Source organism: Hemicordylus capensis, chromosome 2 (genome assembly GCF_027244095.1).
Source record: "Hemicordylus capensis ecotype Gifberg chromosome 2, rHemCap1.1.pri, whole genome shotgun sequence".
Taxonomy (NCBI): Eukaryota; Metazoa; Chordata; class Lepidosauria; order Squamata; family Cordylidae; genus Hemicordylus; species Hemicordylus capensis.
This window is the reverse complement of record NC_069658.1, coordinates 263,750,992-263,857,847: the sequence shown is the minus strand read 5'-3', so window position 1 is coordinate 263,857,847 and position 106,856 is coordinate 263,750,992. Positions and strand designations below refer to the sequence as shown.

General features: G+C 44.5%; 2 protein-coding genes, 1 long non-coding RNA gene and 1 pseudogene across 13 annotated transcripts; 1 reads left to right on the top strand and 3 right to left on the bottom strand.

Moving 5' to 3' along the window:
- Positions 1 to 12,791: 12,791 nt before the first annotated feature.
- LOC128344454 (zinc finger protein 271-like) lies at positions 12,792 to 39,422 on the bottom strand (annotated as a pseudogene).
- A 2,820-nt stretch (positions 39,423 to 42,242) lies between these two features.
- Positions 42,243 to 56,372, bottom strand: LOC128347698 (zinc finger protein 883-like). 9 transcript variants are annotated; one of them, XM_053302683.1, is made up of 6 exons: positions 55,627 to 55,783; positions 50,723 to 50,768; positions 49,389 to 49,472; positions 46,522 to 46,660; positions 45,308 to 45,487; positions 42,243 to 44,577 (listed from the first exon to the last, which is right to left on the bottom strand). In XM_053302683.1, the coding sequence occupies exons 3-6, from the start codon at positions 49,410 to 49,412 to the stop codon at positions 43,148 to 43,150; spliced, it is 1,773 nt and encodes a 590-aa protein (XP_053158658.1). In that variant the 5' UTR covers positions 49,413 to 49,472; positions 50,723 to 50,768; positions 55,627 to 55,783; the 3' UTR covers positions 42,243 to 43,147. The 9 variants fall into 9 exon arrangements, with proteins under 9 accessions (XP_053158658.1, XP_053158659.1, XP_053158657.1 ...); XM_053302684.1 differs by lacking the exon at positions 55,627 to 55,783 and adding an exon at positions 54,088 to 55,606; XM_053302682.1 differs by lacking the exon at positions 55,627 to 55,783 and adding an exon at positions 51,624 to 51,994.
- Positions 51,776 to 60,606, top strand: LOC128347699 (uncharacterized). Of its 2 annotated transcripts, none has more exons than XR_008317665.1 (3): positions 51,776 to 51,867; positions 54,003 to 54,172; positions 60,375 to 60,606. It is a non-coding gene; the product is annotated as an uncharacterized LOC128347699 (long non-coding RNA). The 2 variants fall into 2 exon arrangements; XR_008317664.1 differs by lacking the exon at positions 51,776 to 51,867 and adding an exon at positions 51,883 to 52,382.
- A 7,051-nt stretch (positions 60,607 to 67,657) lies between these two features.
- On the bottom strand, positions 67,658 to 93,563 carry LOC128346555 (myelin protein zero-like protein 1). 2 transcript variants are annotated; one of them, XM_053299980.1, is made up of 7 exons: positions 93,397 to 93,559; positions 70,555 to 70,715; positions 69,651 to 69,864; positions 69,006 to 69,071; positions 68,816 to 68,878; positions 68,650 to 68,723; positions 67,658 to 68,542 (listed from the first exon to the last, which is right to left on the bottom strand). In XM_053299980.1, exons 1-6 carry the CDS (start codon positions 93,539 to 93,541, stop codon positions 68,698 to 68,700), a joined length of 675 nt encoding a protein of 224 aa, XP_053155955.1. In that variant the 5' UTR covers positions 93,542 to 93,559; the 3' UTR covers positions 67,658 to 68,542; positions 68,650 to 68,697. The 2 variants fall into 2 exon arrangements, with proteins under 2 accessions (XP_053155955.1, XP_053155956.1); XM_053299981.1 differs by lacking the exon at positions 69,006 to 69,071 and having other exon boundaries at positions 93,397 to 93,563.
- Positions 93,564 to 106,856: the final 13,293 nt, after the last annotated feature.

Here is a 106,856-nt window from a genome sequence, read left to right as displayed (position 1 = left end):
AATGTAAGCCGTCTCTCTGGCTGTCCCAGGGGGTGGGAATAGGGATGTGCACGGAACTGGCGGGGGGGCAGCGGCTCAAAGGCGGGGGTACCTTTAAGGGCGGGGGAGGGTGCTCTTACCCCTCCCGCCCTGTTTTCCATGCCGGTGCTGCACTTTAAAAGGGCCCGGCGGGGTGGCAGTGTACCTTCTGGGAAAGGTGCGCATGTGCATCGGGTACTTCCAGCCTGAGGAGGCAATGGGGTGGCAGGTAGGTACCCTGCTGCCCTGCCGGACCCTTTTAAAGTGCAGCACCATTGGGGGAAACGTGGTGGGAGGGGTAAGAGCACCCCCACCCCTTAAAGGTAACGCCCTTGCCTCCGAACTGGCTGAACCACCAGGCTTTTAAACCTGCTTGGAGAACCATAAAAGGGCTTCCAAACATGTTCGTGCACATCCCTAGTTTGGAACGCACTCCCTGTCAAAATAAGAGCTTCTCTATCTCTGATTGCTTTTAAAAAGACCATTGTTATTATTATTATTTTTACATTTATATCCCACTCTTCCTCCAAGGAGCCCAGAGTGGTGTATTACATACTTGAGTTTCTCTTTTCACAACAACCCTGTGAAGTAGGTTAGGCTGAGAGAGAAGTGACTGGCCCAGAGGCACCCAGCTAGTTTTATGGCTGAATGGGGATTTGAACTCGAGTCGCCCTGGTCCTAGTCCAGCACTCTAACCACTATACCATGCTGGCTCCGTTAAGACACCCCTGTTTTCTCAGGCTTTTAGTTAAAATTAATTTTAAACAGTTTAACTGTTTTTTTCCTGTGAAATTATTTTGTTTCACTCTGAATTGTTTTTATTTTTATATTGTATTTTGGATTGTGTACACTGCCTAGAGATGTATATATCAGGCGGTATATAAATACAGTAAATAAAATAAATAAATAAAATACAGCAAAAATAAAAACAGCATAATAAAAACAATTCAAAGTTTAAAACACATTTTAAACTAAAAACTTGAGAAGTTTTTTTAAAAAGGCAGCCAGAGATGGAGAAGCTCTTATTTTGACATGTAGCACATTCCAAAGCCCTGGGGCAGCCATAAAGAACTCAATCCATACTCAGTCGCCATCCAACGAGCTGGTGGCTGGTGGACCTCCCCAAATGATCTCAATAGGTGTAGATTATTTTTCTTAACAATGTATGTATATATACATAAATAAAACTGATCAGTTCCTGGAGACTCCAGGTGAATCCTAGATAGTTGGCAACCTATCTAAGCCATTTCTGAAAGTACATGTGTGGGCTACCATAGCAACCACATTTGCACATTTTAGATGCATTTGCCCTGGTTTGGTGTTTTGGTGGTTTTTTTTGAATTAGTTTTTCTTTTTTTTACGATAAGTCATGAAGCAGCTGACCAGTTCAGTAAACCTCCCTCTTTTTTTGCCCTCTAAGTTCCCCACAAAGAATGCCCCATTTTTGTTTGTTTGCATCCCAAAAAGACCAGTGTTAAGTTGTCAAAACTGGATTCATGCATTCATGATGTGACTGCTGATTTTAGAATGTGTTGTCTCTAGGGCTAATCAACAGAAGGATTATCCTTTGTGTCAGAAATGACAGAGAGTGACAGAGTGACAGATACCATCATTACATTGTCCTGATAGATGTGGAATAGGAATAGGAGACCAAGTGAAATACTACTGCAGTTATCCTTGCATTGTCCTACATGGGACTGAGCAAAGGGGTTTGGGAGGGGGACACACACATCGGTATTACATTATGTTATTTCAAGGCAAGTGTAGTTTCAGTGTATTTTGGCAAGGACATGGAAAAACAAATATATAAAGTCTGGATTTACTAGTTAGCCTCTGAACATACTTAGGGGCTAGAAAGGATGAGCACTAGCTTGTTCGGTGGTAGAAGATGCTGTCATACCACATCAGCATTGTCTCCATTGCATCCCCACCCCGGATTTCTATCCAGATAATGCCTGTCCAGCATGTTTGTGTATGATTTATTTTCAAGGGATTTGTTGACATGCCTAGACCGCAAGCTGCTGCACACTTACTTAGGAGTAGGAACAGCCCCTTGCAAGCCACCTAATGGCACAGTGGGGAAATGACTTGATTAGCAAGCCAGAGGTTGCTGGTTCGAATCCCTACTGGTATGTTTCCCAGACTATGGGAAACACCTATATCTGGGCAACAGTGATATAGGAAGATGCTGAAAGGCATCATCTCATACTGCGCGGGAGATGGCAATGGTAAACCCCTCCTGTATTCTAACAAAGACAACCACGGGGCTCTGCGGTCGCCAGGAGTTGACACCGACTCGACAGCACACTTTACCTTTACCTTTAGTCTCTTGGAGCCTCTTCTGTGTGCACAATTTGGTACAAAACAGTGGAGGGAGAAGAAAAATGAAGAGCAGCATGGTTAAGTACTTTGAGAAATATTTTATTGAAAAGCAGTATGTAATTATTATCATTATTTAATTATATTATAATTATATAATATAATTATTAATAATAGTGAAAGAGTGCAAAGCTCAGGTGTTTATAAACAAGAGATCTTTCTCAACCTCCTTTGGTATCCCCTGGTCCCCTTTTTTATAAACTGAAACTTGCAGCTAGGAATGCCTACACACTTTACCTTCCTGTAGACTTGTTCATTAGCCTCACTTGGTGCTATCGATTCCAAAGGGCTACTGAGACAAAGAAATCACCTAGGAGTTTAGTTGTCCTCCTGCACTAGGGGGTGAATGCTAATGTCTACCATCAGTACTTTGGGCACCCTGAATTGCACTGAATTACAAGTGCGTAGGGGCAAGGACTAAATAAAACTGATTGCTTTTTCTGTAGCATTAAGGGGAAATCCTTTTAACACAGAAGATTGAGCTGGAGGGAAGTTTTGGTTGGGGTGCCACAGGGCTCTGTAAGGGCCTGGTACTCCAACATGTTTATTGGACAAAATGGTGGAGGGGATCCTCATCAAATTTGCAGATGATGACAATAACTGGGAGGGGTAAGTATTTTAACACCTCAGAGGTACAACATTCAAAATGACCTAGACAGAATGGAAGACTTGGCTGAAACTGACAACATGAAATTCAACAGGGTTCTGCATTTAAGCCACAAAAGTCAAATGCAAAGATATAGAATGATATAGGATACCTGACTTGGTGCTTGTACATTTTGGAATTGCAATCAATTACAAGCTGAACATGAGTCATAATGTGTGATGCAGCTACAAAAAAGGCTAATGTGGTGTCAGAATGCATGAAAATAAACTTGTTTTCAAGTAAATAGCTTCACTTTATTTTACATTACTCAGACCTCACCTGCAGTACTGTGCCACACTTTAAGAAAGATAGAGTGTACTATAGACAAATTCAGAGGTGCATCTAGGTAATTTTGGAACCTGGACCTAAAGGCCTTTGGAGCCCCCCCCCTTGCTGGAGCCCCCCCTGCAAGTTAAGCATCATCCCCCTTCACACTCACACACACACCCTGTCTTTTTTAACACGGGGGTTCTTGAGGGCACAAACAGCAATTGAACTCACAAGAATGTAAGAATATAAAACAAGTATATATTTTGCAAGTATGCATTAGCAGAAACATTTCAATACATAACCTAACATATCCCTATCCCACGTATTTCTTTCCCCACTCCCCATTCTGTCTCTAAAGCACGCAACACAGGTCACAATCACACTCGGCCACCCAGTGCAGTGTGGGCCAGCGGTGCCGGTGACCACACCACCCAGGACAGACTAAGGAGGATTTCAGGGGGCCCAGGGGGTGTGGAGACCCTGGACTTCAGCCCCGAAGTCCAAGGGTAAGAGTGCCACTGGACAAATTGGAGCAGGTTTAGAGGAGGGCAATAAAGATGATCAAGGGTCTGGAAAAGAAGCCTTATGAGGTAAAGTTAAGGGAACTGGGTATGTTTAACCTGGAGAAGGGAAAGCTGAGGGGGGACATGATAGGACTATTGAAATACCTGATGGGATGTCACTGACTTAGAGGGCAAAGATTTATTCTCTGCTGCCCCAGAGGGCAGGACTAGATCCAATGGGCTTAAGTTACAGGAGAGTAGATTGCAGCTGAAAATTAGTGGAACATTTTTAGCCATAAAAACAGTTTAACAACTGAATAAGACAATTATATAGGCTCTCCCTCCTCAGAGGTCTTCAGACACAGGCTGAACAGTCATCTGTTGAGGATGCTCTAGCTCTAAATTCCCTGCATCATTGGATGGCCTAGGAACCCTACAGCTCTACGATTATATTGCTAGTCATTATAATTGCAAAAAGTGCCTTTGGCAAGACTCTTACAATATCATTTTGCCAAAAAAACCCCAAAAAACCATGCCCTTGACTATAGCAAAGAACAAGACTTGACTTTACAAAGAATCCTCTGCCACCATGACCCTGCCTTTAATCCTGCACACTATGTATTTAACCCTGAACTTGGCACACTACGGGGGAAGATCTGCATGCAAACACACACACACACACACACACACACACACACACACACTTTTCTTTTTACTCCATTACAAATGTTGACCCTGCAATTGAAGTCTCTGCAGGGGAGAGCTAATGAACAAATTTTAAAGGCTCACAGAAGCATATTCTCTGTATGTTGCAATTGTACAAACAGGACTCTCTGGGCAAGTCCCCATTATGTTTGTAAATTTGTTTCTAATTCCCCCCACCCTCAAACACACAGAAAATCTCCTTCCTGTGCATTTGTCAGAGTCCCATGCCCAAAATTCTTGATCTGAAGATTTTACTGATCAGTATTTGCTGGGCATTTTGTCAGGAGCTCCTCGAGGAGCCATACCAAGCGCAACAAGCTTTTCTTGTGACAGATGGTGTAACAAACGTCCAGCATCTGCCGCAATAAAGCAGAAAGAAGCGTTAAATAAAAAAAAGAACTCTAAAGGGCTGAGCTTGTAATTATTCTCTTCTAGCTGCCTAGCAAGAAAAACCACAATAATGTCTTGTCTTCCATGGAGACATTCTCAGACTTCCTGCAACATGACATGAGCTTTATTTTGTGGATAATATAGCTTAAGCTGCTCTTCTTCTCTGCTGTTGTTTATCACACACATATTTTTAACATTATTTAATACTGAGCTATCATTTTCATGTCGGTTGTAAGCCGCCTCGAGCTCTTTTTGAAAGCGTGGATAGTATTTTATTTTTTATTTTTTAAAAAAAAACGCACAGAAAATGAGCCCCAAAACAATGCTGATGAAATTAACTTAATATATTCTCAGGATCAATCAATTTCCAAACACCAGAGCATCTTCATGCGGTGCGGGCGGGGTAATGGAGATCGGAACAGCCTCCACCACCCATAACACCCCTGCCCATCAAGGAGAGCAAGCCATAGAGATAGGAACTAAGAAGACTAGAGAATCACATAGCTTGAACTTCCTTTGTCGTTGGCCATGATTCCCTAAAGGCGTAGAGATCGTTTCGTGGCTTGGCTTCTCTATAATGAATAGTAACCCCTCTGTATAATTTAATTGGAGATTAAAAATTAACGAAGTCTTAAGGCAGAAGTGGAGATAAAGACTGCTATATCTAGGATGTAATTGTCACAGGGAGAAAAGAACAGGGGGATTTTGAAAGCGCTTACCCCAAAGCCTCACCCTCCCAACCATAGAGAACGTTTTAGCCAAGACTCCACGGGCGGTGGGAGCGGGCAAGTCAACTTTGTCATGTCTGGTGGTTCCCTCCATTTGCCCGCCAGCAGGGAGGATAGTTCCACAGGCCTCCTTCCAGTGTATCTCCTCACTCTTCAATTGGCCCATTGGCAGGTTGCCCTGACTGCTGGGAGAGCAAAGGGGCAGAGTTAGGATCGAAGAAGCAGGGCAGACTCAGCAGGCGGGCATGTGGCTTGCAGGAGCTGAAGGACGAAGGGTGGGGATGGGGTTTGTATAGGAGATGCCTTACCTTGCTCTGTGGTTGCCAGGAGTCGACACCGACTCGAGGGCACAACTTTACCTTTTTACCTTTCAACCGGCAGAAGAGAACAGCTGGTAGTGAATCTTCCATGTTTGCTTGAGGGTCCATTTGAAGCCCATAAGAACAACTCCGTTGGATGCAGATCTACTCCTGCATCCTGTTTCACACAGTGGCCCACAACATGCCTCTTGGAAGCTCACAGGAAAGAGGGGAGAGCATACCACCTCTCTTGCTGTTGCTCCCCTGCAACTAGTATTGAGAGGCATCGTGCCTCTGAAGCTGGAGGTGGCCTATAGCCACCAGACTAGTAGCCATTGAGAGACCTGCCCTCCATGAATTTGTCTAAGCCCCTTTTAAAGCCATCCAAACTAATGGCCATCACTACACCCTGTGGCAGAGAATTCCATAGATCAATTATGCGCTGTGTGAAAAAGTACTTCCTTTTGTAAGTCCTAAATTTCCTGGCCATCAGTTTCATGGCATGACCCCTGGTTCCATCCTGGTTATTTTATTTATTTATTGTTAAATTTATATACCACCTTTCATTAAAAACAATCCCAAGGCAGTTTACCAAAGTTAAATACATACAATAAAAATGACAGTTAAAAGTATTAGACTAAAAATATGAAACAAATCTGATTTAAAATATATAAAATACAAACATAAAAACTATACACGGGTAAAAACACACAGAAGCAGCAATAAAACAATCATAAGAACATAAGAATATCCCTGCTGGATCAGGCCCAAGGCCCATCTACCGGTAGTCCAGCATCCTGTTTTGCACAGTGGCCCACCAGATGGCGCTAGAAGCCACAGGCAGGAGTTGAGGGCATGCCCTTTCTCCTGCTGTTACTCCCCTGCAACTGGTACTCAGAGGCATCCTATCCTGCCTTTGAGGCTGGAGGTGGCCCACAGCCCTCCGACTAGTAGCCGTTGATAGACCTCTCCTCCATGAAGTTATCCAAACTCTTCTTAAAGCCATCCAGGTTGTTGGCTGTCACCACATCTCGTGGCAGAGAATTCCACAAGTGGATTATGCGTTGTGTGAAAAAGTACTTCCATTTGTTGGTCCTAGATTTCCCAGCAATCAATTTCATCGGATGACCCCTGGTTCCAGTGATATGTGAGAGGGAGAAGAATTCCTCTCTATCCACTTTCTCCACACCACGCATGATTTTATAGACCTCTATCATGTCTCCCCACAGTTGTCTTTTTTCTAAACTAAAAAGCCATGTAAAGGCCTGGATAAAAAGCCAACATTTAACAAACTTTCTAAAAACTGTGATGGAGTCCGAGGAGCCAATGACCACTGGGAGAGCATTCCAAAGTCTGTGTTGTGTGAGAAAGAGAAACGCCCTTGGAAAATATAGTTACACCAGGAGTGGCTGCTAATAGAGAACTGAAATTTCTCCAGCTGTTGTTGAATCGTGGTTGGGGATGATGGGAGTTCTAATTCAACAACAGCTGGAGAGCCAAGGTTGCAGGGGCATAGCAAGGTTGGAGGTGGCCCAGAGACAAGATTTTAAAATGGGCCCCTTGCTGATATACACACACAAACACGCTTCACAATATATAGTGCACTCACACTCACATCCCCATTATGAATATGGTGAATATCTAGTTCACATTGAATCTAGGTTTTTTTTTAACTCTCTGCTCCTGCCAATCTCCAAGAGACTCAACATAATTCATAGGGGGTGCAACTGGGCGGGTGGGGAGTCATGTGTTGTGCCTCTGGGGGGCCCCTCGAGGCAGTGGGGCCCCAAGATGACTGCCTCCCCTTGCCTAATGGTAGTTACGCCCCTGCAAGTTTGCCTACCCTTCGTCTAGCAGGGATTCTCAACATTAGGGTCCCCAGATGTCATTGGACTTCAACTCCCATAATCCCCAACCAAAAGCCACTGGGGCTAGGGATTATGGGAGTTGAAGTCCGATGACATCTGGAGACCCAACACTGAGAATCCCTGGTCTATAGGATGTTGATAGGAATGGAAACATTTGAGCACTGGACTGTCTAAAAATAAAATGACCAAGCAGCTGCTGGTTCCCACCCCAAACTAGGCTTCATCAGGGCTTAGTTTGGAGCCTGTCCTCAATGCCCTGCAACAAATTTGAGTCGTAATAAAGGGTATCTCTGGGCAGGACCTAGGGCAGAAGCTGTTACCATGGAGGAAGTTGAGCCCAAGCACTCACAATTCAGAAATTCAACTCCTAATGGTGCAGTGGGGAAGTAACTTGCCTAAGGAGTAAGAGGTTGCTGGTTTTAATCCCCCTGGTATATCAGGCAGCAGCGATATAGGAAGATGCTGAAAGGCATCATCTCATACTGCACAGGGGGAGGCAATGGTAAACCCCTCCTGTATTCTACCAAGAAAACTACATGGCTCTATGGTCACCAGGAGTCAACACCAGCACAACCTTTAGCCACTCTATGGTGCAGCAGGGAACTAACTTGCCTAGGGAGCAAGAGGTTGCTGGTTCAAATCCCCACCAGTATGCATCATCTCACACTGCATGGGGGGAGGCAATAATAAACCCCTCCCGTATTCTACCAAAGAAAACCACATGGTTCTGTGGTCGCCAGGAATCGACACCGACTCAATAGCACAACTTTACTTTATCATCAGGCCAAAAATATTCAAATAGGCCAGCTGATTCTTATTTGGCATGAAGATGTGAGATCAAAAGAAAAGTGCTTTAGTACCCCTAACAGAAAAGCCAAAAGATTTTGTGGGATGTAGGAATTTATTTTATTCATTCACATTACATGAGGCAGGCACAATTTTTCATCCATATTTCAGTGCCTGGAGATGAAGGACAGGACCTGCTCCTAGCCTACCAATTAAAAAAACCAAAACGGGATTTTTAAAAGACTTGTTAACAGTTGTGAGAGCTGGTGCTCCTAGTACCTGGCAGTACTTCAATAGGGTAACCTACATTTTTAGAAGCTAGGGTATAGCTCATCTAAGAGCTGCTTCAGATCAACAAAGATAAACAATTGTTTAATGGTGGCTGCTCAGGGACAGCCTTCTCTATTGCTGCCCCAAAGCTTTGGAACACGCTCCCTGCTGAAACAAAATATTTTGTTTTGTTGTAAACCGCCCAGAGACATAAGTTTTGGGTGGTATAAAAATATGTTTAATAAATAAATAAGAGCCTCCCCACATCTTGGAAGGAGGGAAGGAAGATTGTGTTGTCAAGTTGGTGTCTTACAACTTTTAAAAAGGCAGTCAAGACAAAAATTTTCACCCCGGCTTTTAATTACTGTTTTAATAGTTTGATGATTTTAAATTTGGTTGTTTTAATTTTAAATTGTTGTAATGTTTTAACCTTTTTTACTTGTTGTTTTTATTATTTTGTTGTAAACCACCCAGAGACTTCTGTTTTGGGCAGTATACAAATATGTTAAATAAATAATAACGTATTATTAACATATTAACATACAAATATGTTAAATAAATAATAAAGTGCAAATAGCTGCACACAAGTACCTGTCTTGCTACGGGGTATACTTTTATGTTAGGCTCCCCTATGGTTTGATTTGCTAATGTCTAGGATCGTCAAAGCCACTATGTTGTTGCTTCAACCAGTACAATTGTGTTCTAGCTCAACAATGGATTTTTACTATTGGTTCCATCCCTAGCTCCACTCATGATCTGCCAGAGTCCACCAAGCTTTGTTCACAACTCTCAAGATTCAACTCCCGCCCCCAGCTCCACATTGGGGCCACTCCTAGCTGTGTCAGGATCAGACTCTGCCAATCATAGCAATCTTCATTTACTGCAATTGCCAAGCAATGGGATGTGGTTAAGACAACTAGATTTAGATGGGAGGAGACTCAGGCTCAAAACTTCTGCTCAGCTGCAAAGTGTACTGGATGATGTGGGCCAGTCGCCATTTCTCGGTTTAACCTTTTAATTTTTTTTTATTTTTCAAATGCGTATACCACCCCAAACTTACATCTCTGGGCAGTTTACAACAACATCAAAGAGAGTAAAAATAAAAACCTGAAAACAATTTAAAACCACAGTCCAGTTAAAATGCATGGGTAAAAAAAAAAGTTTTTAGAGACTTTAAAAGTTGTCAGAGATGGGGAGGCTCTTATTTCAGCAGGGAGTGCATTCCAAAGCCCAGGGGCAGTAACAGAGAAGGGCCGTCCATGCATAGCCACCAGACGAGCTGGTGGTCACTGCAGATGAACCAATCCGGATGATCTCAATGGGCAGTAGGGCTCATAGGAAAGACACGTTCTCTTAAATACCCTGGGCCTAAATTGTTTAGGGCTTTATAGGTTATAACCAGCACCTTGTATTTTGCCCGGAAACTTATTGGTAGTCAGTGTAGCTCTTTTAGTATAGAAGTAATATGGTCTCTCCAAGATGACGCAGAGATGAACATGGCTGCAGCATTCTGTACCAACTGCCGTTTCCAGACTATGTACAAGGGCAGCCCCACATAGAGTGAATTGCAGTAGTCAAGTCTGGAGGTTACGAGCATATGTACTACTGTTCTGAGGTAATTTATCTCAAGAAATGGACAGTTGGCATATCAGCCGAAGCAGATAAAAAGCACCTCTGGTCAGTACCTTAACGTAGACCACCAGGGAGAGGTTTGGATCCAGAAGCACCCCCAGACTGTGTACCTGTTCCTTTTGGGGAAAGAAACTACCCTCACCAAGTTGTTGCGAAGATAAAAGGAGGGCATGTATGCTGCCCAAAACTCTTTGGTGGAGGGGTGAGATGATAATAAATGCTTGTAAGACCCACCAGGGCTAAATTTGAGGCAAGCCTTATGAGACCTCAGCATTGAAGTTTTTTAACACCCAATCTAAACTCTGCTTCCTGCAAACTTTCTACAGTCTTTCTGAATCTTTGCTATATCTCTTCACAGAATAATCCCAGCCAGCCGCTTCTTTTTCCTGCCTCATATACCTGGATTTAGGTAGAACTTCCAGCAAATTTGCAATGCAATCTTACACACTTTTATTTATTAGTAAGTCCCATTAACTCTCTTCTCACAAAATCCTGTCATGAGAAAAGAACAAGACTAATGTACACTAAAGGACCAGGAATTTTGATTATCCAGGAGTCCTGTTTTTGTGGTGTACATGTGTACCACCCCTTTCTTATGAAAGCTGAATGTTGAGACTCTGCAAGAAAATAGGGCTCCATTTAATCTATACATACCTGGATTTTGTGAGGGCTACTGTATCCAGTGAGAACTACTCATGTAACGTGTACAGGATTGCAGCATTAAGAATCAACACTTCTCTTTGTAGAATTAGCCACTATTCCCTTCAGTTACCTCAAACCCAGATTATGTTCCATAATCTTCTACCTAGATCAGCAAAAGCAATTTAATCTCCATTAATTATTACAAGGACAAAAACACATTTAATACTGGCAGTTGAAGTGAGGCCTAGAATTAGCTCATTTGGCCTTCCACTTTTTCACGATATAATAGCAGCTCATGAATATCAGAATGAGTTTTGGTACACATATTCAGGATGCAATTCTGCATTTCATTTTGAATGTGAGCTTCCAGCTCTGTTTCAAGCGAGTGAGTGAATGAAGAAATAGAAGTATACTACCTGGGCCAGTGCAGAGCATCTGCATCTCCGCCGGCCCACTCCCCTCCCCCACCCTGTGGTTTCTGGCTGGCGGGCCTGCTAGAAAGCCAGCCCGCCACCTCCTCCTGCCCTCCAATCCCCAGCAGCCCGCTGCCACCACCTGTTGCTCCTGCTGGCCTGCCTGCCGCCGCCACCTGTTGCTCCCGGCACTGCCTGCTCCCGCCAGCCGCTGGTGGGAGCAACCTGCTTCTTCACCCACCTGTGGTTTCTGGCAGGTGGGCCAGAAAACCGGCATGCTGCTACCTCCTCCCTCCTGCCCCCAATGGCTGTCCCACATGAGGCATCCCTATTTTCTTCCCCATCCCGTTGCTTATCGGCAGCTGCTCGCGAACTCTCGCGAGAGCTGCCACATATGGGATTAGAAATGGGTAAACCTAGAAATAAATATATAGAAGATTGCACTGACATATCCGCCCTGAAGACTTGGGTACTGTATTGGAATGAAAGCGGTGTATATGTTCAAGGTCCCATTCTGTATTTGAGTTTAATCTCAAATTTAACTCCTGCACCCACTTTCTAAAAAGGAAACTATTTTCCTTTTTCACTTGGTATATCTATATTAAAAATGGATTGAGATTTTCTTCAGCTTTCTTAGAAAAGTGAGGACAAAACTCTAGATGATTTGCCAGGTTTTCTACATCTCTACCAAATCCTTCAGGGTCCTCTGAAAGTGTGGGCACTTTGGGACAAGTACACTATCAGCACAATCTTAAGCATGCTCACTCAAAAGCAAGTGGCACTGTGCTTAATGAAGCTCTCTCTGGTAAGTCTGAATAGGATTGCAGCCTTGGGCTTTCTTTCAGTTGAGGACGGAGACTACGGAGTTAGGACATAGGCTTCAGAGAACAGGTAGGTTCCAAGTAATGACAAAACCTCTGAGCTACATATTTGTAGAGTACTATAATAATAACCTCCTAAATTTTTTTCACCCCCCTGCCAAACTGACCATGCATAGCTCCTTTCAATTGTGTATCATGTATTAGGTATGCCTTCAAGCCTCCATTCTGGCTCATTTGACAAACTTTTTCAGTTTGTCAGCATCCATCTTTAAATACAATCTCAAACAGCCTCATCTCCTTCAAGCATTCTATTTTTCCCCTTCATTGCAGGTTAACAAATGTTAAGAACATTTTCTATATCTACAGTACAACATACAGTAGCAGATGAAACCTGGGAAAAAGTTTCGATACACAATTAAAATATTTTCCTCAAAGCGTACTATTTATTATATTTTTATGTCTGGTTTATAAAAATTATACTCCGAAGCACAGAAACCCAGCAAGCATAGGGCTCTATGCATACTTTGGGAGTACTGTATAACTTTTTTTGGTGTTCAGAAGAAAGAAAGAAACTAACAAGAAAGCCAACACTGCTTCCCTATGCTGGAAGAAAGAAAACAATTAAATGCCCTCTTTGAAAACAAAATGCAGTATGTAGGAATGTACATCTTAACCGCAGCCGACTGAGAACGTTCTGATGTAAACTTTAGCAGGGGTTTAACAGGACAGATGTAGGAAATGTCCAAACACTTCAAAAGGTAAACTTTCCCCCAGAGTTTTCAAACATGGAAGCAGTAGTCCTGTTCCGCAGGGACGACTTCTTCAAGGGGTACCTCTCAGTCCTCTTCCTGCTCTTGGACCGAGGCTATGGCCAGCTTCTTTACCCCCCACCTCCACCCCGTTTCTCTCCCCTGCCACCACCCCTAACTGGCAATTTCTTCAGCCAGCATTCTGCCTCTGCTGACCCTTCCCCCCCACCAAGAATCTCCAGGTTCTCTCATTTGCTTCAGAGGGAGGCAAGAACCACAACTGCTCATGCTTAGCACACAAGCACAGAAGCAGAAAAGCATAAACGAAACCCATCATGGTGCCCACTGATGCTTTCCCATGCAAGTGACTGAAACATTTCCCCAAACCCAAGGTGAATGAATACTTAGCATTTATACAGCACTTTTAGAACATTCAAAGCACTTGACATATATTATCTTCTTGGAATCATGATGATGATTCTGTAAGGTAGATCAGTATTATCCCCATATTGGGGGGAGGAGGGGTGATGCTAAGAGGAGAGTGGCTTGTCTATGGACACCTCATTTCATGACAGAGGTGAGATCCTGATACATAGCTTAGCCTCTCAGCCACGGTGCTGACGCTACTTGAAAACCCCACCATTGTTCACTCCTGTCAGTTTTCAATAGTTTCTGCTGGGAGAGGGGGAAAGAAAAAACACCAAGCCAAAGCAAAAAACAAACAGTTACTTTGACATTTTCAAGCTTCGGTGTTATTGTGCACCCACGATGCATGCTAGGGATTGGAAAACCAAGACCCTAAGAAGCTCTTGGCTAACACTGAGGACCTTGTCCTCTTCATAGGATTCAATGTCCCACTGTAGTCAATTAGAGTAGCTGCTAATGCCAAGGAACTTGAACATATGAAACGGCCTCATGCAGAGTCAAGCCATGGGCTCATCTAGCTCAGTATTGTCTACAGTGACTGGCAACATCTCTCCAAGGCCTCAGGCAGAGATTTCTCCTAACTCTGCTAGGAGATCCTTTTGAATAGCCTAGATCCTTTTGGCTGGATATGATGCAGATTAAACTTGGGACCTTCTGCATGAGCTTGTCTGAGCTTTGGCCCCTCACCAAGTTGGGAATATCCCCAGGCAGTCACCATGCCTTATTTGATGCAGGCTTATAATTCAGACTCCAAGCAGCCAAAATTCTACAGCCAGATCCCACCTTTTTTGCCTTATGGCAAGCCCTGTTATAAACACAGTAAAGGGAATGTTCTCACAAGCATCCTTCTGTCTTCTGTAGAGAGTGGCCATATGGAGTCACAGAGCAGATTCAATGAATGAGAAGTCCTCACCATTGAGAAGAGAGAGAAGGTCAACATCTCAGTAGAGTTTGTTCTCTAATAGACTTAGGTCTCGTTGACTTGTTTTCTCTTCCCTCTTCTACCACAGCTTTCTATGAGGTTGGAAAAAACCAATCAGAAACCAGAGGGCCATCAGAAAAATCTCAAAATTCAGAGTCTGTAGGGAAAATTCAGGAGTGGACATACCTGAAGGTGTCTGAAATGGGACATTTTGAAACTGGTAATAACTTTTTTTTTAATTGTACAGATAATCCAGAGAAGATTCTAGGATCCAGTTACAAAATGGATGGAGAGCAGGAAATTCAGACAGCAGATATTAATCAAAAAATATTTTGAAAGCATACTGGCAGCATCTCCTATCTCATCCAAGCCCTTATTTCCAGATTTGTGCAATGTGGATGTAAGGTGGTGGAACCAAAGACCTTCTGGAAGATGGGGAAAGGCTTACTAATCAAGATACTTAGATTTACTTCACAGAGTGGCTGTGATAAGAGGTGAGCTTCTAGTTCCAACAGAAATCCATTCTCTTGGAATTACCCCATGTGGGTTTTCTGGTGCCTAGTCAGGTGCGAGTTCCGATTGAACCTTTTCCCACATTCAAGGCATGCATAAGGTTTCTCTCCAGTGTGGATTCTCTGATGCTTCTTAAGGCATGAACTCTGGCTGAAGCATTTTCCACACTCTGAGCATTTATAGGGTTTCTCTCCTGTGTGAATCCTCTGGTGCTGGATCAAATCGGAGATCCCACGATAGTTCTTCCCACATTCTGAGCACAAATAAGGTTTTTCTCCAGTGTGGATTCTCTTATGTACAACAAGGTGGGAGCTCTGAGTGAAGCATTCTCCACATTCTCGGCAAATATAAGGTTTTTCTGCTGTGTGGATTCTCAAATGTCTAATGAGATGTGAGCTAACTAGAAAGCCTTTCAAACAGACAGGGCATCCAAAGGGCTTCTCTCCTGTATGGATTCTTTGATGAGCAACAAGGTTGGAGCTCACACTAAAGCTCTTTCCACAGTCAGAGCATTTATATGGTTTCTCTCCAGTGTGTATTCTCTGATGTGCAATAAGGGTTGAGCTCTGGGAGAAGCTCTTCCCACACTCAGGACATGTATAAGGTTTCTCTCCTGCATGGATTCTTTGGTGTTTCACAAGGGCTGAGCTGTCACTGAAGCGTTTCAAACACTCGCGGCAGACATAAGGTTTCTCCCCAGTGTGGGTTCTTCGGTGTCTTATAAGAGGTGAGCATCGTTTGAAGATTTTTCCACAATCAGGGCACTTATAGATTCTTCCTCCTTTTTGGACCTTCTTTTGCACTACAGTTTTGCTGGGTTCGGCCGCAGTTCCCTCACGCAACACAGCTTTACACTGTCTCTTCTTTGGGATGTATCCTTGCTGATTTTCAGGATAAGGCTCACTGTCACAAGGCTCTTCTCCACCAGGAATACGGAAAACAGTTATTTCATATTCTTCTGGATGGCACTCGCCCTCTTCAGTTTGTTCAGGATAGTCCTCCGGGAGAATCTTCACTACTTGCACCAGATTCTCTTCTTCCTCCTGGGGGATCGCCTCCTCTTTCACCAGATTGTCTTCTTCCCCCTGGAAAATCACCCTTTCCACCAGATTCTCCTCTTCCTCTTGGGGGATTGCCTCTTCCTCTTCCACCAGATTATCTTCTTCCTCCTGGGGGATTGCCTCCTCCTCTTTCATCAGATTCTCCTCCTCTTTCACCATCTCTAACCTGCTAGAACAAAGAGACATTTGCAGTATGTCATTCTGTGCATCAGCAACAGAAATGTGGGGCAGAAAACTGTCTATGGAACTTTCCCCCATGTTTTATTTTTCTGTGGAATTGTTTCCATTTCTAAAATTTCTAGTTGGCTACCTGAAAAACCTTTTAAGAAACAGTGAGGGGGAAATTAATATGGTGGAGGTGTTTTTTTAACTGTATAAATAGGTCAAACATGCCAAAGCAGATAATCTATTGGGGCATGAGAAACATTTGAAAATATACTTATTTTTAAATTAATGCAAATTTAATGCAAATGAAGGGAGTTTGCATGGGAATTTCCCCCAGAAATTTGCCAGTTCAGAATTTTCTAGAAAATCCACATATCTGATGCAAAAACTGGGGACACAACTGGGAGGGAAGGAAAGCAAACAGTTTGTAAGGAGAAAGTCAAATTAATCAAGAGTAACCAGATTTCCACTATTAAGGAGGGACTAGTCTTAAAAACACTCTGTATTCTACATGGCCTTCATTCTGCTAGGAAAGTGTATTGCCAATCTTGGAATCTCAGCTTTAAAAAAAGCCACACACAAACAGACAGTAGGTTTCTAGCCCTTAGTAATTTCAATTTTTTATAGCACTTCAAAATGTTCAAGGCATACCATGTATGTTGTTCAGTGATATTTTATTTATGTATTTATTGGTGTTTTTTTTAAAAGACCAATTTCCAGATTTTTTTTTTCCTGGGCATTTCCCCAACACTCTAAATCAACTGGAGATCTGATTTAGCATATTTGACTTATATTAAGCTATCTTAATACTCAAAAAGGTATGCTATTTTTATGTTACATGCTAAATAAATATACACCTATCAAATATTTTCCAATAGCCAAAAGAAGATGAACTGAAATATTTTATTAGGAAAACAATTCAAGAAAACTCAAGTACAGCTCAGTCTTATAGAGGTTTACGCAGAAGGAAATCCCAATGAATTAGATGTTAGAGTGCTGGGCTAGGACCGGGGAGACCCGAGTTCAAATCCCCATTCAGCCATGATACTTGCTGGGTGACTCTGGGCCAGTCACTTCTCTCTCAGCCTAACCTACTTCACAGGGTTGTTGTGAGGAGAAACCTAAGTTTGTAGTACACCACTTTGGGCTCCTTGGAGGAAGAGCGAGATATAAAATGTAAAAAAATAAAAATAAAATACTTTCAAGTAAGTGTGCCTAAGATTGGCATACTAGGGCACAATCCTATAGAAATATATGCCTGCAATTTCTGCTACTGCACCACTGGTGTAACTTTGTCTGCAGAGGTGTGACTCCAGGAAGTTCCCAGACGTATGAGCTGGGAAGCCATTAACTCATTAGGTAAGCCTTAGGTAAGCTATTTTTCAGCCTCCGTCCTTCCTCAACTTACCATAAAGGATTGTTATACTGCCAACATTTTATGTATGTATGTATGTATGTATTTATTTATTTAATATTTATATACCACCCTTTGCCCAGGGCATTTAACAAGATAAAGGACTATTTAATAAAAACAGAACAGCTAAAAATTGAAAAAAGAGCAAGGGACAGCTCATTGGACAAAAGCCTGAATAAGAAGGGCAGTCTTCACTTTCCTCACAAAGGCGGCAAGAGAGGGAGCTACGTGAGTCTCAGCTGAGAGCGGGTTCCACAGCCTGGGGGCAATAACAAAAGTCTCTGTTCTGCCTGCTCGACAAATGGGCCTCTGCAGGTGTCAGTGTGTGGAGCAGAGCCCTCCCAGCCAATCTAGTCCGGTGGGTAGATTCAGCTGGGATCAGGCAGTCCTTAAGTTACCCGGGGCCGAAGCCATTTAGGGTTTTAAAAGGTAATAACCAGTGCTTAAATTGTACCCGGAAATAGACTGGCAGCAATTGCAGCGCCTTCAAGACTGGAGTAACATGTGCATTGTGAGCAGTCCCAGAGATCAATCTGGAAGCTGCATTCTGCACCATCTGTAGTTTCTAAATACTTTTCACGGGCAGCCCCAATAAGCCTACAACTCTGGTGGTTTTTAGTTTAGAAAAATATGACTGCACGGAGACATGATAGAGGTCTACAAAATCATGCATGGTGTGGAGAAAGTGGATAGAGAGAAATTCTTCTCCCTCTCACGTAACACTAGAACCAGGGGTCATCCCATGAAATTGATTGCTGGGAAATCTAGGACCAACAAATGGAAGTACATTTTCATACAATGCATAATCAACTTGTGGAATTCTCTGCCACAAGATGTGGTGACAGCCAACAACCTGGATGGCTTTAAGAGGGGGTTGGATAACTTCATGGAGGGGAGGTCTATCAATGGCTACTAGTTGGAGGGCTATAGGCCACCTCCAGCCTCAAAGGCAGGATGCCTCTGAGTACCAGTTACAGGGGAGTAACAGCAGGAAAGAGGGCATGCCCTCAACTCCTGCTGTAGGCTCCCTGTGGCATCTGGTGGGCCAGTGTGTGTAACAGGATGCTGGACTAGACCAAACGTGACATGACTAAGAGAGGCCAGATCAGAGGCCAGATCAGCCCTCCCAAGGAAGGGTCACAGCTGATGTACCAACTAAAGCTGAGCAAACACGCTCCCAGCCACTGCCATCTGATGTTCTAGGAACAGCACTGGGTCCAGGAGAACCCCCAAGCTGCAAACCTTATGTTCTGTCTTTCCACCAAAGAACTCAGGGTGGCACACGTAGTTCCCATTTCTATCACAACAACCTTGAGGGGTAAGTTAAATGGAGAGGTGGTACCTCAGTGGTCAAGCACCTGCTTTGCATGAAGAAGGGCCTAGGTTCAATCCCCGGCACCACCAGCTAGGTCAAACTCTGGAAAGCCCCTGACAGCAAGGACAGACAACACTGAACAAGCTGGACCAACAGTTTGACACAACTTCATATGTTCAGTGTTGTAACTAACCCAACATCACCCAGAAAGTTATAAGGACTGACGAGATCATGTATGTAAAGTGTTTTAACACCCAAACAAAGCCCTATATAAATTTATTATTAAGAGGGTTTATAGGAGTGCTATATTATTTGGAAAGATTGTGTCCCATCTATATAATTAATTCTCTTAGTAGGTGGGTGTCCAGGATTTGGCGGCGGAACTCTCGTGACATGCTGTGAGAGTTCCGGCGGAGTGAGGAGGAGGGGAAGAAAGTGCTGGCAGTGGCCACTGGCCAGCCGGCTGGCCGGCCAAGGATGGGGGGGGGGAGAGAAAAGCTGTGGCAGGCAAAGAAATGCGGCGGCGGCGGGCGGGTGGAGTGGGGGGAGAGAAAAGCGGCGGCGGCGGGAGTGCGGGAGAGAAAAGCCGCGGCAGGCAGATGGGAGGGAGAAAAAAACGGCGGCGGCAGGGCCCTTCTTGGCTGCCCGCCGCGGCTCTGTGTGTGGGGAGGAATGGGAGGGGAGGAGGGCTGGAGAGCGTGGGGCCGGAGGGAAGGGGAAGAGAGGAGAGACTGGGGCAGGAGGAAGAGGAAGAGGGAGGGGAAAACAGCCAGCACCAAAGCGCCACACAGATGCTCTGTGCGGGTTCCGCTAGTCATTCATTATTTCTTCATTGTGTGACAGCATTGGTTCAAAAAGCAATGGGGCTCTAGCTCTGTGGTACATAAGAACAGCCCTGCTGGATCAGACCCAAGGCCCATCTAGTCCAGCATCCTGTTTCACACAGTGGCCCACCAGATGCCGCTGGAAGCCACAGACAGGAGTTGAGGGCATGCCCTCCCTCTTGCTGTTACTCCCCTGCAATTGGTACACAGAGGCATCCTTCCTTTAAGGCTGGAGCTGGCCTTTAGTCCTCCAACTAGTAGCCATTGATAGACCTCCCCTCCATGAAGTTATCCAACCCCCTCTTAAAGCCATCCAGGTTGTTGGCTGTCACCATATCTTGTGGTAGAGAATTCCACAAGTTGATGATGCGTTGTGTGAAAATTTACTTCCGTTTGTTGGTCCTAGATTTCCTGGCAATCGATTTCATGGGATGACCCCTGGTTCTAGTGTTATGTGAGAGGGAGAAGAATTTCTCTCTATCCACTTTCTCCACACCATGCATGATTTTAAAGACCTCTATCATCTCCCCCAGTCGTCTTTTTTCTAAACTAAAAAGCCCCGGGTGTTGTAGCCTTGCCTCATAAGAAAGGTGCTCTAGAGTAAAGCATCTGCTTTTTACACAGAAGTTCCCAGGTTCAACCCCTGGCATCTCCAGATAGGGCTGGGAAAGACTCCTGCCTGAAACCCTGGAGAGCCACTGCCAGTCATTGTGGGCCGTACTGAGCTAGATGGGCCAAGGGTCTGACTTGGTAGAAGGCATGTTCCTATGTAAACTTTCAGGAGGAATGCACAGTACAGTCCTACGACGACCTCAACATGCATGTTAAAAGGGTCAGTCACATTTTGACATGTGACTGACCCACATCTATTTTGACATGTGGGCAACATCTATGCCCTCATGTCAACATCTATCTCACTGCATATGGGAGACCTTTTCACTTTGAATGTATTTCTGACAAGCGACATGACCTAGCTAGAGTCGCCCCCTTCCAAGTAGGCATATTTAGAATGAGGCTGTAGGGCACACTTGCACTCTGCTTCTCTGCAATGAGTTTATCTTTCACTTATATGGCAATCTGAAACATTTTTCTTTGGGAATATTTCCCCCCTATTCATTTTGATAGGGTTCAATTCCAAGGAAATGCCTTTTATTGATTGCATTTTTATTCACCTTAGGATGCCATACATGCCCATCCTCACGACAATTCTGAAAGGTACATTAGAGAGAGAGAGAGAGAGAGAGAGAGAGAGAGAGAGAGACTAGCCCAAGTTTACCCAACAAGTTTCACAGCTACGTGGGAACGTGAAAGTCTCCCAAATCCTGAGGAGCGCGCGCCAGGAGCCGGTTAGGGCGGCAAGGGCAAAGCCCCGCCGCCCTGAGGAGGAGGGCGAGAGGACACCAGGAAGACAGGCAGCGGACGGCAAGGTGGAGGGAGGTGGCGGCGGGACTGCCTGGCCCTGGCCCTCCGGGGTGCGACAGCGGCAGCATGTGGTGGTGGGGGGGACGGCTGGGTTCAACTAGAGGCGCAGTTGCTCTGCGCCCGGGTCCACTAATTTTGGTTATTCCTTGTGGCAGTTCCATTCTTTAGCAGTACTGTAGGAAAGGTACTTTGCACATCTGAAAGACACACTTGCTCATCGTTCTCTCTCTCTCTCTCTCTCATGTTGAAACTCTGAGCCCTGACCTTGAGAGCAGATTTTGAGGCTACGATTTGAGGGTACGATTTTCTCCATACACACTCGGAAGTAAGAGTATGTATGCAGTCAGATGAATGGAACTTGCTCCCATAGACATTGCATAGGACTGCAATCTAATCCTTAATACAAACCAAGGCTGAAAAAGCCTGGCAGGGCTGCTAGCAGAGAGTTTACATTATAAACTAATACAGTTCCTATTATTTCCTTTCTGTACGTCACATTAAAGACCCACCCTCAAATCCTTGATCATCTCCCCGAATCCAATTCAAAATTATTACCTGGAATGTCCGGCTACTGAGGAGTTAATGGCTGCAGCGCCCCGAACCGATTCCAGTCTACGACAGTCACAGTCCCCACTTCGGTCGGGCTGGAAGGGGAAATCTGGAATGGACGTCTACCCCTTTGATCATCAGCGATTGCTTAGGCCCAGATCACACAGGGGATGCGAAGCTGAAGCTGCTGCAACTTCGCGATTTGCTTTCTAGCACTAAAGCTACTCACTACACAAACGAATGCGTGCATAAATAAATAAAAAACAAAACAAAACCCCAGAAACAGTGCCCAGGCTGTGGTCCTTTTGTTCTTTTATCGGCCCACCTCGGATCGGATTCGTCCGCCTTGCTACCCACGCACGCCCACTCTATCTGCTTGCTAATCCAGCCCCTTCCGGTCCTTTTTCATTTCTGAGCCGTGCTCCTACAACTCTGAACCGGGAACGAAGCTGCCCGCAAGGGCTTTTCAGGAATCAAGGGTAGTCCCCCGCTCTGCACCTCCCCGCCCCCCCCCCCCATTTCTGTTTCAGAAAACTAAGAAGTGAGTCACACCCAGAAATGCACTTTACCCCTTCTATTTTTGCCCCGCCCCTGTTTTTTTCGAGTGCTTTTTCTAACCCTCTAACCGTCAGGATGGACGGGCCATACAGCTAAATCAATAAATCTGCTTCCATTCCATATCTAAACATAAAAGATTCTGAATCAAAGCATTGAAGAACTCAGTTTTAAATAACACCGTGTTTAAAAGCTAACAAACAATATTCATTTACATTTCGATCTGATCCTAGTAGTTTGGGACAGTCTACTGAGATGAAAATCGCTGCATTGCTGGGCTAGTGGGCTAGAAGGACCTCTTATGTGGTATAAAGCAGCTTCGTATGCCTCTAGGAATAATGTATCAAATCAAATAGACCACCAGCATAGGATTATGGTACTGGTGTCCTACCACATCAGAAGGTATTATCATTCAAGTGCCAGCCAGCAGAACACCCCAGGACCTTTGAGCAGCCAATCCCTTAAGAACATAAGAACAGCCCTGCTGGATCAGGCCCAAAGCCTATCTGTTCTTGCATCCTGTTTCACACAGTGGCCCACCAAATGCCCCTGAGAAGCCCACAGGCAAGAGGTGAGGGCATGCTCTCTCTCCTGCTGTTGCTCCCCGGCATTTGGTATTGAGAGGCATCGTGCCTCTGAGGCTGGAGGTGGCCTATAGCCACCAGTCTAGTAGCCACTGATAGACCTCCATTAATTTGTCTAAGCCCCTTTTAAAGCCATCCAAGCTAGTAGCCAGTACCCCATCCCATGGCAGAGAATTCCATAAATTAATTATTCACTGTGTGAAAAAGTACTTCCTTTTGCTGGTCCTAGATTTCCTGCCCTTCAGTTTTGTAGGATGACCCCTGGTTCTAGTGTTGTAAGAGAGGGAGAAAAATTTATCCATGTCTGCTCTCTCTACTCCATGCATCATTTTATACACCTCGATCATGTCTGCTCATAGTCGCCTCTTTTCCAAGATCAAGAGCCCAGATGCTGTAGCCTTGCCTTATAAGGAAGGTGCTCCAGGCCCCCGATCATCTTGGTTGCCCTCTTCTACACCTTTTCCAGTTCTACAATGTCCTCCTTAAGATACGGTGACCAGAACTGTACGCCGTACTCCAAATGTGGCTGCACCATAGATTTGTATAAGAGCATTATAATAGTAATTATAATTATAGTAATGAATAATTCTAATAATAATGAATAATAATAATGAATAATGAATAATTCTAGTAATGAAAGTCAACAAGCACAGTGAAAAAAATGGGACTACAACTAAGTGTAAAGAAAACTAAACTAATGAAACCAGCTACAGCAAACAGCCTCAGAATTGATCATGAAGACACTGAAGTGGTGATGCCGTGATGCCTATACCTACAAAGATTAGAATTGTTCGGACAATGGTTTCCCCCCTGACATTCTATGGATGCAAAAGCTGGACTTTGAAGATGCAGGATAGAACAAATATTGATGCTTTTGACTTAGGGGCTGGTGAAGACTTTTGAGGATACCATAGCCAGGAAAACAAACAAATGGATCACAGAACAAAGCAATCCAGAATTTTCACTCGCACAAATGACCAGGCTCAAACTATCATACTTTGGACACCTCTTTTGGACTACTTGCCTTGTTTTTCCATGTCTATTTCCATCCTCAAGGTCTTTACAGATGTCTTTGTATTATTGCTCCTTGTCGCTTCTAACAGCTTTCTGAAATTCCCTATTAAGTTCCTTCCTGAGGTCTTTATCTTTCTTGACTTCGGCTTCTCTCCTCTTCCTAGCATTTTCCACCTTCTGTTCTGACATCCATTTTGCTTACTTCTGTTTCTTGGTCTTTGGCAATCTCTTTTCACATTCATCCTTAACAACTTCTTTGATTTAATTCCACAGTTCCTCTGGTTTCCTATCAATGAGGTTCAGAACTTCAAAGCGGTTCCTGATGTTCTCCTTGAAAATGTGGATCATATTGTGGAAGCTGGATAGCTTTGTTTTTCTGCTTTAGCAGAAAAATGCTTAAATGCTTAGATGCTCAATATTATGCTTAGATAAATTATTAGATTAGATTAGATGCATTATTATTATTAAATGCTTAGCTGCATTATGCACGACATTATGCTTATATGCTTATATGCATGACAAATGCTTAGGTGCTTAGATGCATGACATTATTCTGTAGGAATAGGATCAGATGGGCTGATACTAGATTCTGTTAAATTCAGAAATTGCAGGCGTTTGCTATAGACGTTGCCCTTTTGTTGTACAGCTGGTTATGATTTTGTTCAGTTCTTTCCTTCCTTCTGGAAAAAGATGGATTCCCATGCTTTTTAATAATTTTTATTTTGGGATTAAGCAAAAATGGATATTAAAACCAAAGACATAAGATTGAAGGTTTTCTGAAAATTGTTCCAAACAGAGCCCATTTTCAATACTTTTATAAGCTCTTTGAGAAGTAAGTAATGCAGTTAGCACCACACTGGGTCAAAGTCTACAGTCTCAAAAATATTTATTTATTTATTTATTCGATTTCTATACTGCCCTTCCAAAAATGGCTCAGGGCAGTTTACACAGAGAAATAACAAACAAATAAGATGGATCCCTGTCCCCAAAGGGCTCACAAACTAAAAAGAAACTTAAGATAGACACCAGCAACAGCCACTGGAGGGATGCTGTGCTGGGGTGGATAGGGCCAGTTACTCTCCCACTGCCAAATAAAGAGAATCACCGCGTTAAAAGGTGCCTCTTTGCCAAGTTAGCAGGGGCTAATAATCGAATAAAATAATCAAATTTTAGAAGTGGAAGAGATTTTTGAGGTCTTTCAGTCCAACCTTCTCAGTGCAAGCATCTGCTCCAGCATCTCTGACATATGGCTGTCCAGCCTTGGAAAACCTCTAGCACATGAGAACCCACCACTGACAAAGCAAAGTGTTGCACTGCCAGCAGATACTCTGGAAGTTATTCCTAATGTCTATCTTAAATCTGTTCTTTCCCATGTCAATCCTTTGGTTTTAGTCCTGCCCTCAAGAACAAGCCATTTTCTGTATCAAAGCCTAAAGTCTACTGTCTCAGTGACCTTCTTAAAATAAAGTTTATTTGCTTAGGATCAGGAAGCATAAGGTACTCCTGTAATTTTGTAAATGACTGTAAATATTCTTTCCCAAAAATAAGAATAAAAGGGCCCAACCAAAATATGCATAGACACAGGAACACAGGAAGCTGCCATACACTGAGTCAGACCATCGGTCTCTCTAGCTCAGTATTGTCTTCACAGACCGGCAGCAGCTTCTCCAAGGTTGCAGGCAGGAATCTCTCAGCCCTGTCTTGGAGAAGCCAGGGATGGAACTTGGGGAAATCTCTGGGGGAATCACTTGAATGGGCTACATTTTCCAGAGCTCTGTGAGTGCCTTCCAAGATGGCACTGAGACTTGCCATGGTTTCATTTCCCTTAAAGGAGCCCCAGCAGCACTGGATAAACTGCAGCATTGGAAATGGTTAGGAACATAGGAAACTGCCATATACTGAGTCAGACCATTGGTCTATCTAGCTCAGTATTGTCTTCACAGACTGGCAGCGGCTTCTCCAACGTTGCAGGCAGGAATCTCTCTCAGCCCTATCTTGGAGATGCTGCCAGGGAGGGAACTTGGAACCTTCTGCTCTTCCCAGAGCGGCTTCATCCCCTGAGGGGAATATCTTGCAGTGCTCACACATCAAGTCTCCCATTCATATGCAACCAGGGTGGACCCTGCTTAGCTAAGGGGACAAGTCATGCTTGCTACCACGAGACCAGCTCTCCTCTCCAAAAACATTGGACAAAAGCATTAGATGCCAAATATCTCCAGGAGCTTTCCCAGACAGCAGGCTTCACTGCTGGTTTACTACGAGGCTTTACTGCAAATTCAAAGTTGCCCCCCCCAAACCAATGCAAAAAGTGTATTTTTAAAACCTGGATATAAATCAGGCTACACTCTTAACATGCAATGAAAAAACTGAATTGTGTGTGAAGTGCTCCCCAACAGCTCGCAGGGACTTCTGGGTAAATTTGTCCAATTTGTGAATGCACTGAGACCTCCATTCCGGAGGAGATGCGAACTAAAAGCCAGGTGTGAAAAACTTCCAACAGATGTCTTGGGCAGTGGAATAGATTACTGTATAGGTAATCTGTGAGGGGTAAAATATTATTGACATATTTTAAAAAATAAATTAGAGATAGACCAGTCCACATGCTTTTTAATGGTTTGCTGTTGTTTTCTTTGTCACTTACTTTTATCAAAAGGAAGGGCAACCTAGTTGATAGTAGTAGCCTGCCTCTTCCATTCTGGGATCTGTGTTAAGGAATTATCTTAATGCTCATCCCACCAGGCTTTGCTTTCTCAGAGGTGCAAAAGCATTGCTTGGGAAGAGGATCCAACTTCTCTTTGGAATAATTCAAACTTCCAATTTAGGACACCTTGAGTGCTCTGAGAATGTGCACAGTACCTTAATCCCTACCCAGGGATTTTAAAAAGGAGTTATGAACACAGTGGGGCTATTCCCACGAGCAGCAAAAATCAGGCTAGGAGAGCCTAGCCCGATTTTTGCCGTTCGTGTAAACCACCGGGCTTGCAGGTGAGCCCGGTGGCTTACAAGCAGCTAGCCCACTTAAATAGCCTGCCCCTTAAACCTGGTTTGCAGATCAAGTCCTCCGCAAACCCGGTTTTTGAAATCACGAGTAGCTGTGGTGCGACTCCTCATGAGGAGACCCCCAGCTGGGAGGCTTAAAAGCAGCCTCCTGGGTCTCTCCAGTATGCCCTGCGTGCTTGTGCAGGGCATACTGGAGCTTCTGGGGGCCATGTGGCCCCCAATCCTCCCAGCCCCCACCAGCTCCGTCACAGAGCTGGCAGTCGTGTGGGCGGCTGATCTGGCCACCCAGGGCTGCCACTCTGCTTGTGTGCAGGGAGAGCGGGTTAAGCCTGCTCTCCCTGCTCACCCTCCCCAGGCGGGTCTCTTGGATCGTGAGACCCGTCTCAGTGTCTTTGAACATGTGCAGCTTGCTATCTCTTTATGAAGGAATTGGATACTAGCTTCTGTTTTTCAAAAATCAACCTACGGGCACATGGTCTCTGAGGATATGCAGTGTCCCCTTAAGCCTACCATGCTGATGTTTAAAAAAAAAAAAAATCCTACAGAAAGTAAGGAAACAAAATACATTTTATTGTATTTACATCCTTTTATTCTGGCAAGGTAGTGGAACATTGATTAAATTTTGGCAAATCTGTAACCCTCATTTCATAACAGCAATCAGTCATTATGGAACATTTGCAGGAGAGCAAAGCAGAAGAGGGCTATAGCCTTCATATGTCCTGCTTGCGGACTTCCTAGAGACATCTGGATGGCCACTGTTGGAACCAGGATGCTGACTAGGTGGACCTTTAATCCATTCTAGTAGGGCTCCATTATGTACTAAGGCTGACATCCCAACAAGCACCGATGCAACACGAGAAGCACAGGTGTAGCAGCAGTACCTCTGAAGAGTTCCAGACCAACACTGCACTGCTGCTAGTGTGTGAATTTTAATGACCTGCCCTTTCCCCAGAAGCCCTCTGTGTCATCTGGAAATATACCCCCTGACGGCTGTGCAATCATCAGGGACATATTTTTGGGTGGCACAAAGTGCTTTCTGCGGAAGGGGAAGTTGTTAAAATTGGCCCCCATCCCTGAGCCAGGAATGAGTGAGTTGAAGCAAAAACACCAGTTCTTCTCTGGTGGTTGCAGTGGTGGAATCAGGATATCAGCCTTAGTTTTTACTCTTTTTTATTTTTAGGAAAGGCTCAACCCTGCCTGAAAGTTCTGCTCCTGCAGTCACAGATGTGCATGTGTGCAGTCGGCAGCTACTGAGGGACACATCATACACACTTTTCCTTCCTAGGGGAAAACCAAGTGAATGCTTTGCTGGGTGCACAGAAGTAGTAGTTAGCAGCAGGTTCCCAACATGTGTGCACCTGGCAAAGGCAACACTTGTGTGATCTTACTGTCACTACAGTTTTTTTTAGCTCACTATTCCTCTAAGGAGTTTAGGGTGGCATACATATTCCCCTCTTCTATCACCACAAGCCTGTGAGGTAGTTTAGAATGAGAGTTGATGAAGTGGGACACCATTTCAGATTTCAGGATAGCAGGACAAGCTTCAGCGAGGTTCAAAGGCTCATCTTTGGATATATGCAAAGTTAAAATGTGAAAAAAGCAGTGTATTTTTTAACAGCATCTGTTGTGATTATTTTCTGTTTATTGCTCACAATAGCAACATTACAGGACAAACAGGCATCTTGCTTTCTGTGGCCACGTGGCTTAGCTGACTCAGGGCAGTTTACAGGGTTAAAAGCACACAATAGAAAGAGATTGGTCCCAATCCGGCTACTAAGAAGGCTGCACTTCTCTGCATGCTGCCCTTGGGGTATGTCCCACTGAACACAGGCTTGCTTCCACGGTGTGGGATTAGGCTGCACAGTTTATTTCTAGGCACAATTGAATGCTCTCTTTTGACCTGTCAGGGCCCTCAGAGGGATGTGCACAGAACCGGGCAGGGAAAGTTAAAAGGCGGGCGGGGGGGTGACTTTAAGGGTGGGGGAGGGTACACTTACTCCTCCCTCCACTTCCCTCCTGCCAGCGCTCCATTGCAAACCGGTCCGGCGGGGTGGCAGCGTACCTCCCTGTTGCCCCGTCTGCTCCTCAAACTGGAAGAAAGCAGAAGTACCCAGCGCGCATGCATGCACATGTGCCTGACATGCGCATGTGTGCTGGGTACTTCCGCTTACTTCCATTCCGAGGAGTGGATGGGGCGGCAGGGAGGTACGCTGCCGCCCTGCCAGACCGGTTTGCAATGGAGCACTGGCAGGGGAAAGCGGAGGGAAGGGTAAGTGCACCCTCCCCTGCCCTTAATGTCAAACCTCTCGCCTTTGAACCAGTGGAATTGCCATTTGAACCAGTTTGGAGGCCCATAAAGGGCCTCCAAACCGGTTCTGTGCACATCCCTACTACACAACACTGCCTTACTTAAAGCTGACCTTTAGAAATCTGTTCAGCTTGGCGATGGGCAGAAGAGAGCAAAGGGTCTCTTGTTCTGGTGTCTCAGACAACAAACACTCCCCCAGTTTATTCAGCCCCAAAAGATATTTTATTAGCATACATTGTGCCAGGAAATATCAGTGAGATAGGGAGAGGGTGAGAAGAGGGCAGGACCAACATATTTGGAACACAGAACTCCATCCTCCCTTGGTCTATATTGTTCACCACCATCCAATGCTTATATAAGATGAAAACTAACTGTGTCATTACTTTCTGCCATCCTGACTCACACTCTCTTTCTTTAATTATTTCATTAGGATGTGATTTTGTGCTCAGGTACTGGGGTGGGTATTTTATCATTTATTTATTTAGCACATTTGTATACTCTCCAAAACTCATGTCTCTGGGTGGTGTGGAAATGTTAAGTACCATTTCAGAAGGCAAAATCTTAGATGCAGCACACACACCCCTACCCTTTTACTCAACAGGACATCACAATGACTAACATACTGCACAATGTCATGCACATAGTGGAATGTGAAGTTTGAACAGTGGCGCAGAGCGCTGTTGCACAAGCGTAAAGACAGCACAGAGTTGTGCGACAATGAGGCTGTTATATATCATGGCCTCACTGCTGCACAACTCTGTTTACACTACTTGTGCAACAGTGCTCTTGTGCATCTGTGCAAGCTTTGTGCTCCACTGTGTGCATAACATTGCACTGTATATGTTGGCCATTCTGCTTTTTCAGCTGAAGTGCTTTCTTCCCCATTCTGGATCATTACCTTTTTAAGTACCAATAGGAGCCCTGACAGAGAGAGTAAATAAAGCAGGTTAGAAGAAACTAAAAATTCTGGGCGCTAAAGGGAAGGAGAGGAGGGGAAATGTGATCACATGCGCAAAACATGGATGTCAGTATCATGGCTGCCTGTCACAAACATGCAGTTAAGAACATATGAAGAGTCCAGCTGGATCAGGTCAAGGTGTATTTAGTCCAGTTCTTGTTTTCCCCATTGGCCCACCAGATGCCCTTGGGAAGCCCATAAGCAGGACATGAAGGCATACCTCTCTCCCTCTGTTGCATCTTGCCTCTGAATCTCAACAACCCAGTTAGAAATGGAGGAGCAAGGATCTACTATTCCCAGAACCCAAGGTGTGTGGGCATTATGAAACATGAACACTCAGAGACTGCAACACCAGAAATAAAACAAAACACATTTGTAGCATACAACCTAGTGGAAATGTGTTATGTATGAACTAAAGAATTTCCAAGTACCTGTATACACTCTTTGCTATTTTTTCTAGTGCATATTTGGAAAGGCGGAGGAAATACCAAGTCAGTTCAAGCTATGTTCAGCAACTGTGCCATATTCTTTGGTGGCCAGAATACACTGTGAGTAGCACTGAAGGGTCTGGACCTATCCAAGGCCATGATCCATCAGCTGCAATCAGGAAGTGCAGCCTGGGCTCCACACTGTAGGGTACAGAATGGCTTAAGCAGGTAGATCTATACCGGACAGTGGGACACACCTGGACACAAGAGCTTCTGAATTGGGTTAAGTTGTTTAGAGATTATTTCTCTAGTTTGGGGCTTTAATGACCATCACTGACAATTCAAATTTGAGCAGTTTCACTCCTGTGTTTTTCTTCTCATATATAGCATGGGTTGAGCTCAGACAGAAACCTCCCCCCAGTCAAGTATTAATAGGACTTTCTTTGTAAGTTGTCTTAAAAGTTGATTAAAATGAGCAGGGAGGAAACAAACAAAGGTACCAGATAGCTTGGGACTGTACCATTTCACAATGCAGGTGGGGAATCTGCATGTTTGAATTGCCCTGGATATATATATATATTTTTAATCTTGCTGATGAATATTAAGCATATCAAAGAAGAGACAAGGCTAGAACTTCTGTTTCTGAAATTCTAACTTTCTATATGCCTTAAGGTTCCTGCCCCCACACGGGGGAGTACTCAGTTGCATAAACTCCTGCCCACAATCTGAAGTACTACAGTCCTGGGAGGATCATACCATGCTCCCACTCCCCCGTGCATGGTTCTTACTTTTGAGAAAATCAAATAACTAACAAGAGGTTTTTCTACAGCTGGAGCTAGAATGTTTACTATGGTTGTTCTTCTGTGTGGATTTTCTGATGTTTAATGAGACTGGTGGAATTGCAGAAGCTTTTCCCACATTCTGAGCACTTATACTTTCCCTCTCCCATGTGGGTTCTTTCATGGGCAGTAATGTTTGATCTCTGACTGAATCTTTTCCCACAGTCAAGGCACTCATAAGGTTTCTCTCCTGTGTGCGTTCTCTCATGGATTATAAAGCTCTCTCTCCTATTGAAGCTTTTCCCACAGTTGGAACATTTGTATGGCTTCTCTCCTGTGTGGATCCTTGCATGTTCTTTAAGGAGTGAGCGATAATTGAAGCTTTTCCCACAGATGGGACATGCAAACGGCTTCTCTCCTGTATGAGTTCTCTCGTGTTCAATAAGGTGTGACCTCCGACTGAAGTTCTTCCCACACTTGGAGCATGTGTGTGGCTTCTCTCCTGTGTGGATCCTGTGGTGTCTCGTAAGGTGCGATCTCCGACTGAAGCTCTGTCCACATTCCAAGCAATTATATGGTTTCTCTCCCGTGTGGATCCGCTCATGGACCAAATGGGCTGAGGCATGGTTGAAGATTTTCCCACAGTATGAGCACCTGTATGGCTTTTTTCCTGCCTGAACATTGAAGTTTTTAAGAGGGTCGGTGCTCTGGCTGGAGCTTTTCCCACCATCCTCACCTGTCTTTTTTCTCTTCCCCATCTCCAGTTGCTCATGCAAAGTGCTTTCATTCTCCCCTTCACAAAGAGAAGCTTTTTTCATGGTCTGTTCTGTGTGGCTTCCCGGGTACCTCTCTGGTGCCTGCTGACTTCCAGATGCCTCTTCCATCTCAGGAAATGGGAAGACCTTCTCTGCAGCTGCCATCTGACTTCCAGGCATCCCTTCTATCTCAGGAAACAGCAAAGCATTGCTTTGAGCTCTTTCCTGGGACAGCCTGTTGTGCTCTGGTCTTCCCAGCCGAAGTATCTCCTCCTCGTTTTCACTCACTTGGCCATCACCTGCTGGAGTCAACAGACAAGCACACCATGAATTTACAGGAAGGAGCTGCAGCTCAGTGGCAGGATACAAGCTTTGCATGCAGAAAGTTTCAGGTTCATTCCTCACGCTTCCTATCTGAAAGGATCTCAGGCAACAGAGCTAGGGAAGAGCCCTTGCTCGGGGGAGCTGCTGCCAGCAGACAATATCAAATGTATCATATATCAAATGGCCCTCGAAGCTAGACTCAGAAAGTAAGGACACAATTTAGAAAGGCAGTATGGGGAAGCTTCATGTGTTCATTTCCTGTTGGTGAAAGCCAGCAGGTAAAAGATAGGTTTGCTGCTGGCTAGGGTTACCAGTACCAATGGGCTTCACATCTCTTTGAAGGATGGCAGACGATCAGATGGCTCCAAGCTGGCAATCATCCAACCCTGGTCTAAAACCAGGGCTCCACAACTTTGGCTCTCCAGCTGTTTTTGGACTACAGCTCTCATCATCCTCAGCTACAGTGGCCCATAGTCAAGAATGATGGGAGTTGTAGTCCAACATCTGCAGGAGGACCAAAGCTGTGCAGCCCTGGTTTAAAGCAATGCAGTCCCCCAGCCAGTGCCACTTGATTTCTTAACTTTCCTTTTGAAGCCTGCGGGTGAGACAGTGAGTTTATTTCACACCTTTAGGCATACCCTGGGCATTATCAGATTTCTAGGTACATGCCACTCTGGCTTTAATCCAGGCAATAGAGACTAAACTTGCAGTGCTTGGTCATGGAGAGCAAGAGGTATAATGTCTGCTGTTGATCCTGTGAGAAGTTTTCAGCACTGTGAGAAGTTTTCAGCACTGATTATAAAGATTCAGTGGCATAGATGCAAAACTGAGCAAACATCACAGGCTGTTCTTGAGTTGGGCCTCTGTTAGTGATGCCCAAGCATGGTGGCACACTGATCATTTCCCCAAGACTTTTCCTATGGGATTTGACACGGTTCCATCATATCCCCTAAGAACACTGTAACATTATTCAGGGACATAGTTATTCCTTACCCAGCAAGCTGGCTATCTTTTCACCCTTTTGCAGGGTCACCATGTACAGCTGCATCTTCAAGGGGTCTGCCTTAGAGAAATGAACAGCCACATTTTCAAATGGCCCTGGCACCTGAATTAAAAAGGTAGGGACACAATTTAGATCATAGTGACAGGTTTGGGAGGACAACCATCCCAGATCCAAATCAAATTCTGTCACTCCACCCCTAAAAAGAGCAGCCCCTGTTCCAGCTAAGAGCCCCACTGTGAACAGAAAGGCAGGAAATGGAACTGAGTACAAACCTAGTCAGTCATCTAGAAAATAAGAGCATCTTTGGAAAATGTATACATGGCCTCCAGGTCTACACATTCCCACAAGCGCAGGCACTGTCACTAGACTTCGCAGGATTTCCATGAAAAACTATCTTACCTGCTGGTCCCACTTCTCATTCTCTTGCAGCTTCAATGAGAAAACCTCTGCCAAGGTTACTGCCTGGGCACAGGTCTCTGGTCCCCGCCTTCTGACCCAGATCTGCATTTCCTGGGGCAGTATGGCCAAGAACTGCTCCAAGACCAGCAGCTCCAGGATCTGCTCTTTTGTGTGTTTCTCTGGCTGCAGCCATCGATAGCAAAGGTCTTGGAGCTGGCTGCAAACTTCTCGGGGGCCCTCAGCCTCCAGGTAGCAGAAGTGCCGGAACTGCCGGCGCCAGATCTCCAGATTCACAGTGTCCTCATCCCGGAGCTCTTCCTTCATTTGCTCAGAGGAGCCCAGGCTTCCAAAAGCTTGAATGGCTTCTCCACTGAGGTCTGGCAGAGTCTGGTTCAGCCTCTCCCTAGGCCAGTGGATGGCATCAGCGATTCTCTTGAATGAAGTCTGAAAGGTTTTGGTACTGTCCCATCGAGTTGGCACCAGTGGCTTCCTCCGGGACTTCACTATCTTCTGAAAATCCTGCTGCTGGGATTCTTTGTGCTGTTGACTCCCCTCATCAGATGCCTGGCGAGACTCTTGAGGAGCTGCCTCATCAGGTACCTGTTGAGCCTTTTGTGCAATCTCCTCATCTGGCACCTGTTTAGCTTCTGGTGGGCCTGCCTCAGTCAAAACTTCCTCAGCAATTCCAACTGGATTGACAGGAGGGTCTCTTCCACCTTCCTCTGACCTCTCTTCTATTTTGGGTCCTGTTGGGTCCTGCTTGTTCATTTTTATTCCCAGAGCTGCAAGCGAAATTCAAGATGTCATAAGGGCAAAGAGATGCACACTAGGCAAAAAAGCTACTCACAGGATTTGGGTAGAAATGTGAACAATTTCTTCAAAACGTCAACACAGCCACTGTCACTATGAGAAACTAATTCTTAGGAGAGGTGCAGAAACAATGAGGCTATTCACACGATGGGAGAAAATCGGGCTAGCAGAGGTAACCCGCTAAACTACCCCGGTGCTTAAACCAGGTTTGCGGAGCGAGTGCTCCACAAACCCTTTTTTTCCAACTGTGTATCGCCGCAGCGCGGCAACTCATGAGTAGACCCACAACCAGGAGGCTCAAAAGCAGCCTCCCGGCAGGGGGCCTCTCCAGCATGCGCTACGCGCTCGCACAGGGCATGCTGGAGCTTCCGGGGGCCACGCGGCCCCCAATCCCCCCAGCCCCTGCCGGCTCCGTAACAGAGCAAGCAGTCATGTGGGCGGCCGGTTCGGCCGCCTGGAGCAGACTGACTGCTCGTCTGCGGCTTAGCCCGCTCTCCCCACAAACCCCATCCAGGCTCTTCTCATTGATCGTGAGAAGAGCCTCAAAAAGTATTAAATTTATCTTATATGAGTCAACTATAATCAGACTTGAAAGTCCTTTCTCAAAATGGGGAAAGGCATAATATGCTATCTATGGAAGCTGAGGTAACGAAGGGGAATTTGAAGGAAGTATGTATTTTACTGATGTACTGTGAAAAGCTTACTTTTCACATAAATTTTTTATTTATTTATTCGATTTCTATACCACCCTTCCAAAATAGCTCAGGATGTGTTACATTAAAACAAAACAATTAAAACCAATTAGCAGTTAAAAACAGAGGTTGTAAAACACCATAAAAGAGTAACAGTTAAAACATTCAAAACAGTTTTGAAACCCTGAAAAACCAGGTTACAATGTTAAATCCATTTACAACAATTTAAAAACCCTGGAAGGCCAGGCCATCTTCTAATTAGAACTAGATGGCACCCAATGAAATATACAGTGGTTCTGAACTACTGGGGCGGTGGTTGGCTTGGCTTTTCCCTCCCTGAAAGAACACATTGCTCTCTGCTCAATTTCCAGTTGCCTTGGCCTGCAGAATGAAAGGAAAGTACTCTCGGGCTGACACTGGAAGGTTGCACCCCCTGCCTCCCAGGAAGAACATCATGGCAAGGGTGAGACCAGCCTGGCCCCAACTATTGGCCAGAACAAAAGCAGCTGCAGATACCTTACTCCCCACCCCAGAAAGAACATTCTGCTCAAGCTGCTCTCTGTAACTGCAGAATGGAAGCTCTCTCTCTCTCTGGTATATTACTGAAATCGGTTATAAGTTGTTTTTAGGATCATTTGACAACAGGTGGGATATAAATATTGAAACTAAATAAAACTGTGATGACTCTTGGCTTTCAGCCCTGGAGACATAGTCTTCTGCACACACCTTCCTTAACTCATAAGAAATTTTATTTCTTCATTCCAAAGCATCTCCCTAACAATGTGTTTGAACCAGAATACATTTCTGGTCAGTACTTAACACAAATCCTCCTTGCTTGCATTGGCACCAATTGAGCATTTGGTCTTTTAAAAAAGTAGATTTTGCACTTAGCATCTCACATCATGTGAGGGTGATTTCTTCATATATACTATCACTTGATAAACTTGCCACTCAATGAACTGCTGCCTCCAGTGAAAAACATATAATATCTAGGGCAATGTCATGAGACAGGTAACCCCTGTCCATGGTGCTTAAACTGTGATGATAATTTCAGTCACCATCCAAGTCATCTCATGTTGTCACAGCCATTTGAGTGCCAGGCAGACATGTTCACACAGATGGACACGTTCAGCAATAAAACAAGCCGCCTCAAAAGGTTATGGTAGCTTCTTTCTTGCACGTTTTGACGATAGGGTGGGAAATGCACGTATTAGGGATGTTTCATGGCTTAGGACGTGAGGCAGGACTAGGCAATCTGTTGAGCATCTTCCCAGTCCAATATGATTTTCTGATGAGAACAACTAATAGATAGCACAACAGACGGTGGCTGACATACAGAGCAAGGATGTACTGATGCAGCAAGAGAGCAGCCTGACAGAACTTCCCAGCTTACTGCACCAAGTCCAGTGTTCCACCCAAAAATGTGTCCCCAAGGGCTGCACAATCCTCAGGAACATTCTGAGCTGCCCTATTCTGGGATTAAGGAAACCAGATCAGTTGCTAACACCACAGTTCTCTGCTTACCTCTGGTATGAATGGTAGAACATGAGTTTTGCACATATAAAGATGCAGCTTTAATTTTTGGGTAGAAGAGCCAAAAAGCCTTGAAATGGTGCTGTCTCTCAAGAGTACAAGCATTAGGCTAGATAGACCAATGGGCTGATTCGGCATAAGACAGTTCCTCATGGTTTAAATTGGCTCAAAAAACTACATTTCACCATCCCGGTTGCAAAGCAGGCCCATAGCCCAGTGGCAGTGCACATGCTGTGCACGCAGAGGGTCTCAAATTCAATCCCCAGCATCTCCAGTTGAATGGCTTTCTCTGGCAGGTCTCGAAGAGAACTGCTGCTAGTCAGAGCAGACAATCTTGAGCTAGATAGTCTGACTCAATCCAGGGGCAGATCTTATCAATGGGCAAAGTGGGCTCAACTTAAATTTCTCAGTCAGCCATGTTGTCTCTGTCTCCATTTTGTGTCCCTACTGCCTCCCTTTGTTGTTCCCTGCTGCTCTTGCCTGCAGCTGCTTTAAAAATTGTGAGGTGGGCAACAGTAGCACCAACTTCAAAGAACAAATGAAAAGCCTCAGATATTTTAAAATATTAATAATACAGGAGCCAATAAGCATGCTCACTTTTGTTTTTGCAAAGTGTGCACTCCTAGAACTGCCCTATAAACCAATCAGGGAGGGACTAGGCTCATTGACTCCTCAGGCAGCCAATCAGAGTGCCTAGAGGGTGGGAAAGTCTTTTTCTTTTAGCTACTCAGAATAATTCAATCACTATTTTGGTTAGAGAGCAGGTAGGCTGGCTGGCTGTTTGGAAGCCTGATCTTTTGCTGGCTTCTTTGTTTGTGTTTGCTTAAAGGGGAGGAATGCAACCTCTCTGCTTGCAAGGTGGGCAGAGAGTGGTACCCAGGTGTTCAGCAGGCATGGAGCAGGGAGAGGTGTCTCCCATGCATCTTTGCTTCCCATGGTATCCTCTAAGTTACAGGAGATGTTCATAGCTGCAGCAAGCATCACTGGAGAAACCTGTGATTTTTCTATTATTTATGTATACATTTTTGAAAGAGGCAGGCAGAACTGGCCTTGTAACTTCAGAATGAATTTGTTCTCCACTTTTGCAGCTGGTGTCTGCTTTACCTGTGACTTATATAGATTTATTCACTTCTACATGTATAGCCTGTGCTTCTTCCAAGAAGCCCAGAGTGGTGCACATGCTTACATTTATCCTCCTAACAGACCTATGAAGAAGGTTATGCTGAGAGATAAGTGACTATCCAAGAGTCACCCAGTAAGTTTCATGGCTGAATGGGGATTTGAACTTGGATTTCCCCAGTCTAGTCCAGCACACTAACCACTGTACTACTCTGGCTCAGATTTCTTTCTTGTTGTTATTATTAGTATTCATTTTTGAAATAATCAGGCAGACAGATCTGCCCTGGTGACGTCAGAATGCATTTACTCTCCACAGAAGCAGCCTTTTGTAGCTGGTCTGTACTTTGCTTGTGGCTTGTACAGTTCTTTTCCTGTGTGTGCTTGTGTTTTGATCCTGCCGTGTTAGATACAAATCTACACACTACTGTAGCCCTTTTAAGCACTACAAAGCCACTGATGTTTTCCATATTTCTCTGTATCTCTGCTGATGAGCAATTGAGATTTGTGTGCTTGTGTGTGTGTTTGTATTTTGATCCCACTTGATAGCTACACATCTACACTTTGCCAGTTATTGCTAAGGCACCCACCTAGTCCTGGCTCCTCCTCAGCTGTCGCCCACAATTAGCTCCACCCAACACCTGCCCTGCCTAGTAGTATCTCCACCCCCAAGTCCCATGAACTACCAGTGACTACCAGCTACACAGCAATCTAAGGCTGCAGCCCTATGCGTACTTACTTGCGTGTAGATCCTATTCCGATCACTGGGGCTTACTTCTGACTAATTATTCATAGGATTACAATTCAAGCCAGTTTTATGTGGAATAACTAATCTGAGTTAAGCATGCGCCCTGCGCTGACTCTTTTATTACCCTGCTCTGCTTCCGATCTGGACGGAATCCGGAAGGCGGAATACTGCCGGGATGAGAGCTGCAGAGGTAGTCATACACCTGAGTTTGATCCGGAGCGAGGCTTCTTCGGAGAGCCTCTTACTATGAGAAATCCGTTCTGCCAGTCCTTGGTCTTATCTCCTCCTGCTTTTTTACTGCCTCCAAACACTGCGGGATTTCTCTTTCTTGCATGAACCGACAAGTCCCTGAAATCACCGCTTTGCACCCTTTTGCAATATGCAGCCTTCCTCTTCTTTTCTCTATTATGGCCAAGGCTGCAAGATAAGAGTTCCAAAAGAGATATTTCTCACCGGAAGAGAGGGGTGGGGAAGCGAGGAGGAAAGGACTGGAAGATGGCCTGAACAGTTCCTTCCAGATTTTGCGGACCCCTCTAGGAATCGTAGCTCTGTCGATTTAACCAATGGATCATCTTTAGGAGGAGAACAGCTAGGATCACAAGTTGCGTTTGCAGAGGGTGGGTAGGATATAGTGTCACGCCAGGGCAGAGATTCTCGTGGAGCAAAGTGTTGCTGTCTTGTTCCTGCATCTCTGGTACTCCGTAATAACCTTCTAGAGAAGGAAAAGGTTTTAAAAGGCAGGTCACCATTAGGGCGGTACAATTTAACTGATTAATCGGCTTGGTGGTTCGAATAACTCCCCTTTTATTAATAACAAAAAAAGGTGCCCCGATTAATGCAACAGCCAATCTGGGTTATTTATTTATTTATTTATTTTAAACCAATTATTTTAAAATAAACTTTTTTAAAAAAACAACTCTATGGCAAGCATCGTCTTAAAAGAGGGCTTTCGCTCCTTTTTGTCTTCAGGATTGTACTGGAGTTTCCAAGAATTTCCATCATTCTCCGGGAAAGACTGAAAACTGGAGATTTGAATGGCAATTTGAAAAATACGGGGAGGGGGAATCTCTAGGGACAGCTTCAACCAGAGTTGACAACTCTACCTCTCACAGAAGAGACTTACTCTTCTCATACACTACCTGCTATGAGATATGTGTCGTCTAAAATCAATGTTTTTTGCTTCAGAACTATATTTTTACATGTGTAAAATTTAATCAATTGGCTAATAGACTAAAGTCCAGTTCCATGTGGTTAATCAACAAGATTTTTTAAATGGGGTGGCAGTCCTAATTGCCATGGATCTTGCCAAGTTCTCTCTCTCTCTCTCTCTCTCTCTCTCTCTCTGAAAAGCTATGCTCTGAACTTAAGATGACCCCCTTAAAAAGAAGAGGTTAAATACAGGTTAAACCTGCATTTGCTCATAAGGAACAGGACTCTGAAATGAAGACAATTTCCCAATTTCTAGTATCAAAAAACTTGGGGGAAAACCAGTCAGATTCAGGTAAATACAATACATCCTTCTCACATCATAAAAATTGCAGCTCTAGAATGTCTGGTGTGGCAGTGCAAGAATCTTTGATCTGGAGCCTGGCAACTTGTGATTTTTACCTGTAGATACTATGAATTCACCCTCTTGAAATCTCTTGTAGTTATTCCAGTGACCACAGCAGTTACAAAAACCTGTCTCAGCTCACTGTCTCCCGAAGCCTCAAAGTGTTGAAAACCCCCAAACTGTAGACATATTATTGCCTTGTGGATTCACACTTTAAAAAAATAACATTCAAATCTAATTCATTTGTTAAATGGCTCATTTAAAAGGACAAATCACAGAATTGGGGGCCCCTTAGTGTGAGTTCTGAAACTCTTGAAAGGCCAGTGCTATTTGGACAGTGTTGCTCTGACCAAAAAACCCGGCTATGTCATAGAGCAATCTTTTTCATCCTGAGGCACATTTATCTTGGGGAGGGGGGGTATACAGCCCCCCTGGCACACAGCCAAAGCCATTGCGTGGTTTTTAGAACCACATTTCTTTTGAGTGAACAAAAAGAGGGGAATTTGAATGTCCCACTTTTGAAGCCAACTTGCCCCATAATGCACCAAGATGGATGAATCCCTCCTGGTGTATAGAGGAGTGAGTTTGCAGTTGACTCCGAGCAAGTCAGTGTGTCACTCTCATGGCACGTTAGTGAGCCACAATGCAATAGTTGGGAAACGCTGCCATGGGGTAGCTGTGCTTGTTGCAGCCACACCCTAGCCTTGTATATCTGGTCCACAGGAAACAACTTGTATTTAGTAAGGCCCGCTTTGCCTGCTCTATCAGTGGCTCTCCAGGGTCTCGGGCCGAGAGAGGCTTTTCTTGGCTTAGCTACCGGAAATCCTTTAACTGGAGAGGCCAGGGATTGAATCTGAACCTCTTGTATCCCTGGGCATGTGCCCTACCACTATGCTATGCCTCTTCTCTAGCAAGGAAAATGCAGTGTGAAAGGCAGATATGTATTCCTAAACATACATTTGACATGCAGTGGGGAGCTGCATCCAACTGGCATCCCCAGCCCATATTCGCATATATAATCCTCCCTTGGCCATGAAGCTCAATGGGTGACCTTGAGCCACTTACTAGCAATCTCAGCCTAAGCTCCCACATAAGGGTGTAGTAAGGATGGAAAAAAGGGTGGGGGGAATATATGCTGCCCTGAGCTGTCTGGAAGAAAGGCATAATATAAATACACTTAGTAATAATAACAGGGTTCTGCCCTTTACACTTTCTGTTTATTGCAGGAAATCAAGGGCGTAACAAGGCTGGAGTGGGCCCAGAGACAAAATTTTAAAACGGGCCCCTCGCTGATACACACACACTTCACGTGACTTGCCTCTGGGGGGGTCCCTCGAGGCGTGGGGGCCCCCAGGCAGCCGCCTCCCCTTGCCTAATAGTAGTTACGCCCCTGCAGGAAATATTGGTTGTGCTGAGCCAAAAATGGCTGCCACCTATAGTATGAAATGGCTCCAAGAGTCTGAAATCAGCAAACAATTTGCAGTGGTCCATGTCATAAGAACAGCCCTGCAGAATCAGGCCCAAGGCTTATCCAGTCCAGCATCCTGTTTCACACCAGATGCCCCTGGAGAGCCCACAGGCAAGAGGTGAGGGCAGCCCTCTCCATGAATTTGTCTAAGCCCATTGTAGAGCAATCCAAGCTAGTGGTCATCACATCTTGTGGCAGAGCATTCCATAGCTTAATTGTGCGCTGTGTTAAAAAAGTACTTCCTTTGGTGAGTCCTAAATTTCCTGGCCATCAGTTTCATGGGATGACCCCTGGTTCCAGTGTTGTGAAAGATGGAGATCTCTCTGTCCACCCTCTCCACTCCATGCATAATTTTATACACCTCTATCATGTCTCCCCATAGTCACCTCTTTTCCAACTAAAAAGCCATAGATGCTGTACCCTTGCCACATAAGGAAGGTGTTCCAGGCTCTTGGTCATCTTGCACATATCACTGCTATTTCAGAATGTACAAAAGGACTAATGTTTTTTATTGTCATATGACAGGCACAAAACAATCCTAGTATGAAATCCAGGACATCACACATATACCCCCTCCAAAGAAAAATCAAAACAACAAACTGAGCTGAAGGGGCTATCTCCAGTTTTGGAAAACAGTGGAGGTTTCAAGGAGAGGAAGCCTTTAAAAAAAATCTCCTGGAGATACTGCTATATTTTTATTCCCTGTTATCAGATCAGCCAGGGACCAGAATACTATACTTCAGATCCACATGGCCCCACTTGTGGTCAACTGCTGCATCCCGATTCCTAGAAGGAATGACTAGAGAAGCCCAAAGAAGTTCAAAGGTGCCACAGAACTTTCTGTCCAAAGACTAAAGGGCAAGTGCTTCTTCAGGGGAATGAGCAGATGGACTGTTTGGATCCACTGGAGGCTTAAGAGAGTCTCTCCAACATGATGTGTAGTGCACTGACTGTAGTTTCCACACACACATCATTAGAGCAAAAAGAAGTCCCCCCCTGAAAGTGGATGTTCTTGTGGTAAGCAAGACAAAATGAGTTGGCAGCTTCCTTGGAGGCATCAGGGAATCCAGGTCTCCAGCCTGTAAGGATTCTCTGATGTGTACTTACAAGAAAAGGCTGGCTAGAGCCCCTCACACATGTAGGGGTTTCCACCACATTGGAGGTTCTGGTGGAAGATTAAGTGTAAGTGTGCATTTCCCCACTACCACCACCAGTACTAAGTAGCTAGTGTATCTGGAGCTCAGTGAGGAATAGATCATTTACCAGTGGGAGGAGAAAAGGCTCTCCACAATTCAACAGGAGTTATTCCAAAGCAAAGACAAGGCAAGACAAGAGACCACCCCCCTTGCTAGGTTCATGAAAGGCAGCCAGATTCTTAGAGATAAGAAGACCTATTTGATCTGAAGGACCCTAACTGGGCCACCAAGAAGGCTGTCCCCATGGTGGAGCTTCCGGTGAGTGATGACGTTAGAGCTCTGGCTGAACATTTTCCCACAGTCAGGACACATATAGGGCTTCTCGCCTGTGTGGATTCTCCGGTGTTTAGTGAGGGACGAGTTTACATTGAAGCTTTTCCCACATTCAGAACAGACATAAGGCTTCTCCCCAGTGTGGACTCGCAGATGTGTTGTTAGGTGGGCCCGTTGGCTGTAGCTCCTTCCACAGTCTGGGCACTGATAGGGTTTCTCACCCGTGTGGATCCTCTGATGCCTGGCCAGGTTAGAGATGACTGTGAAACTTTTACCACAGTCCCCACAGATGTAAGGCGTCTCTCCCGTATGTGTGCGCTGGTGGGTGATGAGATAGGAGCTGGTGGTGAAACTCTTCCCGCAGTCGGCACACTTGAAGCGCTTCTCGCGGTGGTAGGGACTCTGCTGGTGCCTGGTCAGGCGGGGCCGTTCAGTGAAGCTCTTCCCACAGTCGGTGCAATCGTAGGGTTTTTCCACAGTGTGGATTCTCTGATGTGCGATCAGCTTGGAGCTGATGGTGAAGCTTTTGCCACACTCGGGGCAGATGTAGGGCTTCTCCCCTGTGTGGAGCCTCTGATGCGTGATGAGGTTGGAGCTGCCGCTGAAGCGCTTCCCACAGTAGCAGCACTCGTAAGGCTTCTCGCCCGTGTGGATTCTCCGATGCTTGATCAGGTCAGAGCTGACATTGAAGCTCTTGCCACATTCCAGGCACTGGTAAGGCCTTTCCCCCGTGTGGAGGCGCCGGTGAGTGATCAGGTGTGACCTTTGGCTGCAACAACGCCCGCAGTCAGGGCACTGGTAAGGCTTTTCTCCCGTGTGACTCCTCTGATGGCGGAGAAGATTGGACACCACATTGAAGCTTTTCCCACACTCGTTGCACATGTACGGCTTCTCCCCAGTGTGGATCCGCCGGTGAGTGATAAGGGCCGAGCTGTGGCCAAACCCTTTCCCACAATCGGGACACTTGTAGGGTTTCTCCCCAATGTGGGTCCTCTGGTGGCGGATGAGGTTTGAGAAGATACCAAAGCTTCTCCCACAGTCAGCACACCGGTGGAGCTTCTTGCTCCCATGAAGTCTCTGCCGGGCAATGAGGTTGGAGGGCCTGGCCTTCAAGATCTTCCCACGCTCCTTGTTATGGGTGCTGGGTCCCTGGTGGATCACAGATTCTTGAGTGCTCCCAAGGATTTCCATGTAGGGAGGGGTTCTAGTCCACTTCTCTCCAAAGTAGCTTTTCTCTTGCGTCTCTCGGGCTTCCCTTCCCTTAATATCCAGGGACATGCTTCTTTTGCAGACTCTGGGCAAGGGCAGGAGAGACTCCACAACCTCTGGATTATCTTCTTCATTCTCGCTGCCTGAGAAGAAAATCACACATGAGTGAGCCATTCATAGCTTTCTCAGCCTTTTGTCTAAGATCAAGTGTAGTTTTATATTTAAAGCCCAAAGTGACCCACTCCACAACCACAGGGCTGGCATGGACTTCAAAGGCCTGACCTTTGGGGTCCTTGAAAACAACTGTTGCTGCACCAGTACTCGCACTGGTCTAAACTGGTTGGCACTGTGGTCTCTTTGGATTATGAGATGCCACAACAGCTGGTACTCATTTGCATTGGGTAATCTTTTGGAGTTGCATTTTTGTGGTAGCAACAGAGTGGTGTGGTGTTCTCTGCCTTGTTTCTGGAAACAGGGCTGATCTGAATATGACCACTTAATGTCAAGGTGTACAAATTTGTTTTGCCTTTGCTGGATAGTGAAGTCCTGGCTTTCTAGGAAAAATCGGTGATCCCCACCCCGACTGCTGTTTTGTTCTGCTCCTCCTTCCTTTTTATGTGTGCATGTCAGATCTTGGGTTTTTAAAAGTGGTTTTTATTGTTGTTTAATATTCTTATTTGTGTTGATGCAATTTTCTATGTTAGTTGCCTTGGTTTTCATTAGAAATGAAGGCAGGTTATAGATACTATGATAAATAAAATCTATAAAGTGGTAGTACAGAGCAGTTTCTGGTCCCGGATCAGACCTGAACATTTAAAAGGGATGGACAGGTAATGCTCTAGGAACCTGGTGGTTTCTAAATCAGCTCCTAACCTGGGTGTGACGAGACTGAGCAAGGAGAGCTCACAAAGACTTTTTGGGAATCCCAGCTGTTGTCTTCATGGGGACCATTGCTTCCTCTTGGGCTCTCTGTTTCCTCTGTGCACTGGAGGTGCAGACCCCACGATGCTTCTTCCCCTTCTGGTTGGGGCATCCCAGCAGAACTTGGGGATCCTGTGCCCAGCAAACAGGGTGTCAGGCAAATACTACAATTATCTTCTGAGAGAGTGGGAGTTATGGCTAGCACTTTCCTCTCTTGGCAGGGCTCCTGTGCCTTAAGTATTTACATGGCAGGCAGAAATTTCATAGGCAGAACTTTCACCCATGGCTGCATCTGACTTCATGATACGAGGAGCTTCCTCAGCTGAATGTCTACCTGTCATGCACATTAGAGGCACAAGAGGTATGCCAGGAAAGGATATGGCAACTTTATCCCCCACCCCACTTTAGCCTAACAATGAATTCTCTGTGCTTTCACAAAATGACAGCCCCCTGGGTAGGGAGAAATTGCAGAGGGAAACATTAATTTGAGTTCTCTGATGTTGCTCCCATAATAATCCAGAAGTGAATCCTTCCCTCTAAAAGTAGATGCAGGTGCACTTTCTCTGCCCCATTGTGATGGTGATCTTTGCCATTATTATTCAGGGAGACCCACAGGGAACTAAGATTACAGTCCCACTGTACTTTTGATAAGCTAGAAAAAGCTTTATTGCTGAAAGTGGTGAATTCAGATTTTAACTCATTCAGGCCTCATTCCACCTCTCCATTGACCTTCCAGAGGTGGTGCAGAATGCATATCTCCCGCTCGGCCTTTGGTCCAGCTAGCTGGTCAGTTGTTTTGCTGGCCACCTTCTTTTGACTTTTGTGACTTATTTAATTGTGCTTGCTTTTCACGCTGCCACAGAGTGCTAGAAAGCCAGATAATAAATGGCTTAAATAAATACATAAAAATCATTCCCCATATGGAGGTGCAGTCAGTACTATGATTCTTCTACCTGTTAATGCAATTTATTAAATATATATCCTGCCTTTCTTCCAAAGAAAGAAAGGGTGAAAGCACAGAGGCAACCATCCCATTTTGTTAATGCAAAGGATAATTGCCGCAAGGAGACACCTGGAATTAAGGAATCTGAAGGAGATGCCACTGCAGCCCAGCCAGCAGCTATGCAAGATACCTCCCAATAAAGGTGGCAATGATTGAATCTTACCTGGGGATGCTGCACAGTCCTCTTCCTCCTCCTCTTCAGCATCATTTGTGAGGGGTCCTTGACCAGGGCCAGGCAAACACAATGTTCTCTCCCCTTCTTCGTTTTCTTCTTTGTCCTCCTCTTCAGGTGTGTCCAGCTCCTGAAACAACAACACTCCCAATTCAGTGCCTGCTGCCCACCAGGCTGACTGCAAAAGGTCCCAAAAGGCCTGTGCAAATTTCACTCAAACAATTTTCTGGTGTCTGGGATTTTAGGAGGCATTGGCCACACACTGTCAAGCATATATTTGCAATCACCATGAGGGCTAGAAACTTACTGTTTTTCTTTTGTAAACGAGAGTTGAGATTTTCAGGAAAGTGAATTCCATACCCAATACCACCATATCATATTTGCATCCCATACTAAAGAGAATTGAGTTTAGGTAGTTATGGGGAAAGGCCATGAGTAAGTGGTAGAGCATGGGCTTTGCATGAAGAAGGTCCTCAGTGTAATCCCTGGGATTTCCAAGTAAAAGTGGAAGAAGGAAATGCTGGGGAGCCACAGCTAGTGAAAGCAGTCAGTACTGAGCAAGGTGGATCAATGACCTGACCTAATAGAAGGCAGCTTTACATCCCCATTACAGCGAATGCGAGGAGTGCTGGAACACTTCTGTTCTTTTGCTCAGTTCCTGATTACTTGATGGAGGCTTCACAACACATTTTCACAATGGATTGCGGCCCAGGACTCAGATCTGCTGCCCTTAATGGGCTCAGAATCCATCACTTGGGGTGACTGCTTTACTTGCTTCATAGTCATAATAGGTTAAAAATCCTTAGCCCTATTCAGCTACTAGGGCTGTTCTCATGACCAGCAAAGTGAAGGTAGGAGGCAGTATGCTCTGGGATCCATGATCATGTGGACCCACAGGAACCCCTCTGTAGTGACCAGACAGCCCCCCAGTTAACTGGAAGTGAACCCTGTCCTGACTGACAGGCTGCTGAACACCAAAGCTCAGCCAGTCAGCACATCAGGTGGGCGGGACCTAGAGAGCTGTTGGGGGAAAGAGAAGAGTTCCTTGTTAGAAGAAGCTGGGCTGGAGGTGAGAGAAACATGGGTGGAAAAGCTAGCTTAGTGAGGAGTAATCGAGTTTGGCTCCTTCATGGTCAAAAGCTAGCCTGGAGATTTCTCTCATGGAATGTCCTCTACAGTTCCTTGAAAGACAGGGGAGCAGGAAGCTTGAATTCTCATCCAGGATTTGGTGAGTTCAAGACAAAGGAAGCCAGGACTTTGGTTTCTGGAAGTTTGGTCTAGGAAAAGTTTGTTTAGTCAGATTTTGCATTAGACTTTCTGTTTTCTTTTGTGTGTGCTTGGTATTTCTCCGATACTGGTCTATTATTGTTTATCTGCAATGTAACTAAACTAAGAAACACTATCCTTCGCCCATCCAGCCAGGGCGTTGTAAAATACTGTAAGTTTTTAAAGGTGCTTTTGTATTTTCCTGCATACCTTTTCCTTGCAACTGGGTAACCATGATCTTTAAAGTGTGCTGCCCCAACTTTATCTGGGGTGCTTTTTAAAGTATTCTTGTAACCTACTGAGTATTTTTACCTGTAACTAAAAGCTGGGAAAGCCTTAGAGTCGGAAGCAGTCTGTGGCATTTGAACAAAACTGTTTTTCTTTTACAAACTTCATCCGAGGGAATTTTTAACTCAAGTGGGGAGGGGGCTGAAAGAGTTTTTTCCTCCTCTGGTGCAAAACACGGCTCAGGAGCTCAGCAGCTATCAGTTTTCCCACCACGTGTAGGTTTGCACATGGAGGATTTTTGTATACTTTTCCAATAGCAAAATAGAGTTTTCCCTGAGTGTTCCACTCAAACTTGGGGTGTGTGTGTGTGTCAAGCTCTGTTGATAAGTGGGTGGTGGCGGTGGCAGCCTTTAGAACCTACCAAGAATCACAGGAAAGTTTTAGGAGTAGTCTTTGCCAGAAAGCTCTGCAGGGATAAGTCAGCATTTCTTTCCCTCACGTGAGCTTGCTCTGAGACAAAGGCTTTAATCCGCTACACCCTCCAACCCAACGTGTTCACAGGAATACAACCCAGGTAGGAGGAAAAGAGAGCCCTCCTACCTTTTTGTTTCAGTCATGTGGGTGTTCGTGGGACACGGTGGCCATTTTAACCACAGAGTGCTGTGGCTAAAAGGGCTGCCATCCATGAATGTGCCACTGCACAGCACACTCTATGCTCCTGTTACTTGCCACAGCTTCAGCAGTGCTGGTCCTGCCTCTTGCCCTTCATGGCCAATCAGAGGGCCCTCATACTTTTCCTCGCATCTCTTGGGACCTGGCAGCCATTTTAACCATAGGGTACTGTGGCTACAAGGGCTGAGACCTTATAGGGTCTCAAAAAAGGTTGCTTATGAACAAAAAATAAAATAAAATAAAATAAAAAAGAGGGCCCCCCCTATATATATGCCCTTCTACCTGACCCCAGATGGCCGTGTGAACAAGTCTACTATGTTGTACATGCATGCTGCATACTACATATTTTTGTATGAATGATTGTGCATGCATCCATTTAAGAAGTGAAACTGGTACACACCCTCTCAAGTGCAGGGTACAGATAGGGAGTGTACTGCTGTATATGCGTTGAGCATAATGTATGAATAACTGCAACATGCATACAGATCCAGAATCTTTATTATTACAATCACTGAACCGTACAAGTAAAGATACTCAACAGTACACAATAAGTGTGCATACAGATCTGTACATTCATATGCTGTCCACCGATTGTACATGAGTTGAAGAAAACGTGTGAATTGGGCTCTCCTTTCATGTCTGCCCTCTCCCACTGCCCTAAAATAAAAATGTCTTGAAAATCTCCTACCTACCTGAGCCGGCTCTGCAGCAGCCATTCCCTCTCCCTCAGCAGGATGCACTAACTTGGGGCAAAAAGGTGGCTGATACCCTGCAGCCTGTTACAGGAGGACACACACACAAAAAAAGAGGCAATGGGGAAGATGATTTCCAAAGGGCTTCCATCCCCTTCACACCACTAACTTTCCCAGCAAGCAGAAGCTCTCTGCAGGTTTCCTTCCTGGGAAGACACTTGAGGAGTCGATCAAGGCCGATTTGAATAATCAGTTCTAGTAGGGACAGTCTCCAAGCCAAAGGCTAGGAAACCACAGGAACTTTCAGGGTTGCCTGTAGACTGCTCTCAGGGCAGCACCGTATCCAGGTTCACAGAAGGCAAAAGGGGCTTCTTGTGTCATTGATGGCAGCAGGGGCGTAACTATAATAGGGCAAGGGGAGACAGTTGTCTGGGGGCCCACGGCCTTGGGGGGCCCCCAGAGGCAAGTCACTTGACTGACTCCCCCAGCCACGCACCCGCCCAGGCTTCCTTCAGTTGAATTTATCCTCCGAAATTGATGTGAGTGTTAAGACCTGGAGCTACCAGAACAGCATGTCTTTCTCTAGTACCATTAAATGACTTGCATCCTTCACAATTTACAAAACCTTTAAAAAAATTATTTAGGATGATGTTCTATTGTGGCAGATAGGTGTTTTCACTATTCAGCCTCATTTAAGATTGATTTATTTCATGAGCCGAGCTTCAATGAGGGGGGGCATTTTAAAATCTTGTCTCTGGGCCCACTACAACCTTGCTACGCCCCTGGATGGCAGAGCACATGCTTTGCATGTTTCAGGGCCCATGTTTAAACCCTGGCATCTCCAGTTCAAAGGATCTCAGAGAGCAGGTGCCAGGAGTGCTTGAGATCTTAGGCAGGGGTGAAGCTAGCTAAGAAGCAGGGAAGCATGGGCCTATCTTTACTTTGTTTTCCAGGGCCCACCCAAACCTTGCTATACCCCAGACCCTAGAAATGGATGGTTCTAAGATAGATGGACCAGAATGATCTTACTTGGTATAAGGCAGCTTCCTCTGTCCCTAATGGTCATTATTGCAGCCCTTTGAATTTCACAGAATGCTTCATGAGATAGAAAAAACGTGAAGTGCTTTGAGAACTTCATATTCACCGCTCAGAGACATGGGTTTGGGGCGGTATATTATTTATTTTATTTATCAAATTTGTATACTGCCCCAAGCATTCGTCTCTGGGCAGTTAGGGTTATAAATAGGTCAAATAAATAAATAAATATGTTAAATAAAGTAAACAAATATTGCACACTGCCATATCAACTTTGGATAAAAACAAAGATATCTTACCTATTTGGTTTTTCTTCCTCTTTGAGGTCAACATGGCAGCAGCCATCTATGCAACAAAGAAAAACTATTCAGCCAATGAATGAACGGATTAATAATAAAAACAAAATCCCACAGACACAGCTGAAGAAACGGCACCTCCTCATCTTATTTATTTCCCAAACTTCCCAACATTCCTTGTCTTTCCAATCTCTTCTTCTGCCAGTGCTCTTTGACTTGAGAGACATGATATACATAAGCCACCCTTCCCTGTTAAAAAAGAAGTAAATGCCCAGTCTAATGTGTGGCAAACATGGTTTTCCTGCATAGAAATGGAAGCATTAACTATGCTGGAAATTACCTTACATTTCCATGTAGGGATTAACCTACAATCTAATGTGATAGATTCTCAGTCATGGGGAATGATTGCATGTGCCGGGTTTGCCACTATGTACATACGGACCCATATACTCCAATCTCTAAATACAAATATCTATATTCCTACATTGTAGGGTGTAGAATATAAAAACATTATGCAACACAAAGTGGCCATAGGTCCAGCTGGAAGTAGGGGTCACCTGGCAGTCAATTCCCTCTCATCATAACGCTCACTAGGCGACCTTGGGCCAGTCACAGTCACACTTTCTCAGCATAACCTACCTCACAGGGATGTTGTGAGGATAACATGGTGCCGCTATACAGCATCCTGAGCTCCTTGGTAGAAGGGCAGAATGCATAGGAGAGAAATAACTACATCAATGCAACAAAAACCTCTGGTCGTTAGGTCGGTAGTTTCAAGATTAAGGCGGGGGTGGGGTGGGGACTCTCGGTATTGTCATTTAATCTGACATCCTCCAACAACATAAAAGTAGAAAACAAGCCCATTTGTGTCGACATCTCGCACCCCACACCCCGCTACAATTACCTACAGTCCCCGGTTGCTCAGGGCAGGGGTTAATTGCTGGAAGCCTCCCGGGCTATTTCAGGGGGCTGGGTCCTGTGTCGGCTACACAGTCTTCACTTCGGTCGGGCATAGGAGGGCTAGGAGGCGGAGATCACGCCCCCCCCCACCCTCGGGTGCTCATTCCAGTCTGCAGGATCACAAAGGGGCTTTTCTTGCCAACAACTCCAAGCGAGGAGCCCCACGATTTCCGATCTGCCTGCTCTTGGTGATCCCTCCTTCCTGCCTGCCTCCCTCCCCGCCGCTACATGCAGGCTTTAATCGTTCTCAGTTACTCCAGCCTCTTCCTGTGCCGGCAGAAAAGCAAACCCCGCTACAACACTACTCGCTGGTGTGGGGGAAATCTGAATGGGCGCCGGCTGTGGGGATCAGCGGAGAAGGCGCCTCCAAGGCACTGGAGCGCCCCCAGCACATTTTGGCAGCTAATGGGGAGAGGGGAGGCGCCTTCCATTCCCTGCGCCAGGGAAAATGGTTAAATCCGTCACTTTCTGTTCAGATTGACTATAGGAGGAGGCCCACTGAGAGACCTTAAAGGCCAAGTTGAAGACAGATCATCCTGGAAAGAATCTGTCTATGTGGTCGCTAAGAGTCGACACCGACTTGACAGCACTTAATCAATCAATCAATAGAAGGAGGATTCCGTGGCTCCTTCCGAGGGCTCCCTCCCTCGTCCCCGCATTTTTATTTCTTTTTTTTTTTCTTTTTCTTTTTTTTGGTGTACGTGTGCGTGTTAAGACTGACGCTTTAAAAATATTTCTGTTATTATATCATGTTTTAATGTGTTGATAGATCCCAGCTTTGGGATCTCTCTTGCGGAAAAGTGGGGAGAACATTGTGCGAATAAATAAATAAATACATAACTGCAGCAGTTAGATGAAATTGCAGTTAAAGAGACAGCTGCAGGGCACGGAACAAAAGCTGGCAATCCTTCCCTTGGATAAGGATATGTGTATTTCGCAAAGTGGGAAACGCCAGCCTGTCACACGTTGCTGCCTGAAGCAATCGTCTTTCCTTTCTCTTCTCCACCCCTATTAAAATCAAACACTCCAAATCATTTAAAAAACAACATCAACCAATCTTTCTGCTACCTTCCTTCTCTGACCAGGGGCCTAGAGCACTTTCCTTAGGAGGCAAGTTTAGGAAAAAAAATGAGGAGGCATGATAGAGGTCTATAAAATCATGTATGGTGTGGAGAGAGAACTTTTTCTCCCTCTGGCATAACACTAGAACCAGAGGTAACAGATTAACAAGAACTTCAGGACCAACAAGAGAAGTACTTTTTTTCACACAACACATAATTAACCTATGGAATTCTCTGCCACAAGATGTGATGACAGCCACCAGCCTGGATGGCTTTAAGATGAGCCTAGATAAATTCATGGAGGGCAAGTCTATCCATGGTTACTAGTCTGAGGGTGGGCTTTAGACCACCTCCAGTCTTAGAGGCAAGCAAGATGCCTCTCAATACCAGTTGCAGGGGAGCAACAACAGAAGAGAGGACATGCCCTCAGCTCTTGCCTTTGAGCTTCCCAGAGGCATCTCCACCTCTTATAATTTTAATCCCCATCTCTTATAACTTTTAAAAAGGCACTTGAGACATATTTGTTTACCCAGGCTTTTAACTAGATACTGTTTTAATAGTTTGATGATTTTTAATAGTTTTAACATTTTAAATTGTAATGTTTTAACCTTTTTATTTGTTGTTTTTATTGTTTTGTCGTAAACCGCCCAGAGACTTGCATTTCAGGTGGCATACAAATATGTTAAATAAATAAATAAATAATAAAACCTGGCAGGCCACTCTGTGAAACAGGATGCTGGACTAGCTAGGCCTTGAGTCTGATCCAGCAGGCTGTTATGTTCTTAATTTCACCTTTCCCCCTCTTCAGGTTGTCTGGGGTGGGGGGAGAAGGGCAGCGGGCTAGGCTTTTGTACCAAGCCTGAGCATTGGCCCACAAGCTCGCTGCCCCCTGAAGCAGCAGCAGTAGCAGCTTGCTTCGTGGTAAAATAGGGTGGGCCTTGCTCCAAAATAGGAATTTCCAGCTAAGACACTTTTGTCCTGTATATTATAGGTTCTCCTAAAAAGCAGTTAGTTCTGTATAACATATTTTGATTTTAAAATATACATATTTTATATTAATAAAAATATACTCTTATTCAAGAGTAAAACATTGGCATGGGTTTACAGAAATTGAATGCATTGGGGAATGTTTTATAGCTGCTTCCCTCATAAATACAAAGTAATCTTCTGTTTGCTTAACTAAGACTTTATTCCAGGAACAACTCAATTTTTTCCTTTCCCTCCCTTTTCTTTTGGACTCCATCCCCACCTTCTTTACACAGGATTCCCATTGGGACAAAGTTCTAATCAACAAAACAAAGGAATACTAGATAGAATACAACGCGGAACTCTAGAAAAGATACATACTTGAAGGGTTCACAGGTCTGAGGTCGGGAGCAGAGCTGAGGTTCCTTATATCGGTTAACGAGAGGGACTCTTGTGGTTGATAGAGGTAAGTGTGCCATCAAGTCGATTTTGACTCCTGGCACCCAGAGCCCTGGCCTGTGGTTTTCTTTGGTAGACTACAGGAGGGATTTACCATTGCCTCCTCCTGTGCAGTATGAGATGATGCCTTTTAGCATATCCCTATATCACTGCTTCCCGATATAGTACCAGCGGGGATTTGAACAAGAGACCTTCTGTTTGTTAGGCAAGCATTTCCCCACTAAGGCTTTTCTCGCTGTGATCTGTCCTGGTTTTTTTCCTCCCCGCTTCTCTGGATACTGGGACACGGAGTTCAAGCAAGAGAAAAGCTGTGGCATTTTCCCTGTGTCCTGAAATTATTATTATTTTAAACATTTATATCCCGCTGTTCCTCCAAGGAGCTCAGAGAGGTGTACATGCTTATTTTGATCCTCACAACAACCCTGTGAGGTAAGTTAGGTTGAGAGATACATGACTGGCCCAAAGTCACCGAGTGAGTTTCATGGTTGAACGGGGATTCGAACTCAGGTCTTCCTAGTCCAACCCTAACTACTATGCTGTTCTGGTTAATTGCTCTTTAGTGGATGTTTCCCCCTGCTGATGGAGTAGCACTCTCTCATACTTAAGAACAACCCCTTCCCTGTACATCTGAGCATGCTCAAAAGCATTGGAGCATGCTCAGTATGGTCAAATGAAGCTCCTTTCTGTTTTCTGCCCACAACTTCTATCACATTTTCATTCCTTCTTAAAATATTGAAGAGAGGCAATCCAAGTTCTGCAGAAAAGCATCAGATGTTGTAGTATGTGCTATTTTGCATCAAAATAACTCTGGGAAGACACTTGAGGAGTTGATCAAGGCCGATTTGAATAATCAGTTCTAGTAGGGACAGTCTCCAAGCCAAAGGCTAGGAAACCACAGGAACTTTCAGGGTTGCCTGTAGACTGCTCTCAGGGCAGCACCGTATCCAGGTTCACAAAAGGCAAAAGGGGCTTCTTGTGTCATTGATGGCAGAGCACATGCTTTGCATGTTTCAGGGCCCATGTTTAAACCCTGGCATCTCCAGTTCAAAGGATCTCAGAGAGCAGGTGCCAGGAGTGCTTGAGATCTTAGGCAGGGGTGAAGCTAGCTAAGAAGCAGGGAAGCATGGGCCTATCTTTACTTTGTTTTCCAGGGCCCACTCAAACCTTGCTATACCCCAGACCCTAGAAATTTGATTACGACAGCAATGAATGCACCACTGAGAGACTTTAAAGGCCATGTTGAAGACAGATCATCCTGGAGAGAATCTATCTATGTGGTCGCTAAGAGTCGACACCGACTTGATGGCACTTTACGGCACTTAATCAAAAATCATATTACATTATTCAAGTAATATAGTATAACTAGCTTAACCTACACACAGCATCTGCATGCTAGTACTTTATTGCTCTCCTCACCTACTGCCACAGCCCCCCTCCTCTCAGAGATCTCTCCATCCTCACCTGAGCCGCACTCCTGCTCCTCCTCCTCCTCCATCCGGTTGCTTCCATCCCCCTCACCCCTCTTGGTCACTCCTCCATCTCTTTGCTCCATTCCCTCACCCCTCTTGGTCACGGCTGCAGCGTTGCTGGCGCCTGTAGGCCAAGCTGCAGCCTCCTATCCCCAGAGACCTCCCCACCCTCACCCGAGTCCCGCTCCTGTTCCTCCCCACAGGAGCAGCAGCAACAGCAGTTGACCGGGACCTTCCTTGCTGCCGCCACCGCCATGGCTGCTTGTTCCCCTCAGGCTGCTGACAGGCCCAGGACCATCTCTTGCCTGCCTGCCTGCCTGCCTCTGCCAATTGCCTCGGTATCCCCAAACACCAGCAGTGGTTGATTGGGCCCTTCTTTGCTACCGCCGCCACCATGGTCGTGCATTCCCCTCAGCCACTGACAGGCTCAGGCACATCCCTTGCCCTTCCTTCTCTCTCTCTCCCCCTTCCTGAGTTTACAGATCTTGTTCATCTTGTTTCCTCATCTAATTCACACAACTGCAGCCTCCTTCTCCTGAAGGGGCTCTTTCCTCCCTCACGACCCCTCTCTTTGCAGACCCCTGCCATCCATCCATCCATCCATCCATCCATCCATCCATCCATCCATCCATCTATCTATCTATCTATCTATCTATTCCTCTCCTCTACACTCAAGAACACCTTCTGACCAGTAACAGTTGCATTCCAACTGACCTTAACCATCACAAGGTCCTCCCCACGATCTGCATATGGAATCCCCACTGCCCAATCAGGTGCTTCTGCTTGCGAACTCTTGTGAGAGCTGCCACGCACAGGATTAGCCACAGGTACGCCATAGAGAATTATGTATATAGATGTTACATTGTTATATTATTTTTAAAAATAATTGCAAAGCAGGGGGTGTATTATGGAGTCTGCTGTCACCAGAAGAGCAGCAACCTGTTTGTCTCTTGCAGAACATTTTTTGAAGGATTCCCTTGTCCCAATAGCACAGCCTGGGTTTTTAGAACTTCACAGTTAGTGAAGAGATTTGTGTAGTCCACAAGCTTGCAAGTGATTGTCTGTGAACCCAGCAGAATTCTTGGAAATACATTCAGCTATTAGAGGTTTAGTTATTAATATCAGAAACATTTAGTAATCTTGACATTGTCTGAAAACGTTTAGTCCTGCGGGGACATGGGCAAACTTAATCAATTGTGCAAGTTTGCTAACTGCATCTGTCAAGTTCCTTTATGAGCAGGAGAGGAGCTGTCATTATGTGGGTTTACAGTAAAGGGAGTACGGTTTGCATGCACAGTCCTGAGTTCCAGTCCTGGACTGGAATCTAATCAGTTTTCAGGGGCCATACTTCCACTCCTGTGCTGGGCCCCAACAAATCCCACTACTCCCACATTTTTAACACTGATGGGTGATGTTTTCTGAAGGACTGTCCGTCTTCAACACGCTGTCAGATTCCACTACCCCCACATATTTCACCAAGGTGAGCTTTTCTTATGAGTGCTGTTTTCTGATATCCTAGACTGTCAGTTTCCAAACCCTGTCAGGTTCCATTACTGACCACATATTTCACTGAGATGAACTTTTCTGATGGGTAGTGTTTTCTGAGTGTCATTTTTCAGCACCCTGTCAGATTCCACTACCCCCACATATTTCACCCAGTTAAGTAGTCCTACCAGATTCTCCTTTATGAGTAGACCCCCAAACTGGTCCGTGAATCAGTTCAATCTGTTTTGGTATTTGAACTAGACTGGTGTGCTTCGACCCTAATCAGGGTGGGTTAGTTCGGATCTGGTTTGGATTCAGACAAATCTGGCACATTGCTAGGATGCAGGATTATGATCTAGAAGGAAAGATGCACAGTGGCGGAGCCTGACTGCCAGTGGCCTGTGTGTGGCCGCAGTAGCGGCCCCGCTCACCCCACTTCCTGAGTTTGATGTCAGACGCTGGTGCTAGCAATGCCCCCTGCGTCTGACGTCAGACGTGGGGTGTGTGGCCTGGCTCCCAAACGGAGCCCCGCAGCTCCGTTCGGGAGTGCTGGCCATTTAACTTCGGGAGTTAGACTTCTGTTGGTGCTGCGTTCACAGCGCAGCCAGGAGCAGCTCTTCCTTGCCTTAAAGGCAGGGAAGAGCCACTCCTGGCCACATTGTGAACGCAGCGGCCCTTTAACTCCTGAACGGGGGCTCGAGAGCTAAACCAGCACCCCCACGTCTGACATCAGATGCAGGGGGGCATGTCGGGGCCGTGAAGCGTGGCCTGATTGGGTGCAGCCTGGGTTCTTTGAACCCGGTTGCCCAATGGTGGCTCTGCCCCTGGAGATAACTTAATTATCTTGTACAGGTGAATCTCGGAAAAATTAGAATATCGTGCAAAAGTCCATTAATTTCAGTAATGCAAATTAAAAGGTGAAACTGATATATGAGACAGACGCATTACATGCAAAGCGAGATAAGTCAAGCCTTAATTTGTTATAATTGTGATGATCATGGCGTACAGCTCATGAAAACCCCAAATCCACAATCCCAGAAAATTAGAATATTACATGGAACCAAGAAGACAAGGATTGTAGAATAGAACAATATCGGACCTCTGAAAAGTATAAGCATGCATACGTATTCAGTACTTGGTTTGGGCCCCTTTTGCAGCAATTACTGCCTCAATGCGGCGTGGCATGGATCAACCTGTGGCACTGATGAGGTGTTATGGAAGACCAGGATGCTTCATTAGCGGCCTTCAGCAATTCTGCATTGTTTGGTCTCATGTCTCTCATCCTTCTCTTGGCAATGCCCCATAGATTCTCTATGGGGTGAGGTCAGGCGAGTTTGCTGGCCAATCAAGCACAGTACACTGTATACTTTTCAGAGGTCCGATATTGTTCTTTTCTTCAATCCTTGTCTTCTTGGTTCCATGTAATATTCTAATTTTCTGAGATTGTGGATTTGGGGTTTTCATGAGCTGTACGCCATGATCATCACAATTATAACAAATTAAGGCTTGACTTATCTCGCTTTGCATGTAATGCGTCTGTCTCATATATCAGTTTCACCTTTTAATTTGCATTACTGAAATTAATGGACTTTTGCACGATATTCTAATTTTCCGAGTTTCACCTGTAAATAGGAATGAGATTAACTTGTAAATGGAGAAAAAAGTTGTGGGGACGTATGCAGCATTGGATAAGCTTCTTGCCTAAGGAAACGATAAGTGGAAAGGCTACGGGTTGTTGTGATGGATTCCTCCTGAGATTCGCCAATCAACAGGCAACTTTAACTGTGTCCTCAACTCCAATTCCTCAGTCACTTGCACAAGCTTTCAAGCTTGTGAACAAGCTTGCAAGTGATTATCTGTGAACACAGCGGAACTTCTAGGAAATACATTCAGCTATTAGAGGTTTGGTTATTAATTTAAGAAACATTTAGTAATCTTGACATTGGCTGACAGGCATTGTCTGAAAATGTTTAGTCCTGCAGGGGATCATGGGTAGGCCCAGCCCCTCTCCCCTAATGGCTAACAGATCTTGCATAGATAGAGGGGAATAATGCTGCTGGAAATGCAGGAGGTAATTTCTCCACCCTCCCCCTCACAACTCCTGCACCAGCGAGGGTGGAAATCTGGAAATCGGTCATTGTGGAGATATGTGCTGGAGATCGGGAATTGGGAAATAGCCCATTTGCTCTGTGGGTAGCCACTTAACAATGGCATGCTGATCTTGCTTTCAAGGATGTTTTAAAATTTTTACTTTGTTTGTCTTTCAAGAGATGAGGAATTGACAACTGGCACATTTCCTTGCTTTCCCTTTTGAAGATAACCCAACACAATACTCCTGTTTTGTTTTGCTTATCCTATGCCCCCTTTCTTGACATCCACTATGGGCAATTTTCAAGATTAATCACTGCTGCATGTCTCCAGATCATCCTAGTGCTAGTTGAGTTTACTTGGTCACGTAGCAAGCAAATAGTCTCTTCTGTTCTAATGCATGTGCGGATCAGAGAACACAGTTACCTGTATTGTTCTGAAAAATGCTTTGGATCTGGCTATAGCGCTCCTAATACAATAATTTGGTTAGAGCGATGGAGGTGGGGGGATGATAAAGTTTCTGCCTGCCTTGCCAGCATCCTTTCCCCATATCTTTTGGCCACACCAAGTATTAAGAGCAGCTATGGCCAAGGTGGGAATGCTTTACCATCAGCCGCTGGGGGGGGAACATGACTGGAGGCAAGGCTTGCTGCAAATGAGCAAGGTAGGCTTTTGAGTTATCATCTCATTAATATTGTGCTCCTCCTCCACGTAGCCGCAAGCTGAGTACATGTGTGTGTTTGCCCTCACAACATTCCTGCCAGGTTGGTTGGCCTGACAGATGTGCAACTTGCCTGTAGTCGCCCGGTGAGTTTCATGGAGTGGGTGGTGTGGCTTTGAAGTCATGGCTCCTGTACCTATTAACAAACCACTTAAAGAACTGCACTGGACAGATTCAAGAGACAGCCTTCCCCACCCCAGAGCCATGGCAGAACAAACTCTGCTCTACTTCTCCATTACAGCTACAGAGAGGCTTGTGCAGGAGGCTGTGTGCTGCCCTTTCAAGATGGAGGCAAGCTTCAGGGCTATAGAAGAAGATGAGCAAGCACATCTAAGTACTGCATGCTAATCAGCCCAGCAAGCACCCCAAGCCAAAATAAGAAATTAGGTTGACATCCCAGAACAAAATTTCCTCTGCTGCAGTCTTCTCTCTCTTTCTTGCTGCAGGGGTGCTTCCAGAGCCAAGGCCAGAGGAGTGTGTGGCGAATGATGTGCAACCCTAACTCCTCGAGGTCCAGGCACTGAGGGAGGAGATCTGTGCCATGAGAAGTAGCCTCCATGATGACGACACTCCCTTCCCACTCATCATAATTAGAACCAGTCAGATGCAATGCTCTGATTCAGTATATGGCAGCTTACTATGGTCCTATGTACTAGAAAGCAAGTTCCTAATAAATTCACTGACTCAAAGATGAATATATCGTCCTTTCCCACATATTTGGCCAAGAAAATTATTTAACTTGTGTTTGGAGTGTGCATTGCAGCCCAAGTATTCACAACTCCGGTTGGACAGCAACTCCCATCATTCCCAGCAATGAGAGTGTTAGTCAGGGGCGCAACTACCATTAGGCAAGGGGAGGCAGTCGTCTTGGGGCCCCACTGCCTTGAGGGGCCCCCCAGAGGCACATCACATGACTCCCCACCCGCCCATGTTGCACCCCCTATTAATTATGTTGAGTGTCTTGGAGATCCGCAGGAGCAGAGAGTAAAAAAACTAGATTCAATGTGAACTAGATATTCACCGTATTCATAATGGGGATGTGAGTGTGAGAGCACTATTGTATTGTGAAGTGTGTTTGTGTGTGTATATCAGCGAGGGGCCCATTTTAAAATCTTGTCTCTGGGCCCCCTCCGGACCTTGTTACGCCCCTGGTGTTAGTAGTAGGCTAGTAGTGAAAGAGGAGGCGCTGGGAGAGGAAATCTTTGATGGCATCTTTTGTCTCAAACTGCCTCTTCAGAACACCCAGCGAGGGGAGTCCTCAACAGCGGTGACCCTGTGAAGAAGCCCTTCTGTGGATGTGCAGAGAGCAGCAACTGTGTGAAGCGCCTAATTCTATATGGCACAGGAGACTAACCATAGGGGAGGAAATCTGAATACTCTCTGAACTGCGGGCAGGTGTGAGACCCACTGCCGCCTGTGAGAGGAATATACCTGTGGGTACACTATCTGTGTGCCCACAGATATTGAGAGTAGTGCGTGATCGTGAATCTTATGTGTAGCAGCAGCAGCAGCACACAATTAAGTAGCCATGAAATAAAATGATTTCAAAAAACCCTTAATTTTTATACTTAATTCTCTAAGATGTACCCATGCCAAATCCCATGCATGGCAGCTCTTGTGAGAGTTTGGAGAGCTGCTGGATATTATTATTTGTTTGTTTGTTTGTTCAATTTCTATACCACCCTTCCCAAAATGGCTCAGGGCAGTTTACACAGAGAAAAAACAAATAAATAAGATGGATCCCTGTCCCCAAAGGGCTCACAGTCTAAAAGAAATATAAGATAGACACCAGCAACAGTCTCTGGAAGTACTGTGCTGGGGCTGGATAGGGCCAGTTACTCTCCCCCTGCTAAATAAAGAGAATCACCACATTAAAAGGTGCCTCTTTGCCCAGTTAGCAGGGGTGCCAGTTAACAGGGGTGCCAGATAGCCATGGGATGGGTGAAAAAAATAAATGGCGCTGGCAGTTAGCAACGGCGATGGCTGGTGGGCGGGGAGGAAGAAGGAAGAAGTCTGTGGAAGAAGCCAGATGGCAGGCAGGCAAAATAAGAAGTGGGCAGGCAGCCTGGCAGGGGAGAGGAAGAGAAAGCAACGGTGGGCGAGCAAACAGCAGCGACGGGTGGGGAGGCAGCTCTGCGCCCAGCCCAGCTAGTTTTATTTATTTATTTAACATTTTTATACCGCCCAAAACTTATGTCTCTGGGAGGTTTACAACAAAATAAAAACAGGAAGTAAACTTTAGTTAAAACAAAAACAAAAAGTTAAAAAAATTACAACAATTTAAAATTGTAAAACAATATTTTAAGACAGCATTAAAACAATCAAAACAATATCAGTTAAAAGTCTGGGTGAAGAAATGCGTCTTTAGAGACTTTTTAAAAAGATGTCAGAGATGGGGAGGCTCTTATTTCACTAGGGAGCGCATTCCAGAGCCTCGGGGCAGCAACGGAGAAGCCCTGTCCCTGAGTAGCCACCAGACGAGCCGGTGGCAAATGCAGACGGACCTCTCCTGATGATCTCAATGGGCAGTGGGATTCATGACAAAGAAGACATTCTCTTAAATACTCATATCTCTTAAATATGAGCTCTCTCTTAAAAAAAAAAAGCATCTAGCAGTAACATATAATTCGGGATTTATGGCTGCTCTTACTCCTCCTCAGGAAAATGGAGGCCCCCAAGCCTGGCAGCTGATGACCCACTGCTGGCCTGTAATGCAAGAGGGGGGCAGGGTGGAATGGAGGTCTTAGCACTGAAACTGGGCATAGTGAGGACAAGACTTCACTTCGCTGCACTGAAAACTACTCACCTACTGTGTCCTCACCAAGGCCACACTTTTTTGTTATTTCTCTGCGTAAACCGCACTGAGCCATTTTTGGAAGGGCGGTATAGGAATCGAATAAATAAAATAAGTAAAGGTGGTGCTCCTTCTCACAGTACGGCAATGTAGGAGTGTACTGCCTCCTGTTACTGGAGGCACAGCCGCATGAGCGCTATCATGCGCTCAACACTCAGCTCTGCTGCAGTAAAGCAAGAGTGAGCTGGGATTACCATAGGCATCTTCCAGATAGGGCTTAGGGAGATTCCTGCCTGCAACCTTGGAGAATCTGCTGCCAGTCTGTACAGGCAGTACTGAGTTAGAAGGAACGATGGCAGGGCTGCACAACTTCAGGCCCCAGTTGTTGTTTAACTGCAGCTCCCATAATCCCCAGCCACAGTGGCCGGTAGTCAGATATTACTGGAGCTGTAGCCCCAAAGCCCTGACCTATGGTCTGAATCAGAACATGGTTCTGAATAAGTATATTCCTATGTCCCTATGCCAATCAGTGGGGAAAAGTCCGCATTGTTCATGCTGTTGTACTGGCCAAGTATTGGGATGTAGATTTTCTTAATCAGCTAGGCAGGGGCGTAGCCACTATTCTGCCAATGGGTTCAAAGAACACAGGCCACCAATGAAAAAAGGCCGCCGAACCCCATGGCTCGGGCTCCATAGGAGCCCAGAGCGAACTCCCCCACACACACACTCAGGCCACCGAGAGCCCGGGCGAACTCTTTCTAACTGCGCAGTTATTTCAGACAGCGCAGACTGCCTGATAGAATGCTTTCCCCTTTCTCTCCCTCTCTGGACGCTGCCTGAAATGACGAGGGGAGAGCTCGCTTGGGCTCTCGGCAGCCCAGGCCACACACCCCTTGCGTACGACATCATATGCAAGGGGGCGTGGTCCGGGCTGCTGAGACCTCAGCGTCATTTCAAAACTAAAATGCCAAATAAGTATAGGATCAAGCAATATTTAGGCAATTCACAAATTAAAGAGTTCACAGAACAGCAAAGAGAGATGTTAAACAAACCAATTACAGAAGGATAGACCAGAGAGGCGATACAGGGATTAAAACCAAACAGTCGCCAGGCCTGGATAGATTTTCAACACTCTACTACAAGACTTTTCAAGATATACTCAAGATATATGACCAAGATAATGAATGAAATAATACATTGTCACAATATACCTACTACGTGGCAAGAAGCTTATATTACATTGATTCACAAAGAGGGACAAGATCCAACACGTCCTGAATCTTACAGACACATTTCACTATTGAATGAGGACTATAAACTTTTTGAGGCTATTTTGGAGGCAAGATTGAACAGTTTTCTAACAGATACAATACATCTTGATCAGACTGGATTTGTTCCAAAGAGATATATGAAAGATAATTTAAGATATATTTTGAATGCTACTGAGAATATTACTGCAAGGGGAAATAAGGCAGTGATGATTTTTCTTGACGCCGAGAAGACCTTTGACAATTTGGAATGGCAATTTATGTTAATGGTGCTCAAAAAGATGAACTGTGGGCTGAATTTTATTTCCTGGATTTAGAGTATCTATCAGGAGCAGACAGCAAAAGTAATAGTGAATGGGGTAATATCCAAGGCATGCACTGTAATGAGAGGAACAAGACAAGGGCGCCCACTTTCCTCTTTATTGTTTATTCTGGCTTTAGAACCACTGGTGTGGGAGATAGGGCAAGAGGAACGAATTTCAGGAATTAAGATGGCCAGGCAGGGGCGTAGCAAGGTTGGAGTAGGCCCAGAGACAAGATTTTAAAATGCCCCCCCCCCCGAAGCTCAGCTCATGAAGTAAAGAAATCTTAAATGAGGCTGAATAGTGGTAACAAAAAGCATAGTAAAGACTGTGTGTGTGTGTGTATAAAAACCTATTTGTCACAATAGAACATCATCCTAAATTATTTTGTAAAAGGTTTTGTAAATTGTGGATGATGCAAGTCATTTAATGGTACTAGAGAAAGACATGCTGTTCTGGTAGCTCCAGGTCTTAACACCCATGTCAATTTTAGAGGATGAATACAACTGAAGGAAGCCCGGGCAGGTGTGTGGCTGGAGGAGTCAGTCATGTGACTTGCCTCAGTGGGGGCACCCCAAGGCAACTGTCTCCCCATGCCCTATTATAGTTATGCCCCTGTGGCCAGGCAAGAACATAAGATAAAGTTAAATGCAGATGATGAGTCCAATTCAAAGTGCTGGTTCTCACCTACAAAACCCTTATGGGCTTAGCACCTGTATATCTCCGTGATCGCCTCTCTGGCCCAGTTCTATCCCGACCTGTGAGGTCTTCTCAGCTGGCCCTCCTTAGTGTCCCAGGCCCTGTTTAATGTGTGGTGCCTAGGCCCATAGGAGGGCTTTCTCTGTGGCCACCCCTCTTCTTTGGAACACTCTTCCCCACCGATTCGTTCAGCCCTCTCCCTGAATGTTTTTAAGGCCCTTCTTAAGAACCACATACTGAAGTTAAAAGAAAAATTGGAAGTGAATACATCAGGAGAGTTAGAAAAATCCTAAAGTCCAAACTCAATGGCGGGAACACCATACAATCCATTAACACCTGGGCTATACCCGTTATCAGATACACTGCAGGAATAATAGACTGGACCCAGGCAGAGCTAGAGACGCTAGATCGTAAGACCAGGAAAATCATGACCATCAATCATGCTCTGCACCCCCGCAGTGATATAGATAGGCTAGAACTCCCTCGCAGCTCAGGTGGAAGAGGAATGCTGCAAGTCCATCAAACAGTAGAGGAGGAGAAAAGAGGCCTTGAAGAATATATCAAGGACAGTGAAGAAGATGCACTTCAAATGGTCAATATCGAGAAACTATTCAACACCAACAAAGCAGGCCTACAAGAAAGAACAAGTCAAGAACCGAGCAGAAAAATGGAGAAATAAGCCCCTGCATGGTCAATATTTGCACAATATAAGTGGCAAATCAGACATCACCAAGACCTGGCAATGGCTTAAGAATGGCAACTTGAAGAAAGAAACAGAGGGTGTAATACTGGCTGCACAAGAACAGGCACTAAGAACAAATGCAATAAGAGCAAAAGTTGAAAAGTCAACAACAAACAGCAAGTGCCGCCTTTGTAAAGAAGCAGATGAAACAGTGGGCCACCTCATCAGCTGTTGTCAAAAGATCGCACAGATTGACTACAAACAAAGGCATGACAAGGTAGCAGGGATGACACACTGGAACATCTGCAAAAAATACAAGCTACCTGTAGCCAAAAATTGGTGGGACCATAAAATTGAAAAAGTTGAAGAAATGAAGATGTAAAAATATTATGGGACTTCCGACTACAAACAGACAAACATCTGCCACACAATACACCAGATATAACTGTAGTTGAGAAGAAAGAAAAACAAGTTAAAATAATCGACATAGCAATACCAGGGGATAGCAGAATAGAAGAAAAAGAAATAGAAAAAATTACAAAATACAAAGATCTACAAATTGAAATTGAAAGGCTGTGGCAGAAAAAGACCAAAATAATCCCAGCGGTAATTGGTGCCCTAGGTGCAATTCCAAAACAACTTGAAGAGCACCTCAACACCATAGGGGCCACAGAAATCACCATCAGCCAATTACAAAAAGCAACTTTACTGGGAACAGCCTATATTCTGCGACGATATCTATAACAACAGCAACAACATTGACAATAAAATTCAACCATCCCAGGTCCTTGGGAAGGACTCAATGTCTGTATAAAACAAACCAGTCAATAACAGCTATCTGTATGTTTGATCTAAGATCGTAAATAAACAACTAACTAACTAACACCTATCTGTCTGTGTAAACAACAACAACAATTATTATTAAATAATTGTTATTGGTATTGTTGTTACAATACCAATAGATGGTATATAAGAAAATTTTAATAAATAAATAAATGATGTAGTACTTGCAATTACCCAACCAAGGGTCTCGCTAGACTATGTAATGGAGAATATTCAGAAGTATGGGAAGGTTTCTGCATATAAATTGAACAGCAGCAAGACACAGATGGTAACATGGAATATTAAAGATGAAGAACGGAAAGAATTGGAAGGAAGAACAGTATTTCAGCTCAGTGTTAAACCAATAAAATATTTGGGGATTAATGTAATGGCAGTTAATAAAGATTTATTCAAAAACAACTATTTACCGATATGGAAGAATATACTGGCTGATCTAAACAGATGGAAAAAATTAAATCTTTCATGGCTGGGAGGAATATCAGCAGTTAAAATGAATGTTTTGCCTAGGATTAACTTCTTATTGCAAATGTTAAGAATTGAAGAGATGACATTAAATGAGTGGCAAAGTCAGATCAACTTTTTTATCTGGATGAATAAAAGACCTAGATTTAAATTCAAAATGCAAAAGTACGTGGAGGATTAGCTACTCCAAACTTGAAATTATATTATCATACCAGCTGTTTAATATGGATTGCAGAGTGGATTAAAGCTCCATATGGATGGATCACAAATATGGAAGGGTCAGATGTGACCAATGGCCTATATAGGTATTTGTGGACTGATATAAAGAAAGCAGATGTAGAAATTAAAAACCACTCCATTAGGAATAGCTTAATGAAGGTATGGGATAAGTATTAAAAAAAAGGATGTCCAACACTGTTGCCTGTAGCTTCAATATTAAATATATATTTCCACAGAGAAGAACATACAAAACAATTTGATCAATGGAGAGCTTATGACTTGCAGAGTGTTATGGTGGGAAGCTCAAAAATGAAATCCTTTCAATGCTTAAATCAAAAGTGAAAAGAAACTCCTTCCTGGCTACTATATTTACAGATCAACAGCATAATTCAGGAAGAAGTAAGGAAGGAAGGTGAGAAATTAAGGTATTTGACAGAATTCAAAGAACTCAGAGCATATGCCAGGTCTTATATATGTGTTTATTGAAGTATGACTCAGAATCTGAACAGGTGAAAGACTGTATGGTAAAATGGATGCAGAACTTTAACAGAACAATAGAGATGCAACAGTGAGAATTTCAATGGAAGGTGAATATAAAATTTATAGTGAATAGTACTCTAAGGGAAAATTGGTATAAAATGTACCTGCGTTGGTATGTTACTTCAGCAATGATCTCAAAGATGGGCAATAATTACCCTGGAAATTGCTGGAAATGTATGGAGCAGATGTCATGCACTTGTAAAAATATGTGGTGCACTTGTAAAAAAGCTCAAACATTTTGGAAAACAATACATTCCAAGATGCAGCAAATTTTGCATATAGATTTTCCTTTTCTTCTGGAAATTTTCATGTTAAACTTTACTAAACCACATATTCCTGTAAAGCACACTGAACTTTCTTTATATATGATAACGGCGGCAAGAATCCTTTATGCTTCCTGTTGGAAAACAAATCTGATTCAACTTTAGATGATTGGTGACTCAAACTTTGGGAATATGCATCAATGGCCAAAATAACTGTATATATTAAATGAGGATCCCCACCCCCCGAACATGGGAACCATTTATTCAATATAATATGTATCGCAGGGTTTGGTACCTCATCTGAGATTCAGCTTTTCCTTGAAGAGGAAATCAATTCGGATAGTAAGAATATCATTTTTGTTATCTTTCAGTTCTGCAGTCAATATTTTACAGAGTAGGGGAAGTGGGGGGAGGGACATGTTGGTTGAAGGAATTCAGGTTGATACATACAGACTGTAATGAGAATCATTGTATATGCTGTGTTTGATTATTTTGTTTTTCCTTTTCTTTTTTCTGTTTCTTCTGTTTCTGTGTTTATGTCTCTGTTAAAACAATAAAAATGATAATTTTTTTAAAATTGTAGGAGAAACGTCTTCATTTTTACTTGTTATCACTATTTCAAATGATGCATTGCGGTGCATGTGCTTACCTCTCTCTGCATCCGCGAAGCTTGCCTCCAGCTGCTTGAAATTGAGATCTACGGGCTCCTGGACACGCCTCTCCCTAGATGTGACAAAGGGGAAGCTGAGCATAAGCATCTATGTCATAGCTATGGGGGTGGTGGGAAAGGAATGCTGCATCTTGCAGTAACACACCTTGCTCGATACTAGCAAGCCTTTTCTCAATAGCCTCCAGCCGCGACCTCAACTCCATATGGTCTGAAAGGGAAAAGGCACTGTTCTCAAGTCACATTCATTTCTAACACATGTGATTGGTATGTGTGTGGGGGTGGGGGCGGGGCGCAAGGCAAAACACTGAGAGTTTGCTTCCCAGCTGCAGACACACCATTCTCAACTCGCTCCTCCAGGTTTTGCAGCTGTCGCAGGCACTCCTGAAGTGGTCCAACTGGACCTGGGTTTTTTTTAAAAAAAAAACAGAACGAACATCATCATGCGCAAAGAAGATTTGAGAAACCCCAATTCACGCTGTCGTGACAGGGCACAGCAACTACACCTTAGTCACAACCCCCCTCCCCAAGTCACATGTCCCACCCCCACCCCCATCACTCATGATGGAGCAGCAGCCTGGCTCATTCAAAAATATGCCATTGCAACCAGACAACGAACTGCATATTCAGTGGGTGGCTTACTCTTGCGTAGTGAACCCTCTCTGAGCCCAACCCACCTCACAATGCTGTCTGGAGCATAGCAGTCAACATAAAGTTAAAGTAAAGTGTGCCATCAAGTTGATTTCAATTCCTGGTGCCCACAGAGCCCTGTGGGTTTTTTGGTAGAATACAGGAGAGGTATACCATTGCTTCCTCCCACACAGTATGAGCTAATATATGACCTGACCATGGCCTTTCCCTGTTTATGTATTTGGTATCTGCTAGATGTTCTTTAAATCTAGTAACCAAATGTCTTCCTGTTTCTCCTATATAATTTTCACCACAGTCTGTACAGGTGATTTTGTAAATATTTTTTCAGGCACCTCTCTCCACAACTCTGAGTTGGATTTCTCCAGGCGTGACAACTATATCAGGAGGGTTCTTGACATCACAGATATAAGCGCCACTGTCCAGAAACTGCATGTTTGCTATATTGATAGATGCATCTTTCTTGTTCAAGTCTCCAGCCCAGCTGATTCGGTCTTTAAATGGTACATGCGTCCCCGGATATGCTTTCCCATTGGAATAATAGAAGAACTGTAATGAGGAACACAAACGGTTATATCATGTTCAAATCCTATTGCTTCCTACCAGATCTGCACAGCTTTTCCAATACCCAAGGACTCTGGTTTACAGTAACATTGGAATTCCAATTCCATATGCTGTGTGCTACCAGAGTATGTGTAAAATTTATATGGGAAAGCACACATTGTTTTCACTTTCTAGCCCCTTGAAAAGAGATCAATAAGGCACCCACAATAGGGAAATATAAAGGAAGGTCTGGAACTAGCTATGTCTATCAAGCCAGAGTGAAGCTTCCCCTCTCCCACTTATCCCAGGTCCTAGTTGCCTTCTTGCCTTCACAAACCTCTAACTGGACCTACTGCCACCACCACCAAAAAGGACCCTATTCTCATATCCTTTTTATACTTCCTTATCCTGAGAATACAACAGAACATCTAATCCAGCACAAGTAGTACTACTTCAGATAGACTATCACTCACCTAAACAAAACTTCTGCCAGTTTTGAAGCATAAACAAAAGGACTATCCTTAAGAACAAGCAGAATATGATCAATACTGTATGTGGACATTGTATGCAGACAGATTTACAATACACATTCTTATCAGTCATGAACAGAAAAGCATGATATACCAGCAACATACGTAATCTGCTTTGTTACAGGCTCTTATTCAAATCTAATTTACTCCAAACATCATGTCTTACCGACACAGAAGTAGTTGATCCCTCTGCTTGGAAGCTCCAGGTAACAGACGCCGCACTGCTAATCACCTCTGATGATTTGAATGTACATGAAAGTTTTGCCTCTGTCCCATTCTCTACAGAGAGCTCTGGTGGTGTGTATACTTCCACAGCTGAAACCTGGACTGTCAAGAACAACATCAAAAAAATCAGAATAGAGGCTTTATTGCTTATACATTCTGTATGAGCTATGCAGAAAGAAATGCTCATGTTAAACAACGTTGCACAAAATTAAGTTGTTAAACAAAGATGTAATAATCCAAAAGGACATGCCCTGTCAAGTCTGAGCGGTCAGAGGCTTTTTAATTAGCTTTGCTGACTGGGCAAAGATGCAGCTTCAGAAGTGGTCTCTCTTTCATATTTAGCAGGAGAAAACCAACAGTCTCTATTGAGCCCAGGCCCCAGCATAACATCTCTCCACTGGTAGTTGCTCGGGGCGGGGGAGGCACTTTTAAGATTGTGATCCATTTAGGGACAGGACATTATTTTCTCATATGTTGCTATGTAAACCACACAGTATTTTGGCTGAAAAGCTGCATATAAACAATGCTGCAGAGGGATGTGGACAAAATGACAGACTTCAGCTATTTATTCTTTAGGTCCAATGACCCTTCCATTTTCATGAACTAGAGCTAAATTATGCTGTTATAAACTTGAACCCAAACACAAAGCACCCTTTTAATAAATTAACTGACTATCTAGCAGTTGGCTAAGATAAACAAGGAATGGCTTCTCCAAGTGGCAATGCTGGCAAAACAGAAAATTAAACATCATCTAGTGACTTGGGGCCACCTAATGGTGCAGTGGGGAAGAGCTTGACTAACAAGCAGAAGGTCAGAACATAAGAACAACCCTGCTGGATCAGGCCCAAGGTCCATCTAGTCCAGCATCCTGTTTCACACAGTGGCCCACCACATGCTGCTGGAAGCCTACAGGCAGGAGGTGAGGGCATGCCCTTCTCTCCTGCTGTTACTCCCTTGCAACTGGTACTCAGAGGCATCCTGGCTCTGAGGCTGGAGGTGGTCTATAGCCCTCTGACTAGTAGCTTTTGATAGACCTTTCCTCCATGAAATTATCCAAACCCCACTTAAAGCCATCCAGGTTGTTGGCTGTCACCACATCTTGTGGCAGAGAATTCCACAAGTTGATTATGCGTTGTGTGAAAAAGTACTTCCCTTTGTTGGCCCTAGACTTCCTGGCAATCAATTTCATGGGATGATCCCTGGTTCTAGTGTTATGTGAGAGGGAGAAGAATTTCTCTCTCTCCACTTTCTCCACACCATGCATGATTTTATAGACCTCTATCAAGTTTCCCTGCAGTCGTCTTTTTTTCTAAACTAAATAGCCCCAGGTGCTGTAGCCTTGCCTCATAAGGAAGGTGCTCTAGGCCCCTGATCATCTTGGTTGCCCTCTTCTGCACCTTTTCCAGCTCTACAACGTCCTTTTTTAGAGGTGGTGACCAGATTTGTACGCAGTACTCCAGGTGTGGCCCCGCCATAGTTTTGTATGACGGCATTATAATATTAGCAGTTTTATTTTCAATCCCCTTCCCAATGATTCCTAGCATGGAATTGCCTGTTCTCGCAGCTGTCGCACATTGAGTCGACACTTTCAACGAGCTGTCCACCACGACCCCAAGATCCCTCTCCTGGTCAGTCACCGACAGCTCAGATCCCATCAGTGTATACTTGAAGTTGGGGATTTTTCGTCCCAATGTGCATCACCTTACACATGCCAACATTAAACTGCATTTGCCATTTGGTCGTCCACTCCCCCAGTTTGGAGAGATCTTTTTGGAGCTCCTCACAATCAGTTTTGGATTTCAATACCCAAAAGAGTTTGGTATCATCTGTAAATTTGGCCACCTTGCTGCTTACCCCTACTTCTAGATCATTTATGAATAAATTAAAACACACCGGTCCCAGTACAGATCCCTGGGGAACCCCACTTCTTACTTCCCTCCATTGTGAAAACTCTCCATTTATACCTACCCTCTGTTTCCTGTTTTTCAACCAGTTAGCAATCCACACATGTACTTGTCCCCTTGTCCCATGACCACTAAGTTTCCTCAGGAGTCTGATGAGGAACTTTGTCAAAAGCTTTTTGGGAGTCCTGGTATACTATGTCAACTGGATCACCTTTATCCACACACTTGTTGACACTCTCAAAGAACTCCAAAAGGTTTGTGAGGCAAGATTTACCTTTGCAGAAGCCATGCTGGTTCACTCCCAGCAGGGCCAGTTCTTCTAGGTGCTTTACAATTTTATCCTTGAGGATGCTTTCCATCAATTTGCCTGGAATGGACGTTAAGCTAACCGGCCTGTAATTTCCCGGATCACCCCTGGATCCCTTTTTGAAAATCGGTGTTACATTGGCTACTTTCCAGTCCTCTGGTACAGAGCCTGATTGCAGGGATAGGTTATATATTTTAGCAAGGAGGTTGGCAATTTCACATTTGAGTTCTTTGAGGACTCTTGGATGGATGCCATCCTCCCCTGGTGATTTGCTAGTTTTCTGATTTTCCAGACAGATTAGAACATCATCTCTTGTCACTGCTATCTGACTCAGTTCTTTAGCCTCCATCCCCAAAAAGCCTGGTTCAGGAACAAGTATCTGCTCAGTATCCTCTGCCATGAAGACGGACGCAAAGAACTCATTTAGCTTCTCTGCAACCTCCATATCCTCCTTAATAATCCCTTTCACTCCCTCATTGTCTAATAGACCAACTGCCTCCCTGGCAGGTTTTCTACTTCTGATGTATTTAAAGAAGTTTTTGTTATTCCCCTTGATACTTTTAGCTAAAGGTTCCTCAAACTCTCTTTTTGCCTCCCTTAAAGTCACCTTGCATTTCTTTTGCCAGAGTTTGTGTTTCTTTCTGTTCTCCTCATTTGGGCAGGCCTTCCAATTTTGGAAGGAAGTCTTCCTCCCTTTTATGGCTTCCTTGACTGTACCTGTTAGCCATGCTGGCATCCTCCTGGACTTAGTGGTACCTTTCCTCCTTTTGGGTATACAATCTATCTGGGCTTCTAGTATTGTGGGTTTGTGTAAACTCCATGCATTCTGGAGTGAAGTGACTCTCCTGATTTTCCCTTTCAGTTTTCTTTTCACCATACTCTTTGTTTTGGAGAAGCTCCCCCTTCTGAAATTCAAAATGTCTGTGTTAGACTTCCTTGGTGATTCTCTTCCCACATGTATGCTGAATTTGATCGCACTATGGTCACTGTTCCCTAAAGGGTTGATGACACTGACATCACACACCAGGTCTTGGGTGCCACTCAGGATTAAGTCCAAGGTTGCCTTCTCTCTGGTTGGTTCCAAGACCAACTGTTCTAGGGCACAGTCATTCAGCATATCTAGAACTGGACCTCTCTGTCATTACCTGACTATGAATTTACCCAGTCTATGTGTGGGTAATTGTAGTCACCCATTATTACAGCCCTGCCTCTCCTTGATGCCTCCCTGATTTCCTCCTGCAACTCCGAGTCACTGTCGGCATTATGATCCGGAGGGCAATAGCACGTCCCCAGTAGCACGTTCCCTTTCTGGCCTTGTATAGTCACCCACAGGCTTTCTGTGGAGGACTCCAGCACCTAGGTTTTCTAGCTTGTTAGATTCTATCCTTTCTTTAACATACAGTGCTACCCCTCCTCCAAGGCGCCCCTCCCTGTCCTTTCTATAGAGTTTATACCCAGGGATAACAGTGTCCCACCGGTTCTCACTGTTCCACCATGTTTCTGTAATGCCCACTATAGCTATTTCTGCGTTAGCAACCAAGCACTCCAGCTCACCCATTTTGGCTCGGAGGCTTCTGGCATTGGCATATAAGCACCAATACACTGAATCTCTCCCCTGATGTATGCTATTCTTTTGACTCTTTGACCTGCTGGCACAGGCTCCCTTCTGCTCTTTATGTGGTTCTGCTCTGTCCCCTTCTGTTTTATCTGAATTCTTTGCAGCCTCACACTTTAAAGGATGGCTTTTGCCAAACGGGATACTGCCCAGCTCCCATCGGCTGTTCCCCAGGTGTCATTTTAAAAGCTGCTCTGCAACCTTTTTGATTTTAAGCGCCAGCAGTCTGGTTCCATCTTGGTTCAAGTGCAGCCCGTCCCTTTTGTACAGGTCTTGCTTGCCCCAAAATGTGTCCCAGTGCCTAACAAATCTAAACCCCTCCTCCTGGCACCAACGTCTCATCTACGCATTGAAACCCCTCAGCTCTGCCTGTCTCACTGTACTTGCGCGTGGAACAGGTAGCATTTCTGAGAATGCTACCTTGGGGGTCCTGGACGTCAATACGCTACCTATCAGCCTAAATTTGGCTTCCAGGACCTCCCAACTACATTTGACCACATCATAGGTGCCGACATGCACCACAACAGCTATCTCCTTCCCAGCACTGCCTAACAGCCTATCTAGATGCTGCATGATGTCTGCAACCTTTGCACCAGACAGGCAAGTCACCATGCAGCCAACACACAGGTCACAGGGCTCCTTGTGATAACAGGATCTTGTTCCAGGCTCGATTTCAAAATGCTACCTATCAGCCTAAATTTGGCTTCCACGACCTCCCGACTGCATTTCCCCACATCGTTGGTGCCGACATGCACCACGACAGCTGTCTCCTCCCCAGCACTGCCTAGGAGCCTGTCTAGACGCTGCGTAATGTCCGCAACCTTCGCACCAGGCAGGCTAGTCACCGTGCGGTCAACACGCGGGTCACAAACCCATCTCTCTATCCCTCTAATGATCGAATCACCAACTACAAGGAGGCCCCCACCCCCCAGAGGAGTTTCCCCTGTGCGAGAGGATATGGGCTCATCATCCACGGAAGAGGTCCCTTCTAAAGGAGCATTTCCCTCTTCCTCAGACCGATGTCCTCCTTGCCCGAGACCTTCATTCTCCCTGACAGCAGAGGAGCTACCAGCCCTGGAGTGGGATGCCTCTACCACATCCCTGAAGGTCTCGTCTGCATGCCTCTCTGAGCTTCTCCAAATCCGCCACCTTGGTCTCAAGGGAACAGATTTGTTCCCTGAGAGCCAGGAGCTCCTTGCACCGAGCACACACCCATGACTTCTGCCCATGGGGCAATTAATCATACATGTGGCACTCTGTGCAATACACTGGGAAGTGCCCCCTCTCCTGCTGACTTTCTATCTCCATACTGGTTTTGTTGGCTATTTACAGTATTTAGAGATAGTTTATTAGAAGGATAGGTCAGTTGTAATGGTCAGCTATTTAACTGTCCAAACAGCCTTTCTCAAGAATGTGAGAGAAGGATTTGTACTTACCTTCTCTTCTCCACTGGGCTCCTTGTGATAACAGGATCTTGTTCCAGGCTCCCCCGCACACTTCCCACTAAACTCCTGCAAAACTCCAATGTCCTGTTTGCTTTCCCCGTGCGCTATGTTCTGTTTGCTATGCTCTCAGGCCTTCACCTCTTATGTAGAGAGTAGGCTTCAAACTGAGACACAGGATGTGGGTCAAAGGAATGTGTGGGGTCTCCCACAGCCCTAGCTGACTCCACCCCATCCAGGCAGGGGCAAACAAAAACAGTGGAGTTTGCTAGCCCTGGCAAATGCTAGCCCTGGCAAATAATATACACAGACTAGGACTTATCCCTTAAAGAGAAACCATCCCTTCAAAATCTCCCCTCCTGCTGTTAGTTAGTTTGAAGGAGGAAAAGGCTAGATGTTGTTCTGTTCAGAAAAGCTTGCTCACCTCCTCAAGAAGCTTCTGCTCTTCCCAGAGTAGGCTTCAAACTCAAGGTTGCCGGTTTGAATCCCCACTGGTATGTTTCCCAGAGAAACACCTATATTGGGTAGAAGCGATATAGGAAGATGCTGCAAGGCATCATCTCATACTGCACAGGAGGAGGCAATGGTAAACCGCTCCTGTATTCTACCAAAGAAAACCCCAAGGCTCTGTGGGTGCCAGGAGATCGACTTGACAGCACACTAGTGACTTGGGAATGCACAGCGAGGACTAACTGTATATTTAAAATGCTTTTAATAGAAGAGAAACTAAAAAGAGATGAGCAAACTAATCTTCCAACTGTCTTTGGATTAAGTAAACCAGACAAGTAGTCAGGGAAAGAAGGGCAGAGAAATGTGTAATCTCCAATCCATGGGCCATTGCAGCTTGTTACCTGTCCTTTCCAACAGCATGTGCACTATACACATCCAATAGCAGTGTTCTTCATTGCAAGGCCCAGGATTCAGTGATTATCATAGACTCCAAGAGTGGCTCCTTGACAAATTGTTTATTAGGCTGGCCTGAAGCTTAAGCAAAGGCTCCATACTCTCTGCTCTTGTGGTAGCAAACATGACTTGTCCCCATAGCTAAGCAGGGTCTGCCCCGGTTGCATATGAATGGGAGACTTGATGTGTCAGCACTGCAAGATATTCCCCTCAGAGGATGAAGCCGCTCTGGGAAGAGCATCAAAGTTCCCAGTTCCCTCCCTGGCTTCTCCAGGATAGGGCTGAGAGAGATTCCTGCCTGCAACCTTGGAGAAGCTGCTGCCAGTCTGTGAAGACAATACTGAGCTAGATAGACCAATGGTCTGACTCAGTATATGGCAGTTTCCTATGTTCCTAACCATTTCCAGTGCTGCAGTTTATCCAGTGCTGCTGGGGCTCCTTTAAGGGAAATGAAGCCATGGCAAGTCCCAGTGCCATCTTGGAAGGCACTCACAGAGCTTTGGAAAATGTAGCCCATTCAAGTGATTCCCCCCTAGAGATTTATAAGGAAAGCTTTGGGAAGAACTACACTTCTCAGTACCTCCATCCCACACATCCCCAGTTGGTGCTGGAGTTCAACATGGCTTCATTTCTCTTAAAGGCCACACAGACACCCCACCCCACCCCACACAGGGGAAAGCGCAGCACTGTGCAGAGGTCAGGATGGGAAATGACTCTCAATGGAATGATTTTTGCCAAAGTGACCTCCACTTTTTTAAAAAAGGAAGGAAGATCTCCGTCCTATAGTGTTCCATAGAGTCACCTTGGAAACAAAGTGTTTCCAAAGAGAAGGGGCAGTCTTCATGCAGTTTAAAGGGGTTGGTGGGTCTTGACAACTGGGCAACAAGTAGGTGAACCAAGACCTTTTCAAGGTGCCAGACTCTAGAGTGCCTCCATTCTTACTGGCCAACTTTTACCACTGCTGCTCCCAGCTTCCGTTTACAAGTCAGGTGTTTCCTGTGTTCATCCTCCTTTCCAGTGACCTGTGTTGCAGGGCCAGGAACCTGATAACATACCATGCGGAGTGCTTTTCTTCAACACTTGCTATGAAGAGTTCTCCCCATCCCTAATCTAGACATAACTTCCTTCATACCTAGACACCGAATATACTGCACTTCACTAAAGGAGCCCCATCACCCCTGCTAACTGGGCAAAGAGGCACCTTTTACCGTGGTGATTCTCTTTGTTTAGTAGGGGGAGAGTAGCTGGCCCTATCCACCTCCAGCACAGTACGTCCAGTGACTGTTGCTGGTGTCTATCTTATGTTTCTTTTTAGAATGTGAGCCCTTTGGGGACAGGGTTCCATCTTGTTTATTTGTTGATTTCTCTGTGTAAACCACCCTGAGCCATTTTTGGAAGGGCGGTATAGAAACAGAATTTATTATTATTATTATTATTATTATTATCTTGTGGTTTCCTCACTGTGGACTTTCCAGGCTTGCCTCAATGGACATGCTCAAAACACATACCCATTTCAAAACTTTGAAGGCACAGACTGCCTTATTGTTTACTTTTCTGAAGATCTATGAAGTGTACTGCTCATTTACTCTAAGCACGAAACCAAGGACTACATTCATTTCTAAATCTACACAAATCTCTTTTAGAATTTATATTATGCAGTTGGTACAAATCTAAAGACCTTCCATGATGAGGATTAAAAGAGCTCAAAATGTGAACAGGAGGTATTCACAAAAGCAGTGGTTGCTCCAACATTTAAAATGTTCCCCAAGGGGTTATCTTTATACACAAAAGTCCCAAGTCTGTAACTTTGGAACATAGGAAGCTGCCATATACTGAGTCAGACCATTGGTCTATTTAGCTCAGTATTGTCTTCACAGACTGATGGCGGCTTCTCCAAGGTTGCAGGCAGGAATCTCTCTCAGCCCTATCTTGGAGATGCCAGGGAGGGAACTTGGAACCTTCTGATGCTGTTCCCAGAGCGGCTCCATCCCCTAAGGGGAATATCGTACAGTGCTTGCACTTCTAGTCTCCCATTCATTTGTAAGCAGGGCAGACCCTGCTTAGCTAAGGAGACATGTCATGCTTGCTACCACAAGACCAGCTCCCATTAAAAAAACATAGGAAGCTGCCATATATTGAGTCAGACCATAGGTCCATCTTGCTCAGTATTGTCTACACAGACTGGCAGCGGCTTCTCCAAGGTTGCAGGCAGGAATCTCTCTCAGCCCTATCTTGGAGATGCCAGGGAAGGAACTTGGAGCATAGATCCTCTTCCCAGAGCAGCTCCATCCTCTAAGGGGAATATCTTACAGCACTCACACTTCTAGTCTCCCTTTTGTATGCAACCAGGGCAGATCCTGCTTAGCTTAAGAGGACAAGTCATGCTTGCGGCCACAAGACCAGCTCTCTTTGCTTGCTGCAAACTTGCTGCAAACATTACTAGTCACAGACCATAGAATGACCCTCAATGTCCCTGAAGTAGCTAAGCTAGAAGATGCAGAGGCAGCCTCAGATGTTGTCTTATCGAAGGTCCTGTAAATCCTATAGCATTTTTAAAAGCTTAACCTCACAAAAACCATGCCAAGTAGGTTAAGCTGAGAAAATGATTTGCACATCCTTTGATTTTACTGGCTGAATACATATACTATGCACAATATCTACAGCTAGCACTATCGATCTTGGCACACTTTCCGTTTTCTAAGCCTAATTGCTTGAGCATATAAACAAAGTGGAATAGCAACAGCTATTCAACAGGTAGGGGCTAAAGACTAAAAAAGCCAAGATGACTGAAGCTGCACATCGTACAAACCTCTTTGCCAACATTTGTCCTCAAAAGCAGCTTTCTAAAACTGGGAGCCTTGGGACTTTAATGGACTGATTAGTGCAAATATGCTGGAAATGTGGCTTTGTGCTCTATTAAGCTTCACGTCATGGCCTTTCACCTGTCACTTCTGTATGAACTAGAGAAGTTGTACAAGTTCCAAGAAACAGTAGGATCTCATAGTAAATGCAATTTACTATGAAAATTATAAAGAGTAAGAAAAAGTTAATTCCCAAAAAAAAAAAAAAAAGGCTCTCTAAATGGATGTTCTAAAAGAGCTGAAGATACCAGATTTTGCTCCCACCAGCCATTCGGACAGATGCTCAAGACAGCCGTCCAAAGGAGATCTGCCCAAGTTGGACATCAGCCAAAGAGGACTGCAACACAACACAGTTCTTCCATAAGCACATGTCTGCAAGCAGACAGTTCTCAGCAGTCTCTCTGCACTCTCACTGCAGCTTAGAAGAACCAGCAAATGCACCATCAAGTCCAAAGACAGGCAGACAGACTTATTAGTGATCACTGGAAAAGTTAACATCCCACTGGCAGACACAAATCCCAAATGTATATTTCATTTTTAAGTTTTGGTTGAGCCCATTATCTTTATATCATACTGAAGTGGAAAGATAGGCAATGCCTCTTTCCACTCTATAATCTTGCTTTCTTATGAAAGAAATCATCCTAGAGTACTTCGGTTCTTGTGTTTGTCTGAAAAACTGCTGAGCTGCTGCAAAGAACTGCAATGAAAGTTTGTCAGGAAAAAGCTGCAGTGTTTTATTTCTGTATGTGTTATTGTAACTATCAAGACTTTGCAACTGATAGTGTCAGGACAAACCAACAAGGATGATTGGCTTAAAATGTTGTTCAGCTGGAAAGCAAAAGACAGGTCCATTGTACTAATCTCTCCAACAAGCCTCCTACTGGCTACTCTGGCTCAGTCCCTGCACCATATTCCCTTGCTACTCAAGATGATACTGTGGCTGGAGTATATAGGAGAAGCAATTGACCCAAATGGCAAGTCAAATAGCAAGATGGAGGTAACCATGGTTTCATCATCAGGGGAAGAGAACCTGAACAGACTTTTAAAGTCCTTATGCAAAACAGTTAAAGAGGCAAGTGAGTCTTCATTGCTTTGAGTCTTCGCATAAAACACTCAGAGAAAAACACACTCCCCATGAGCTTGAATGGTTTGTTCGGTAGTTGTTTTACAGCAAGGCTGCACAACTTCAGCCCTCCTGCTGAATGTTGGCCCAGAACTCCCATAATCCCTGGCTATTGGATACTGTGGCTAGGGATTATGGGAGTTGTAGACCAAAAACAGCTGGGGGGGGTGGCCCTAAGTTGAGCAGGCCTGTTTTAGAGTAAGCACCTGCAGACACCCCACCCTTACCCCAAATTCACAACATGGTAACTTTATTACATATAAAAATACCTGATCAATCGGCTGATTACATAGTCAAAGGACTGATTTAGCAGAACTGTGATAAACGTATGCAAGTGGCAAAAACCAAAATTAGTAGAAGTCCCATTTGTTTCTAAAAGTGACTCACACGTTGTGCAGTGTGACATGTGCAGTTTGAGCTGCCCATGCTGTTGAGGACTGCTAAGGAACTACTGGCAGTCTTGTGATTTTGCACAAGAGCTCAAATATTTAAAGCAGTGTGCCTGCACTGCAGGACTGCTATTTACATTGGAAACAAGGTAAATAGCACTCCCAAGGTGTGGGCACACTTCTTTACATATTTATGCTCTTGCATAAAAGCACAAACCTACCAGTGGTTTCTTAGTTGGTTTCTTAGCCACTCACAACAGTATGGGTGGCTAAGAACTGCTTGCATGCGTTATGCTGTGCAAAATGTGGGCCACTATGAGCTAGCTATATTATGCTAGTATAAGTAAGAATGCTCAAGTGACTAAACAATTTTTTTTTATCCTGGAAGTCCAAGGATACCTGAAGGGATCAGAATTTGTGTCTCAAATTAAATCGTAAGGACAAAAATCTGTTTCTAAGTGTGCTTAATGTGATACAAAAAGGTTTCCTGCCCTTCTAAAGGAAAAGTACAGGTCATGCACACACTCAACCTACTTCAGAGCTGGAGAGGAAAGAGCCTTCACTTCTGTCTGTCCAAGCAAACGGCACCATGATACAATTTTTTTTAAAGGTAGACCAGAACTCATACAAGGCAAGTCTTAACTTCATGCAATACAATGTATGTTTGACTACACTACAATCAAACATACATCAATATATGTATAAACCATTTTCTTCCTGGGGTTGTACCATATGCTACAACAGGCCCGCACAGCATTAGGCCTGGGGGATGGATCCAACCCATGGGAAACTTTTTCCTGGCCCTCAGGATGGAATAATGTGTAGCAACAGAAGGAGCCATGAAGAGCCCTTGGCCTCTCCTGCTGATGAACAGCAGGGGCTTAGTGTAGTTGGCTGCTTAAGATCCGATATCCCCTACCCCTGAGCTAGAGCCTGCTGAAACGAGCCCACTCGTACATTCCTCTTTCCCCTGCCTCCAGCCCTCTGCCCCCAATCTTTCATTAATATTTTCAGTAACTTTAATAGTAATTAATGTGCTGAAACTTAATCTCCCCCAACCGACACCAAGTCATGGATGGTTCTGGCCCACTGGGGCATTTCAGTTGGTCACCCCTGTGCTAGAGTCATAATGAGAAGTGGAACTTCAGCAGGCATATGCAGTTAGCTGCTGAACTGTGCAAGCCCCTCCCACAGTCCTAGGGACCAAGGAAACAGGCTGGAATTGGGCTACATCTGGAATGTTTGATAGCTTGTCGCTCTGAAGAGGGACAATCAAAGGTAGGATAATCTAGGGGTCTACGAGGCTAGTAAACTAGAAAATCCTCCTCCCCCAGTTCTACTTTGCAACTTCAGTTCCATTCTTTACAACAGTAACATCTTCAGAATCAGGATACAACTGAACGGGAGGAAGCAGTTGTTTACATATTCAGTCAATTTCCTGCAAGAGTCAGTATGATGAAAAGTCTGTTGAAAAACCTTAATTTCACACAATAAGACGAAATCCAGCAAAATCCAGCCAAAAGGTTTCCAGACAAAATACAAAGTGCTAGTTATAAAGCCCTAAATGGCTTAGGCCCTGGATATCTAAGAGAGTGTCTTCTTCACTACGAGCCCCACCGCCCACTGAGGTCATCTGAGGAGGTCCGTCTCCAGTTACCACCAACCCGTTTGGTGGCTACACAGAGACAGGCCTTTTCAGTCGCTGCCCCAAGATTGTGGAATGCGCTCCATACTGAGATATGATCCTCCCCATCTCTGGCAATTTTCAAAAAACACCTGAAAACCCATCTTTTTGCCCAAGCTTTCTCAGCTTCCTAAATATTTTAGGTTTTAATCTCTGGTTTATTTTTAAATTGTTAAATTGTTTTAAGTTTTTTGTATATGCTTTTAACTTGTTTTATGCTATTGTTAACTGCCCAGAGATGAAAGTTTGGGGTGGTGTACAAATTTGATAAATACAATAAAATAAATAAATAAATAAATAAAATCTGACTGACAAGAATTGCATACACATTGCATTGAAATGAAATTCATGATGGATCCCAGTGGCATAATTTATATATTGAAATGTGAGCTTTTGTAGTTTATAATGCATTTTCCTATGAAACACTAACAGACTAACAAAATGATCAGCCTACATCTGACTTGCAAGTCAGACACAAACTGATTTGGGAACTTTTGTTGAAAAGTGGCATATAAATATTCGTCATATTCGTAAGAAACACCCCATAAGTCATTACAATTTACCAGTCTACCTGTCCACATGTACCTATGTTATGTGGACACTTGTGCCCTAAATGTAAATAGTTTATTTTTTAGAATGTGAAGTTCTCTCCACAAACGAGATGACCAGTTGAGAAAATACATGGCAGATTTTTCAAGATTATTGTCTACAGTTGTTACAATGTATCCATTTGGAAGAGGATCATTCGTTTACATTCCTTCATAAGGTCACCTCCACACAGAAAATAGGTTATCTGGTCTTTTAGTAGTGAGCATGATTTGTCTCCTTTGCTAAGCAAGATCCATTTGGAAGAGGATCATTCGTTTACACTCCTTCATAAGGTCACCTCCACACAGAAAATAGGTTATCTGGTCTTTTAGTAGTGAGTATGATTTGTCTCCTTTGCTAAGCAAGATCTACCTTGGTTTGCATTTGGATGGGAGATTTTATGGGAGCTCTGTAAGGTATGGGACCATAGCTCAGTGGAAGAGCATATGCATACAGAAGGTCCCAGGTTCACTCCTTGGCATCTCCAGGTAGGGCTGCGAGAGACTCCTGCCTGTAACCTTGGAGAACTGTTGAGCAGCAATACTGAGCTAGATGGACCCATGCTCTGATTCCATGTATGGCAGCTTCTATGTCCCTACCAGTATATTACAATTTGAATGCAAGAACGTGCATTCCAAATAATATTCAAGATCTCCCTATGATATCCAATCACCCTCATGCTGGAACTGATGGCTTATCCTGCTCTTCGAGAGTCAAGCTATTATGTTTACAGGTAGTAGGTATTAGAATGCTTTGTAATTAGTCTGAGGTTGATACAGGTTTTAATCCTGATAATGGGCAAGTCACTGAGGCTGTAGCTTAGTGAGAATATTCACAGATAAGATTTCTCATAACACTACCAAGAACTGTAGATAATGGGTACAAAAATTGATACAGAATTACTGCTGCTTATTCTAGGATACCCAGGATGATATTTTCTATGACCAAAGACCATAATTCCTAAATAGGGTAAACAAAAATTGAAGTGCAGTCTGATGTCTGAGTTCACATCATGTAGGCTTCTTTTGGCCGAGAGCAAAGCAGATAGACATTAATGATTAGGAAATCAGGCCAGTTTAACAAAAAGGTGCACATGCAGGTAGTAGTAATCCATGACAGGACAAGTTATTTTCTAAATAGCGCAGTGAAAGAGTCGTCCTGGCCAGTCTTCAGGTCTATTGGTAATACTATCACATAGATTAAACATGGAGTAACAGTTTCATTAGCTAGCAAAAATATTGTCTAGAAAAAAGGTGCTTTTAGTCACTGAAGCACTATCTGTACCAGAGACTACATTTGATTCATGCACTTTTAATATCTTCTATATATTTAATTCTCCTGGGTGTGCCTTTCGAACGTGCATCCCGGCAGCCCAGCTGATTGGCTGGGCTGCACGGGCGCCTGATTGGGTAAGGCGCACCCAGGAGAACAGCGGCGGCGGCCATGGCCGGGGAGCCAGGTGGGCAAGGCGGCGGGACTGGTCGGGCCCGGCCGCGGAGGCGAGGCAGCGGCTGGTGGCAGTGGCCGCACTCGGGTCAGCTAGTTAAGAACTATTAACTGAAGACTGTCAGAACCATCTCATTGGTCAAAGGAAAGGCTTCTCTTCTGGATCTGTTGTTTGTATGAACTCAGCAGTACATTATCATAATCAGCAGTAGTATTATACATTATCAGTATACAAGGAACACCTTACGTAGAGAGCCAACGTGCCCTTGACTATGTGGAACTTCATCGACAAAAGAGCTGCATCAAGAAGAGTTTGAAGTGGGTAGGTTTCTGTCATTTGTCAGTGAGTTCCAAGAATTTGTGATCTGCTAAAACATGTTTGTTATAACTACCCAGTGCTCTCCAGAGCTAGTGTACAAATTTTGGGACGGTGCTGAAATAGTCTGATCTAGCATGGAAAACTACAAGATCAAACATGCAGGTCATAGGGTGATTTACACATGTGGGCATGACTGATATGGATGGGCCAAGGCTGCTAAAGGGAGGCGTGGAACCTTGAAAAGGGGTAGCTTGAAGCTGCTGGCACTTCAATGATTTAACATTCCTGTATAACCATGGTAACCATGACGTAAATGAAGCTGTTTTCCTGCTAGTATAACCGTTGCCTGATTTTTGTATTCTGGGTCTCTCCTCTGGATTTTAGTCTGAGGTGACTCCTTCTTGATCAAGTATAAACTTGCTTCTCTTGCTACCTTTGCCTGGATTATTGGACTCTGCTAAGCAACGAACAGAGGGGAACTGTTTAGTTCCATGACAAGACATCCAGTATGCTGCTGACTTAAAAATTAGTACCAAGCTCCTTTTAACTTAATGTTAGCATATTATACAGTGTGGCTGAGATGCAACCAAAAAGGAAACTGTTGTCTTTACTGTGGTTGAGCTGCTAACAACTAGCCAGCTAAAGGAAACTTCCATTTATCCATTCATAAGTTCAGTATTTGTTCAATGTTTCCTCAAACTGCAGAATCAACGCAAGACTAGATATCTGATTATGCAATATATTATTATTATTGTTATTATTATTATTATTTATTCAAAATATATATACCCCACCCCTTTAGTAAGTGCACTACTGTTCAGGGTGGCTCACAACAAGATAGACACAGATACAATAAAAGTTATAAAAGTTATATGTTAGGTTATATATATCATCCCACCATTTTATGCTTACATTAGCAGAGGGGCAGACAACACAAATGCATGTGCACACACATTTTAATTGCTGCTTTATTGGTAATTTCTCTCTCCTCCTGTTTCAACACATGCAGTAGCACCTACTGCTTATATGTCTGGGAAATCAAAATATTTAGCTGTCAGGTTAGACATATTTATTTATTTTATAAATTTCTATACCACCCCAAACCAAAGTCTCGGGGCGGTTCACAATCATAAAACAATACAAAAGCACAAATCATTAAAATCAATTAAAACTCCAAAAAGCTGCCTAAAAACAAAAACAATTTACAATATTTCAAATTACAAAAGCTAAAAGGCTTCAAAGATCTTTTAAAGATCGCTAGAGATGGGGAGAGTCTTATGTCAGCGGGAAGCGCATTCCAAAGTCTCAGAGTGACAACTGAGAAGGCCTGTCCCTGAGTGGCCACCGAACGACTTGAAGGTAGCCACAGATGGGCCTCCCCTGACAAACGCAGTGGGGATCATGCAGAAGAAGACGCTCTCTTAAATACCGTGGGCCTAAGCAGTTTAGGGCTTTATAGGTTATAACCAGCACTTTGTATTTTGCCCGGAAACCTATTGGCAGCCAGTGTAACTCCTGTAATATAGGAGTAATATGGTCTCTTCGAGATGACCCGGAGACCAAGCTGGCTACCGCGTTCTGTACTAATTGTAGTTTCCGGACTACGTACAAAGGCAGCCCCACATGATATGAGGCAAAAGGAAACCTAGATTCACGGGCCCAGACAATTTCTCAATAATATACTGAGCAGAAAGTGGGAAAGAATGCTACTACTGTTTTTCCAAAACAGCATGTGTAAACCATCTTTCTATTATCTTGTTTCACTAAACTGAAACTGGGTTAAGAAAATATTTATATTGTGAAATGGCCATTTATTCAACTGCAGCTTTTAGAGCATGCCGTCATGGGCTGCCACAAACAACAGTTAAGATTCCTTTTATTATCCCAGTCATCTGTGTGTCTTTTTTAATTAGTTTGCTCAATAATTTGTAAGGTGGAAAAGAGTATTTTATTGGATCTTTGGGGCAAAATAATAATACTTTTTAAAATGCCAGAACAAAACTTTCACTCTTGGAACAATGATTTCTAAACTGCATCTTGCGGGAGCACTTCAAGTTGCACAATTTCAGCCCTCCAGCTGTTGTTGGACTACAACTCCTATCATCCCCAGCCACAGTGGCCAATAGTCAGGGATGAAGGAAGTTGCAATCCAATAACAGCTGGCGGGCCAAAGTTGCACAACCCTGGCCTAGTAGATATTTTCCAGTTAGCAGAATCTAATAGCAGAGAATACAGTCCTAAAGGTGATGGCCCCATGCTCAACAAGTTCAGAGTTCCATTTCCAGCACACAAAACATCACAGATTTTCTGGGGTGCCGTTTCCCATCTGTGGCATGAAAGCAATTTTTTTTAAAAAAGACTGGATTTTATATTTTCTGAAGCAGAAATGCATAGAAAAATAAAATTGGCCTTTTAAACTCAGTGATCCCCATGGACTTTCTCAGAGACAAGTCTTTTTTGGCTCATGCTGATAATGCCATGCCTACAAAAAAAGGGGGGGGGGAGGAACAATCCATCCAGCTTTACAACCATCCCCTCAAGGCAAGAGATTACAATAAACCACAACCAAAACTGTTTTGGTTTTCTTTAACCACCACGCCCAATAATCCCAACAGGGTTTCCATTGCCAATTCTCTCTCTTAGTTGTGCCAAAAATCTAAATTCTGATCAAATAAGCAGTGCATCAGAGTAGCAAGCCTTACATAACTTGTTTCGACTAGTAATAAGTATGAGATTTGCATCATGAAATATTTTCTTTCATCATCTGAAATAAGAATAGTGCTATACAAGTACAGGCATTCACTATTTATTTGATTTATATACCTCCCGTCCAAAAATGGCTCATGGTGGTTTACATCAAAATAAAAACAAAACAATTAAAAACAAAACTACAAAAACAGCATAAAACTAATTAACAATTAAAACATTTAAACAGAACCAGGCTGAACATTTACAGCAGTTAAAACAATTTACAATGAATTAAAAACCCTGGGAGGCCAGGCCAAACAGATAGGTTTTAAGGGCTCTCCTGAAGGCCAATGAGTTCAGGTTATGGATTTCTACTGGGAGTGCATTCCACAGCCACAGGGCAGCTACAGAGAAGGCCTGCCTCTGAGTTGCCATCAGACGAACCGCCGGTAACTGGAGACAGACCTCCTCAGTTGACCTTAATGTGTGGTGGGCATCATGTCGAAGAAGGCACTAACTTGACCTAAGCCATTTAGAGCTTTAAAGGTAATAACCAGCACTTTGTATTTTGCCCGGAAACATATCGGCAGCCAGTGTAACTGTTTCAAAACATGCATAATATGGTCTCTCTGGATTACCCCAGAGACCAATCCGGCTGTTGCATTATGAACTAAGTTTCCGAACTACGTACAAAGGCAGGCCCACGTAGAGCGCATTGCAGTAGTCAAGCCTGGAGGTTACCAGCTGATGCACCACTGTTTTGAGGTCATTCTCTTTAAGGAATCGGTGCAGCTGTGGAATCAGCCCAAGCTGATAGAAAGCTGGCCATAGCCTCCACCTGAGATACCAGGGTAAGGTCTGGGTCCAGGAGTACCCCCAAGCTGTGCACCTGCTCCTTCCAGGGGAGTGTAATCCCATCCAGCACAGGAATATTTAACTCATCCCTCAAATTCTGAGCCCCCACAATGAGCACCTCTGTCCTGTTTGGATTCAGCTTCAATTTGTTATCTCTCATCCAGCCCATTACTGCCTGTAGGCAGGCATTTAGAGAACGAGTGCCATTTCCTGAGGTTTAAGATGAAAAGGAGAAGTAGATTTGGGTGTCATCAGCATACTTATAACACCCAGCACCAAACCTCCTAATAACCTCACCCAGCGGTTTCATGTAAGTATTAAAAAGCATTGGTGACAAAATGGAGCCCTGAGGGACTCCATATAACAGTTCCTGTTTTGAGGAACAACTGTCACCAAGCTCCACCATCTGGAATCTACCCGAGAGATAGGAGTGGAACCACTGCAAAGCAGTGCCCCCACCCCCAAGTGATCCAAAAGAACCAGTAGAGTAACACTCCGTGGTAAAGGTCATCCATCAGGCTGACCAAGGCTGTCTCAACAACTACAAATATTTATATTCCGCTTTTCAACAAAAGTTTCCAAAGTGGTTTACATAGAGAAATAATAAATAAATAAATAAGAAAGATGGCTCCCTGTCCCCAAAGATATTGCAAGCAGGCTGTAATAGGAGGGCATGCACACAACCCCTCCCAACTTAGCCAACAGAGGCTACTCCTGATTCGGCTCTGAGGTCATGGAGCAATCAGGGGTGAGGAGCGGAAGAGACGTCACACACAACTGTAGTTTCATAAATTTTATTAAGGCAAATGGTTACATCTAAGCAATTAAGCATGCAAGCAAAATCAATCAATTGGTTTTCTTCCCTAACGTAGTGTAGTGTTTTCAATAGCAGTTAAAATTATTTTCTCTCACTAGCAATGAATTCTCTGTGTTATCTCGCAGCTTTTCTTTAACTAAGACAAAACATTTACAGTTTCGATTTTAAGCAGAGAGAGGGAGAAAATAGCAAAAATCCAGGCGTGAGAAAAAGGAGGGGGGAAGTGGTTGAAGAAGAAAGAGCAGAGAACGAAGGAGGGGTCCATTCTGGCCTTGGGACGACAGTCCAGAGTGAATGAGATGAGAACAGAGAAAGGGGAGGAGGGACGGGGGAGAGCGGGCTGAAGTGAGTATGCTGACTCACTGAAAGCTGACAGGCACAGGCTAAGGAAGAGACAGAGACTTTTCTGGGAAGCAGAAGGGGGAGAGAAAGAGATCCATAGGATGGTGGGGTGGGAGTTGGGCAGGGATGTTAGTTTAGAAGATGCTGGGCTGAAAGCAATGTCTGCAAACATATTTACTGGATCCTGCAGGCGAACGTCAGCTGTGGGACTCAGGAACTGAGATATTGAGTGTGCAGAGAGGCTTCCACTTGTCCAGGTGACTTGGCAGAGTAATCAAATATGTAGGAATGGAAGTCCCTCTGATCTTAGAGACCGGAGCAACTTCAGCAATCTGTTAGGCACGAGTTGCCTTCACAGGATAGGGGCTACATCCTATGGAGTGAGAACATGCCTTCCCTTGTTCTCCCTTACTGGGTGCTGGCAGGCGGGTTGGGTGGAGAGACCCCTCTACTTCATCTCTTCCTCCCTGTCTAACCTCGTGTGTGTGTGTCTGTGCGTGTGTCTGTGTGTGTCTTTATACCTTTTTCCAGGCCCATTATCAATATCTCATATCAGAAACAGTCATATCATTTCTCTCTGTGTCTCCAGTCTTATATCAGCAACTCCGGTTCCCCCAGAACTCTCTTACCATATTTGGTGAAGGAGTCTACCATTTGGGGGGTGGGCCGTATCTGGCACTTTACTGAATCAGATGGAGCTGTTTCCCTTTTGATGTTCTCAAAACATTCCTGTCTCTGCCCAGTTTGACAGGTTTGTGGTCATCTCGAAGCGCAGTTGGTGCCTTTTAGTCTCAAGAAATGTGTTAAGAGATAACATGCAAAGAGTTTCAGCAATTAATTGTGTGTGTGTGTTATATAAAATGTACCCCTGAAATATGTAGGTACTGATATCTATGTGCTGCTTCCTTAGACCTTCTAACTGAGCCAAAGTTCACACTCAAGTTTCTTGCAACATAACAATCCCAGATACAGGCCTAAGCTTAGCCCTTTGGGCCCTCAGTGCTGGTCCCAATTCAACCAGGGTGTTCACCACAAAGGGCTCACATAAGATAGACACCAGCAACAGTCACTGGAGGTACTGTGCTGTGGATGGATGTGCTAGTTACTCTCCTCCTGCTAAATAAAAAGAATCACCAATGTTTCCTCCAAAACTGCCTGGAGCTGATCAGCCACCACCCTCTCAATCACTTTGCCCAAACAAGGGAGATTAGCCTGTAACTATCCATCCTTACGGGGTCCAGGGAAGGCTTCTCAAGAAGCGGTCTAACCATTGCCTCCTTCAGACAAGGAGGCACCCTACCCTCCCTCAGCGATGTATTTATGATATTACCTAGGCCACCTCCAGCAGTCCCCCTGCTAGATAGAAGCAGCCAAATCGGGCAAGGATCCAGAGAACAAGCGGCAGGTCAAACTGCCCCGAGCAGCTTGTCCACATCTTCAGGAGCCACAGATTGAAACTGATCCAACCTAATTCTGCAAGAGGGATCTCTGGACACCTCTTTCATAGACCTTGCAGAAATAGTGGAGTCCAAGTCGGCCCAAATACAGGATATTTTGTCTGCAAAGAACCCATTAAAAGCGTCACAGCAGAACAACCCCAAGGGATGATTTGAAGCAGAAGGAGCAAAAATTAAACTCCTCACAACCCAGGATAGCTCTGTTGAACGCAAACCTGCACTCACAAATCTCTTTTTCGCTACATGCACGGCTTCCGCATAAGCCTTCAAATGGGTCACATGCTGCATCCGAATTCTCCTTCACTTGTGTTCTAGTCACTTACCCAACCGCTTCAGCCCCTACAACTCCTCAGTATACCAAGGGGCCATTTCTGAAGCAGGTCGGAAGGGAGCGATCATGTCTATATAATATAATATATAACAAGCATATTAAAGATAAAAAATAGATAAGTAAGCTGCTAAATTGGGTAAGAGTCTAAGCAACACTTCATATTGCTTATGGACTCATGGCTGGACTCATATTCAAGTCATTTAAGATTAGGGTATTTGTTCCATTAGCCTTAGTCTTAAAATGTTGGTTAATAACTGTTTATTTTGATGTGGTTCTATTCAGTGTTCCATTTCTTGAAGTAACTGGGTTTGTAAAGTGCCCAGGGGATAGTTCTGCAGAGGTATCCAGTTAATAGTATATTCTTCCTTCATTAAAATGAAGGAGTTGGATAACAGTGAACAGCAGACAGCTTCAGACTGATCATACTCTTTAGACCAGACTCCATACAGGCTCAAAGCATAGTCCTTTGTGGAAACAAGGCACAGCTACTTCATACAGAAATCCCCTTCCCAACTAATGGATGTACTGTTTGATTTTATATCATCTTTACCCCTGAATAGCGTGACCTGACTTTACTGCAGCTGGCTAGAGTAGCCATTTTGCATTCGACTAAGTTTTGCATACACAGGCCAGTGAGGCCACAACAAGAAAATGCTCAAGGCAATACAGAACATGTCTGAGAAGACTGGGATCAGTTTACACAGAAAAGTAAAGAAAGCTATAGTTAGGAACTATTGTTGTTCTTGGCTCTAAACAGGTTAGCCATCTGGTGATGTTACTGAACACCATGACTTTGGGGTGAGCATATGTCAATTTGACTAAAATTGATTGTGTTGTAACATGACCAGGGAAAAAAATGTTTTTGTGTATCAGCAAGATGTCCAGCTGGTGTAACGGATGAGTCGACCCTAACTGACTTGCACAGAGTGTAGCTTTACCTGCCATCACACAAGCTTCTGATAGCAAGTTTGTGGTGGCTGGTAAGCCCTGGGCTCAGCACACATGTGAGTAAAATCTAGTTCTGCATGCAGAATGAATGAAATAACTTCATTCGGACCACACGCCTCAGATAAGACTAGATTAACTCAAACGATGTGTCACCATATCAGTTTGGGAGATTATTCTCACGCCATGCTCATCGCATCAACCCTCCCTATGATTGAAGCAGTGCCTACAAAGGAATCAGAACTACATACGAAAACAGGAAATTAAAGATGAACACTCTCACTCCCACCCCCACCAACCACGTACAGGGACTTTGTCGCTTATCTTTAACTGGGAGACAAGAGAGACTAGTTCAAGGGCACGCAGATTTCCCCGGGTCAGCATTCACCCTTATCTAGGACTATGCAGAGCTGACCATGTTAACATGAAACTCCTTAAGAGCAAAGGGGTTAATCGCATCACACGGAGAGGCGCTACCAGGAGACGATGAGGATCTCCAGTCCCTCCACCCCAACACACACAATCCACCGAAGAAGCAACACCTCTCCCTTCCCCACAGCCGACCCAAGGACTCCGTGGGTTCTCTCGGGCACTTCTCAGCCAGCCTGCGCCAAGGGGCTGGTCCTCTCCCGAAAGCGCAAATGGCTCGCTCGCTCTCCCGCCCCGTAGTGGCTCTGCCTACGGCGGCGGGGCTCAAGGAGGGGAGCATCAGGCGCCTCTCTTTCTCTCAGTCTCCCACGCCGACCCCGACACGAGTCTGCACTTACACAGGCTCAGAGCAGCCACCAGAAAGAGCGCGAGCAGCCGGGCTGCGGACACCGCGCGCTCCCTTAGACCGCTACCTCCTGCTACCGCCGCTGCCATCTTCCGGCTTGCACCTCCTTTGCTTCCCATTGTTCCACCCCTGCCCATGGCTGGAGAAGGGCGGGGAAAGCAGAGGGGACCTCCAGACGGGTATTGAGCCGAAGAGCTGTCGATCACACACGCCTCCTGAATTCCGCTTCTCCTTTTCGCCAAGCTCTGCCCTGTATTTCTCATGGCGGATCCTGATTGGAGGCTCGCCTTGTCTTTCGCCCAGGGGAGAGCCAGTGAAAAAAGAACCGACCCGCAATGTTTCTGGACACGTGACAGGGAACGCCTTTCGGGCTGGACAGACCACGGAACGAACGACTTTATTCGTATGGTCTGGATGCCTCCAGGAATGGGCAGGGCTAGGTGCCAGGGCTCCAGTCCACCATGAATCGCGCAGCCCCAGTTTTTAGGATCTACTTGGCAGCCTCCTCTGGGCCCATCGCGGTACCTGCCTACAGCCTGAAATGCAACCTTAAGCCCTACCCTACTCAAGAAATATTTCACTTCATTTAGATTTAGCATGCGCATGAGTACTGCTGTTCATGTCGTTTGCTTTTAAACTCTATGGAGCATTGCAAGCCAACTTAGCAAGCTGCTTCTGATGGCTGTAACAGATGCACTCCCCTGAAGAATTCTGGAAATATTTTCCCTGCTTGGAAGTTCGGGAAAATGTGTTATAGCCACATTATCAATATTATGGCACAACTTTAAGAGCAAAATGTTGTTTTTGAAATACAGTAACTCTACACCAAAGCATGTCAGTTGCTACTTTTTGGAGCACATTTCAAATTCTTTCCTTTTAAAGGGATTTCATGTACTTAAGATCATTTTATGGGGTTTTGTTTTTGTTTTTTTACATGTATATCCCACTCTTCATCCGAGGAGATCAGAGAGGTGTACATGCTTATTTTTATCTCCACAACAACCCTGTGAGGTAGATTAGGCTGAGAGATACATGACTGGCCCAGAGTCACTGATGGTTGAACGGGGATTCGAACTCGGGTCTTCCCAGTCCTAGTCCAACACTAACCAGTACACTATGCTTTGGTTTCTGACACGTTTCAGCCCAAATTTCTGTTTTTAATAAAAACAACAAACATCACACGTTTTTTCTGTAGTCCACCACGAGAAAGAATAGAAACCAATTTCCAATAAATTAAGTTCCAAAGAGCTAATCATTGTTCCATCAAAGACATATGGCTACTAGTCCAGTGGCTCCTTAAAAACTAGTCCAGCTATTGTTAGGGCCATCCCTGGGGGGTGGTGGTGGAGGTGACTCAGTGGCGGCGGGCCCTGCGTCAGACGCAGCAGGGGGCGTGGCTTCACTCAGAAATGGGACTGTGTGCCCTGTTTGAGAGCAAATACTGGCCAGTGCTCCAGTGCCATTCATTGCAGTTTAACATTTAATCTTCCTCAAGCTTGTCCCTCCAGAAGTCACTTTTGAGGACTATTGTGGAGGTCTGTTGCTTGCATGACTGCAAATGATTAGAAGTGCTTGTAATCACCCCTCTCCATGGCACCTCCTTAGTGCCAAGCTCCTGCAAAAGCACACCCTACACAGGAAATCATAAAAGCCCATAATGCAATCTGACAAAGTATTGAAAACAGACACACGAGTCCATCAGAAAGCAGCACCCATCAGAACAGCCTACCCTTGGAGTTTAAAATGTGGTGGTAGTGGAATCTGTTGGGGCCCAGCCAGGTACCTGAAAACTGATGGGAGTCCTATCCAGGACTGGAACTCAGGAGGACCTGCGCGTTCAAACTGTAGATCTACTTTGATCTAGAAGTTGGGGTAAGCAGCAAGGTGGCCAAATTTGCAGTGGATACCAAACTATTTAGGGTAGTGAAATCCAAAACAGATTGTAAGGAGGTCCAAAAGGAGCTCTCCAAACTGGGTGAGTGGGTGACAAAATGGCAAATGCATTTCAATGTTGCCAAGTGTCAAGTGATGCATATTGGGATGAAAAACCCCAACTTCACGTATACGCTGATGGAAACTGAGCTGTCGGTGACTGAGCAGGAGTGGGATCTTGCGGCAGCAGCTGTGAAAAAGGCCAATTCCATGCTAGGGATCATTAGGAAGGAGACTGAAAATAAAACTGCTAATATTATAATGCCCTTATACAAAACTATGGTGTGGCCACACCTGGAGTACTGCATTCAATTCTGGTCACCACATCTAAAAAAGGACATTGTAGAACTGGAAAAGGTGAAGAAGAGGGCAACCAAGATGATCAGGGGCCTAGAGCACCTTCCTTGTGAGGCAAGGCTACAACATCTGGGGCTTTTTAGTTTAGAAAAAAGACGATGACCGTGGGGAGACATGATAGAGGTCTATAAAATCATGCATGGTGGAGAGAAAGTGGATAGAGAGAAATTTCTCTCACACGTAACACTAGAACCCGGGGTCATCCCATGAAATTGATCGCCAGGAAATCTAGAACCAACAAACAGAAATACTTTTTCACACAACACATAATCAACTTGTGGAATTCTCTGCCACAAGACAGTGGCAACCAACAACCTGGATGACTTTAAGAGGGGTTTGGATAACTTCACGGAGGAGAGGTCTATCAACGGCTACAAGTCTGAGGGCTATAGGCTACCTCCAGCCTCAGAGGCAGGATGCCTTTGAATACCAGTTGCAGGGGAGTAGCAGCAGGAGAGAGGGCATGCCCTCAACCTGCTGTAGGCTCCCTGTGGCATCTGGTGGGCCACTGTGTGAAACAGTGAACTAGATGGACTTTGGGCCTGATCCAGCGGGGCTGTTCTTATTAATCTGTGTCCAAGAAGTTATGCTGGGTTCACAGACAATCATTTGCAAGCTTGTGGATTAGACAAGTCTCTTCACTAACTGTGTCGTTTATTTATTTTTATTATTATATATTTTTATTATTGTTTACATTTATATCCTGCTCTTCCTCTGAGGAGTTCATGCTTATTTTTACCCTCAACAACCCTGTGAGGTAGGTTAGGCTGAGAGATACATGACTGAAAGTGGATTTGAACTCGGGTCTTCCTGGTCCTAGTCCAACACTCTAACCATTATGTTATGCTGGCTCTGAACACCCAGGTGATACTGTTGGGACAAGGGAATTCGAATGTTTTGCCACAACAAAGACTCTTCAGTACAATTTGAACATTCCAAATAGTTCAAGATGTTTTAAAGATAATGAATTACATTGTTCAAAAAACAATTTCAAACATCTTAAACATAATTTTAAATATATATAATTTCATTTTTCAAAAATACATTTTTGAACAATTTTAAATTTTTACAGTAGTACACTTTGGATTTGTTTTTTTTACAGAAAGTAGAAGCAGAAATGCCTGTTTATGTCCATGCAACCTGTTCCAGTTTAAGAGTTTCTGATATTACAGGGTAAGAGTCTCCTCAAGGTATGGGCAACTGAGAGGCTACAAACAGGGAGACTGGGCATGAGCAAACTTAGAAGACAACCTGATAGGGTAGGGAATAATGACACTCTAGTCTAGTGTATCAGGAAAAGAGGAAAAAGGAGAAAATCTGAGGAGGTAGTGGAGAATGAGAAGCTAGCCTCTCAGAAAACCCTACAGGGAAATGAACATTAATTACGTTCAATATCTGGTTTTCAATATCTATAGTTCGGGATTGTTAAGAAGATTAATGTCATTTGTTGATTACTATTTAGCTTATTGTATTTTTGAAAATACAGGTTCTCATTTGGGAATGTATTTACTATACTATATACCTAATGGCACAGTGGGGAAGTAACTTGCCTAGGGAGCATGAGTTTGCCAGTTCAAATCCCTGTTGTTATGTTTCCCAGACTATGGGAAACACCTATATCGGGCAGCAGCGATATAGGAAGATGCTGAAAGGCATCATCTCGTACTACGCAGGAGATGGCAATGGTTAACCTCTCCTGTAAAGAGAGGAAACCATATGAAACCAAAGAAAACCACATGGCTCTGTGGTCGCCAGGAGTCGACAATGACTCGATGGCACAACTTTACCTTTAGATAGGGATAAATATAAGTGTAAATATTTATTTATTGATTTATTTCTTTATTTATTGAATTTATATACTGCCTAGTATAAAAATCTCTAGGCAGTGTACAGAATTAAAACATAATATATAACACATTTAAAATTCATAAAAAGATAAAAATTATAGTTAAAAACACATTTAAATTTAAAAATAGAATCTCAGTTGAGAGCCTGGGAAAACAGGTACATCTTCAGGAAAAATAAAAAAGAAAAGCAATTTGCAAACAGAGAAGGAGATGTTCTTATTTCAGCAGGGTGCGTGTTCCAAAGCCCTGGGGCAGCCACAGAAAAGGCCCAGTCCCAAGTTGCCACCAAATGAGTTTGCGACACCCATAGTCGAACCTCTCCAGATGACCAGGTGACAGAGTTCACAACAGAGAAGGCATTCTCTTAAATACCCTAGACCTAAGCTGTTAAGGACCTTATAGGTAATAACTAGCACTTTGTAGTTCGTTCGGAAACCTATCAGCAGCCAGTGCAGTTCTTTTAGAATTGCTGTTATATGGTCCCTTTGGGTAAACCCAGAGACCAGTCTGGCTGCCATAGTCTATACCAATTGAAGTTTCCAAACTACGTACAAAGGCAGCCCCATGAAGAGTGCATTACAGTAGTCAAGCCTAGAGGTTACCAGCATATGTACCACCGTCTTAAGGTCACTAGTCTCCAAGAACGGACGTATCTGGCATATCAGCCGAAGCTGATAAAAAGCACTCCTGGCCTCATCCTCATTCTGAGAAACCAGGGAGAGTTTGGGAGCCCGGAGCACTCCCAGTCCACGAACCTATACCAGCAACAGTCACTGGAGGTACTATGCTGGGAGTAGATAGGGCAGTTACACCCCCCCCCCACACACACTAAATAAAGATAATCCCCACATTAAAAAGGTGCCTCTTTGTCCAATTAGCAGGGGTTCCAGGTTCAATCCCTGGCAATCTCCAGGTAGGGCTGGGAAAGACTCCTACCTGAAACTTTGGAGTTCTGCTGCCACTCAGTATAAACAATACTGAGCTAAACAGACTAACGGTCTGATTTGGTACAAGGCAGCTTCCTATGTTTAGAACAATTCTGCTGTACCAAACCAAAGGTTTGGATAGAAACTGGCATTTCCCCCCTCTAACAATAGCCAGCTAGATCTTCTGGGAACCTGAAAAGCACAGCACAAAGACAACAGCTCTCTTGTGTTGTTTGTCCTCAGAGGATGTGGAATTCCAAGGTATTCTGCCTCTGGACATGGAGGTTCCGTTTAAGTTATCAAAAGATTTCAATACTCTGCAAAACCCTTCCCCCATGAATAGCAGAAGCAGAATTATGTAAATATATGCAGATTTACTAAATCGGAACCCTTTATTCCAGCTCCTAAATCCAGATTTTCATGGCATAGATTATGTCATGCAATTTGCAATTTGGTTGCAAAATTTTAATTTTTGTTTTAGCATAGTTATACATAGCATTGGTTTCACCTAGGAAGGCAGATCTTATATAGCTCTTCCCAGAAACTAATTTTTAAGGTGGACCATATTTTGAATGAAAAGCTGAAGGGCCAGTGGTATATAAATGTAAATGTAAGTGCTATTTACTCTCCCCCCAGCCCCCCGACACCACCTCCACTCACTCCTGTCTAAACTGAGAGAGAAGTGTGCACAAAACTGGAAAACCCAGTTCAGCTCAAATAGAACTGGACTTGAGCCGATTTGTGCAAATTCAAACTGGGCCTGGTTTGAGTGGGCTCGAAACTACTGGTAAAGGGGAATCTGGTAATCTGGTAATACCAGTAAAGCGGGGAGCAGGGGACTTCGCTGAAACTAGTTGGGGCGGGAGGGGAGTACGTTTTTACTGCTGGCGGGGGGTGTGTGGCTCTCCCCCACCCCCACTTTATGCTGGTCAAAGACCCAAATAAAGACTATGCCATGCACCCCTGCTGGAGCAGGCAGAGCCGGTGGGGCCTCCCTGCATGTGTAACGGTCATGCAAATGGCCCCTGTGTATGCGTGGAGGCCATTTATTGACCTCGATGCATGTGCAGAAGCCTGGACTAGCCCTGCCTGCTCCGGCGGGGGTCGGGAGGGGCCATTGCCAGCCCGAGCCACCACCAGTGGCACTTCTAAGGTCAACATTTACTCCCTTTCCACCCCAATTTACCGGATTCCCTTTTACCAGTAAGTTCCGAGCCGGCTCGAACCAGGCCTGATTCGGTTCTGACCAGAATCCTTCAATTCGAGCCAGCTTGCACACCCCTACTGAAAGAAGAGTTCTTGGATGGGCAAAGGGCCCTTGAAGCCAGTGTTCTAATTTTTTTCCATCTGTGTATGGAATGAGTTTTGTTCTGGGCAGAAGTATCAAGGCAGTGTGTGCATCCATGCATTCAGAATGGGGCCTTCCTGATTCAACCTGAGTGGGATCTAAAACTAACTGAGCAGATATCAAAAAACTTGTGAGCACAGGCACATGCGCACGCCTTAGAGGGAACACTGCTTGAAGCCCCTACTCCCCAGCATGAACAGCATTGGAGGCTTGGGCAGAGCCATCTTCTTATGTACCTTAGCTTTTCACTTGCTCCCTTGAGCTCTTTTGCCAAGACGGGCAAACGGAATGATGTAGTGGAGGTACATACCAGGAGAACTTTGCCAAATCCTCTGTTGCCACTGACATTCAGAGGGATGGGGCTCAAGAGCCCTTTGCTTGTGTCTCAGTTTATGTGTCAGTGACCTTGAGCCCAAGGGCCAGGAAAGAAGGCCTCGGGGGCTTGGTTGAGTTGTTGGGCAGCCACTATCACACCCAGATTCTCTTTTGCCTTCTTCTAGCTGTTAAAAAGTTGCTGAACAACAGCAAAGAGGAAGAGGAGGACTATGATGGAGAGGATGAAGAAATGGAGGATGGTGGGGAGGTGCTAAGAAGTTGGAACAACAGACATCAGGAGCTACAGCTGCGAAATCCTGCAAGATCCAGCCTTCCTGTGGAGAGCAAGTGAAACAGTCAGAAGGGGACAGAGATTGTCAGTGCAAAGAGAGGATGAAGAACAGTATCAAAGTATGGTTGGTTATACGTGGAAAGATTCAGAAGAAAGCTGGTTGCCATCTTGGTTATAGATGGCAAGATTCAGAAGCAAAGCCAAACTAGTGCCATGTGGGAAAAGTTGTTCAGATGCAGGTAGAGTGGGGAAAACGTCCTCTGGAGATCCCACTTGACACATCAGAGAATCCACATTGGGGACTGTCCCTCTGAGTGCCTGGAGTGTGGTAAGTGCTTCAGCCAAAGCTCCCACCTTCTGCAGCAACAGGCCCCAAACATGCTGGGAGTGTGGGAAATGTTTTACCCTTGACATGGATATGGAGGCTTATCTGCCGAGCCATGCAGTGAAACAAATGCACTGTTTGTGGGGAAGGGGTCATCTGGGCCTGTCACCTAGAGGAACACTGGAGAATCCACACTGAAAAGAGGCCTTTTAAACATCTCAAGGTTGGGGAGGCCTATAAGCAGAGCTCCTACCTGGTCAAGCACCAGTGCAGTCACATGTGGGGAAAGACATACCCGTGCACCATCTGCAGGAAACAATTCTCCCAGAGCCCCTATTTCTGATGGGCATCATTTAATAATAATGGCTTCCCACCTACAATGCACAGGCACCCAAGCATTGCATGATGAAAATGTGTACAAATACATATTACAGACATGTCAAATACAAAATCCAAGTAAGAGTTGTAACATTAAAGTGTGGAAACATTTCTTGAAAACATTTTTCTTTTCTGTACAAGTGAAATTGGGGACAAAATTTTAAACCAGAATTTAGATTCTTAGAAGCTGGTAGTGTCTTCAGTGACCAGATAAAATTGTCTTGGGGGCAAGGTCTGGCCAGTGGGTTACAGGTTTGTTGTCCCTGTTCTAAGATATTAAAACAATCTTGAATCCTGTGAATTCTGATCTGCTTTCATTCTGAGTCCACATGTAAGAAAGCCTCATTCAGACATTAAGTTGTACCTGCATTCAAATGTGTGTGTACATGTCTTGTAAACCGCCCAGAGAACTTGCATTTTAGATGGTCTAAAAATGTGTTAAATAAATAAATTCACACATATTCTTGTGTGAATGTGTACATTAACTGTACCTGTGTACACTATACACACATTATAAGGGTGCTGAACATATGTGAATATGGCTAAAGTGAGATGTTTTAAATGCAGGAAAAGCTGTATTTTCACAGTTCATCCTTGATTATGTGGCTGCAACATTTAATCAATTAGATCAATCAATTACAACATTTTAACCGACTAAAGTTCCCTCTAATTATTTGGGGAAAAGATTTTTCATGGTTTTAAAAATATAGGTAGTCATAAAAACTGCAGATGGCAAGTGCTGCCTTAGAAGAAGCATTCCCTTCTGTGTGACAGAAAATGGGGAATACCTCCTCTCAGACAGCAGCACCTGCTGTATCTCAAACCCAAGTCAAGCAGTCTGCCCAGGTGAGTACATGCCTCCACAAAGCCATTAGTTTCAAGAGCTGTAATGTTCACCTCCAGACCTTAATTGCTCCAGTCAGAAAATGGAGACATGTTGAAACTTGATCTTGATGGCGGTCTCTTCCAATGACCACTTTGGAATGTTAAACTAGGTGAGAAATTTTATTGGCTGCTTAGCCAATTGCATAACATAAAAGCTATACAGTTGGCACTGCATGACATACATCTGTCTTCCAGAACCAGACAAATCATAAAACCAGAGTTGGCTTTACTGGGAGGCAAGATGAAGCAGCAAACTTTGAGTACCAAGCAGGAGACAGGCACATCTGACCTATGGTACAACTCACTCTCCTAGGCAACGCTCATGGGAATTAACCAGCGCTGCTTCACAGCACTGCTTTCCTATTTAGTGTATACCTTTTATTTCAATGAGGTGCTGGAGAATTTTTTAGTGGATTGTTCTTCATGTTAACTAGAAAGAGAGGGCGATAGCACGATTTGCATGTTCAAACTCAGGCATTGGGTGTTGACTCCTGGGGTCTGGAGAAGTTGCCAGAATTCTAATTCTACTGACAGGCTTAGTTATTCCCCTACTAGGTGTTGGGAGTCCACAGGCGCAGCACAGAAGCCTTGAAGGTGTTTCTAGACTGCTAGTGTTGGGGACAATACAGTACAGCAGGGGTTCTGAAACAGGGTCCCCGAAACAGGGTCCCCAGGTGTTGGACTACAACTCCGATCATTCCCAGCCACAGTGACTTTTGTCGTAGTTCCAACAGCATCTGGCGACCTATGTGAGAACACCTGCAGTACAGAACTTATGAGAACTTTCCTTCTGGTAAGAGACTGGAGCAAGCAGCAGAGCATTCTCTCTGTTGGTGCATCAGGGAAAGTCAAGGCATATTCATCTCATGGTATTTACAGTCTTCACTTGAATAGATGAAACTGCGTTTCTCAAGGGTCAGCTCATGCAACCCACATTTGTGCTTGTCTTCAAACAAGGTTGACACTTCCATCCATCAGCCTGGTTTGCCATTGTGTACAATATGGTCTGGTCTGCCACAAACCACATAAGAACAGCCCTTCTGGATCAGGCCCAAGGCCCATCTAGTCCAGCATCCTGTTTCACACAGTGGCTCACCAGATGCCGCTAGGAGCCTACAGGCAGGAGTTGAGGGCACGCCCTCCCTCCTGCTGTTACTCCCCTGCAACTGGTACTCAGAGGCATCCTGCCTTTAAGGCTAGAGGTAGCCTATAGCCCTCCGACTAGTAGCCGTTGATAGACTTCTCCTCCATGAAGTTATCCAAACCCCTCCTAAAGCCTTCCAGGTTGTTGGCTGTCACCACATCACTGGCATTAATGTGATGGGTTGCATCAGTTGCAATAATTACAAGGCAATTGCAGCCATCACAGAGTAAATTGCCTTGCCACCCAGATAATTGATTCTGTCACCATCACAGGCAATATGCTCAAATGGATGGGGCCAAGGTGGGAGGTGATGGGCCTTTTCAAGTGATTGCATTATGAAAACACCACAGTATATTGTCACATTTCTACGGATTTCTATATCTTGAGTTCATTCTTGATGCAAGGTAATCTGTCCTACTAAAAACAAACAAAAACACATGAAGCAGAGGGGAGGAACAAACAGTTTCTACAATTGAGGGAAGTAAACAGCAAGGTTCCAAAATAATCTTCCTTGGGATCAGTGCCCAAAAATAATCTGGAGGCAGATGTCAGCTAAGTTTGCAGATGATGTCAAACTTTGCAAGATGGTAACATCCCGGTAAAGGCCTCTAAATGGATATCTCTAAACTGAGTGAATAGTCAACAGAAGAGTAGATGATGGTGAGAGAGATAGTGAGTGTGTGTACACCACGCATATGTTGATGAGGTCTAAATTTACTGCGACTGCCCAAGAAAGTTATTTTAGGATAAGACTAGAAAAGTCACTGAATCTGTCAGCTGTGCGCTGCAGTAAAGAAAAGGCCATGATCAAGAAATGGAAGAAAAATAAACCTTACAGGTATCATGCCATTACATTAAACCTTACAAATAAAATAAACCTTATCATGCCTTTATATGAATCTATCATGTGTCCACATGAATACCATTTACAGTTCTGATCAGGGCTTCTTGTGAAGGATGAAAAGGTGCAGAAAAGGGCAACGAAAATAATCAGAAGCTTGGAGCATCTCTTATGTATAAAGTCAGTGTGAAATGTTGTGGCTTTTTAGTGTATAAGGGATGGGGTGGGTGGGATCAAGATTTAACACTTCACAACATGTGGAAGGAATACATTTCTCTCTTGCTTTCTCACACACATTTGAGATCAGGGGAAACCCCTGCTAACTTGGCAAAGAGGCACCTTTTAACATGGTAATTCTCTTTATTTAGCAGGGGGAGAGTAACAGGTGGGAGTATCCACCCCCAGCATAGTACCTCCAGTGACTGTTGCTGGTGGATATCTTATGTTTCTTTTTAGATTGTGAGCTGTTTGTGGACAGAGATCCATCTTATTTATTTGTTATCTCTCTGTGTAAACTGCCCAGAGCCATTTTTGGAAGAGCAGTATATAAATCAAAATAATAATAATAATAATCATTCAGTGAAACAGACTTGCAGATGGTTGAGGACATACAAAAGGAAGCACATGCTTATGCAACACATTATTACCTTATGGAATTAAGTTACCGTCACATAATTAACTTATGGAATCAGTTACCACAAGTCATGGTAAAAGCCATTATCTTAGATGGCTTTAGAACAGAATCAATGGAGCCAAGGCTTATCAGTGGTGGTCAGTCATGACAGCTAAGTGGAGCCTCAAGATTCAGAGACAGTGGCTGACATTCTGACTAAACTACTTGACAGATTTCCTACTGGAATTAAACAGTCTTTCAGAGTAACTCCTGAGCAATAGTAGTGAATAACTTGGTCTCTAGATGTCAACAAGTGTACCTCTGATACCAGATACTGGCTGACATTCAGACTAACTTACTGAATACTGCTACTCAAGGGGCAGTCTAGAGCAGGGATCCTCAATGCTGGGTCCCAAGATGTTATTGGACTTCAACTCCCATAATCCCCAACCAAAGGCCACTGGGGCTGGGGATTATGGGAGTTGAAGTCCAATAACATCTGGGGACCCAATGGTTGAGAATCCCTGGTCTAGAGGACTACTAAACGTCAATAAGACTTCCTCTAGTGAACTGAGGCAGGATGTCAGCCACTGAACAAAGACAGGGGATGATTATCTCCTCAGTGTCCTGTTTGTAAACTTTTCCTGTTTGTAAACCACAGTTTCTGTGGCTGAATTTAACTGTCCAGCCACAGTGTTAAAGCAGGCTCTTAACACTTTTAGCTGTAATGAATCCAAGCATCTTCATCTCGCTGCTTTAAATATCATGTTTAAACAATAGAAAATAAAGAAAGATCCCACCTCCTTTCTGTTGTGATCTTGTGCAGAGTTTGCTGGAAGTAAATATCACTCAGTTCAATGGAATTAACTCTCTTAGGATCATAGGAAGCTGCCTTATACTGAGTCAGACCATAGGTCTATCTAGCTCATTATTGTCTACAGAATGGCAACGGCTTCTCCAAGGTTGCAGGCAGGAGTCTCTCTCAGCTCTATCTTTGAGATGCCAGGGAGGGAACTTGGAACCTTCTACATGCAACCATGCAGGTGCTCTTCCCAGAGCAGCTCCATCTTCCCAGAGGAATATCTTACAGTGCTCATATGTAGTCTTCCATTCAAATGTAAAACAGGGCAGACCCTGTTTAAAAAGGGGGAAAGTTCATGTTTGCTACCACAAGACCCGCTCGCCTCTCTTGTATTGGTATTCTTAAGAAACTTTATAAATATTAGGTTTCAACGAAAAAAGTTCACAAAAGTTTACAAAGGAAAATTAAAAAATGAGAATATAGTTCCATATTTCAAAGAGTCTCACAATCTAAAAAGAAGCACTGTAAGCATCAGCAACAACCACTGGAGGGATGCTCTGGATTGAATAAAGACAGTTGCCATGGGTGGATTAAGCTCTTTGCTACCCATACGCGGCCAAAGATTGCCGCCCCACTGGCAAGGGGGGGGGTGGAGTTTAAGTTAATATCTTAATTAAAACTGCCACTGCACAGGAGCGCGGAAGCGCAAGCTCCTCATGCACCCACCGTCCCGTCACCCAAATTATGACAGGGGTGGGCAGGTGCATGCCGTGTGGGATGCAAAGGGGAAATGGGTGGCAGAGAGGGCAGGCAGGCAGGCAGGGAGAGCCAATGAAGAGGAGAGGGCAGCGATAGATCCTACCCCATGCCCACCTACCGCCCAAATGAGAGCAATCACTCTGTTTCGGGCCCGTTCTGCGTACACATGTACACTGCCCAGAGTCTTCGGAGTGGGCGGTATATCAAATGTTTCAAATAAATAAATAAATTTCCCCTTTGCATCCTGCACCGCTGCCGCTATGCTGTGCTGTCAAGCGAAAAAGACCACGTAAACACACACACACACTCTAAAAATGTATATATATATTTCCTTTATAAAATGCCGCTGGGGGATATTTGCCACTGTAGGCAGCCGCCTCCACTGCCTCTCCCGTAATCTGCCTAGGGGGTTTGCTAAAAAATAGTTACCTCTGCCCTAGGGTTGTCAACTGTCCCTCATTTCAGGGATGAAATGTTGGTCCCTATAGGTTGCAGGCAGGAATCTCTCTCAGCAAACTTGGAACCTTCTGCTCTTCCCAGAGTGGCTCCTAAAGGGAATATCTTGCAGTGCTCACACATCAAGTCTCCCATTCATATGCAACCAGGGTGGACCCTGCTTAGCTAAGGGGACAAGTCGTGCTTGCTACCACAAGACCAGCTCTCCTCTCTCTAGGAGAGAGTTCTGTTA

What these genes read in the sequence shown, in the direction of transcription:
- LOC128347698 (XM_053302683.1), bottom strand. Translation starts at nt 49,412, where the DNA reads ATGGCTGCTGCAGAGCCGGCTCAG. An exon ending in CTGCTGCAGAGCCGGCTCAG is followed by an intron (nt 46,661 to 49,388) that starts GTAGGTAGGAGA and finishes TTGTTGTTTCAG; the next exon opens with GAGCTGGACACACCTGAAGA. An exon ending in GGACTGTGCAGCATCCCCAG is followed by an intron (nt 45,488 to 46,521) that starts GTAAGATTCAAT and finishes TGCTGGGCACAG; the next exon opens with GATCCCCAAGTTCTGCTGGG.
- LOC128346555 (XM_053299980.1), bottom strand. Translation starts at nt 93,541, where the DNA reads ATGGGCAGGGGTGGAACAATGGGAAGCAAAGGAGGTGCAAGCCGGAAG. An exon ending in ACTCAGAGTTGTGGAGAGAG is followed by an intron (nt 69,072 to 69,650) that starts GTGCCTGAAAAA and finishes AAAAAAACCCAG; the next exon opens with GTCCAGTTGGACCACTTCAG. An exon ending in GGAGGAGCGAGTTGAGAATG is followed by an intron (nt 68,879 to 69,005) that starts GTGTGTCTGCAG and finishes TTTCCCTTTCAG; the next exon opens with ACCATATGGAGTTGAGGTCG.